The sequence below is a fragment of the Perognathus longimembris genome, chromosome 15, assembly GCF_023159225.1.
Source record: "Perognathus longimembris pacificus isolate PPM17 chromosome 15, ASM2315922v1, whole genome shotgun sequence".
NCBI lineage: Eukaryota > Metazoa > Chordata > Mammalia > Rodentia > Heteromyidae > Perognathus > Perognathus longimembris.
Genome location: NC_063175.1, coordinates 55,509,429 through 55,653,607, shown reverse-complemented (window position 1 = coordinate 55,653,607; position 144,179 = coordinate 55,509,429). Strand labels below are relative to the sequence as shown.

At 42.9% G+C, this 144,179-nt stretch overlaps 1 protein-coding gene and 1 long non-coding RNA gene across 5 annotated transcripts; one reads left to right on the top strand and one right to left on the bottom strand.

The window, feature by feature from the left end:
- Positions 1 to 41,219: 41,219 nt before the first annotated feature.
- On the top strand, positions 41,220 to 126,431 carry Neto1 (neuropilin and tolloid like 1). Of its 4 annotated transcripts, none has more exons than XM_048363158.1 (11): positions 41,220 to 41,409; positions 43,276 to 43,329; positions 43,585 to 43,722; positions 49,360 to 49,608; positions 97,981 to 98,022; positions 98,139 to 98,266; positions 106,444 to 106,672; positions 120,015 to 120,128; positions 123,543 to 124,101; positions 125,144 to 125,216; positions 126,068 to 126,431. In XM_048363158.1, exons 1-10 carry the CDS (start codon positions 41,382 to 41,384, stop codon positions 125,202 to 125,204), a joined length of 1,602 nt encoding a protein of 533 aa, XP_048219115.1. In that variant the 5' UTR covers positions 41,220 to 41,381; the 3' UTR covers positions 125,205 to 125,216; positions 126,068 to 126,431. The 4 variants fall into 4 exon arrangements, with proteins under 4 accessions (XP_048219115.1, XP_048219116.1, XP_048219118.1 ...); XM_048363159.1 differs by having other exon boundaries at positions 41,220 to 41,413; XM_048363161.1 differs by lacking the exon at positions 97,981 to 98,022.
- LOC125363856 lies at positions 52,539 to 75,578 on the bottom strand. The gene is made up of 4 exons (XR_007213366.1): positions 75,568 to 75,578; positions 63,631 to 63,634; positions 63,102 to 63,111; positions 52,539 to 52,764 (listed from the first exon to the last, which is right to left on the bottom strand). It is a non-coding gene; the product is annotated as an uncharacterized LOC125363856 (long non-coding RNA).
- Positions 126,432 to 144,179: the final 17,748 nt, after the last annotated feature.

Below are 144,179 nucleotides of genomic sequence, written 5' to 3'. Positions count from 1 at the left end.
ATAAAGAATTCAGAAGCATCTATGTCTAGAAATGCATGATACATACAAAAGCGTTATATGCAATCTTGAGAGGTCCTTGTCAGTGCTAAAACGGTGTGATTTTCATAAACGATACCTAGGACATAGATCATTTCAAGACAATCTGTTACCAATCATGCTGTCCTATGTATATTCTTTCCTACCCTAACCGATTAGTAAGTGTATTTTAAGTGACATGTTATAGGTTATTTAGATGGAGAAGACATCTGAAATTTCATAGTAGGAACTTTTTTGAATGCATAGTTCAAGAGTGCATTCAATTCTGCTTTAAAAGAGAGCAATGCTATATAATTTACTTATATGAAGAACATATTTTGTTAAATTTCGTGAACTTCACCTAGTTTAATATATAATCTTTTCAGAATAAACTCATACATGTTCAATGCCACATACTTATAAACTAATATCATATTATTTTTTCTGTGTAAACATTTTCTGAATATATCATTTCTGGGGTCACACAAGCCTCACTATAAGTTTGCATCAAATCATTTCAAATTTTATGATAAAATAAATAATAATTCAAATGAACTATTTACTAAAGCACACATTCAACCACTGAAAATGAGTCTTTGAATTTATATTGTGCCTTTCAACTTTTATCAAGAGTTAAAAAATACAAGGCTCAATTTCTATTATTCCAAACTTAACTCAAAATATTTTAAAGCATCCAAGATTAACTCTGGAGTCTTGGAAACATGTAGGCACTAATTTGGTGAAACTTGTCTGTAAAAGTTTATAGAACCAATGCCCTGAGCCCTGTTCAGAGAATATACAATGTCTATCAGTCAAATGAAAGGATCTTGTATCTACAGAAGACACCTGTCTTACTTACACTTGAACCTGGCTTCACTCTTCCCTGGCAGTTCTCTTACCTCCAGCCTTCCCTTTTGGTTTGCTTCACGCAGAGCCTATTTTTGTGACACTATTTTTTGCCAGTCTTGAGGCTTGAACTCTGTGTGTGAGTGCTGTCCCTGACTTGATTTTTGCTCAAGGCTAGTGCTGTACTATTTAAGCCACAGGTCCACTTCTGGCTTTTCCTGTGATTAACTGGAGATTAAGAGTCTCACGGACTTTTCTGCCAGGCTGGCTTTGAATTGAGATCCTCAGATATGAGCCTCTTAAGTAGCTGGAAGACTGCGTCCATTTTTATTTTGCTCAATGTCATCAAGTATCTCGAGGAACAGGAAGCGACTCCACCACGCATGCATGGTTAGCCAAACACACTGTCGATGACGCATCAAGTATTTTGGTTGTGGAATGAGGTTTATGGACACAGAAAGGTGCTTGAATTCCTAAAGCTTATTCTAGGATAAGCCAATGTAAAGGCTCAGGATTACAAAACAGAATGTGAATCACATGCCAGAAGTAGCCAAATATCAAATTTAGAAAATTCATCATGGAAAATGACTTGCCAAGCACTCATTTAAAGATGATTTGTTTTTCAAATAAAATTTACTTTTATCTCTTTAGAACCTTCCTTTCTATAAAGAACCAGACCACTTGGATTCATAGACAATGCAAAGTTCAGACAAATACACAAGGCATTTTATTTTTGTTGTCAGAGAATTCTGGAAGAATTTCCTTATTGTCATCATTCAGGGTCACATATTGTCCTCCTTCAAGGTCATCCCTGAATATGCCACTGTTGCCTTATGATCTGGCCATCTATCCTCCCCATCCTGGAGCAAGCTGTGAAGTTTGTCCTTGCGTGTCAGCTGGTCGTTGGCAGCCTTTCCATCATTGTGTATGCACAGGTGTGAAAGGAAGACAGTTAGCATGGAAGGTTAGAGCAGCCTTTTGTGAAACTTCCGCTGGGCCTTCAGTCTGAGTCAACCTGATCTCAAATGTATCCTATCCTCTGCGTAATCAAAGCCTGCTGAGCCTGCCTTCCCCGCAGTCATTTTGATCGGCTCACAGTGGCCAGCGACAATGTTGAACCACTCTGCTCACCTTGTCCCTTGGCTCCCCGTGGCCAGGTGTTCCATCTCTTGGTCTCCACCGGCTCTGGGAGCTTGCCAGGAGCTAGTTTGGGAATGTAAAAGCATGCACTGCTGGCAGTGACAGGCGAACTCTTGCACATGAGGGGTCTGCTCTGTGGCTTAAGCATTGGATCCCCTCCTCCCCCCTCCCAATATACACTTGACAGCCAGGGGCTGGTGGCTCACACCTGTAATCCTAGCTACTCAAGAAGCTGAGATCTGATGTTCGTGGTTCAAAGCCAGCCCAGGCAAGAAAGTCTGTGAGACTCTTGTTTCCAATTAAGACCAGAAAATAGGAAGTGGCGCTGTGGCTCAAGTAGCAGAGAGAGCACTAGTTTTGAGCTGAAGCGCTCTCTCAGAGACAGCATCCAGGCCCAGAGTTCAAGACCCACGGCTGACAAAAAAATGCACTTGACTAACATGAATATCATGAATAACGTGACTCCAAGATACCAGGAGCACCTCTAGATCAAAGCATCCAGGAGGAGGCAGTAACTCCATCCCCCGAGGCAGCTGGGGCAGCTCCACAGACAGGCTAGCTTCCTGGTTCACAGAGAGCACACTCTTGCTTTGTCTTGACATGGAGTAGCAGAAGCGCATGGTCTCTTTCAAGACTCTTCTACAAGGGCACTGATGCCACTCGTGAGGCCCGCCCCCCGTGACCTACTCCCCTCCGATAATCCCGCTTTCTCGTATCTGCCAGGTTAGGTTGTAGCCTGGGTTTGGGGACACCAACAATCCATGGCAGGTAGAACTTCTAGTACCACAGCTGGAATCCGCCTCAGGCTTCTCTTTCTCTGTGCTTTGATCAAATATAGTAGCTTCCAATGCATGCAAGCAGGCCTGTTCTGTCGCAAAACCCACCGTTCTGTCAAAGGAGATTGTTTCATAGTAGTAGGGTGCAGATGAAGTAAAAACTTGGGTCCTTCTTCTACTTACTCTTCCTTCTCGAATGCCTTCTCTCTGGTATGCTTTAGGCCTCAACTATGTACACGCTTCAGAAATGAGAGTTTTGGTTTGGGGCCCCAGTAAGGTCCTTATGCAAACCAAATTCAATTTCGAATTCTAAAGTTAGTTGTGTTTTCCTGAAGATGAGTATTCAATCACGTGAGCAACAGACGTGAGTGTTCACACTCACCGTGAGTGGGAGAAGCATGCTTCCCCAAGGAGTGTCAGGGGCTGCCGCTGCTCGTCAGACTGGCGAATCCTCAGCAGACGGCAGAGCTGCAGCCGCGGAGCTGAGGGGTGAACACGGGTGAGCCACACAATGAACACGACCCGCGCGGGTGACCCACACTGCCTCACGTTCGAGCAGTGAGTGTTGCGGCAATCACACTGGCACATTACGGTCAGCTGCTTGCTTTTCATTCACAGCCCAGCCCGGGACCTCAGCTCGTTTATGATCGGTGTAGATCCACAGTGGTAAAGCCTGACTTCAAAAAAGACAGAAGTGCCAGGGACACACTACGCTGCATCCCAAGGACCTCGCCCTGGAAGAGGTAGAAGAATGGCCCCAGGGTCACGTGGAAATACCACGAAGAAGCATTCCTGAGGGCTACACAGCACAGGTGGGTGGGTTTTCCCCTGTCACAGGCTCCCACTTCCCGGGTTCAACGGTTTCTGTTACTTATCACCTGCAGGCATTGCAATCGCTTAGATTACGAAGGGCAACATGTAGATAATCAAGAAGAGGTATTTTCTAGCTCCTGAAGGAGGACTGGACAGCCTCCTCTTTATCAAGCATCTTGTACTCAGAGCTTTTATCCACCTGTGTTCACTGTACTAAATCGGTGATCTGGTTACCACTGAACACATTTGTTACACAGCAAGGAAACCAAGCTGGCAAGAAATAGAAGTTGAAACAATAAACCTTCTCAATTTTGTAAGAAATGGCAGGAGGAAAACGGATTGGCAGCCAGGCCCGACTGTCCCTGTGGTTGCAGGCCCTTGTCAATCAGCACACAAGCCAGACAACAGACTCCACATTCACCCAGAAGATGACCAGTTAGCTCGACTGACCGGGATTCAATAGAGACACTGAAATCATCTGTTATTTGAGCAGAAGGCTGGAAGGATAGATCCATCATTCTGCTTTTGAGATCCACAAAAGGACAACACTGGGAAATCAGTATGGGGGCCACTCTTTCTTAAGAGTTGAAAGAAGAAATGAATCCGTGGATTAGAATTTAGAAGTTTGAAGCCAAGTCCTGCCATCTGGGACGCAGGTGCTTCTGAAGGGCTTCACCGCTCACTTGCTGCAGAGGTCCAAGAAAGGACTCCCAATATCTGCGTCTGCGGGGATCAGTGTGCTCATTTGTGCTCCCCAGGCAAGGTGGATCAGGCTGGGCTTGAAGACGAGAGGACTAGCTGAACGGCCAGCATTCCCACCTAGCCCTCACATGCCCTTTGACCCTTTTCCAAATTCCCTTTTGTAAGTGTGACGACTCACGCGTGGCTATTGTTGAACTGAACTAAGCATGGAGCCATTATTAAGTATTTTGTTCTCGTGATGTCACGATTTGCCAAAAAATAATCCGAACTCAACTAAATGCTAGTTAATTTGCACCTGCATTTCAAAACTGGTGCACAGCTGGAGGTTTGGCTCTGAGGTAGAGTAGCTATCAAGCACAAACTCGATCCTGAGTTCAAACCACAGTGTTAACAGCAGCAACAACAACAAAGCAATAGAAAGCTCACACCACAACACAATTCCTGCTCAAGGGTTAATATTTTTATACTTGGCCAATGAGTAAACATATTTCCTCTGGTACAAATTACATGAAATGTTTGTTTATGTTCAGTTATGCCATAAAAGCATATTCAAATATCAGGCTTCAAGGTATCATGGTGTGGTTTATGCACTTGCCTAGCAAGTGCAAATCCCCGAGTTCAAACCTCAGCACCAGCTAATGCCAGGTGGGAGGGTTAATCGCTAGGTGATTGCTCAGACAGGAAGCCACAGACGTGATTTTATATGTCATACTTCCTGTAGTTTATCTCTTCATGCTAGCCTTCCAAATGTACACAAGGCTCTTCACTAAGCCACAGCATCACTACTGTCATCCAGGACAGACTGACATCGGGAGAAGATGGGTGCTGGCCACGCCGGCAGGCACGGTCCTCTTCTGCAGAACAAAGCACTGGGAGGAAGGTTTGGGCCCATCGTGAGCTCGCATCCATTCAGAAGACAGATCACACACGCAGGAAAAAACTGCAGTACTTGCAATATCTCACCAGGAGCAAATATATTACAATCTGTGAGTGCTATAAAAGATAGAATGGAGAGGGGGAAAAACTCCCTATGAAATCCAGTGGAGTTTTAAAGAACAAAATGGAATTTCAGCTTGACCTTGAAGAATTTCTTTCTGACCTTTGCCTCGGATACTGTACCGCACTCATCATCTGTTGAAATGCTCTGGTCTTTCTCTCCTCTAAGTCTCTGAGTTTTACAGAATTTTGCCTTCTTTATTGTCGAGTATCTATTTTGCCTTCACAGGCATTCATTACCTGAATATTACATTTTTTAAATGCTGGGTTACGTATTAGGTTACAAAGCCAGTAGTGCCCAGTCTTGCTGTCTCATTGCTCCACAGTCCCAAGAAGAAGGTCTTGTGCAAGCTTTGGACGATGTGCTCTGTGCACGGGAGAGACCAAGATAAAAGGAGCAATGCACTTCTTACAAAGGACCACCTTGCAAGCATTCAAGTCGAGACATATCCACTCTATGGTCACTCATCATACTGTTACCATGGTTAACACAGGGTATTTCAATAACCCCCAAATGACCCTTTGTGCCTATTTGCAACCCATTCTTTCCTCTGCCTCGCTCTGTGGTCAGCCATAGTTTTACTGGTAGTTTAGATTCATTTATAGTTCATGTAAGTCAAATCCCATAATCACTGAGCACTGATGTGTGTCTGCCTCTTTCTCTGCATCAGGATGAATATGGGTTTTATCCACATAGTTTTAGGGGTCAAGAATTAGAACTTTTCCATGCTGAAACCAACAGGGCTCAAACCAATACATTGATTGTCTTTTCAAGCGCTGATTGGTACTTGATAATTTGCTATAGTAAATATGGCTATTCAGAATTCTTTCAGTGCGTGGGTGGCATTTCTTATGGGTAGCTGCAATGTTTATGAAGTTATTATTACAGGTTGTTCATCTACGGCAAGAGGACCAGCATCCAAACAATAAGAGTTATTATGTAAGCTAAGACTAACTAACTATATGGGGTTCTATTAGCAGTGCATTTTCTCTTCTTTTTTACAAGTATTTCTGTTGCTAGACTTTATTTGGTTTAAAATATGTAATATCATGTTCAGACAAGCACCAAAGCCATTTCTTTATAACAGGGACAACTCCACATAACAGGACAGCTCAATGATAGATTTTAAAAGCAATTTGTTTTTCAATGATATTTCAAAATGCCCTCCAGGTATTGATTGTGTAGAGTATAGAGAGAATGCTCAGTAGTGTTGGCACTTTTAAAACAGTGAGTTTATATGTTGATTTTATGTCTTTAATAAAGGCTAAGTAAAAATGTCCCATGAATACATATTAAATGATGTTTTGAGTACAAAGCATCTGAGCTGGAAGCAAGGAACAGTAACATCGCACCTTTCTCCAAGCTGAGTCATGTCCGAACCTACACTAAGCGAAATTTCCTCCCTATCTTGTGGCAATCCAGGATCTTCCACTAAGAGCTCTGTCAGGCAAGCGAAACTTTGATTATGACAAGTATCCCAGCTCACAGGTAAAGGGCCTTTGTACTTCCCTGTGTGGCTATTGCCGAAAATCACAAAGGGAAACACTTCTGAAAAGTTTTGAGGTTTATTTGCTGAATAAACAGGGGGGAAAAAGGGAAGGGAAATCAGGAAGTCTTGCAGGAAAGAGCTTACTCGCCAGATATCCCTGTTAATCTCTCCTCCCTCCTCCCCCTCCCCCCTCCCCCTCCTCCTTTTGCAGCCCCCCCCCCCAAGCTACTTTCCCAGGGACGCAAGGGTGGCATGCAATGAGCGGAGGGTGGAGGGTTCCCATTCGCCTTCCACCATTTCTCTGCTCCCGCAGGCAGCGCCTGAAGAGGTCATTATTCTAATAATATATTCCACTGCATATTTTCACAAACCCCGCTGGGTACCATTATCACATTTAAATTGGACTCTTTCCGTAGTTCTGACAAATGTATACAAGGAGGGACATATCTCTTAAACCTGAAAAATGTCATCCACAAAAGTGAATTGGTTTGGAGTACAAAGCTTGCTTTGGAGCACTCGGGGATAGGTGAAAGAAAAGTTTTCACGTCCTACTTTGCTAATTGCAAAATCAAAGAGGCAGTCTCTGTAGCATTGCCTTTGCTGGCGTCCTTTGAGGAAATTACTATTGCTTCTCCATCATGACAGGAGTCGATGCGTATGTTCTAGCTGGATGTGTGTGTCTTATATGAACCGATCGGAAGGCACAAGTGAAATGAGTGGGCAGCACGGGAGGGTTTGTGCAGAATGAACCATCCCTGCGCAGACCTCTCCCCAGAGCGGCCTGCGCAAGAGGGCAGCCTCTCTGTGTGTGGCCTGGGAGCCTGGGCCTCTGGAGGATCTGGTCTCTCCATACCCAGATGTGGTAGGGACTCCGCGGCTACTGCATTATGTAAGGGCATCCCCTCTGAGAGGCTGGACATTTGGTGTGTGCATTGGGCACTTAGCCCTCTCAGCTTGGTGCTGAGAGACCAGAGGTCGTCGGTGTGACTGGGTGGGGAGGGGAACCAAGCAAACTTGTCCCCGGTGTCCACCCCTCTGTGGCTTGGTTCTCTCCAGGCTTTCCTTGGGTGCTTACACTGCGAACGTCATGACTCTGCAGGTGGATACTGAATGCCCCGAGCCACGGTGTGGGCTCTCCTAACCCAGGATACTCGCAGAAGAGGGAACTAGAGTGGTAACTATAGCCTGGTGTGCACAACTGTTTTTGGAGTAAACACATCTCTTCTTTCATATATTGTGTGGTTACCTCTACAATTCTGGAAGAATGTGCTCTACAGACCATTTGGTTTGTCTGTTTGGTTGGTTGTTGACAGTGTTGGCAGGACTGGGGTTTGGTCTCGCACTCTATTCTGAGCTACCTCCGCAGCTCTGGTTTTTTTTTTTCCTTCTTATACTTTTGTTTTAGAGTAGAACTTGGTTTTTGCAGCTATAAACAGCCTGCTTATTGGCTTCCATTTTGTGGGGACAGAGCCCCTCAAAGTTTTGTGCATGAGCTAAATTGGGAGGACCGGTTGGTCCTATTGTGCTCAGCTATGGGTTGAGAGATATGCTTGTTTTTAAAATGGTTAATATGTTTTTCTGCTTGGGTAGGTCTTGAGCCACATTCCTCCCTTTTCCTGCCATCTAGGATTACAGACATGAACCATTGGAACCCTGTAAAAAGTATTTTTGAATAGTATTGTCAAAGTAATCGTATGTGCGCCCTTTTCTGACTTTTGTTCATCCCAATCCAGGCCCTAACTTTTATTTGCATTGCAGTTCAACTTCATAACTGTACTCAGTTGCCCTTTAGTTAGAAGATGGTGACTACAAGCACAGTGGCTTTGTTTTCGATCTTGTTGATGCACAACTTTGGACTTTGGCTATTGTGCAAATGAGAGATGAAATAGCATATTACAGAACTAGCTATAATTTGTCACAGTAGCCATTATTTTCAGAAGAAAGTTACCAAGTACTAAATGTACATTTCTTCCAGTCTCTTAGTCTCCCGCTCTGATGGGATTTCTAAATTCTACTTGTGTCAAACTGTATGTCATGGACGCTGCATCTTCATTTCAGCTTCCCAAAATTCCAGAAGTGAGAGAAATCTTGATACGATAGGTCCTTGTTTTGCTACTTAGAGTTAAATGAATAGCTCTCGATAATATTTCACAGGGATGTTCTGATACATCATACTTCCATACACCCCGTCCCCACAGACGTCAGGCAATGAGCAGAAGACAGGCATGAAAGTAAATGAAAGAGTGAGGTTCAGTTCATGTTGTAGCAAAATATGCCAGTCTTTTACATTTCCTTTTTTATTGTTTAGCAGTTACTGTTAGAGACCAAGAATCCAAGCTTCCTCTCCTTCGTATTTACGTGGCCAAATCATTAGCGATGTCTAAGCAATTGTTCACATCAGATAAGAAGTCTCCTTTTTTTGTATAAAAGGGCCTTAAGTCAAGAAAATAATTTACAGTTGAAGCTCACGAATCCATGTATTCTAAGTTCTTATTGACTGCGTGTTGCACCATTTTTAATAAAGAATATGATTTTTCTCATTCTGTATTTCCTTCAGTCATTTTCAAATTTCCACATGTCACTGAATCATATCTGTTTAGCATTTCATAACTATCTCTAAAATGTCAGATTAACATACATTATGATTTTGGTTTTAATCGTTAGAGCAGTTGTTTTTCAGAGCTGACTGAATGCAGTGTGTAAGAAGTCGACATCCTCTTACATAAATTAGTACTCAGCAGTTAAAACCAATGACATTCACAGCACAGTGATCAAAATCCTACCCAACATGCATTCAACCCTCACTTGCCAGTGTTTAATACATTTGAGTAGGACTTGAAAGGACAAATGAAGATTCGGTACATTATTATACTGGATTATTGCTTTTTTCCCCCCCTATTTTCTTCCTTTCCCATGCATTCTAAAAGATTATGTTCGGTAAACTAAAAAGGCATGGCTAGAGGTCGTTTGGCTTATGGAGGTCATTTTTGGATAACGAGAACTATTTTCTTTGTCTCTACAAGACCACCATCCCAAGCACCGGCACGTAGAAGAGGTGTAGACAAGGTAGATGAGAGGTCCGAGCTCACTAACTCGTGGTGAGGCCGGCTGTGAGGAGAAAACAGAGCCCACAGAGCAGGCGTCGACCTCGGGGACCGTGCTGGCCCTTGAGACCATTGCAACCTGCAGCAGCTTCCTCCATTCCAGCATCTCAAGAGGCTGTGGCAGGATAGGAAGGCAGATGGGCCTTCCCCGCGGAAACAGCCTGCTCACGGCAGAATAACGGCAAGCGAATGAGGCGGCTCTCCTAATCACTCATAAGCAGCTTCAAGCCACCACGTCCTGCAGTGGATGGAAAGCACTGGCTGTGGTCTTGACAGCTACCTGCACAGTTGTCCACATGTGTCAGTGAAGAATCCTTTTCCTCGGGCTGGGGGTATAGCCTAGTGGCAAGAGCGCTTGCCTCTTACACATGAAGCTCTCGGTTCGATTCCCCAGCACCACATATATGGAAAACGGCCAGAAGTGGCGCTGTGGCTCAGGTGGCAGAGTGCTAGCCTTGAGCGGGAAGAAGCCAGGGACAGTGCTCAGGCCCTGAGTCCAAGGCCCAGGACTGGCCAAAAAAAAAAAAAAAAAAAAAAAAAAGAAGAATCCATTTCCTCAAATTATAATATTTCAGATGCAGTGTCCATCGATTGGAAAACCTTAAGAAAGTGAAGCGCGGGCCAATATCAATTTTGTGAAACTGAGAAGAGAAATGGAAGTCTTACCTCTCCGCCTTGCCACTAGCCAATATGATCTGTAACCATGAGTTATGTAGAATTCTAAGAGAGAATGTAACACAGTGGAAAATAACACAGTGCCCGTCTAAAGTGATAAAAGCCCCAATTCCGAAATTTTCTATGGAGAGTTTGACATTAGTTAAGACACACCAGGAAGAGGAATAATATACTGTTTGAAGAGAATGACGATCCACTGTGGTATAGAGATGAGAAGCAGCCTCGCAGTGCTAACCAGATTCTAACAAAAGCTTCCTACAGATAGGAGAATAAAACGGGAAGGTCAAGATAAGGAGAGGGGGGCTGGGAATATGGCCTAGTGGCAAGAGTGCTTGCCTCCTACACATGAAGCTCTCGGTTCGATTCCCTAGCACCACATATGTGGAAAACGGCCAGAAGGGGCGCTGTGGCTCAGGTGGCAGAGTGCTAGCCTTGAGCGGGAAGAAGCCAGGGACAGTGCTCAGGCCCTGAGTCCAAGGCCCAGGACTGGCCAAAAAATAAAAATAAAAAATAAAAAAATAAGGAGAGGGAAAGGGACGGGGGAGGGGAGGACCCTAAATCCAAGGTCATGGGTCAAAGTCAAGGGCTCCAGGCCTCCTGCTTTGACAATGACTCACTCCGTGGCCTTGGTGGCATCTGAGACTCTTGGACTTTGCTTCATTTTCGCGTAGCATAAGTAGCCTTTTTCCTGAGTTCAGGGACTCATTAAGCAGCTCTATGCCCCATCCCTCAATCACATTACAAGAGGTGCTACAGGACAGGAGTAATTGACTCCAACCCTGCCACTGCATTACTATGTGCTCCCACGAATTTAATGAAGTGTAATTCTATAACTAATATGCCAAACACTCGAGGACCGAAAGGAGCATAGGATTAGAAATAATTCAATATCTTGATGATGCTTTCAACATCAATACACTATTGTCCTTTAAATAAAAGTAAATGTTTAAAGCCTTTTAAAGATGTGTTCATGTACTAAGAATAAAAAAGAATAATTTATCTAATGCAAATACATATCTGTAAAAAATTCATGTAACAGAGCCAAGGGTATAGAATGCACTAAAGAAATCATTTGCTAAGATGACAAATGCCCTAGAAAGTTGAGGCCTGTGATAAAAATGCACAAGCCAGTTTACCTTGACCTTAAGTTTAGGATAATCCTCCTGGAATGAAAACCCTCAAAAATCAGTCACTCAGCTTTTAAAGGAAGTGTTATATTGCTGTATTGTGCTGGGCTAGTTCTCAATAAATGTGTATTGTTGTTAGAAAAAGGAGAACATTTCAATTTCAGTGATTGCCAACTAACTAAACCGTTTGCAAAACACACACACACAACAATAGTGGGTCAATATTTCCTTGCACCCTGTCCGATTTATTTTTGTGTTTCTGACATATCCAAGAAGTTACAGAGTGCAGTGCATGTCATGGATTTCCATTATTTAACAAGGACCAGAAAAATCATGCAAGAAACTTTACTCCTTGGGCCTCTTCTTCCTCAATCCCCAGCCTCTATCTCTTCACATTGGCTCTCTGCAGAGGTCTGAGCAGTAAGAGTCTTTGCTGTATATACTCCCTGGACTTTCTCTGCATTAAGTGCATTAGAGCCTGCTTCTGACCCTGACAAGTGTCTCTGTAGCTTACTTAATACATAGGCAATAGCTCTCAGAAGGAAGTAGGTTTGTTATGCACTTTGTAAGTCAGTTTTAATCTTTGCTTTTGTTGTTGGTTGTGGGGCTTGAACTCAGGGCCTGGGCACTGTCCCCAAGCCTAATTTTGAGCAAGGCTACCACTCTGCCACTTGAGCCACAGCACCACTTACGGCCCTTTCTGTGTAGTTTACTGGTGATCACAGTCTCACAGACGTTTCTGCCCCAGCTGGCTTGAAACCAAGATCCTCAGATCTCAGCCTCCTGAGTAGTTAGGATTATAGGTGTGAGCCACTGGCACCTGGCTTAGGGTTTTAAGTTTTAAAGGTTCTATCCACTGAGGCTCTTGAGTGCTATGAAGATAAAAGTAAAAATGGGGAAATTGTTAGAGGATCACAGCCAGGGTACCCTGCTGATCAACCACTGTTTAGATACCAGTGACCTTCAGTTTGTTTTCATATCTCTTGATTGTCCATTATTTCTGACTGCACATGATCTAAATCCAAGACACTTTATTCTCTGGTACATGATTAGTTTTAGACAGGTACTGAAGGAAGGAGATCTAAGAATAAAAATGAGCTTTTGTTGACCTGTTCAATCAGATAAATGACCTGACTTAAAAAAAAGTCTTCCCGCCTTCCTTTTCTTTCCCTTAGATACTCCTAAAAGTCCAATGTATCATCATGTATACTTTGGATTTCAAATACTCTCTAGAAAACTGTACATGTGTGTGTGTGTGTGTGTGTGTGTGTGTGTGTGTGTGTGTGTGTGTGGACTGCAAACAGAGGAGATAAAGGCTATAAGTTCTTTACCTACACTGAATCTAGTTTGAGACAAAGTCACATAAAGAGATACTGTGTATCATATTAGATCCAGGTTTGGAAACTACAAGCTAAATCAACTTATTTTTAAGTAGAAAACTTATATTATGGGCCTCACTTTTACTTATAAAATTAATGACATTTTTCCTTTGCTTTGGCACATTCTGTTATCTGTTGTACAAAATCCACTTTATTCTTTCCAGGGAATTTGTGAAGAACTGAACACTACTTTCAGTACTAACAAGATTATGTAACATTCCAGTGGTTACGTGTCATCAGTCCTCGGTTTTTCACCGCTGTTTTGTGGTAGGTTGACTCAGTTTGAAATTAAAGAAAGCATTCTATTACATTGTGTTATAATCTATTTTTAAATATACCTTAGGTGGAAGCCTAGAAATTCATGTTTTATTCATAATCCCCTGTAATAGAAAACTAGCCATATCATTTTACCTCTGAGATGCCAGCGGAATTGTTTTGCAATATGCAGTGTTTGAAACTGGGCTTGAAGAGGTACAGAAACCCTTGTAACAATATTCAACAAATGGTTCTGATTGGATACAATGCAGCAGCAAAGAATCTTACGTTTATAATCTGTCTGGTTCAAAGACAATCCAAATACCTTATAAACAAGCCCTTGAAATTCTTGCTGGAAATTCCTAAGTAAATCCTTTGTGTTTATCATCAAAACTGAGAGCTCTTTAGCCACACCATCCAACCTGTGGGAGAGAGGGAGAGGCTGCTCAGTGAGACAGAGATTTTGATCAGCTCTTACGGGCTCCTATCAAGCAGATCCTGGTTAAATGTAGAATTCAACTTGGAATTGTCCCTCAGCTCTCCATGCACTGAGTATAAGCCAGGTTCTTCTGGGAACTGGCCACAGTCCTCAACCCCCACCCCTGGGTGCAGCCCGGCAGTGCAGAGAGGAGCTTGTGCCTATTTACAGCTCAGAGCAGCCCCTATTTGCAGTAGAGCAGATGACAAACCGGTGCCTTCTGAGACCCAACACTGCCTCCAAGGGAACTGCCATGGAGAGGATTCCTCTACTGCTTCCAGAAACTTCCTTGCGTGTGGAAGTCTATATGTTCATAGTCCCCAACTCTACCATTCTTCCACAGGAAGCTGTATGATACACCAGAGTTATGAACCTAGAGGGAACATGCCAAGAAAGAAATTGGCCACGTCAAAGATCAAGTGCTTTTACTTAGCAGATCACATATATCTAAAAAGATATGAAATTGTAATTTATTCTGATGGCTTTCTTCCCTCAGGTGGAGAATATAAGGGCTCTCAGACACGATTCCCATGAATGAGAACCATTTCAATCATGCCATTGCCCAACTGTGACCAGTACTACAGAATGCAGAACACAGATAGTGGAAGACTTAGGATAACGCAGAATTTCCAAGATAAATTCTAACTTCAGTCAAGAATAGTATTTAATCTAGTGATGGGAAAAGGTGGGACTACACTAGGTGAGCTTCTCTGCTAGAAAGCAGAAGACTAGCCAGGATAAAAGTTGGGGTGACTCCCACTTGACCAATAGCTGGGCACACTGGCAGATGGTGGTCATCTCTGTGACACAAAAGCACAAATGAGAGGATCACAGTCCAGACCATCTAGGGAATAAAGGAAGATCTTATCATCAAAATCAGCCACATACCAAGGGGGTAGTGGAATGCCATGCCTCCTTACCAAGCACAAGGATACACATTTCCCTTCCAATCCTAGTAAAAGATGAGATGCATTTCTTATGAATTTCACTTTGTGTGCTCCGGATTTGTTCACTACCACATGTAATATATTGGCTTTATTATGAATATACATCAATGACAATTACAAAGATACACGAATTGGAAAGAAAAAACTGTTAACAATACTTCAAGATATGGGAGCATTTTATATTCCTTGTGCATATTTGCTGAAAAATACTGGAGTCCATCAAATACTTACACATGACAGGATACTGAATCAAGGTAGACGACTCTGGGGAAGGAAAAAGGCCTGTGGGAATTCAAGAAGGAAATGCAATATGAAATTCCTCTAAGTGGAAGAAGAGATTTTTTTTCTCTTACATATCTCAGAAGAGATCTGGTGGGGAAGGGAAGACGCTGACATTTACAATCCATGACACGCAGATGAAATTAAACAGGTGTAGTTCATAATAATAATACCTGCCACATTGCAAAGCCCATCCTGGTCAACTATTTCCACTTCTGATGGGAAAATAGAAGATGTCAATTTAAATATGGGAGGAGACACAAAGATGTCTATAGACATGTTAAAAGCCTCACCGGAACCCACCATCATAGAGGACTACAAAGCTGGTTTTCTGGTCCCTTAGCCAAAGCCTGGGGGATTCACTGCACCGCAATGGGAAGGCCTGCGTTCCTCCAACACCCAGAAAGCTCCTCCTCCTGCCTCTACACGGAGCACACATGAGGTGCATCATATTTGGCTCCATCCCAGGATACACGACACTGGCCACCAAGAATTGCCAGGAAGTCATCAGACGCGCATCGGGTTCTCTGTAACCGGGTATTACCGATGAACTCACAGTGGTTCCAGGGCAAAGGTTATGTGTCCGAAGCTGCCCCGGCTTCTCCAGGAGCCTCCTGGGCGCACAGGCCCCTGCGTCTGCACTAGGAATGTCCGCGCGAGTCCCCTGAGCTCCCTGGCAGACACGCCTGCACGTGGGACACTACAGCAAATCATCGGTTAGGAAGAAAGACCCAGGAGACTTGTTCTCCTCGTCTCCTTCCCTTGAGGTCAACAGCTGTGGGTCACGTATGAAAAGCACTTGACCTGGTGTCGTCTAAGGCTCTTAAGGGCTTTATAATGGCTCTGGCCTGGCAAGCTGCCAGAGTAACACTGCGAATTCCCCTGGATTCAAGAAATTCGTAAAGAAGAGCTACTTGTGAGGGACTGGGTTATACTGCTGAGGAGAACTTGCTGATGGGGCCCACCCTTACTGTCACCCCAGTGTCCTGAGTGACACAGCCGCTCACGTCCCTTGATTCCACCCTTGTCTTAGTGCCAGCCCTGGGGTTTGAACTCAAGGCCTCGGCACTGTCCCTCATTTTTGTGGTCAAGGCTAGCACTGTAGCGCAGCTCTGCTTCTGGATTTGGGGTGGATAATTGGGGATAAGAATCTCAATGACTTGCCTGCCCAGGCTGGCTTTGAACCGTGGTCCTCAGACCTGAGCTTTCTGGGTAGCTAGGATTACAGGCATGAGCCACCGGAGGCCAGCTTGTTGCCAGGTTCTTAAAGAGGCACTTGTTGCTTTCCAGTAGTGGAGAACATAGCCTGTGTGGGTTCCTCCCGCCCCATACCACGGCAGAGTCGTGAGAGAATATGTGGACATGGGTCCCCAAACTGCCATCTCTTTCTTCAGCATGGGGCCCGACATCCCTGGGTGCAAAGACCGAAACCAAGACATCAACACCACAACCCAAACTACGAACTTCCTAACACTAAAAGTGAGCCTCGGGGCCCGCGGGGAACACAGCGCTACCTTCCCAGCTGAGACCCTCCACCAGCATCCACGTGGGTGGGCCCAGACTTGTGCATGTTTAACTGCCCTCCAAAGAGTGTCTAGAACGGAGTCCATGCTCTCAGGAGATAGGAAGGCCCGGGTCGTAGGGTCTTAGTCCCAGCTCTTCCCAGGCTGTGAGCCCGGTGTATCCTCTCCACTTACATCCTCTCCATTTCTCCATCTGGATTCTGGAGTCCGAAGCCACGGAGACCGCAATCCGGTGACTTATTTAGTCATAGGACTGACGACTTAGGATGTAAGGGTTTGCATGGGAGTTCATCAACTACTTGGGATGATGATTTTAAGAGAAAATGTATCCCATTTTCAGAAAAAAAAAACAACACAGTATTTTCAGAGATATGACATTCACGAGTTGTCCTATTTCTCCTATAAAGAAAGCCCCTGCCAAATGTTTTATCACCTGAAGGCCCAAGATTCAGGAGCGTGTGCAGGCTTGGGAAGGCTCGCAGCTCACGTCCGGCGATACGCAGCTTGCCTTTCCTCTCTAGTCCGCCTCTCCTTTATTCTTCCTTATGGTCCTTCACAGGACCTGACCTTTCCCATGTGTACTGCTTTCCAAGGTGTGGGCTCCTAGAAGGCCACCTTTAAGAAGTAGCAGCTCAGCCACTAACCACTGAGCAAATGAATGAGGAGCCTCTCCATATTTTCATGACACCTTTCTTAGGATCTTCAGTAAATATTGTCCAATCTGTAATTTTGTAATTGGAAACAGGCCAGATATGGCTCAAATTCATTGCTAGAATAGCAGTGTCTTCACAAAAAACCCCACATGACAAGAAACCTCCTGTCATTCCTTTCGGATGCAAGAATGGTTTCTTACTGGAGTTTACCATAGCCAACTTATTTGTCTTCTGATTTGAAGCATTGCAACATTAGCCTTAGCCATGTCTCTTTCTCTATTTTAATGCTCATAGAAAAAAATTGGACATAGAAAAATAGGAGTACAGGGTTCTGTGTGAAATTACAAGGAAAAACATCTTGTTAACATTCTCAAATTGGAATAATAAACAGGAAAGGCAGCAAAGCACGGAGCTTTGTGAACAGAACAGGCCGGGAGAATCCAGAGAGAAAAAGACAGGCATTTGCTTTCACAATGTTCTGACAGATACAGAATACCCACAGCAAGGAAGTACAGATGTTAGGGCAGCACGGTCGGGCCGGGAGCCAGGGACTCCAAAGGAGGCTTGACTTCCCCACAACCACATTCCCAACCCATTCACCATGTTTTTTCAAAATATATTTTCAAAATTCTTAGATATTTTGAAAATGTCTCCCAAACCCATCCCAGAGAAGAAAGCAAAACCAAAAAAAAAATGTTATCAAGAATAAGATCTGTGTCTCTCTAGAAGGAGAAAAAAATTAAATCAATTCCAAAGGAAGTAATTAGAAAGTAAGAGGCAGGGTTTCATGTCCTACAAGAAACAGAAGGACATTGGCTTGGATTTCCTTCTAACCCAGTCTGTGCACAAGTCGGCCCTTGAACCACGTCCTTGAACCTCGCTTTGATTTTGTTTTCTTCTTCAGTGCCACCAGCATCTGTGGTGCAGATGAGAGGGGAGGGGCGAAGGTAGAGGTAGAGGAGGTCCCTCAGGGGTTGTTGTTCCCAGGGTCCTGTCTCACCGAAGACCTCATCACACTACCACTGACCCTCAGGTCAGGACTTCAGAGGTCCTCAGTGGATGCACTTGAGCCGGAATCGTCTATCCACTTGCTCTATGGGCATGATGGTGGGTGAAATACGGTGTTCCGGAAGTCTTAATTAAGGAATTCCCCAAACCACCTGCCAGGGCGCTGACGTGCCTGATTATTGGGTGGGCAGAAGGTAAGCTCGAATCCACTCCTCCGTCTCCCAACGGACATCCAGCCCTCCACAGCCCGTAAGCCCCTACCTTCCACAACCCAGAGCCACGCACCTTCATGCATGAGCCATATCTACCCAGGGAAACGGCCCTGCCTCCCTCTCTTCACAGATCCCTCAGTTACACGTAAGTACCATGTTCATTGGCAGGTACGGCAAGCTTGCCTAACAGTATTTACTGTCTGCTTCACTGGGCTTGAAAATCCTGTTGTCTGCAAAAGAAGAATCTAGATGTGATAGTGGGCCCTTTCATTCCTAAGGAAGTAGCGACCACAGCCCACTGGAGGCAGTGCTGAAAAACAGGCTCACTCGGGGAAGATGCCACAATCTCCAAAACCCAGGCAGGCCTTCTGGCATGTTCTGTGTCCAAGCCTTGACTGCAGAGCTTAATGGAGAAGAACGGAGAACAAATCAACAGCTAAGCAATCTGCCAGCCTTAATTCATTTCTGTTTAAAGGTTTACAATATTGATGCAAATATCCAAACAGTGTGAATTGAAGCTATCATTGTACGTAATATGCATAAGTCACAATTAGGTTAGCTCATACCATATGATTAATACTGAAGAAAGAATAATTTATATCTTTGTTAATAAAATAGTAGTTCAAGCATTGCAAACCCTGCAAGTTCCTAGAATATTAAGTATTACCAAATGGTGTGACGCTAATGGAGAAGATAGAATGTGTTTAACAATAACATTTTCTTAGGCTCTATATTTAATATTGATTTTGATTGCTGATTATTAATCTTTTCCAGTCCCATGTTAACATCTACTCTGAATAAGATCAGAACTAATAATGAAATGTATTACCTGGGGGGAACAAAACTCCAACTGGGATTCTGTATTATTAGTTTAAATAATATTAGATTAGGAAGTTGAGTTTATAGAGCCATATTGATTTGAGTATTAAGTATCAGTTTTAATACTGTAAACTGTTGACTTAAATCTAGGGGGAAATGACAGATTATGCAATAAATGTTGAATTAATCAAGCAGTAACTTAGTGAGAAAATGGTATGCCAGAAGTCTATAACTTAGCAAAATTAATTACAGATGGATATATTATGGAAATAAACCAACACAAATCATCAAATAACTAGAAGAAAATAATATATTATGGAAACAGTAGGGAGATAACAGATACTTACAAGCATGTAACAAATCAAGTATAATCTTTAAAAGACCAATGAATGAAAGCCATTATCTAATTTATCACAATTTTCTACATAGCAAAAAATCACAAGCATAAAAAGCACAGAAAAAAATGAGAAAAATCGCTTGTATTAAATAAATATGACAGGCTAAGCTTTTATATTCATTAAAATCTATAATGATAATTACGAAAGATCAATGAATCAATGGAAACACAAGCAAAAGAAATTTAAGAATTCTCTGAAAACAGAAGTGATTGCAATCAATATAAAATGTTATTAACATCATGAAGAGAGAGAAGACAAAAAAATATGCTATTTTTACACAGTGATTGGCAAAATCCCAATGTTTGATAACAATTGTCAGTGTGTGAGGAGAGAGCTTTTGTTCTCAAGGGTACTACATTAGTCATTAAGGGACCTTCCTCCCCCCCCTTACTCTAACACACATGCACACACGCGCACGCACACACACACACACACACACGCACGCGCAGCTTTGATGTTTGTTGCTTCCTCACACGACTCTCAGCTATTGCAGGAAGTGGAGCCGCACATCTACCCGTCATCTTCTGGGGATTCGTGTTCCATTCATCAACGTGCTTAACTGACCCCATCAAAAGAGACCCTCCTCTGGGCAGGTGAAGGTCGGTGTCCATTGCATGCCTGCGTTCTCCTGGAAGAGAAGAGAGAAGGTGGAATTGCAGATTCTATGCCTTCTCTCCTGGCATGCCAGGGAGTTCCCCATGCCGTCCCAGGTAAGAGGATGGTTGCAGGCCTCAGAGCATCCGCTCCTGATGACCAAGGGGAACTGACACTGGAACTAAGCTAGGTCCTCTCCGCTGTGTGGACGGACACACTGACAGGGAAACCCAGGCACAGGCTCAATGCTGAGGTCCACACTTGGACTGGAAGCTCATAACCACCAGATGCTTCATGATCACAGAAAGATACCATCAACGGACTCAGCATAAGCTAAACCAGTTGAAAAAGGAAAAAATAATCATATATACAATACCCAGGGTACCAAACTCAGTTACAGAGACATCAGGGCTAAAAGCATAGGAAAGAAAGACAAAAGAAAAAGGCACAATTTCACATGGTATACTGAAAATAACAATAACAATGATAAACCACTTATTTCCATAACTTGGAGTTCCTTTTGCTTAGCATTATCTTATGTGTTCATCTGTACACAGCTATTGAGCTACTGTGATTGTCTGCTAAGACTATCCTAGATATGTAGTAACTATTACCAATGAGGGAAACCAGAGTTTATGTTTCTTTGAGTCTGGCTCACTTCACTTAGTATAGTATTTTTTCCCCCAAGTCTTTCCATTTCCTTATCAATGGGGCAATGTTGTTCTTTCCGATGGAAGCATTCTATCAGAATTCCATTGTGTACGTGTACCACATTTTCTTCATCCATTCATCTACTGAGGGACATCTAGGTTGGTTCCTCCATGTTTTAACCATGGTAAATTGTGCTGCGATGAATACGTTTGTTGGAACTAGGGAAAGGAAGGGAAGGGGAACATCAAAATGGAGAGACAAAGGGTAAAAGGTGAACCAAATGCAACAGTAACCCTTACAAGACAATATGCTATAAACCAACTGTTTAACTAGGGAGGGAAGGGCTTGGGGAGGGGGGGAAGGTGGGAGAATAATGAAGGAGGAAGTAAAAAGTTTGGTAAGAAATGTACTCAGTGCCTTACATATGAAACTGTAACCCCACTGCACATCACTTTGACACTAAATAAATCCATACATTTTTTAAAGAAAAAAAAAATCAAAGCATCAAAGAGCAGAACTCCCACCAGAGGCCCATATAGACCTGTGTAGAGTTGGTGTGGAGAAGATAGTGGATGATTCCAACATAAAGTGACTAGTCAGATTTTAGAAACCTTTAGAAATCTTCCATGGAAGAGTTCCTGGAAAATAACTGACCAAAAGTGAAGAAAAACATCTATGCAGAGTACATGTTATATGTGCGCGTGGCTGTGGACCTGTATGTCTATACCTTGCTAGAGAGCCTGATCATGAGTTAGTGTATTATCAAAAACATTAATATTGGGCTAGGAATGTGGCTTAGCGATAGAGGGCTTGCCTAGCATGCATGAAGCCCTGGGTTCGATTCCTCAGCACCATAGAAGCACACAAAGCCAGAAGTGGTGTTGGGTGGCTCAAGTGGTAGAGTGCTAGCCTTGAGCAAAAGAAACTCAGGGACAGTGCTCAGTTCCTGATTTCAAGCCCCAGGAATGGCAAAAAAAATAAAACAAACACAAAAAACTGTAAAACAAAAATATTAATATTAAAACAAAGATGTAGTAAAACTATAAATAATGTTAAATGCTCCCAAATACTTTTGCTCTTATATAGTAGAAATACATTTCTTATAATTATGCGACCCAGAAAAAGAATGAAAGCAACTCACTGAAATGACAAACCATCAAGAAAATAATATAAAATTATAAACAGCAAGCTATAATCTAGCAAATGGAAAGATGAAGAGAGGGAAAATACTCTCATTGTGTTAAGGCACATACGTGAAAATGGAGCTTCATCACTTGAAGGCATAGGAGAGGTGGTCAGAGGAGAAGAATGATGGAAAGAGTGGCCTTGGTCAAGACAAATTGTATGCATAAACTGACACGTTGAATTGAAACCCCCTTGTACAACTACTTAAAGACAATTAAAAAAATAAAATCACAATCAAGAGAGCAATGAAACTTTAAAAGGCAAAATAAAATAAGCACCATTAGGAAAGAACTATAAAAATATACATTGGAATTGCCTATGTGTCTATTACGTATAAAATATATATCTCCTTGTATAATATTTTAAGTGAAATAAGAATCTAAAAAAGCTATTTTTCTTTTTTTGCAAAACAACTATTAAATAGGTAAAAGAAAAACCCATTGCGGGAGTTAGCAATCAAGAAAGAAGGAGAAAAAAGAATCATGATCATAAATGAAAACAACTTCCCAGAGACTGATAAAAAAATAATTTAAGATGATAAGGCACAGATTAGACAATATTTCTACAACATCATACCCACCGGTGTAACATTGATTCAACGATGCTGTCAAGTGTGTTATTTTAATGAAAGGATTGGATCTTCAAAATCACGATAGTTTGAAGGTGGAGATTTGGCAACTATGACTTACTGGTGGTCATTGAGAAAGGAGATATGATGAGGCGGAAAGATCGCCAAGAAGGCGCCATCTGAGTTAGCTCACCCCAGGACACAGGTCTGATTAGATGCATGCTGTGTGCTTGGTAATGCTTCCAAAGGAGAGGGCGAGGTAATGCTGGAAACATCTGCATGACTTCTGAGGTCTCAGGATATTTCCCAAAGTCTCATGCCTCAGGACCCATCAGAATGCTAATGTACTTATTGTACATATATCTGGACATCTGAGGATCTGCTATTGAATGCATTTCATTGATAAATTCTCTCCTTCCAGCAAAATCCATTCACTTGCTGTAAGATGTTAATGGTTTCCAAGGAGATTGTTTACTACTGTGTTTATTTCCTGAGGCCTTCTTCATCTTCATAATGGGAGAGAATGAATTGCAGACTCTGCTAAATTTTTTCATCTCAGAGAACCATAATAAAATATTTCATTGTTTCAGAAGCAAAACCCTTAAAATATTTTTTTCTCCTGATTCACATAGGACATTTTATTTTCATGTCTTTTTAGTTTAACCAAATCTAGACAAGCCCCTTTTATTCTTGTCACTTATGACCAAAGTCCGGATTTTTTTTCTCCAGAAACAATGGCATTTAATTTTCTCCTTACGTACATAAAACATATATACTACTGTTATTAAAATATATTAAAAGTGATAGTGTGACTGTATATTAATTTGCATCCCCAACGTACTTATTTATTACTAGTCATTATGACCAGAATGCATGGAAATTGCTAGCTTTGCCATGTCCTGAATTCATCCTGTCATGGATTCTTCAGTAATGCTCTAAAGAAGTTAAGACATGACTTTACATGCATCCGAACGCCATCTCAAAAGCCGGGGGCCTGAGCTCAACAGCTTTTCTTGGAGGAAGAACTTTTCCTGTTCCCCTAACTCTAAACAGGTCCAGAATTCACAAAGCAATGAAAGAAAGAATGGAATGAACCCACCTTGTGCCACTCAAGGTTTAATTGGCATCACAGAGCCCCTTTTAAGAGATAAGCAAACGACCTCTTATCTGCACGATTCTTTTGCTCTAAAGTCTAATCAAGATTTCTACAACCTTCAGTAGAACGCCATATTGATCTTTGTGAGCATGTTAAATGCTGCGGGGGGGGGGGGGGGTGGGCTCATGAATTGCTCCTCGCTTTTGCTTTAGCTTGTCTCAAACCATTTTCCTGATGATATTTAGATTTTCCTGCTCCTCTGGGCTTACAGTGCCTTCCTTTGCCAGTGTTCAGACTTCTCTGCGTGTTGCTAAACCGCGTGTACTCTCCCCGGCCCAGGGCTGTTAGGTTTTCTAAGGATGGAGACTCACTTTTAGACCATGGCCTAGCGAGATAATGTCCGTTGGCATTCGCTTAGTATTTCTCATCTTATTTCATATTAAGAAATCTTCCCCTGACGCTGTTCCGTATCTCACACGTGTATTTTGAGAGGAGCCTGGCAGTTTTTCTGGAAGCCGTAGGATACACGAGCTTATTCGTCAGCACGGGCCTTTGGTTTGAGGCTAGCTGCTGGACTCCTTATCCAGGAAGCGTCTCAGGGCTGTCCACAGCATCCCCCGCCACCTGCTTCTGCCCTGCCACCTGCTTCTGCCCCGCCGCAGCCTCCTCCATGTCTTCTTCACAGGTGTCGTCCTTCAGGGCCTCACCAGACCCTCCTGTGCTCACCGCAGCTTGCCCTTCAACCCCTCCAGTGTTTCCACCTCCCAGCCTTTTCTCTGTCGTAGAGCTCTAAGATTTCTATGCCTTAGCCTTGAAAGGTATAACTGTGCTAGCTGGAGGATGGCTGAAATCCGACCGGGCTAAGAAGAATAAACACTCGACACCATTGCCCCTGGATGTGCACCGATGTCTGCCACACTGGCTCAGTCTTTGGCCATTTTTGAAGAATATAGCAAGGTGCAGATCTGAGAGGTCACCGTGGAGAGTGGTGGCAACGGTGTCCACTGTGAGTTCTCGAAAGTGTGTGTGTGAAGACCCCGTGGCCTGTGCAGGGGAATGCCAGGTGCCTGGGGACAGGGAGCGGAGGGGAGGAAGGAGCGCCTCCGCGTGGAAGAGTCTGAACGCGGGCAGAATCGAGTCACACCAAGGAAATGCTGCTCTCCTCTTTGTGACTTTGGCTAATGGATTCCAGAGAGCCGTCTTCCTCCTTCTTAGGAAGACTTAAGGGAGATGACATGCATCGAGTAATCCACATGCTACAAAACCCGAGGTAAACACATAAGAAGATTCCGGTTGCCATCGCCATTGTCATCACAGGGCAGAAGAGACTGACATTGAGAACAAGGAGATGGCAACCCAGCCTAGGATAGAAAAGTACCGGCGTGTCATAGGCATCAGTGGAGTGCGGAAGCTGCGGGGGAGAAGCCGGTTCTCCTCCGCATCAACAGTAAGGCCGGAGCTAGCTCAGGTTGCAGCCTCGGCCCTGAGGCGGTCTGTTGCTTTGCACACATGGTTCTGAGGAGTCAGTAGGGAATGCTGGCAAATCCGAGGGCTCTGTGGTCTTGGGTTCATTCTCTGCATCTGTGTGCCAGGCTTACAAGTGTCATTGACGTAGCTGATCTTGGCCATGAGCAGCAAGTACCTGGAACAAACCAAATGGCTCATGCCAAGCACATAGTTGAGGATAACTGAAAAAGTAGGCATTATTACAAAGGAATTTATCAAAAGAATTGAAGGATGAAAAACAAGAGGAGAAAAAAAAAGGAAGAAATTGGATGTAATACCACAGAAGCTAATCTTGCTTATTTAAGGGATAGCAAAAAGCATTCCAATTTGTTATATGGATGGATTCTTCTTTTACAAGACATTATGTTCCCCATTTTTCCACATTTTTGAGGAATAAGAAATGTATGACTAGGTAACAAACAGTACAAGAAATGTATCCAATGCCTAACGTATGAAACTGTAACCTCTCTGTACATCAGTTTGATAATAAAAATTTGAAAAAAAAAAAAAAGAAATGTATGACTACTTCATAACAACGACTTCGGGTACTTAGCATGTGTAAAGTAATGTCCTCTTGTTAAGAGTATAATATTTAATTTTAAAATATCTATTAAATAATTTGCTACATGTAAGTCATCATGATTGTTTGGAAACTGCAGTAGTACAGTCAGCATTTAAAAATTCACACAGAAGCAGGCTAGACAGATAGGTACACATGTATTTGTTTACCTAATAAGCCATAACCACAACTGAGTTTATAAAACCATTACTATTACTGATTAACCAAATGTTCAAAGATTTCATTAAACCCAGCACCAGGAAACTAAATTGTGAGCACTCTCATAATATCCAAGATTCAGATACGCATTCTGCAGAATAATATATGTATGTCTTATTTCCGAAACAATCTTAGAACTTTACATGGCTGCATTATTGGCCATGCAATGACATAATATGTATCTATAAGTACAAGTAGTAGCTTATTAAACCAATGACAACCTGACATCCCCTAGTTCTTTAAAGTTCTTCTAATGAAATGCCACCAAATCTCCAGATAGCTGGCTCATGCAGATGCTGGCCCATTCTCAATTGGTTTCAGTTTTCCTGCCAGACTCACTATTAAGAAGATGACAGCTCATAGGAGCCATAGCACATTTCCTACAGTTTGCAATTGTTGTACAGGGTGTATGTTCTGATTTCAAAAATACTAAGAATCAAGTGTTATTTTATATACTACAAACAAGTGTTATGCATCACTATACTTACATAATGTGGCATACATCTGTAATTACACAATGTGTTATATATGTAATTACATAATATAATATATTGGTTGCATAACATAATGTATATCCTTCCTTAGAGTGCATTCATATTGCTGGCATTATTCAAATGTGAGCAGATGAGAACATTCAATTCCCTTACCCGTAGGCAGCATTCTCTCTGACTGAAAGCTGTGGCCAAAAGCAAACCATAGGAAGAACATGACAGAAAGATGATTTTAGAGTTGACACATACAGACTAATACAGAAAAAGATAGCATTAGAAAAATAGATCAATTGTGTTAAAATGCAACTTTTAGATCAGCTGTCAAAACCAGTAGTGCTACAGCATTAATGGAAGGTAAAAATTCTAAGTAGTGTGTCAAAGGTCCAAAGTGCAGAATTTAGGGTCAGCAAGCTCTAGCATTTCCTGCCCCTGAGTAGGTAGTATGATACGCTCACTTCATGGTCTCGAGACATTGCCAGTGACTGGGGTAGGGTGGTAGCCATGACACCGTGGTATCAACAGAGGTGACAATTAGGAACATAGGCATTTTCAGCATCTTGCTTGCAGTGGAATTTTTCAGCTCTTGTGTGCAGGGGAAGATACGGTATTCATGGAGAATATCCACATCCTGAACTATGGCCCTGGTAACTTCCTCCTCACCAGCGTAGAATACTGTTTTGCTTTGTCTTGTTTTCTATTTTGATGCCAGGCTGGGGACAAATTCATCTCCTTTCCTTGGCCCTCAGACCTCATTATCCTGACCTCAGGTGGAGCTCCGCAGCGCGCCTCAGCTTTGTTGAGTGGCTTGAAGACAGTTGGGGCCGGGAAAGGCTGGTGATCGCCGGAGCAGCCGCCACTGAGGAACTTTGTGCTGTGAACCCAGCTTTATTACAGGACCAGGGGAAGACAGCCGTGTGCACTTTAATTGTGCCATCATCCTGGAATCCATATAATAGGGAGAGAATGGCAGGTGGACACACAGAACAGACTACGTTCACACACACACACACACTCACACACACTAATGGTGGGTCCTGGGTCAAGGAAAAGAAGTTGAGAAAATGGCCTGAGTTTCTTTATTCTGGAGCATCTTTGAAAGTATAAAGAAAATGGAGGTTAAGTCTCCTTTTCAAATAATGTCCTCTCAGAGAGATCTGGAAAAATCAGATAAATGACATCGGAGTGTCAGACAATGCAGAGAATGGTAACTGGATCCTCTGGGATGCAGAGACAGCAGCTGTCTGAATGAAATGTATTATACCTTATTGGAAGAGAACCAAAACAAGATCTTTACAAAGAACATAACTTGCCCTTTAAAATGCTGCTATATTCAGAGTGAAAACGTCACACAAACGTATCTCTTAAATGCGTCTGTTTATCCAACTGACCTTCCTACTTATTTCAGTTTGAATTTTTGACACCTTGAGACGATATTCATTCTACTCTAAGAAATTAAAATTTAAATACATTGAAGCATGAAAGATAAATGCAGAGCCTATCAATGAGAGTGAGCTTGATCACACCTGCCGGGGAAGTCTGGAAAAACTTTGCATTCACAAACATACGATGTGTTGCTGTCTCCACACTTATAATTTACCTTTCTATCCTAAAAAGTTCAGGAGCCATTTTGATGAGATAATCAATAACCAGCATGGAATGCAAAAGAGAAATCTCTCAATTCCACTTCGGGCTGGGGTTGTAGAGCAAGATTAAGTGATAAAAACACAATTTATCTTTCATGTTATGAGTCCAATTTATTGAATGATGGTCTTTACAAAACATTTTGAAAGTGTAAATAGTTGATAGCATAATTTTTCAAATGCCAGAGGATTATTTTTTTAATTACACACACACTTTGAAATGTGCGAAAAGAATGTACACAATGTTAGTCGGCTGATATTGGACTTGAACTCGGGCTGTGACCATCACATGTTTACAATGGGAAGTATTAGAAATCCCTAACTTTTTGAAATTGAGTTGCTGTTTTAGAGATTAAGGGAGAGAATTTCCTCCCTGAATGTCATGCAGTTTTGAAATATCATTTCTTGGATTTTACATCTTTATACAACTTAAAGAAAAGCATTAACAGGGACATGCAGACACAAAACAAAGAAGATGGTAATGCTATGCTTATTAATGAAAGTGAAATCAAAGTTTGTGGCAATACTTTGAGGAGCCCTCTTTCTTCAAATCCTTTTTAGAAAACTTTTAGTAAACTTTCTATACACTGTTGTCACTTAGATGATTGTAGTGAGCTATATGAATACATGCCCACTTTAAAACTTGGCTGTGGGCATTGCTATTTTTTTTTATGGGTTATCCACTGAACAAACTGAACTGTAACTGGACTGTTCAGGGCTACATTGTGCTCCTAAGTATTAAACTCTGAACTGGAAAATGCTGTGCAGTTCAGTGTAGGATAAAATGACACTAAAAGAGATATCTGACCTTTTTTCAACATTGACAGTTTACTTATTCTGTTTTCTTCTAATCAGGGCTCAAAAAAAAACATCAGTGATTACTAGATTCTTTCTATGACAATCTTCCTCTTACTAAATAGTATGTAGAATTTATAGTTTCCCAAACTCATGCATGATTACAATTAAATTTCTATTCTACCTTAAGACAAATGTCAATTCTCCATTGTCTTGAGTATTTTTGTTGAGTTTCAGCATGATATTTCCTACATGCACATAATGTAATTTCTTGGTCTTACTCCCAGGTTACCTGCTTTTGTATCTATCCCCTGTCCCACTGATCAGAATACTTTATTTCTTTTCTTGGACATCATAAAAACTATCTTTGTGCCTGATTTTTTAATGTTATTGAGTTAAGTGATGTGCTAACTGGTTGTTGTAATCTACACTCTGTATTTTAAATATTTAATCCATTCACACAAATGTAGACATAAGTCTGAAAGTCTGTCAACAGACAGAATAATAGTGTTTCCCATGGGGGAGAATGAAGGAAGAGATGACATTGCCAAAAAGCATTGCACTCCTAACCTGACTTATAGGATTGTAGCCCTTTGTACAACAACTTAATGATAACAGTAGATACAAAAGAGAAAGTGTTTACAACAAAATAAGTGAATAAGCTATATGATATACCTTAAGGTAGGGGATGCATGTGAAACTGTGAAGGAAAGAACTTCAGTAATTCCTGATTTCAGTCACAGTTTGGGCTGCAGGCCGAAGCAATGCCTTCCGTACTTCTGGTATGCTGGAATAAACCTTAGGAAAGCACGGAACTTGACTGTCAATGTTTATACCGTAGCATTATTTACAAAAGCTCTGGGATTTCTAAAATAGATATTATGTTTGAAGAACGATACACGTTGCCACATATTCGGATAACATTTACTATTGTTTTATGCCTACGTTGTTTCCATAGTTACAGCCTGAAGCATGCCTCCCTCTCTTATTTTCAATACACTAGAGGATAAATTCATAGTATTCTGACAGCATAATTCTTGCTGAATAGACTCCCATATGACGACAATTGTATTTCGCAACCAAACTACCTAAATGCAAACATGTGAGCATGTTTGTTTTTTTTTGGATCAAATGTGAATGGCAATGCTTTGATTTAGGTGTTCATGTCAGAATGAATGAAAGGAGAAATTGGACCGTTCTTAGCTTCCTGCATTTTGTCTTACTGTCAGTATTAATTTTACTTTTGTTTATGTCATAAGGCATCCATTTCTTTATCTAAACCAATGCTTGAAAACTAAGCTACATAGACCATCTCCTGTATCCATGGAGTCATTTGTGTTTGAGACTGGAGGTTCACAAAAGCTGTTCAGATGTTGGCTCTGTTCTTCTCCTCTCTCTTACTACTCAAATCCCTGGATCTCCTTTGCTACGGGGTTCTAGCTAATTCCATTCTTGCTGTGATAGAGTGTCTGCCTTTGTTTTCCATGTCCTTGGTGCTGGGGGTTAGTTGGCTTTCTCTCCCACCAGGAGAAGAAAATGAAAACTGAAAGCTGAGGAGCTACTTAGTCTGCGAAGAGTCCTCACGGTTTTCAGAACCCTAGCACACTGTTGATTGTGTTAACCAAGGAATTCTGTAGCCCAGAGGCAAGTGTATCAATAACAAATGAAGGCAAGGCTGTATTTTTATCCAAAAGACAGTGGCGAGGAACTTTGAACCCTTGGCTCCTAAAATACAAGAACGACTTTAGAATCCAATGGAAGCGTTTTCAGCATTGTTGTCTTGTTGAATAATGGAACTGGCCCACTATTCACTGCTTTCCATCTATGCCTGCCAGAAACCAGCTCATAATTTCAAAGGCTAATGACTTAAACACACTGTCATCTGTTGCTTTGAAACTTCTTGTAATCAGACTCAACACGATGGTTATTTAGTGTGTGTGTGGGGGGGGGGTATGGTCTCTACATGCTGCTTTCCTTCTCATGGGGTGAAAAGATCTCTTATTTAATTTAAAACCAAATTCTGTCGTCAATATCCCTTGGAATATCTACTTCATTACAATGCTCAGGTCATAAAATCTTCCAAATAAATACTTGGTTCAGTTTTTCAATTAACTTCACTTAATTAGGATAATGTAATATGGAGTAGATCTGCTTGTGCAGCTTATTCCTCATCGAGGAGATTGTGGCGTGGTCAAACCAAAGAGAACACCAGGAAAAGTAGTGGGGAGCAAGGGAATCAAAGGAAGCCCTCCTCCCTGCGGCCCGCACAAGGGGAAAGGCTCCCCACCCCCGCTCAGTCTACAGGTGGGAAAATCTCCTCAGAATCCTGCATGCTGCAGCTGCCGACTCAGGACGCCAGGGCCAGGCCTCAGACTGCAGAGCAGCGCTGAGATCTCCATGCATGCCAGGCCATTACCAGCCTGTTCCTGACTTGAAAAGAGAAGAAAGCAATATGAAGCTCAAACACCTGGCATATTTTGTTCCTGTCTTCAGAAGGACAGAAACAAGATCTTGCCATGTTCAGTAGACACGGTGACAAGCCTTTGCCTCGATGTTCCAAAGAAAGGAAGAAAGGTACATCAGCGGGAACATGAAGTGACCAAAGGCTGCTGCTATTGTTCTTCTTCGTGGGGTCCAAAAGCATCACTTCTGTGGGAGTAAGCAATGGATATAAAATAACAGCACTTGTGGGACTCAGTGCTCCTGGCTGTGCAAATCACCATGAAGAAAAATAACAACCCATGGAAATGGCAGGTCCAAGACATTACACACCACTACCGAGAGATCAAAATTCACATATGTGCATTAGAACACACTGAATGCTCATAAAAATGTCTTGAGTGCTTTCAGCAAGGAGAAGCTGTTGCCATTCAACCTCAATGTATAGGTAAGAATAGAACTACACCTTGAAACATGGTTGCTGTCACCAAAGACTCTGTGGTGAATGAACAGAGGCTTTGAACAGAAAAGGGAAGATGCCACTCACACAAGCTCATGGCCTGACCTGGGTCAAAGTGTGGACAGGAAATGTAGACAGCAGCAAGCTGAGTTTCCAGTACTTTGATTTAGCAAAAGTCAAAGGCTAAGAACCCTCCCGGGGTTTCTAAGCTAAAAATAGGAGGTTATAGGTTCACAACTATGGCATACATTAATTAATATGTTAATAAATCTTTAATATTCAATATTCAACATAATTATATATGTTTATGTATACATATATGTATATATGTACATATGATGAAGTAGGAGATAGAAATGCCTGAAAGATAAGTAAATCTTAATGCCCCTAGCAAGAAGAAAACAGGTCATGTCTCATTTTGAGAAATCAAGACCAGCAGTCAACATATCTATGAGGAGGAAGGGAAAAAGGCAAAGGAGAAAATATGAAGGATTGTTTTCTCTTGGAAAGTATTCAGGGTTACTCAATTATTATCCAGGAGCCTGCATTTTTTGAGGTAAACTTAAATGTGTTTTTAAAAGTTGATCTTGACATGGTTCTGTTAGTGTCACGTCAACTCTAGAATTATAGGCTCTTTCAAGCCAAGAGTTATTTGGAGTTATATGAAGTTCTCAGTAACCATGGCACATTATTGGTTTACCCTTTGTTTTACAGAACAAGATATTGGTTCAAATGATTTGGAAAGAAAATAGCCACTTTTCTGCTTGCCTTCCACTCATGATGAGCTCCCCTGTGTAACAGGGGATGCAAATTCTGTGCAGTCGCCCAAGAGCTGATGTCACACACAACCTCATGTTTCTGAGGAAATAGAATAGACATAGGAAGCATAGCCGGCAAGAGGGATGGTGAGCCTCTTTGTTTATGCAGTCTAGGCATGGCTTGGGAAACCTGCAAAATGAAACAAATATTCAGACCTATCATTCATCTTCTCACCAGATATTAGAAGCTGTCCTTAGGCAACCGTGACAGAAGAGACCATAAAGAAGGTCAAAATTAATCTGTCTGCACCTCTCTATGTCTCTCTTTTCTTTTTTACAGTTTAATGTGCCTTCAGTGAACAGAACTAGCAACTCTCAATGTACATATAGGAATGTGTTATCTCGTAAAATGAGCATACAGCTCAGGTGGGACTATGAAAGATGGGAGAGGAAGCGGTGCTTGGTGGACTCATCCTCCCATCACTGCTTCTCACGAGTGTGTGCATGTGAAGGACCTGTTTTAGTCCTGACACTGGTCTCCACTCCTCCTCCACTGCTCTGTCTCCAGGCACCTGCTCCCTCTCCCAGAAAGTCTCTGCAGTGCACCTGCTACAAGGAGTCCATCCCTAACTACACTTTTGCCACTTGATCATTCTTGGGATAGGAGATGCTGAGCTTTTGACATTATTTGTTGTAATTCATGAATTTGATATGGTATTTTTCTAATAATGATCCATTTTGATACCGGTATCATGGTACTTCTTCAAGGTATCAGTATTCCTGACTTTCTCATGACTGAATGTTGACTTTTTCCAATACAAGTAAATATAAACAGAAGTTTTTAAGCTGCAAAAGTATTTTTGTCATGCAGAGAAATAAAACTTGACTTGAGCAATAATATAATGTGTAATTCTTACTAGAAACCCAATCAAAACAACATTGAGATTCCACCTCACCCCAGTAAGAATGGCCAATATCAAGAAAACTACTAATAACAGATGCTGGTGGGGTTGTAGCCAAAATGGAACCCTACTACACTGTTGGTGAGAGTGTGTAAATTTGTTCAACCACTCTGGAAAGCAGTGTGGAGGTTCCTCAGAAAGATAAACATAGAGCTCCCCTATGACCCAGCAACCTTCCTTTTGGACATTTACCCAAAGGATCACAAGCAAGACCACACTAAAGCTACCAGCACAGCTATGTTTATCACAGCACAATTTACCATCACTAAAATATGGTGTGCTTCTGTTAAGGCAAGGTCTATTTTTAAGATACCTCAAAGATGACCAAAATAAACACGAGTCCAATGTGAAGCAATGGCCCTTAAGAAAATACACATGCGACATTTCAGTATTGTTTTTAAAAAGACCACATCTTGTCATTCTCCCTTTCATTTCTCCACATTCTGATTGCAGTGACAGACTTTAATTTCACATTCAGTATTCCAGAAGATTTTCTTTCCAAGCACCTCTATCCATATGTATGTAGTTATGAACCCTTAGTTGTGTGCCTAAAATAAAAGAATAAGAGTCAAAGGTATATACTAAGAATACATTATATAAAAGACTATTGCTAAGGGTAACAAGAACTGTGTACTCTAGCCTTACAACAATCAATGTTTCCTATGGAAAGAAAAATCATTTGAAAGCATAGATTCGAATATACTTAAAAGTAATTTATAGACAAATAAGGTATTGGCTTTTTAGCTCCTTGTCTATCATTTATGCATCTCTTGATCTCTTAATGTCTTCTATCTGTCTTCTTATTTGATCTATTACTTGTCATTTATCTATCATTTATCACCTATCATCAGATTTTTGTTATTTCATTTATTGAAACCTATTTCCTATTTTTACTAGATCATATTTTTAGGGAGTAATGTTTTAATATTTTTGTGAAGTAATATGTAGTGTTGATATTATTATTGAATGGGTATGTCACAATTAATCCACCGTATAAAAGTAATACATACTAATATAACATTTCCATTTTCCAGACCAGTGTAAGGGCCCGGATAGATTCAACATGCTATCTACATTTTACAAAGAGAATCTCATTTGAATTTGAATCTAAAATTGTTCTGTGCAAATATAGAAGACCATTTCATCTTGCCCTCCTCATTTAATTCTGGGGAAGAAGGTAGGGTAAGATAGAAGAAACTAGGCTGTCCTTGAGCCCCCAAATCCTCCTGCAATCATGAGCATGAATCAATGTGCCCAACTTCCTACCTTCTTATTTGTTAGTGTACTCGTATGCACTAATAAACCAGAGGTAGCATAACATTCTTGATTTTTGTACTCTTTGTCTTATAGATAAGTTTTTCTGACTTGGGGAGGGGAAAGGGAAGCACAGATATGATGGAAAAAAGGATGAACCAATTCAGCAGTGAACCCCACTAGACACTATGTTAGAAATGAGTCATAGGACTTAATGTGGGAGGGAAGTCGGGAGGGGAGAAACTGGGAAAGAATGAGGGAAGGGCTGATATTCTTCTAAAGGAAATGTACTCAATACCTGACTTACTTAACTGTAACCCATCTGTATGCCATCTCTACTATAAGATGTTAAAATGTAAACAATAAAAATAAAATTTAGTTCTTCACCCCTCTTCATTAATTCTAGAGCAATGTCTAAGCTTAAGACTCTTCAAAGCAAAATTCTCTGAAGAATCTTACGATTAAGACTGTTCATTTTAGGGTTAATCTAGCTGTTCAATGAACAGTTGGATTGACTGGACCCAAGAATCTCTCTTCAGGCTGGAATAGTGGAAGAGTTGGGACAAATGGAAATATCAATGGGAGATTTTCTTTTTTTTCCTATAGGGGAACCTCCGTGTGACTCAGGATTTAATGATTTGGCCAGGACAGCTGAAGTAAGCACTGAGAATAAAACAATCAACTACCAGAATGCCTCCTTGAAATGTTGAGAAAATACTGCTGTGTGATGAAGCCAATTGAAGTCCCTGGCACAGAGAAAGCAGGTGGAGTGCCTGCAAGACCCATCTCAGCTTCCTACACCTTCTCTGTTTTCCCCAAGCAGAGACAGAATTCTCCCAGAAAACCCACACTGGGTCTTTCGGCCAGTCATTGGTGAGAGGTGGGTTCAAATGCTGAGGAGGAGTCTTGCGCATGTAGGCATTTGCTTAGAGCTGGGAATTATGTGGTTCTGCAATCGAGGGAAATGCTTGTGCTGACCTCGAGGACTTCAAAGAATTGGATGCTCCGTGTTCTCAGCCAGAGACACGGCGAGAACTCCTTGCTTTGTTCTTCACATCTTGCCCTGTACAGCATATTTATACATATACACGTATGTATATATAGATACACACATATACATGGATATGTGTATATATGTGTACATTTTAGTACATTAACTCGTGGACTTACCTCTGCTTCCACATCCCAGTGTTTATTTACCTCAGGTCATTCTTTCTTCTCCCTATACAACATCAACTGAGAACTCTTTATGGAGGGTATGCTGGAGGTCTTTCCTTTGGCTCTTGCATTGAGGTGATGGTTTCCATTCACATGCATTTAGGTTCAGAAAGATTTTTCTTCCCTGTTCAGATGGTTCACCTCCATTGGCTTTTTGTAACCAATGCTATGTTTCAAAAGATTGTTGCCAAATCAAATTCTTATTCTTGTTCTAAAGTATGTCTCTTGGTATGATTGCTATTTTCTTCATAACTTAGAGAGCTCTCTTTCTCTTTAGTTGTATCGGGTATTAGTATTGTAATAGCATGGGGACTATGGTAAGATATTAGTATAAAGACAGAACTTTCCCAGAAATTTATGCCTTGCAGCCTTGGCATATATCTTCATAAATGTTCCTTCACTTCATGTTGGTTTACAGATAGTTTCACTAGCTAGTCTGATGAGCATAGAATGTTTGATTTTATTTTTATAAGTCACTGTCAACTATCAATCACAATCTTAATACTTTTTATTCTGAAATTTATAACAAGAATGATTTACTCATGATTGGTGGATCACTAATGATATAATTCCCCAATCACGCCACTTTATTCATGTCCTTCATGTGCTCCTAATAGAGACATTGATCACAATCATCACAAGATGTAAAACAACAGGGACATTGCATACCTACCCCAAAATTTAAATTGCATATCTAAAATTTATTGAATTAGGAAATGCTATGAAAGTGAATGCTCACATGAAGCTGATATCTGTGCTAGCTAAGTCAGTGTATTAATTCTTCATGATTGTGAGATGACTTGTTTAGTTTAAATGTAAAATTTCAAAAATGTTGACATTGTATATATGTGTATTGGAACTAGGAAAGGGAAAGGGAATACCAAAATCGAGACAAACCAATGCAAGAGCAATACTTACAAAACTATATGGTGTAAACCAACTGTACAAATCATGGGGGGAGAGGGAAAGGTGGAGGGGAAGGCAGGGGAAAAATGAGGGAGGAGGTAACAAGTTGGATAAGAAATGTACTCAGTGCCTTATGTATGAAACTGTAACCCCTCTGTACATCACTTTGACAACAAAGAATGACAAAAACGTTGACAACTTCTATTTCATGTTGACTGTCTCTTCTGTTAGGATACATAAAAATCATTTCATCAGTATTAGTTAAAATCAGTTTGACCTCCAATTATTCGGTTATTGCAGACAATTTCCACCAACACCATTTGCAAGTGAATTGCTTCTTAACAAATGTTTGATAAAATAATGCTCTGACTGGTATATTGATGAGTTAATAAAATGGAAAAGTCAATTATTTACATCTCATCACTAAATTAATTTAGATGTTACTTTGCTAGCAATAAAAATATAGACATGGTAGGGGATGGATGTATGGGCAGTAGTTTTTGTTATTATGTAACAACATCTCTTCCATCAATAGTCAAGCACTAGGCTGTCAGAATTGCAGATGAAATTAATGAAGAAACCATGGACTCAGACCTTACTGTACTGTGTAGAAAATTCCATGCACCTAGACAGCCACGTGCATTAGAATTGGAAGAGCAAGAACTGGATTGAACTGGTGTTCAACTAAGGTTTTGTAAATCATTCTTCCTTTTTATTAGCATGAAGGTAATAGTTTTAACAAATACCAATAATTAGTTGGGTCCAAAAAATTGTAATGGTGCCTCATTTTCCATTGAATCACTGTTTTAATTCTAACCACGGAGAACGATGGCTCCGTCTCCCTTTCTGGGGCAGCCTACTTCACTCCTACAAGCTATCAGCTTATCAGCGGTCCCTTCCAAATGACTCACACCGTGTCATTTGGCCATATGTCTTTTCAATCATCTTGGAGAAGTGGAATGCTCCACATTTCTTGTTCCCCCACGCACACTTTGTCTCCGAAGGGAGCAATTTTTTGTTCCTCTATTAGTGAGGGGCTTATTCACCAGGGCTGAATGTGGTAGAGGTGTGTGTGTGTGTGTGTGTGTGTGTGTGTGTGTGTGTGTGGTTTGGAAAGGAGTGGAATCTCCAAGGACAAGGTGACGCAAGATGAGGAGGAGCCCCCTTGGATGGGTGTCAGATGAGCACCCTTCCAGGAAGGTGGCGTTCAGGACGTGAAAGCTCAGTCCTCCAATAAGCACATTGGATCCAGTGGATCAGGTGCACAAGCCTACAGCTCCAGTCACCGTCCAGGAAAGCTCTGGCAAATCCGTCTCCTTGCAAGAGAATCTGACTTTGAACAAAGACATGGACGAAGGTTGAGATTCTTTCTCCTTAGGATTGTTCCTTCCTCGAGTTCCTGTACCCTTTCCCTGACACAAGGACCTTCCGTCCAGAGCCATTGGTGATGGCCACTTCTCTGGCTGGGTTCAAAACTCTGTGAGGGGAGAGGCAACAAGCAGTCAAGTGTGCCCTGCCCTGCACTCGGATTGCTGAGAAATGCAGGACATCTCCTTAAAGCGTCCCCAAGGCTGCCGTCCCTTCCTTGGGCAATCTTACTTTCATAAAGATGGCACGAGCCAGGTGTGAAAAACCAAAGACCGTCCACTCTTCCCGACGATTCTTAAGTCAACCCTCATCCCTGGTGCTTGGCCATGTGTCAAAAGCCCAGGGAGGCCACAAGGACCCAAGCGCCTTCCCCCCCCCTGCCCTCCTTCCGCCCTCTTCCCCCCCCCCCCACCCCCGCGCCCTCTGCTGGGGCTGTCACTCTAGTTCCTCGCTGCTGCTGGGAAGGGGGTTTGCTCCTCAACTGCGCTCCCCGCGCCCCTCACCCCGGCCTCCTAGGGCCCCCACGCTGGCACCAGGGTGGCGCCGTAGGTCACGGGGCTCCCGCTGCCGAGGGCCGCGGACTCCGTGACTAGTACCCGCGTGGGCAGACGCTCAGCCTTTCCGCAGATGCCAGCTCAAGCCTTGGGGGCTTTCTTTCTGATCGCCTAGCTCCACTCGCAGGCACAGTTGGGGCAGAGATGGCAGTCAGAGGGTGGGCGCGGTGCCACACGCAGTGCCACACACACACACGTGCACACGCGCGCACAAATCCACTTGGTCACTTCCATTCCTCGGTTAAGGACTTTGCTGCTGACTGGGGACAAATGTGGCAGCTAGGCTCTCGGCGGGTGCCTGCGTCCTGCGCCTCTGGCAGAGATCTCTTCTGTCTCGGGGAGACGAGACTGTTATTCCTCACCTCACCCGAGCCAGGCTGGGGGTGGGGGGCGAGTGCCCTCACCTCCCCAGTGCCTTTTCCCTGCTTAGCTGCAGGCTGCTCCGGAGGGGGGCCTGGGCCCCGCCCCAGCACCCCCCACCCACACCCCAGGCGCTCTCGGGTTTGCTCCGGACGCCCTACCTCCCCTCCCTGGCCGTTGGGGGGCAGCCCTTCGCTCAGCCCAGTCTGTGGCTGTCTCCCTGCGGGTTCTGTGATCTCCACTGGGCACCACCTGCTCCCCGGCCGCTCAGCGGGGCTGAGAGGCGGGAGGCTCCGGGTCCCTGGGCGGAGCGCGGGATCCGGGCCCCCAGGCAGGGGCAGCCGCCTCGCCGGCTCCGTGCGCGCCAGGTCCGGCGGCCGCGCGTGGGAGCGCAGGCACTGACCACCGAGGCCCGGGGCGCGCGTGTGGGCACCGAGGGGGGCGGCCGCGGGCCCCGGGAGGGACTCCCCAACCCGACTCACGCTCCCCCCCTCCCCCTGCCCGCAGCCGGGCTCCAGCTTGAGGCTCGTGCTATTCCCTATTTACCCTTTCCCGGCCGGCCCGCCGTCTTCCGGGGCGGTGCGCGTCCCTTCTTCCCCAGCAGCCGCGCAGGTGGGCGCGCGTGTGCGTGGTGGGGTGCAGTGGGGGTGATCGGCGCTTTGCCTTGGGGTGGCTTGAAACACGGGGGGAAGGGGAAAGGTCACGATTTGGAGAGCCGGGGTCTGTGCCGGAGCAATGGGGTCTGTGCGACCCCCGGGGTTCACAGGGAAACTTTTGGTCGGTGCCTCTCTCTCTCCCTGGCGTGCCAAGCTCCCGTCCCGCACCGCTGGGGTGACGGCGAAGCCCCAGCCCCCCCCCCCCACCCCGCCCCCCGCACCCCGGGGTCCCGGGGAGGCAGCGGCCCAGGGCACAGCCACCGCAGTTGGTGACCCTTGGAAAGTAAACAAAACCTGTGGTGGCGGCGAGGCTGCAATGCCGGCCCCGGGGAGGCGCAGCCCCCCCCCCGCCCCACCGCGCCCCGGAAGGACGGAAGGGAGGGCCCCCGAGGGGCTTCTCCTACCCAGCCAGGGTCCCGCGTGGGTCCCCCCACACCCCCCCCCCCGGCCCGCCCCCGCCGCTCCGGGTTGGCCAGGCGGCGGATCTCCCTCTCTCCGCCCCAGCTCCGGGTTGGTGAAGCTGCTGATCTCCCTCCTCCTTCCCCCCCCCCCGCCCCTGCTCGGGCTCGGGGAGCGGCGCCCCCCCCCCCCCTTCCCGCACCCGGCGCCTCGCCGTGCTGGCCGCCGCCGCCCCATTCCGCCGCGCACCGGCGCCAGGGCGCGGGCCGCGCGGGGCCGCCAGCACCCAGTGCCCGCGCGCGGGGGTCCCGTGCGTGCGATGCCAGCGGCGCCCGCCGGGTGACCCCGCCGCCCGCCCCACCCCCCCGGCCGCCCCCCGCGCGGACGCCCACCCCGCCCTGCGCAGGCGGCGAGCGGAGCCCCGCGCGCCCATGACGGACCCCGCGGTGCTGCCGCCTGGCCAGCCTGCGCGCCCTCGCCCGGGGCTGGCGCCGGGAGGGCGGCTCCGAGCGGCCGCGCGTGGTCGATGAGCGCGGGGCTGGGCCAGCCCGGCCGCCACCCCCGCCGCCGCCGCCGCCGCCGCCCGGCCGGCCGCCCCGTCGCTGCTGCCGTCGGTGGGGCCCGGCCCCCGCCTCGCGCCGCCGCCCGCCGCCCCGGCCCCGGCTCCGATCCGGGGCGCCCGAGCTCGGCCCGCGGCCGCGGGGATGCGGGGAGGAGGCCGCCCGGGCCAGCGCAGCGCGCCGCGGCGTGGATGCCGGCTTCGCGGCGCTGAGGGCCCGCGCCAGCCCGGGGCGTGGATGCGGGCTTCGCGGCGCTGAGGGCCCGCGCCCAGCGCCAGCGCCTGCGGGGCGGCGGACGAGCGAGCGGATCCTCCGAGCGGGGCGGAGCGGGGCCGGCCGCGGCGCGGGCTCCGGGCTCCTCCGGGCTCCCCCGGGCTCCTCCGGGCTCCTCCGCGCCCGGCGCGCGCCCTGCCCGGCGTCCCCCCGGCTCGCGCTCCCGGCTCGCCCATTTCCACGCCTCGGGACTCCCGCGTCTTCCCCCGCCACCGACGATCCCCGTCCCTAGATGGAAGTAGCGGAGCCCGGAGCCTCTGGTGTAACGCACAGACATGGTCTATGGACGCCCTGTGTTTCTCAGTGAGTATGTGTCCCGCACGCCCGCCCGCCGCGGGTTCGCGCCCGCCCGGGGCCAGTTCCCTCCGTCCCTCCCCGGTCTCGGGATAGCCGGGCCCGACGCGCCCCGGACCCCGACCCCGGCCCCGGCCCCGCAGCGCCCGCCCGCGCGCACCGGCCAGGGGCGAACTTTATTGCAGCAGCAGCAGCAGCGGGGCGCAGCGGGACCCCGGAGTCGGCCTGGGGCGGCGAGGGCGAGGGGAGCCCCGGGTCCGGAGGACGCCCCCGGGGAGCCAGCCTGGGGAGGACCGGACTGAGCCGGCGGCACGCCGGTGGGACCGCGGGACGCAGTCACTGGTCGTCCTTCTGGGGCTTCCGAGCCACCCCCCCTCCCCGCGGGCGCGGGCCCACCTGCCGGGCCTCTAGGTATTCCGGGCACCTGGGGCGCCCGCCGCGGGGCCGAGGAGGGGAAGGGGGGGTGGTGCGGGCAGCAGCTTCGGGGGTCACCCAGCCGGCCAGGGCCGCTTCCGTGGCACAGCCCAGCGGTGCCCGCCGCCCGCGAGCCACCCACCGTGGGACTCGGTGGAAGCCCGGAGGCCCAGGACAGAGAAGAGCAATGCATACTCTGTCGTCGGTTGCCACGTGCATGTGTGTGCCCGCGTGTGTGCGTGTGTGTCTGTGTGTGTGTGGGTGTTAGAATGGCAGGTTGCAATCTTTGCTTTTGCTATTTAAACGCCTAACAACAGCGGCAGCGACCCACCTTTGTGGCTTAAGAATCGGTGATCTGGCTGGGATGTAAAGTCTAAGGGAATTGATCATTGCTCAACGATTCCTATCCAAGTCCAGATGTGCTCAGGTTGCATTTACAGTGACTGTAAGGACTGACCTTTGGGCTTAGCAAACGATTCTAGACTGTCTGTCTTCTTACGTGGAAACAGGGAGGGTTTTCTTTTTTTATGTAATTCAATAGCAAAGTAAACAACCAAGGGGGAAAATGCAGAAATTTTGAGGTGAAGTCCTCCCACACTGCTACTTTCAGTGTTTCTGTTCATGTTGAGGAAATTGAAAACACAGAAGTAAAGCAGACATGCAGACCCGGATGACCTTTTGGGTTTCTTAGGAAACCACAGACCCAGCTCCTCACTGATCCTGAACAACGGGTTCAATAAGTGCTTCTAGAAACCACTAATCCCAAATCCGCATCAACTTCTGGGTAACACTAAATGGCCAGCTGGAGTGAAGGCTAGGAAGGGCAAAATTCACAGCCTTAGAAAGTTCTCGGGATGGGTTTGCTTCCTGGTTGTAAGCAATGTTCTGGTGCCTCTTAACACCCACGGCACAACCATTGGCCTTCTCTTCCTCCCCCTTCTGGGGTCTGGGATCTGCTGAAACACTCATGTGGAAAAAAAAAAAAAAAGGCAGCCATGTGGGCATATGCGTTAGGGTCTGCCGTGGAGGACTTTCTCACTGTTTACTTTTCTGTTTTGCTTTTCTTTCCCCCCTTCCCTCTGTCTTCCTTGGGAGATCTGGCCAAAGCCTTTGCCAGAAGTAGTTTGGTAGCAGTGAGCATCTCGAAGTCTTCCTGTAGCGTGTGGCACTAGCAGCGTGCAGTGTTTCCTCCCAGTGTCCAAGTGTGCATTTGCCTTCCGGAGTTCGGGTTTCATCCACTCTCAACGTTACTTCGATAAGGGACCCTCAGAATCCCCTCTGGACGTTTTGAATTCGTTTTTGTTTGTTTTTTTTTTCCAAGTTCTAAGTCAACAATGACAACACTAACCTGCTTTGGTATCATTTTATGTTTGGATTTTGTTGTGCTCCTATAGATCTAGGAGTTGATCATTTATTTTGGATGTGTACTGCTTCTCTCTAATATTTCTGTTTCTGTTTCAGTTGTAGCAAGTTTAACCATCCTTCATCTATCTGGAGCAACCAAGAAAGGAACAGGTGTGTTTCTTTGGAAGAAAATGCTAGTGGAAGGCATGCAATTTGTTTGGCATTTCTTATTTCTCATACTTTTAATATTAGGTCCCCATATTCTGGAATATAGTGTATATAAATAATGAGTGGTTTTGACGAGGAGAACATTGCAAAATTAATTTACTAATGGATGTTATAAGAGTGTCCTCCCTACTTTTAGCACTGTAGAAAATTGGCTGGTGTTTCCTTTTAAATTCTGTTATGTTTTGTTTTGCTTCACAGAAAAGCAAACCACCTCAGAAACCCAGAAGTCAGTGCAGTGCGGAACATGGACAAAGCATGCGGAGGGAGGAATCTTCACCTCTCCCAACTACCCTAGCAAGTACCCCCCTGACAGGGAGTGTGTGTACATCATAGAAGGTAAGGAGGGAGCCCGGGCCAGTGCCTGGCCACCTCTAGGCACTGGATGGACAGGAAACACGGGGACATTACCCCCCCCCCAAAATGGTTTTGGAGACAGTGCACATAAATATGCCTATGTGAAGCAAATGACTTTAAAATCTGAGGTCAGGGCAGTTACTGAAATTATTAGTAATAGGCTGTGAACAAGCACATTCTGGGAAATAAAAACAAGCCAACAACTTAAGAGCTTACTCTTTTGTGGCCGCTTTAGTTGATTGACAGTTCCGCAGCCATAGAATAGATGGGTAGTTGTAACACTATTACCAAATGGGTATTGGTATGAGAAACCCTTATTTAAATGTATTGAACAATGACCACCATAACCTTTATACTTATTCTTGTTTTTAATGCTTCAAAACAGCAAAACCCATGAATGTCCAAGCTGAATCCATTATATGTTTTCTCAACACTAATCAGAAAGAAAGTGCCTCTCTTTGGTTTAAGTGACCTTACTGTATTTGAAAGTCATTGCCAGGGTTCTAGCTTATGGTGCTTTCTTTCATCATATTTTTTTTTTTTTTGCTACTTGAAGGATAAATAGTGCTGGAAAAGAGACTCACCTCTCTTTGAACATTTCCCGTTTCTACTAACCTTGAGACATGACTCTGTTAAATAGAACTTTAAAAAATATATGAACATTTTCTCTAGTGACAGAAGTGCTCAATATTTTAAGTGTTCTTGCCAGATAACCTAGAACTCTTGATTCTTCTTGGTGTGCATGTGCTTGTAGAGACAAAGCTATCCTCATAGAAAAGTCTATGTTTGAACCTGCTTGCAGGCCTAGAACATGAACACCAGACAGATCTCTTAGAACAGAGACTCTGCTTACCTGGCTTTATGCATCTCCATTTCGAAACAGTTTCTTTTTCTCATCATAATTTTTCATTCAAGAATCTTTCTCTTCCTCTTGCATGGTTAAAGAAGAACATATAGCAAAGATAAGCCAACTACATAAGCTCTGATGTTCAAAAGATTTAAACAGACAAACTGTGTGAGCTCTGACAGTTTCAATTCATAGAAAAGAAAATTGAAATGTGTAGGTTTTAGGCTGAAATTAGTTGTTCTTCACCATGTAGCTGACATTTGTGCACACAAAATAGGATTTATTATAAAACTTGGAAGAATTTAAATGTGTTGAGACATTGAGTCGCAGTCAATGGATATTTTTCTTCTTTTATTAATTATAAAACCAAGGCAGAGGGGTGTCAGACATCTTATATTCATAGTATCAATCATATTTTAAAATGTTAACAAGAAAATGTGGTATACATTACAGTAGAATTTTACTCACCTATCAGAAAGAAAAAATATATCAATTGCATGAAAACTGTGGAAGCTAGATCTAAAATACAAGCCCACATGATAACATATATAGGATTATACGCATATATACACAAGTAAATTGACCAAACGATGGTATATTTAGGAGGAATCCAACTGTGTAACTCCTCTTGACAACCAAAGAAACCTTTAGCAACATGTATATACCAGGAAGCTGACACTTGTGTGGGCGGGGAAATATGGGAATGAAGGGAGGCAAGGTGGACATATACAGTCATCATATTCAATATACACTTTGGAAAAATTACCTTACAATTCTAAATTGTAAAAAAAAACATTTATTCAGTTCTTGCCTTCAAAGATTAACTCAGAACAGACTGTTGAAGATAGATTATGTATGCCCTTGAGATATTTTAGGGACATTTAAAAGTATTGATGAACGTTGGTTGCCACAGTATGCATATATTCTCATGATCATTCTTATTTATTTATACTTTTGTCTAGGATTAAGGTAAATGAAAGTGAGAAAATAAATAGCACCTCCCCATTAAACCTTGTTTATAAAATCTTTTAAAACACTCCATTCACATACGTATGTAACAAATACCAAATAACTATTCTTCTAGCTACAGCGTAGAAGGCTGTGAACAGTGCTTAAAATATGGCCTGGAAACTCAGCTCCTTTGAGTAAATAACATAAAGAGGCCCAAGACTGGCAAAGAATGGCTTGGATAGAAAGATGAAAGAAAAGACTATGAGGGAGGGATGTTAGCTTTTGTATTGTGATTAGGAATAACTGAAAGCTATGTAGTTTGATTAGGAATAACTGAAAGAAAAGAACATACGATACTGCAAAAAAAAAAAAAAAAAGCCAAGCAACTAATAGCAAGACTCTGAACTAAAGTAAATGGCTCTGGTCATGGAGCGAATGAAACAAATGGAAAGCATTTAAGAAAGTGAACTTTAAATGCTTGGCTGCAAGAAGAGAGAGAAGAAAAATCTCATGACCGTTCTAGGATAGGGAAAGGGCGTTTGGCCAGAAGTTAGATGGAATTGGCATGGCAGATAAGAAATGTAGGCGGAAAAGGGGCCTCAGCAGACCAACGATGTGCTCAGTGTGGGCATTCATGGAGATGGGTTCTGAGGAGACAGTGGGAGAAAGCCTGGCAGAACAGGAAAGAAGAGGTGGTTACTGAGGTGTCGACCTGGGCTTCAGCTCATGAAAGTCCAGACGCCTGCATCTTTCCCTGGAATTCTGACTTAACGGATCTCGAATGGAACCTCGGGAATCATTACATTTTTCTTTTTCATTTTTATTGGAAATGCGGGTTGAACTCAGGACCTCATAGTTGCTAACAGGTGCTTCACTACTGAACCAGGCCTCAGGCTCTATTTTGCATGGATTGACAGTCTTATTCTTTATCTGGACTCATGCTTGGACCACAGTTCTCCTACCTTCAACTCGCTACCATGGCCGAGATGATGGGTGCATCCGACCATGCACAGTTTCTTCTGTTGAGATGAAATCTCATGGAAGTTTTTAACCAGGCTAGCCTCAAACTACGCTAGAGAATCCTTAGATGTCAATAGTGCCATAGTGGCAAGCCTCCGCCGTGTAGCGTACTGGCCCCCGGCTTGAGGAGGGAGGATGTGGTCTAGATTTCTAGAAAGTAATAGGTAGGGATGGACCAAGTAAGGAGAAAAGTAACAGATTGGAATCAGTAGCCCAGGAGCCTGTGGGAGAATCAAGTCGAGGATGTCCCAGCATCTGATGTGGAAGGAGTTTAGAGAAGCAAGGGCTGCTCGACTGTCCACTGTGACAGCAAAGGAAAATAAGGTCAAGATTGGAAGCAGGGCGGTGGCATGAGGTGGTTGAGAAGGGCGTTGGTCCCTAAGATGAGCAGCAGCACTAAGCAGACACAGCAGGGTTGGGGGTACCTGTTTATCTTTAAAAAGAATGGCTTGCTTGGTACGCAAAAGCGAGGTACACTGAAGAATAGGAGAGAAAGAGAGATACGTGGTTGCCTTGCTTGAGTTCAGGCAGGTCGTGGTAAGGAAGATGGCTAAGGGGAGGATTCTTTTATGGATTTCAGGAGGCCCCCCAGACCCCCACGCATGGGGGAAATAAACCACAAGTCCACATCCACCCCCAGTACCAGTGCCCACGGTGTGCAGTGGGGGCAAAGATTCTTGAAGAGGCCGCTGTCTAATGGGGACCTGGGTCATAGATGGAAGTCAGCACTGGGGAAACCTTGAAGCAAGAGGCCCCCCGTGAGGCGGGCAGCGGGAAGCTGAGGGAAGGTGAGGCTGAGATGTCGGAATGAGGCAGCTTCTCTGGCAGGCAGAGCCGCTCCGCGCGTGGGTCATCCGCGAGCACCGCCCGGGATGCTTAGCTTGAAAAGTGTAAGCACTGCCCCGTGAAATTCAGCTATTAGAATGTTCCGAAGTGGGCGTAGGTCACGCAACTTGAAACATAAATAAGGAGTGGAGGCCAGACAGATCTCTAAGTAAATTAGCACACGGGCTGACTGATCTCCTTGCTTTCCCATTCCACACAGATCCATTATTTATACCTACAAGTCATCCCGCATTCTGAAATAACGTTTCCTGTTTTATCATAAAGACATACCATTTTGTATGGCCTACAGAAGAGGAGATAAAGAAGCAGACACGTTGTGTTCTAATAACACATACCACTGGTTTATTTAGTAATTGATACATACACAGGACTAGTTCATTAAACATTTCCCCTTTTGTCTTTTAGACTAATATGTTAGGGAGGAAAATGTGGTGATTTTTTGAGGTAAAATTTGGGATATTTTTCAAATTTGTAGATAGTGGTAAACCCCACAAATCTGTCATTATCTACTGTATCAGCCAACCTTTGTGGCATTCATTATTTCCAAATAAAGTGGCCCGATCTTCAATATAATGAGCTATCAATGTCCCTTTTCAATGTCTAATCAGAGTATTTTTAGAGTAAAATGATTCACAGAGTCATTTTTGAATGTTACTTCCATCCTTGGCAAACAGTAGGATTAATTTTATTCTATAACTCTCTAACTTAGAAGCCTATTTAACTTTTGAAATCAGTGCATATAAAGTTTTACTTTTGAGGCTATCAAGGGTGATCATCCATATGTATTTAGGAAGCAGAGAGGCCTGGGTAGCCACCAGGAGTAGTTGCCGAGCACATAAACAGCGGGCTGTGGTGTGGTCGTCTTAACGTTCAGGCTTCTGGAAGGCTCTGGAGAGGGCCAAGTAGCCCGCGAGCTGTCCACAGGCTCGTGGTGACAGTGGGTCACTCACTTGGTAAATGCGTACTGAAGCGTGATGTCATGGCCTTCTAGAGGGTTGTGGCTGAATATCGCAGATTCCAACTGCCCTTGGACGTGGAGAAGGAAGGCCACGAGCGCCCATTCTCCTAGAGGAGATCAAGTGTTGGCAGCTCCAAGGATGTCTTAGCTTTCCAAAGGGCCTTTGAAGATACGTTGACTTACCATTCTCTCAAACACATTTCTGAAATCCACAGGGACCGCTGCGTTAAGGTCCTGAGAAGAGAAGATACAAAAAGATACGATTTGTGTCTTTCTTGAACAAATTTAGGGAGGAGATTCTCTAAACAAGACCTTCCTTGGATAAGGATGAGCTAACTCTCAAGTACCTAGATAGTCAAGGAAGTGGGAAGGGGCACGCTGGCATGGCAGGGGGGCTTTTAGGAGAACACAGCAAGCTTGAGTTGCTTGCACCCTGCTGGCCTGGGGTGGTAGGACCCCCTGGGCTTTTGTATGTCAGGTGCACCCATCCCTGGGCAGCAGCTGATAGAGAAATGCTGAAGTTCCAGTTGAGACCAATGAGATCAGCTTTGTGCTCTGGACAAATTACTGGAGATACTTCCGCAGGCACCTTGCGCGAGTACATGGACGGCTGTGCGCTTTCCATTCTGAATGGTTCTCCAGTGGCTGTGGCTACCACACTCCTGAACCCAGGAAAAGGAGAACCACGTCCCTCCACTTTACTGCCTGTTGTCAGCCACTTCGGGGTTAGATACCAAAACTGTCATTTTTTAAAAAGTCATAGTAATGTTTTGTGCAATGCCACCAGCTTTAAGGATCACCTTACTAGAAGATGGGTGTTTTTTTTTTTAATGAAAATATCCCATAGAATAGTGTCATTTCCATTCTTTGCATCTCCATGCAAACTGACAGCACAGTTTGATAAAAGGTACATAGATAAAACTTGAAATAGAATCAGGAAAATCAACCTCAAGGTTTAAGAAATGGCCTTCTAGATACAATCTTTCTCTTTTTACAGCCGCCCCAAGGCAGTGCATTGAACTTTACTTTGATGAAAAATACTCTATTGAACCATCTTGGGAATGCAAATTTGATCACATTGAAGTTCGAGATGGACCCTTTGGCTTTTCTCCAATAATCGGACGATTCTGTGGACAGCAAAATCCACCTGTAATCAAATCCAGTGGGAGATTCCTGTGGATTAAATTTTTTGCTGATGGAGAGCTGGAATCTATGGGGTTTTCAGCTAGATACAATTTCACACCTGGTAAGTAGGAGCTGGTTTTCTTTTAAATTTTTTTCTACCTATCTCTCTTTCTCCCACAGTTTTCTATCTTTGTAATACCAAATCTTTTGTTAAGACATGACAAATTTTCAAGGTATTTTCCAGTTCTATTTAAAACCCTTTCAAATTCTAGAAGGAAAAGAAATTTTCCTCAAAACATAGCCTGTTCTGGAGGTACAGTACTTAGACTTCAAAGTCTAACATGGCTAACTGCACTACAATTAATTTAATTGAGTGCTATGACGATGAATGTATAATTTGAAAAACAGACTAATTTCACACGGCATTTCAAAAATTTTAAGAGTCAGCTGTATTATAAAGAGCATAAAGGAGATTTTTTGAGAACTTGAATAAAAAGTTCATTTGCTCTAAAAATGATCATTCTATATGACCTGCCATAAAGCAGTCTAATTTCTTTTTACAGATACAAATTCCTTAGAGTTTTGGTGAAAAGATAACTGAGACCTATGGCAGCCTCTATTCATTTGTGAGGCCTGGTAAACATTAGATGCAATTATAAATTTATGAAGATGATGTCAATTTTCCTTTTACTATGCTAATATTAAAAGGGGAGTGTGATGTTGCCTGGCTCACTTTATTAATAGTTATCCTTCTTTATAATAAAAATGCACCATCACATTTCTGATCTCAGCAGTTGAGTTTTGGTGAAGTCCTTCTTTGTTTTTGGAACAGAAAGTTGATCAAATCACTTATAGTACATCATTCATATATGCTTACCTGCCTATTTAGTTTGTATTTGTTTTCTTGCTTAGATCATACTATATCCTACAGGATACTGTAATTCATGTAAAGTTTGATGACTCTCTTGTCATGTTACAGAACAGTCTTGCAAGTAGGGCTTCAGTGCACAAGGAATTACAATGTTAAAAATGAGTAATGTAATATTCATAATGCCTTTTATGATCACATCATATGTATGTTTATAAATAAGTCAGGTATTAGCAGCATCATTTTAACTAACCCTATGAACAAGCAATATTTTATAATGTCGTTAAGAAATGATGGTTCTGTTTCAATGTGTTGCTCATATTGGATCACTCACTAAAAATGTGGGGCTTTCATGCCACAATCAACCATTTCTTATGTAACAAAAAGACACGAGGGAGCAAGCTCAATGGCTCATTTCTGTAACCTTGGCTTCCAAGCAGGCAGATATTGGAAGAATTTCAGTTCAAGGCCATCCTAGCCAAGAAAGTTAGTGAGACTCCCTTGTAATTGTGGCCTGATGTGGAAGCAGGTGCCTCCCCCCCACCCCCAGCCCCCGCCAAGGCAGTGAGAATGAGCACAGGCTAGGCCAGCCCAGGCATCGTTTTAAAATAGAAACTGGATCTATACACAGTGACACCAGGCATGGTATGCATGGGAAAGTGGTATTTTATTTCTGGGTCCGGTGATGATGAACGTAACGTCCAGGATTTAAAGCTAAGGTTTCCTAAGGGCCGTTGCCACAAGCAAGCACACCTTGTCAACATCAGCCGTGTTACCCATGCTCGGAGCACCTGTGGACAGGTCGTGAATGGCGGGGTTGGCTCTCTCATGGTCGGCTTTCAGCAGCCGCTTTGTGGTCAGGGGACTGTCTCTGCCATTCTGGCTTGGAGCGGCTGTACTTCATGGCCAACAGCGGTGTCTACTGCCAGCTCTAAACGGAGAGCCTTGAGGAGATGATACCAAGAAATTAGATTGAATTAAGGATGGGACAGAGCTCCTGCCCTGAGTCTAAAGTAGAGGAAAGTCCACAGTGGAGCCTGAACTTGGCTAAGAAGGGACAACAGGAGCCCAAGAAAGGACCTGAACTCTTCTTCCCCAGAAGCCCAAAATGACAGTAGATGGCTCCAGGCCATTGCCTAAGTGGCAGAACAACCTTCTAGCTTGTTCCATGCAAGTGGAGAGTGTGGTAAAGCATTAGCTGTTGAGACAGAGTGGCCAGGGGCCAGTGGACGTCTAGACCGCATTTCAGGACTCTGAAGCCTGAAAGCTTTAGTGGCCCTTTTGCTTCCATGTTTACTTAGTAAAATGATTCACGTGGTGACCTGGGAAGCAAAGTTGGGGAGAGATCCCCAAGTTCGTCTCATGATTCAAGGTGGGCATGTTGCTGATGTTACCATGGCACCCTGGTGGTCTCACACTGCAGATGGAGGTCAGCCCAGCCACAGAGAGCTGCACTGTGGGACAGCCATGAGGTAGACTTGATTGGGAGCAGTCTGGCTCCCAGACTTGGCATTCCTACATCCTTGTTTGTGGTCAGCTTCGTAAGGGATCTGCAGTATTCCACCCTTCACAAGTCTTAAATTCAATCTGTTGACGTGCAGGGTTCTTTGAAGGACGTGCCTACCAATTCTTATTTTTGAGATTGAATTATTGAATCCTTATAAGATCTCTGTTGTCAGTTACCTATTTTTTTTAAATTAATTTGGTCACCTGTTCTTTAAGTACAGGGAGGCTCTGGTGTGTGGTAAGTGGGTGAGAGAAAGTATCCTGGGTATTTTTTCTAAACTAACCTGGTTCCTTGGGGTTAGTTTGAACAGTGAGTATTTGTGGCATATCATCTTTTTTTTCCCCTCTCAGATCAGTTTAAGTGGACCCAGCTTTTCAGGTGGAGATTATAGATATTTCTGATGGCAGACATAAAATATGTCAAAGCAGAAATAGCAGCAGGAAGACCAGGTGGCTTTTATTATTTTTATGAGTTTAGCACAATCTGGAGTCTGTGTTTAAAACTTATAGGCTCAGAAACTTCAAGTCAGCATACTGAGTTGGTAATAGACCTCTTTTAGAAACGAATCTCATTTGCCAAACTAATAAGATGAACATACATATGTGCACATGTATTTATCTGCATGTATATGTATATGTACATGCAACACAATACATGTATACACAAGTGTACATTTCAGTAAGAATTCTTTGAGTTGCGTAGCCCAGTTTTCCCCACATACAAACCTACTAGCCTAGCCATATTCTAGCCAGAAGATTGTATCATGAGAATGCTCTTCGAATTTTGAAACGTAATTATGGGACAAACATGCTTAGCAGGCTTGAATGCAGGCACCCAGTGACTGATTGTGATTAATATTGATCAGTTTTTTCCAGTAGTGCTTTAGTTCCCAACCTCCCATTCTCTAGTCTTCAGGCTTCTGCTCTCATCTTGCTGTTCGGACAAGATAATTCCTGTGAAGTTTGGTTTCTACTCAGTTGTTTCTGTTTGTCAATAACTGGTTGTCTTGAGTTTCTCTTCTGCTGAACTTGAGAGCAATGGCCCTGTGAACCCTGACTTCTGCTGCTCCCCGTATCTGTACTTCTGAATTCCCAGGGATGCCTGGCTCTCCGCCACCAGAGCCCAGGCCTGGACAGGGAAGATGGGAAGGCCATGGATGTGTCTTCAGTGGTACTTTTCTGCATCTCTTGTTGGCTCGGATGCTTCTTTACTTCTGAGTTTGCTAAGCTCTGTAGGGGTTGTACGTTATTTCCTAGGTTTGAAGTGTGGGAACTGATTGCCTAGTAAGGTCTAGCACCCACAAGGACTGGGAGACTGGGGAAAGAATCCACTGGTTCAAATCCTCCAGTCTCTAAAGGACAAGCATAAAACTTAGAGAAACGCCAAAGGCCCAGGGCCCTGGCCGTTGGCTACAGGCTGCTGAGTATAGGAAGATTCCCCCCTGTTCTGGATGAACCTCACCGTAACCATGTGCCCTTAGTTCCAAAGAGAAAAATAAGCCCAGTCACTGCAAGTGCTGAAGGTGACATACGGGAAATTTTTAAATAATGTATAGCAAACTCAATAAATAAATACATACGACATTGGGAAGTACTTATTGTCATAGGCCTAGATTCTTTTTATCATTTCACATCTCCCTAAAAATTATTTAAAGCAAACCAATTAAAAGAAAACAACCTGAAACTATTTTGTAAGGCCCTGAGTTATACTGGAGAAAAGGACTCAAGCTCATAGCATTGCTGACTCCCAGATGGGTTGGCAAGAACATCTGATGAGGATTTTAGGTGCTCAGAGGGAGAAAAGAATAGACACAAATTTCTCAGTAATACTCAAATGTTATTTAAAAAAAACCCAAAATACCATATTTTTGGTGTAACTTGTGTCATTAAATTATTCATAATAAAATAGAAATAGGAAATACTCTGCAGCAATTAGTTATTGTAAATTAATTTTAAAGGGAGAACTATTTTTGTATTCCACATTGTAAAAATCCCCCCTAAGAAAGTCTTTCTAGCAGAGACAAACACATCTCCAAAGCCAGCTGCCTTCTTGCTACAATTTCCATTGCCACTAGAAATCGGAAACCCTAACTGTACCTGCCATGCCTCTAGCCCAGCTCAACCACCTCAAAGACAAACATCCAGAATGCTCTACGTCTCGGGAAAGTAATATCCTCTCCTGTCAGTAGTAGACGTCTTTGGCTGGCCTCTCGCTTTACTGCATACTGAAGAGACTTCTCTATTTACAGACATGGAATGGAGCATTTATGGAATCCTCCACTTTGGGTGGTATTTTCCCTTTCTGCGCTACTTTTCTGAAACAAAGTCACACATATCCAACCACAGAAGTACAACTTAAGGACTATGACTCAAAGAACCAGATAGGTCAGTTTGAGTTAGCCATAGGCACTGAAGTGAGTGGAGTTGTTAAATATATTGAAATTATTGTGGTACTTTGTACTTAAATAGCACCTTTCATCTGAGGAGCTCAAAGTCTTCTAAGGACATTCTGCTCAACTCCTAGCCTCTTCTCACACTGCATGCGGATTGACTTCAAAGGCAGCAAAAAGAGTGCTCTGTAATGCAGGAGTTTCAGCTGAGTATTTAAAGGAATATTTCTATGCATACTAGATGAAATATTTTACTTAGGTAAAATATCATCATAGGGACAATGCAATTTTAATGATTTTCCTCTTTGCATCAGAAATGTGAAAGTATATATGTACTTAAATATTTTTGAGTCTTAAAGTTTCCCAACTAGGTGCTAAGGTTATGGTATCTGTTCTGGTAGGAAAAGAAAGGGGAAAAAACATCTGTCCTCTACTTTTTTCAAATGCCTAAAGGTTAGTTTGAATTTTCCCCTGCAAGATGAAAGAATAGGAATTTTTGAATACTAAGGTTAAAGAAGGACTTCGATTTGCTTTTCAAGAAGAAAAGAAGATGAAGTATATTTAGGCTCAAATGTGCTGTCTTTGTGTTTTATTTACAGTGTCAACCCCAAAATATTCTCATTGCAGCACAGGCTTATTAAATGGAAAATAAAAGATGTAAAAAGTCACATTTCCTTTTATAAGCCATATTTTTCAACAAATGAAACTGAAAAGAATTCAGAGCGGTAACTGCCTTACAAATGTGTCGTTGTTACCCAAAGCATTCGTGTGTGAAGGGTTTTTCCTACTCCTTCCTCTCACGGGCTTAGCCCCTGGTTTGGTGGATCTGTTCTCTGCAGCAGAGAGTCCAGACCGAGAGGGAAGTGCTGAAATCAGAGACAGACTGCTGCCGGTCTAGGTGGGTGTCTAGGAGAGACGCTGAGAGTGGGTGAGCACTTCCAGGATTAGCTCCCATCTGGGCAGAGAATATTGAAGGCACTGGCGAAAGACAATGAAGATGACTGAGCGGTCTCCTGTACAATAAGAATGGTTTTCCCATTTTGTTTCTTGGAGAGGCGGAGCCGTGTGATGTGTCTAGGCATTCCTTCTTTGGGTTGTTTAGAGTAGTCGCTGGACTGAATTACTGAATATGCTATATTGGGTTTTTTTTTTTTTTTTTGCCAGTCCTAGCACATGAACTCATTGCCTGGGCACTGGAACTCTACCACTTGAGCCATAACTCTCACTACTTCCAGCCTGTTTCTGTGGTACTGAGGAATCGAACCCAGGGCTTTCGGCATGCTAGGCAAGCACTCTATCATGAAGCCACCTTCCCAGCCCCATAGGATACGTTCTTGATGGGTCCACCCAGCGACCCAGCCCCACTTGTGTTACCGCAGTGCGTTCTCTTTAGATGAGGACCCTACCTCACGTAGCCTCTCTAGCCAGAAGTTTGGGTCGAGCAGGTGTTGCCAGAGTTCAAAACTGTCGAGCTGCTGCTTGTCCCCAGCTGTGTCCCACTGCTGACACGCCTCGGCAGACTGTACTCCTCACAGTGGAAACTTTGAACTTAGACACTCAAGGAGAGAGCAGGAGTTTTTCTTCGCTTCCTGTCTACTGCAGCCATTCTCCTTGCTGCCTGACAGGCCGGCCTCGTTGGCTTTTCTCGGGAGGCCAGTTATGTTCAGGAACCTCCCACCGTGGCCAGCGTGGCTACCTCCAGCTGAGCACCCGAAGGAGGGAGAGAGAAGGGACTTGAAGCAGGGGCAGATGCAGAGCTCCCGGACAGGGCTACCTGTACGAACATGACTGCTTACTCAGTTACCAAAGCATATCTGATGGACTGACTGGTGGGAGGAGGAGGTAACAAGTTATACAAGAAATGTACCCACTGCCTTACGTAGGAAACTATAATCCCTCTGTACATCACTTTGACAATAAACAAACAAACAAACAAAATACAGTTGCTCATCAAAGCCCGTTTTCAAATGACTGACCTCCATCCTTCACTCAAGTGGTTCTTAAGAGGAACTGCATCATTTGGACAAGAACAACACTCGAGAACTATGACCACAATAAAACAGAAATAAGGCATGCATCGCATCCATTTTTCATTCTTACATTTCTGGGACTCTCTAGTTACAATATTTCTTGGAATCGCCTCCTCCTGTCAACCTGTCCCCGATTAGTCTTTAAATTCCTATTCAAGAAATATGTTGTTCCAATTTTAATCGTTGAGTATATTTTGCCTAAAAATTTATCAAATATTTTCATTCTCTGAGACATTTGTTTGGTAATATTTTATTTATACTTCAGCCAATTTTAATTTGGTTGTGAGTAAAATAAGTCAAGGTATGATCATACCTCAAGAGTTATTTGTTTATACTAAAATCTGTTTTCCTGTTTTGAATGTTATTGTCCCTACTTCAGTAGAAATCATAGTATTTTTTTAAAGGGAATACACAGAATAATGTGATTTCCCCCAGGTTGTGTTGGCCGCTTATATTTATACAGTGGTTATTTCCAGGTCTAGTGTGTAGATCACTCAGTAGAAACCTACATTGGCAAGACTCGCTTCCTCTTGGCAAGTTCATTTTCTGGTAGACGAGAAGCCATGTACAGGAATCTGACGACTAGATGACACATTCCTGCCTTGAGATGTTTGCATCCTAAACCTGGAAAGTTTATGTCCTGAATCTCTGAGTGCATGAAGTTACATAGCAGTAGGAAGGCACCATAGCAGATTATATCAAGGATTCAGGTCCTTAATATAACTTAATATAAAGATTTTCCTAACTTTAATCTAGGGAGCTTATATTAAACTTTCTGGAGGGCTCAGTGAATGACAACAGTCTTTCAAGGTAGAATAAGAAGGCAGGAGATTTGGGGTCATTTTATGTGATGTCAGAAAGAAACCAGCTGGCTTTAAAAGATGGATGAAGCAGCGAGAAGAGAGTCAGTTTGAGAAGTTTCTAGAAACTGAATAAAACAAAGTGTTGATTCTCCTCTAAATCTTCCAAAATAAGAGTACAGATAATACCTTGATCTTAAATCAGGGACATTTATTCCAATTTTTTTATGTCCAGAACTACAAGGTAATAAACTTATATTGTTTAAAGTCACTACACATATGGTAATTTACTATCGGAGAGATAGGAAACAAATACTGATTTCGTGGGATGTTGCTATAAAAGTACCTTAGGAATGTGGAGGTGGTTCTAGAATTTGGCAGCGCAAATGCCGGGAGAATTATGAGACACAGAAAAAAGGTAAAATTTGTATTGCCTTAAATTGATGGATAAAAGAAATATGGATATTAATGGTTGTGGGTAGGTACTTTAGAAGAAAAGAAGATCGTTGTCGTGAAAGTATTGATGCTCTCAAAAGAACTTAAATCATAACAAATGGACTGCTGGTAGAAATAATGAAAGCTACAGTTCTGATGAGGAAGACTGAGTAGAAAATGAAGAACATGAATTTGCATATTGAAAATAAAGAAAGAACTTGTCCTATTGAGCTAGACAGGTTATTGTAGTCCTGAAGCCATGTGAATAACAGAACTTTTAACCAGTTAACTTAGATAATGGAGTTTAAGAAATTCAGTGTCAAGTATAAGCTAAGGAAATGTTTGGAATCAGACAAGCAAATCCTGCATATCCTACAGGGGAGATAAGTTCAACAACATTTTGCCAGTTTCCTAGAAAAGTCAGCACATCACACTATTCTATCTCCTAGAGAGTTCTTTGAAATGATTTAGTACGTCATGAATGCCTTTAGTCATCTGAGGACATGCTGAAAATCAGAATTGGTATATCTACGAAACATCTGTGAAGAACCTCAGCTTTCATTATTTCTATCAACAGTCCAGCTGTTATGAGTTAGGTCCCTTTAAAAGCAGAATCCTTTAAAAGCAGAAATACTTTCACGACCACGATCCCCATTTCTTGAAAGTCCCTATCCACAGTCACCAATACCCCTACTTTTTTCATCAGTCTGTTTAAGGCAATGCAAACTTTATCTGTCCTGTATGTGTCTCATAATTTTCTCAGCACTCACACTTCCCAAATAACTCCAAAATAACTTTCACATTCTTTAGGTAGCTTTCATGGAAAAGAAAGGCCAACACTGAAGGCAAAGCTCTAAGCCCGGAGGGCAGGGTCTACAGCACAGAAGGCAGAGCTAAGCACAGACCTGTTCCCAGGCATGAAAATCAAATAGAACTTTTGAACATTTGAGAATGGTGGAATTTTTGGGTAATTTTTATTTCCCCCCTTTAAAGCAACAATAATCTATTCATGCCAGCCAATTCCTTCTGCTCCATTTTCCTTTTAGGACCATATAACACATTTCTTGAGCTTTATAGACACAGAAATAGAGTGCAGGTGTGTCTCAGTGAATCCTACCCCAGACCTTACCTTTTGCCTGATTTTAGCTAGTGTATTTGCTACCATGCTGAACTGAAAGAGTCTCGAAGGAATCAGTGCTGGAATACATTGCAACTCTGGAGCTTCTTGGGTGGGTGATTCCATTTTACATCCAATTTGGATGAGTCAGATATCTGAAGGTCAGATTAGTGACCTTCCAGAATCTCTACATCCTACATTTTAGAAGCTGTGGATATGTTGTGTTACCTCACCAAGGGAAGGGAAGCTATTGTCAGTAGGATCCCTGTTGTCGATCAGATGGCTTGAAAACGGAGGTTATGTTGGTGTTTGTGGGAGGGTGTAACAAGGCTCTTTCAATGCAGAATTGAGAGGCCAAAAAGCCACTGTGGAATGATACAACGTGAGAGAGATCCAAATGGCCATTGCTGGCTTTGAAGACAAAAGCCTGTGTGCCAAGGAGTATGTAAAGTCTTGAAGCTGGGGAAAGCAAGGGATGATTCTCCCTTAAACCTCCAGAAAGGAGTGCACTTCCATTAGCATCTGGATGTGAAGCATTTAAAAGGATTTCTGTCCTCTAGCGCCACACAAACAATATTTTTGTGTTACTTGAAGTCACTAGACTTGTGCTGATTAGTTGCAAGAGACAGAAAATGAATGTAATTCACAATTAATAAAATAAATGTTAGGATCAAAATTAAAATGTTAGAAGAATCGGAATGAAAACATTATCAGAAACAAAGTAAACAAATGACGTAAAAATTTACCCATGAGGTGGAAAACATAGTCCAGATGTGAAAAATACCATTTTCCTCATTGCAGTCTGAACAATCCTCCTAGCTATACTTTTCTACACATAATTTGATAGTATATTCATATCATTTGATTTTATAGTTTCATAATGTATCTGTCATTTTTATATCCTACGATTGTAAGTAAATTCCACTGTTATCCATAAACATGGCTGATACCTCCACAAAAGTACACACAGTTCTTTCTGGAGATGTGTACAGCATGGTGGTATTGGTGTTTGTGGCAAATAATAGCTATTTGTAGAACCTGGCTCTGCCTCTTCGTGGCTCATCTTCGTGATGCGTTTGCTTCAAAAGAGCTGTGTTGTCTGTTCTGGCTTTCTCAATTGGCTCTCTTCCCACGGTCGCCAGCTCTGCTGACTTGCTTGAAATTCTGCTTCAGTAGGTCCTTATAGCACCCTCCTTTTCCGGCTGCTTCCAGACACCTCATTCCACCTGGCCTGCTCCAGCAATCGCAGAGCAGTTAGAACTCAGTACAACTTCACCAGCTACCAGGCATGGGCCCACAAAAGAACCACAGTTGATTTTTCGAAGCCGTGGATGAGTCATAGCTATGTCACTTCTGTTCTCTTGTCAACGGATCAGAACCCACATCATCGAGCTGTTCTCTTCCCTGGGAACGTTACTTTAGAAATCTGCTTTCAAAGCCCCAAGGGGTTTTGTGTAAGGGATTCCAAAAGAACAGCAGGGCCCTGTGGAAATTCTAACAGGGAAAGGATGGGGGATCAGTACTAGGCGACCATCTCCCCAGAACGTCGGGCATAGTCTCAACAGGGAGGTGTAGATTTCGAAAACCCACAATTGGAACTTGTGGAGTGGCCAGTGGCCGGGCGCATGGAATTAGGGAACCTCACCTGGGGTGGCTGAGCAGTGGTGGTGGTAGCGTGCAAAACATGTGAAATGGAGCTTCCCTGAGCGTGGAAGGGAGTTAGCCGTGCCAGAGGTCTGCTAGCCGTGCAGAATTCGGCAACTCCTGGGAAAATTCTCGCTAGTATATCTTTTTGTATCACATACGGCTTTCAGTAATCATCTTTGCTAGTGGTAATTGCATCTTATTAATTTTAAGGAAAAGAAAACGATTATGTTGCAAGAGAATACAATCATAGTTTGTTCTGTGGACAGCTTTGATCGCGGTAGCATCATTTCCCATTCTGCCCACGGCCTGCTTTGAAATCCTAGGTCCTCAGCAGGCGTCACACACCTCTTCTTCATGAATCTTCCCTGTGTGTTTCTCACAGTCTCTGACCTACCCATGGTCTCAGCTTTGAGTATATGCCCCGCCCCTTGACTGTGACAGCTCCCTTTTATGTTTCGGGCGTGGCCCCAGGCTTGCTATAGGATGCATTTTTTTGCATGTAGTTATGTACGTCGTATATTGGAACTGTTCATGTCCCCTCGGTATGGGATTGGATGCAGAGCCAGGGCATTTCATTTCCTGTTCAAAACGCCAGTGCTGACATTTATGTGCATTGTGCTAGACTTTTCCCTGTCTCGTTGGATGAGAAATAGTTTCTTTTTTTGAACAGCAACTTGTATATCCTATTCTAGATCACAGAATAATACACCAGAAAACCCAAGTTTCTGTTAAGGTAAAATGGTTGTAGAAAAATGGAACTGGGAAAGTTGATTTCAGTATCTATAGATATTCTTTCAGAACCAATCGTTACCATGTTCTTACTGTGGCATGTATGTTGCCACATCAAAAGTGACACTAAGGACAATAATAAGCAATTACTCCATTAGTATAATAATGTAATAGTTAAGGTATGTGACCATAGTTTATCATACATAGTAAGAGTGTATTTGGGGCTTTTTCTTGAAAACACACTGAACAGTACTTATTCCTTTCTAGAAGACAACAGCCTTGTGATGGATCATTGCTGTGGTCTAGTTATATGGGTCTTTAGTTTCTCATCTCTGCATAAATTCATAGTTTATTTCATATCACTGCACACATACATATGCTTGTATACCTTGGTTCCATGAGACGTAAGGAAACAGACTACAATGCCAACCTGTGTTCCAGTTCTAGCTCAGATAATTTCTGGTTTGAAATGACCCAGGTAGCAATCTCCCCAGGTTGTCAGAGCTTCCTACTCCCCATGAGCTGAGCACTTGACAGGCATCGTTACCGATTCTGCTACCTAATGCCATAGCTAGGTTTCAGTCTTAGCTCACATGTGGTCGCATGACCTCCGATACATGAATTCACAGATATGTTCAACAAGAAAAGGAGGCGACTGACCCACAACTCTGGTAGGTTCTCTCCTATACGGATGACCCTGTCCTCTATACGCCTGCACTGGGTCTGACTGTGTTCTATGGGCACAGCTCCCAGTTTGTGTGTGAGTGTTATTGAGATACAGCACTTAGTCTCAAGCTGTCATGGAGGAACAGATACTCCCACCTGACGTGGTGAGTGCTAGCGCGTGAGTGTGCTGGTGTGGGCACCTCACAGAGCGGTGGGGGCGTCCCCAGATGAGCATGGGTGGGAGTCACGCCCTGGCGGTGTTTCCTCACCCAGCGCTCTCTGCATCCTCAGCTTGGATGCTACTCAGCCATTGCTCCACTGTGCTCCAGTGTTCATTACAGCGAGACAGTGGTGCTGAACACCAGCACCAGGTAGCTGACACCTCTGGCTTCCAGGGTCTCCGGAGTGCTTTGCACTGGCTGGTGCCAGATGACATCTATTTAAGGGAGTACTGTGCTCTTGGATGAGGACATGGGTATGTGGCATTCACTCATTAAATAAGGTAGAGTGAGTGACATAGCAGACCTGGGAAGAAATGCCCACATGACAAAACTACTTGGCAGTTGAGAGACTTTGGGAGTAGTTGAGTGAGTTGAAAAGGGGAGAAGTTGAGACTGAATTAAAAACATGATTCAGATGATTAAAAACATGATTACAGGCTCGGTAGGGAACGCCAGTGTTTCCCACATTCATTTCAGAAGTAAGCGATACACTAATATCGCAAATGGAATAGCTGGATCTGAGACTACCTGGATGTCATTTATCAGAACATGAAGGGTGAATGGAATGTGTGAAACTAAAGTCACCGGAAAAGCCCACAAGAATTAGGCAGCAAGTAAACACAAGTGGGCACAATTGTACCCCAGTGGGCAAAGTACTACTGATAAGAAGTGTTGAGAAAGAGATTCATAACAGTGTTAGTGGCAACAGAAATATTGCCAGAACAAATGTGGGATCAGGAAAGTTTAGTGATAAATCGATTATGCATGTTGACAAAAGAGAGGTCAAAATGACTTTTGATAGGGTGGTTAGGTTCTATCAGAACTTGTTGGAGAACGATAGGTCAGAATGTGTGACTTTTACCTCTAACGATGCTGAAGGACACTCATTCATGAGATACCTCAGCGGGAGTGCTGGAAAAGTAGAGCTGAAGCAGACTGGCCATTGAGAGAGAAAGGGGGGGGATTGCTTAGGGAATGAGTGGACAGATCCAGTTGGCAACGATGCCCACTTCTTACGCTAGAACATCCCAGGAGTCACAGCTAATGATCATGACTAAGCTAATTCCCCATAAAACCTGCATATTCGGGGATTTTACGTTTGGTTCAGTCTCCACAGTCTGTACAGAAGGTTTTGGCAGGTAACCAACTGTCCCTTCTTTTCGGGGTTCTCACAAAGAATATGTTGCTCAGATTCATGGAAGAACTTTTTTCTTCCTGAAATTAGAGATATTTTCTTGACTTACAAGGGGGAACAACTTTCACTAGATTGCCTGTAAAGCACCAGCCATAATAACAGAGCAACAACACAGAAAACCCCACAGAGCAGGCATACAACATATGCGTGCATGTGTATGCACATGCGTGCACACAGCCACGCACACACACACACACACACACACACACACACACAGGCTTCCTTTGAAAGTTCTAACTGCAGCAAGGGTAGACATGAGATGCAGTGCATATAAAGAACAGGATGTTAGGTAATACACTGTTTACTGGTTTCATTTTTCTTTCTGTATAACCTTGTCATGCTTCCTTTCAGAAATTACCTCTTTTATTACTACCTATTGTTGAATATCCCACAGCCACTACTATCAGGATGATTTTTTTTCAGATGACATACAAGTTTTGAGAAGATATATTTTGTGTGGGTTTAAAGAATGTTTGGAAGGAGAAAGACTTACTGTTTCTATTCACGGAATTATTTTCTTATATTTGGACAACACTTACTTCACTGCTTTCTTTGTTTCTTGATACTCTTAGAATTTGTACCATTAGCAATTGTGAGTTATGACCCTACAAATTACAGTTCTTGCTATTGGATCTAAGTAAATGGCTGGGCTAGGAAAAAGTGAGATATTTTGGAAAATATTCTGGTACATTCATCATGCATATTCATAAAAATACCTTCTTTCTTATCAAAGGTGTTTTTTTTTCATTAGACAAAACACCCCTTTCATGTTTTATGATAAAACTGTCCTGAGAAATAATGTGATAAATGTCATCATTCAAAATTAATTCAAATGAAATATGATGTAATTAGGCAGAAATTTCTGCTTTCTAAAAGCCCCATTATAAGATATTCATCTCAATAAAAGGACAAATGGTTGAAATCTTATTCTATTCCAGGTATAAGTCTAAATACTTAACATGCATTATCTTATACCTGTGAGGTATTGTCCTGTCTCTATCCTAGCCTGAGATTTGGAAAAATGAAAAAAAAATGTTTGAATAATTTACACAAGTCCATTCCCCTAGCAAAGCTCAGATTTGAACACAGGAAATTATGACTTCTGATATTTTTCTTCCTGCACTATATAATATTGGTTTCTGGTTTAACATCTCAAAGACAGTGATATTTCTCATGTTTTATGATTTTATTGGAAAGCTTTGAGACGTTTCCAGTAAGCTTAGTCTTAATCTTTTCTTTATGCTGGAACATCTTTCCTACAACACTAACCCATCTCCCTAAATTCCCTGGGATTAAAATAGTTAACTTACTACATATCATTGACATCAGATACATTATTAATATTAACAATATAATTGTGTATAATATAGATTTCATTCATGTTTCATCTCATGTTGGCAGCATTTCCTATTTGCCAAGTTTGCTATCGTTTGCCAGAGGAAAATTATTATTCAGTCACTGTTTTCGTCTAGTGAGATAAATGAAGAATTATCCTAAAGGCTGTAGTGATAATGACTCCAGCCTTCTTCGTTTCCCGTATTCCCAACCACAGTCACGACTGCACAGTTCTGTGATTTCACATGTTACAATCTGGGACTCTCTTACACTCCTGGAAAACCGGCAGGTACGATGACAGCGCTGTGACGAGGTGTGCATTGGCCTCCTCTGCGTGCTGAATTCCAGACGGAGCCAGACATAGCTTCTCCTGGCTGCGGTTGCCTGGCCACGATTCTCAGATGCCACAGTCCCCAGGCTGACTGGCGGTGGCCTTGGCAGGGCCTCGCGATGCCGTCAATCTCGGGCGCCCCAAAGACCAGGCTGAAGCTAGCTAGGACTTAATTTGGTTTATGGTTTGCTTGAATATAGATGTGTGAAGCCAGGCTTACAGGAGTACAGGTCACTTAGGATACTGTGTAGCTGTTCATTAAAATGAAGCCACCTTTTTAACCTCTGTCGTGCTCATCTTACAATATTTGTGCCAATATTGTGATGATTAAATACAGTAAGATTTGTGACACGTTGGAAAGGATTGTTTTGGACCTCCTCTCTCACCTTGGGCCTGCGTACAGCCTGTGTTTCACAAGATATTTCTACCCATGACATAAAATTGCAAATATATATATAGCAAGGTCACAGTACAGACTCTGCTAATGGCAATCTCTAATGATAATGCTAATCTCTAACGATAGAACTGTCATTTGGGTTGAGTAATTATTTCATAGGTAGAAAAGAATTTTTTTTTTAGCTATCTCTTTAAGCCCTGTTCTTTATCTCCTGACAATGTAAATGAGGAAAGTTCTGGAAAGGGAGCTCCTCTGATTCCCCCTACTGTACCATTATGACTGTACCTAGGCTCCATCATCACAGGAACCCATGATTTAACCCTGTGTGCACTGGGAAATTCAGCTTACTGTTAGCTGCAACACACAGTCTTACCTCTGTATTATTAGTTCAATGAAGAACTTATTTTTCAAGGAGCTCTTTCCATCTCCTTATTTTTCTCTCACACACAGCCGGCCACTGGGGCAGATTCGGGTTTCCTGTCAGGTTAGAGGAGAGATAATTGGTGGAAATTCTCATGAGCCACTAAGGGACTATCCACAATCATTATAAATTATTCTTAGCCATTGCCCTTTTATTGCCTGTATCAGAAGAAGAACGATGCTTGAAGTAGGAAGTCTTCGACTTGCACTCAGTGGTGTGGTAGGAGGGAGCCTGCTTGCCACCGTTAGCATTCTTACAAACACTGTTAGGTTTAGAAGGAACACTTGCCCACAGACAGCAATAGAAAGTTCCTAGCCTAAGCCTGAGTGCATCAGAGACACTCTGTCTTCTGGGAGGATGGAAGGCAAACTAAACCAAGCTAAACCTGGTACAGGAGAATGGTGGCCAGCCCATTCCTATCTTCAGCCTTCGAGCTTTCAGATTTCCATCTGCCAGGATGCCATCTGGTCCCATCCTCAAGGGTCAGGGTGGCCAGATGTGGGGTCTCAGTCGACGAGGTGGGCTAGCGTCCTCGCTGGGCAGGGCAGCGGTCCTGGTGGAGGAGGATGAATGGATGCATGGATTCAAGAGCAAAACACACTTTCGAGCGTGCTCCTAAGGGCCAAGAACCATGCTGGACGCGGGTGAGCTTCACACTGAAGTGCGTGCGGACATTTGACCCACGAGGAAAATCAGCCTGTTCGTTCTCTTTTGCCCATTTTTCTTTCCAGTTCTTTCAGGTGGATAACATCAATCTATTTACAATCTGTACCTTAGGGAGAGTTTGTACCTTTGTGGTGACAAGAACTAAAATAATTAGGTCCTTTTCAAGGCATCTGAGGCATCCTACTGAAGTAAGAGAAAGTCCTCTCACCTTCAGAGTGCTTGCGTAACAGCGTGGCCCTGAGCCCTTGGCTGAGAACCTGCCCGTGTGACCGTGGAAAAGTCCTTCACCCTCTGCAGCTTCTGTGTGGAGACCAGCTGTGTGGAGCCAAAGGTCATTGGACGCCAGTGAGGCTCTGGCATCCCCCAATGGCGGAGTCACTCACCATTCCATTACGACTCCTCATACAGACACTATAAACACTCTCTGTCAAGGCAAAATTTCACTGCACTTGTGGTGCCCTGTTTTATGCATGAGTCATTTGAAGTCAGGGGCACTATGGGATGCTCAAACCCACTGGGAGAACTCATCACGGCAGGAGCCCGCATTCAAATCCCACCCCCACCCCAAATAATTCTGCAATGTGAAGGTCTTCTTGTATTCAAATGAGTGGACCACAGATGTGGACTCTGTTGCCCATGGTCAGATCAACTCGGTCCTGGGTAGTATAGGAAAATATCCACTGGGCATTCTAGTTATTTTCCTTTGACATTCCAGAAGTTCAGATTTGTTCAAGGTGGTGGGGCTGTGAATTCTCAACTGGTGTGATAACCACAGGCAAAAATCCATTTCTATGTCTACACTTTAATCTTCTTCAATTCCCCCAAACAAACCTGAACACTTAAGCACTTACTTAGGACAGGTCTTCCTGAGCGCTTAAGTATTACTATAGGTATTACAGATGCAGCTTTCCACATTGCTTTGAAATTTCTGAGGAAACTGCACTTGGGTAAAAGATGGGATAAGAGTAGTCACAAAACTGTAAGGACAACTCTTCAATCCACGCAGCTATGCAGCGTTGTTGTCCACCCTTGGTGCTTCATGTTTCATTCTTAACTTCCTAGCCTTTATTAAAGGACAGTTAAAATGTGAGTTAGTGAACCTTTTCCTGGCTGGGATTCCTATGGGAACGCATCTAGAGATTGTTCCTGAATGGTGGTATTAGAAAGTGCCAGCATTAAGATGCACTAGGGCTGGACACACCTGTCATCCTAGTTACTCAGGAAGCTGAGATCTGAGGATCACGGTTTGAAGCCAACCCGGGCAGGAAAGTCCACAGGACTCTAATCTCCAATAAACCACTCAGAAAAAAGCCGGGAGTGGTATTGTGGCTCAAGCAGTAGAGTGGTAGCACTGGGACCGGTCCTTTCCAGAGAAAGATACTTAATCTTTCAGAGAGCTTTGCAGATATGTGTGCCCTGAAAGGTGTGGTGCATGGTTCTCACAGGGAGCATTTCATAGCCTGGAATCTGAATGCAGGGCAATGGAGGTGTGCGCACAGCCAAGAGAAAGTTCCAGCTTTTCCTGATACCATCTTGGGCTATGTTTGTTTCCCGAGGGCAAAGGAATGACTGCCGATGCCTTCTGGCCAGAATTTGCCATTCCTGGTGGATGGATGATAGGGAGGTAAAGAGCTAGTGCTGCCACAAACCTGTCCCATCCAGCCTGCCGACAAGAATGGGTGAGGGCGGGTGTTGACCCCTCCATGTGAGAAGTGGGCAAATGCGTTCTGTCAGCACGGGGGGAGGGGGGGTGGCCACCAGACTTCCCCAGGGACCTGCAGGTGGCGCCCAGTGAATGCCCACCCACTGCCTCCTTGTGTCCACATCTTCTCAACTGGGAAGTTGAGGAAGGTAGGGGGTAGAAACAGAAGGAAGAAGGACAGATTCCTGCTCCCTTTCCTTCTTCAGGACCCTCATTGCCATCTGTCACCCGGAGATGAAGAGGAAGGGTATTAATTGTCAGATTTCGATGGGTATATATTTGAAAACGAATCCTAAATATTATAACAAGAATTGTGGGGGGGCAGATCCCCACAAATTTGCATTCAAGAACATGGAGAGGAAATTAAATATCCGGATGAAGTATAGTTGGAAATAAGTTACAATGATCTCTCTTCAACCCCACAGAGAAAGGTTCAGTACTGGTTACACGTTCAGCGGTACTTAGGTTAGGAGAAGACGGTGTATGATCAGAAAAGGCACAGATGTGTGGTCATCCGTTTTGTAAACTATAGCAGAAAAATTAAAATGTCCTACGTGCTCACCCAAAACACTGGCTCTTAACTTGTATGTGGCAGTTCTTATGAAAATTATAATGGTAAGCTAAATTTGGGAGTTGGTATCTTCACAGGAAGGAAGAACAATACACTGACTCAGTTTTTACACTGCTGACTAATGCAATGATTAGTTATTCTTAAATCCAGACTACTGGTAATTTCTTTCCCCCTGTTTTTATTAGCTTGACCAGCTGCACAAAGGGTTTGCTTTGTGCTGCTTCATGTATGCATGCCATGTACTGGAGTCAAGCCCAAATGCTTCTTCATCGATGTCACACTTTTTGTCATTCTCCCCCACCGTTTGTCTTACTGATCACTCTATGAACATCTGATTATGTGTTCAGAGACACTGAATTCCGTCGATGTACCCACATATTATACTTATACAGACTTTAATCCATGAAGTTAATACCATTTCTTCAACACTACAAACTGGACATATCAAAGCCCAGCTAGTTCCCTGTGTTGTGTTAGGTATTGATCAATACAGGATGGTTCATCTAGAAATTCAAATTTAAATTATATGAGACATACGTGACAATTTTTATCTTTTCTACTGAGTTCCATTGGTCACTAAGTCCTAGCAAATCTGCTTACTGATCTTATATGCATTTTTTTCTCCTTTCCTTTTAAATTAGCTTATGTTAGTTATGGAGTAGGATTTCATTATTCCATTTTTCTCCATTTGTAGTGACATGCCATTCAGTCTAGCTGCATATATCTCAATTGTCCAAATACAATTGCCCGTCTGCTTTCATTTAAATACATGTCTCCCCATTTATGCAAGAGTGGCATGCAGCATTAGAGGAAGCGAAGCTCTAACCGTCGCCGTCCACAGATTAAATGCACAAAATGACCTCATATACGCTTTCTAATGGGACACAAGGTGTTTTCCATGCACACAATCTTTCATCAAAGTCCTTCAAACACAAATCTTTCACTCATGCACAGTGATTTGCCGTTTAAATCCGTTGCATAGGTTTCTTCTGCCGACAGTATTTCTTAACTTACCTGTGTGTGTTTGTGGACCGAATGCACGTTGTTGCCGTGTGCATTGGCCCGAACTGCCACACACTGGGAACTCAGCAATAACCCATGTAAGTGTGGCCCTACGTCTTAAGAAACTGAAATGTTTAGTTAGATACACCGAATTGAATGGCCTGTGTCCATCATTCGCCATACACCTACAGTTGAAGCAGAGAATATTGCAAGGAAAAAAAAAAGACATAGCAAGGGGACAGAGCCTAGTTAATAAGATAAAGACAGATCTTTTCTGAATGGCAGCCTTTGAGTGGATACTGGCAGGTTGACAGAAGTTGTGCAGGCGGAGGAGGAGTGATGGGTGGATTGTGGGTAGGTAGAGAGGGAGGGCATTGTGGCCAGGGGAGACAGCCTGGGGACCCTCCAAGATGAACAGCGCGGGTGGGGGGGCGCATGTAGGGTCCGCAGGAAAGGCAGGCGCAGCTCTACGTGGGCGGTGTTTAAACAGGAACAGCAGAAGGTGGCCCACTTTAGAAATCTGTGCTCATTTTTGATGAATTCTCCCCTAACCTCCCTTCCCTTAGTTGTTCCCTTCCTGCTAGCCTTCTCCCTCCCTGTCCTGAGGGCTCTCTCGCGGTGACATACTGGTTTCTGTCTTGTTGATCTCACATTGCATTGTAATTATCTGTGTACGTATTTTTCTGCTGCTTAGCTGTGAGATTTCTAAGGAAGTGAGTCACATTTGTGTTCCACACATTACCCAGAGTGTCAGCATATGGGAGAACGCATTACCTCCTTCTCCGCCCTTTATTTATCAACCCACTGTTGTTTTTACTTGCAGGTCTCATTTCCTCCTCCAATGCAAAAATGTAATTTCCTTGCCAGGAAATTGCGATTTCCTTCTTCATTTGGTAGGTACGTGGAGTAGTGGGAACTCAAGCGAGTCACCCATCATGCTTCTTGCTCAAGCCAACTCCCTGTGGTCACGGGTGCTTTCTGAGTGTGTCTGAGTCTGCTCCTTCCCTTTGTCTGCCAAGGGACGTTCCAGCCTCTCCCCTCTGCCTAATCTGCTCCTTGGGTGATCAGAACAGACTTTTAAAATTTATGTTCCTACTTCAGAATTGCTCCTCCCTTATCATCCAGACATCCTCTAGAGTTCACACACTGGTCTAACTAAACTCCTCCATTACCTGTCCTTGCGTCCAGAGCAGAGCTGAATGTCTTAGCAGGACTTGAGTCCACTTCGCAATCTCCCTGCTTTCTTACCATCTTGGGTTTGGGGGCGGCTGGGCCTAGAACTTAGACCCGAGGCATCCTTGATTGCCATTCAGAGGGACACTGCGTCTGATTATGTGTTACTTCTTCATTCGAAGAGAGCGCTTGAAATGATGAAAGCCCTAGAATGATTATATTGCACACGTTTTCCTGTAGCTCGACCATCATCATGATGGGAGCAGACCAAAATGTTGTGGAATTGAGGTTATTTTCATTATGTCACTATCATGCAAAATGTGATTAATACTCAGGGCAGTTGACTACATTTTAACAACATCATACGATTTACAGGGGAAATAGCGTTTTGGTACAAACACATTGTGTTGACTCTCTCCCTCTATTTTAATGAAACGTTATTTCTTCCCTTTACTAAGCCCATGTGTTCTGGCTTCAAAGCCTCTTACTATTTAATGACATGTATTACTGTGGGTGTAGTTAACACTTACTAGCCGCAATAGTAAATATTTTATAGTAGCCGGATATGTACACATCTATGTACTTAGCTTATTAAAGCATTCAGTGCACAGTGCCCTTGGAAGTTCTAAATGCCATAGTGTGTTTACGTTTTTGGCCAAAACAACAACACACGTGGGAAAACACTTTCGAAATAATAAATATTGAAATGGAAGTACATTTATCTCTGGAACATAAGCCGACGTCAGAAACGATACTATGGGCCCACTTCGTGTATGGTAAGAATGCTATGGAAGTCCCTGCGGTGCAGATGTAGGTGGGGTGGAGGGTGGTGGGGGTGGCGGGGGCGGGGGAGGAGGAATGCAGCCAGGCTTTGTGCTCAGGAGCTCGAAGCAGCTGTTTCTGTGCCGGGACATCTCGAGTCCTTCATCTTTCCCAGTTTTATTTTGAGATGGAGACCATTTTAGGAAGCACCCAAACAAGCCATTCATCTTTCGGTTTTTTACAAGTCCGAGGACATGTGCGTGCCCGCTGCCTCTTGCCATCACATCAGCTCTCCCCTCTGCCTGGTGCTCACCGCCCAGGACCAGGCAGGGACGGAGCATCAGCAACGGAATCGGCTTTGCTTAGGCTGAAGGGGGTTGCAGATGCGGAACGGTGTGGGGGATCAGGCGTCGATGGTGACGTTGACAGGATAGGGATCCACTCATCACGTCCGTGTCTCTTGAGAACGAATGTTTTGCAAGCACTCTACCAAGTAGGGAGGAAGAAAATAAAGCCTAAAAGTCCCTAGCAAGCACAGCCTTAAGCAAGTCCTTCAAGTAGTGCTCGAATGCCACAGTAGAAGACATAGAGCCACATAGGAGAATATTACAAAAGAAGCCCGCACTGTAGAGGTCAGAAGGTCTCCTCCAAAAAATAAGATGTCGGGGGGAGTGGGTAGGAGAGGGATTGGTGAGAATGGTAACAGGAGTGCTGCTGGTCAAGATATACTTTATGCTACTTAAAGATAATAAAAAATAGGAAAAAAAATGAGCTCTACCAATTGAGCCATAGCACCACTTCCAGCTTTTGAGTAGTTAATTGGACTTTCCTGCCTGGGCTGGTTTAATCATGATCCTCATACCTCAGCCTCCTCAGTAGCTAGGATTACAGGCGTGGGCCAAGTGCCCACCCCTGTCTCTAAGGATTCGGGAACACCCATCACCTGGGGGTGGGACTTCCCTTCCTCTAGGGATTCAGGCACACCTATCACGACAAGATGCCAGGTAGTACAACTCACCATGTGGCCAGTGATGGCGCTGGCCAGATCTGACCTCCATACTACAATATCTTCTGCTAGGAAAAAAAAAAATACATATATATAGCAACATTAAAAGCAGCTTTTTTATCACACTCCCGTGCATATGATAGCTGTGTAAACCCCAGCGCTATAAGATTTTATGTTAAAAAGTGAAGCATAATGAGCCATACTTCAATCCATGAATGACAGCCACTACACCGTCGTGGCAGACATAATAAAGGAGATAGTCCAGTCACACTCCAGCTCCTCGGATGACACTGTGGAGCCGAGAGAGACTGATAACAGGGCTCACAAACACCGAGTGCCAGCTGTCCCCTGGGAACTCGGGGACATCGCTGTTACAAGGACTGCTGACTGCAGGGGATGGGTTAATAAAATGCTAACAAAGACCCCTGAGCTCTTCCTTAACTCTCTGGCAGTATAATTTAGATGGGCACATGGAGAATGATAAATATAAGTGAGTAAAATCTGGTTTATCCTGCCCCCCAAATAAATTTGTTCCTCATGAAAGGGATGAAACCTACTTTAATTACCGATGGGAGACTTGGTAGCTTTTGTCATCAGCCATGTTTTTGTTTTCCTCCAAAAGATGTTTTGAGTCATATTGAAATGTATAGAATGCTGTGAGAGAATTATTTATAAATTTTAGAGGCTGGTTTTTACTAAGATATATAGAATAGTTTATACTTTGTCGAATGTTAAGAATTAGGATATTGAAAAGCTACCAGATTTAAAAGATACAATCTAGCTTATCTCTTAGTTACTCATTTTCTCATGTGCCAGTTACTGGAGAAGTAAACCTGGACAAGTTCATACCCTGCCTGGAATATACAGAGAACACTAACAAAATAAAAGCACTAATAAAAGAAAACCTGTTATTTTAGGGAGTAATGGCCTTTAGCTCAGACTAGATTAGGTAGTTGAGGAACTCTTTCAAGAGTTAGTACAAAACTGATCTTAAGACCTCACTAGGATGGAGGCAAGACAGGTTCCAGGACCACAGAGCACAAAGGCAGAATTAATACTGCTTGCTTTCTCACTGGAGAAATTAGGAATGATTTACTGGATTGAAATAAAGGCTTTCTTCAAAGACATGAAGAATTACATGTCTGGGAATGTTATCCAAGTAATCTAAGATTCGTGTCAGTGCCTGGGATGCTGTTGAATTGAATTTGATCCTGAAACAAAGGAAAAGATTTTACATTGGCAAAGAATGACTTTTGATACATAGAAGTGCACCCTTGGATCATGAGAAGGGTAAAGTAGGACAAAATGGACTGACAGATGAGTTGGATTTGTAAAAGTACCAGTACCCACACTGCACACGATCAGGAATATACAGCTCCAGGTTGTATAGATGCTGACATCTGTAGCATGAGCTGTGATATTGTGTGTGGAGAAGAGACAGTGAGTGATGGTGGACCATCTTTGATTTGAAGTACCTCTGAAATACAGAAGCAAAGTAACTCAGTGTCTTTTATTACCTCAGAGATCACCGTGTACTTCTAAGAAGACATAGATCACTTTAATTCATTGTCCCAACTCCACATGATGAGAAGAACTTTAAATTATAAGCTAGATCTGGTCTATGGAACGAAATGTGTTCATAACTCACGGAGGTGGTGGAAGCAATCATGGGTGTGGATACTCAGCAAAGAAAGATAAAGACGGAACATTTGAGTAGGTGTGTTGGCAAGGGAAGAGAGGCTGCTGTTTAAAGAACCAAAAAAAAACAAAAAAAAAAAAAAACAAAAACCAACACCCCACTAAAATGGATGGGCAGCTGCCCAAAATAAGATTAAAGTATTGGGGGAGGGTGTAGGCACTGTGGGAAGAAATAGATTTATGTCAGATTAGTGTGCAATATGCAAAGGGTAACCAATTAGATTTATCAGTTAGGTTATCAGTGAACCGCCATCCATAATAATATTTTTCAATTAGAAAGAACAATTGATGAATTATCGGGTACAACTTTCCTGCTCTGGAAAAATTAGAATTCAACATGTGAAGCAGAAATAAGAAGTCATCAGGTAGATCCTAAGTATTCAGGTAGGATATTCTTTTCAGAACCTTGCGTGTGACAGGATTCTTGAGGGAAGGAAAAGAACAAAATGTAGGTGGTGCGCTGGCAGAGGCAATGTAGGTAGATAGTCACGGGGGTGTTGTTGAGCTTGGCTTTGTGCCATTTGTGCATACAAGACTTGGTTCTTGCATGGCTTGACCTTAAGTCAGGTTTTACTTTCCAATTCCCTCTCCAACCCATGATTTCTGCCCCCCAAAAAAGTTAATTGTATATAATCTGCCGTACAGCTACATCAAAGCCACCCCTCAGACCTTAGGATCCTGTTATTTTGGCCACATTTTACCTTTTACTGGGGTTCCTTGTTAGGTGTCCCGGTTTCTTTGAATGCACAAAGAAAGTGAGGCTACAGCAGTACTCAGGAAACACAGGTGGCTCTACTGGTGTGGAAGCCCACTCTTCCCAGCCAGCCTCCCAAGCCCGGTTAGACGCTGTCCGAGGTGCTGAACGCATGCACCCAGGCACGACAGCCCGCTGGCTCCGTTTTGGCAGCGGGGACCTCACTCCCAGGCCCAACCCTGCCGATGGGGCCCTGCTGTTCCTGCTTCACTTGAGTGATGACCACCTCCTCATCCCTGTAATTCCCTCCAGTTCCTGAACTTACAACATTATCCCACGATAAGAGGCCTGGGGAGCGCAGGGTGGCGTTTAAAATGTTTTAGCCACGTGCCTACGCCTGTGAACCCAACGGAGGCATCCTCAGACTCACGCACAGTGACTTCTCCCAAATTCTTTCCTCTTGAAGGTTCTATTCGTACATCTAAGGCTCTCTCTTCTTGGGTGAACTTTATTATTCACCCGTCTCCCCCAGGTGGATTCACTATCAATATTTTCTGAAGCACTTCAGCCTGCCTGGGCAATCCTAGGGTAATGCGATTTTACCTCAAATTCAAATGGGTTAGTAGTCTTACTGTCCTAGGGATAGGTAGCCTAAATTTAGAGTAGCATGAATTCACCAAACAGGACCAGGGTTGTCACAAGAGCATGAGAAACGAACATTACATTTCCCTTATATCGAGAGCTGTCATCTGTGAACAAGGAAGCCCTCAAATTGTAGTCCAAAAAGTAAACATATAAGCTAAAAATGGAACAATTATAAACATCAAAGTTGAACCTGGATATATTAAAGCCTACATTGGAAATATCCAATGTTTCATTGGACTCATTCTTTATAGAGTTTTTTAATGTCTTACAGATACACGTTTATTTTTGTTACTGATTAACCTACCTGGTAGTATGATCAGCAAAATTCAGGCTTTTTGTTTCCTCTTTACTTGATCACTAGGCTTTCTTGCACTTGGGCTATTTTTGCATTCTTCTCATTCTTCTTGAACAATGTACTTAATATTTTCCTTCAGAACAAGTCTTATGGAGATTTAAAAAAATCTCTTGTTGTTTACTTAATCACAGAATGTCTTTATTTCCCTTTCATCCTTGAAGGCTCATTTTGCTGACAATTGCAGGTTGACAGGTGTTTTCTCTCAGCTTTAGTCAATGCTATTTGATGGTCTGCTGCCTTGCGTTTTGCTCTTGAAATGTCTGCAATCAGTTGTTTGTGTTATTTCATTGATAGGGCCTTCTGTGCTCTTAAGATGGTATTTTCATCTTCTGCATTTAATATTTTAATGTGCCTAGGCTAGAATGTACTGTGTGTGTGCACACGTGTGCACGCAAGTCCTCATGTAGAAGGTACTGTGTGTGCACACGTGTGCATGCACACCCTCCATGTAAATATACCTGTGGCTTCTCAGAACTCCCAATCAGTCACATTAAAATAAGCTCTTGCTTGTTTCCAAGTAATTCATTTACCTTGCATACAGTTACCATACAGAAAAATATAGGAAAACAAATTTTAAAATCTGACAATTTACAACCGAGCCTTTAAAAAATTAAAGGTGATCGTTGAATAATTAGTTAAAAATTGAGTAAAAAAAAAACCCTGTAGGAAAAGTGGAAATTTCCAGGAATGGCTCTGAGCTGAACTTCCAAAGCTCTGAGCTGCCTTCTTCCCTTCTTCTTTCACAGCGACTACCTTGTTTGCCCCAGGATTGGCTTTGCCCTTCTCCTCTTGGCTCATCGTATTCTTATTTGTAGCATTGAATCTCCTGTCCTGTTTGACCAGTTTCCACATCTAGATTGACGTGAGAGTCCATGGCTAGAAGCTTTCCCAAGAACATTTGATTTTTCTTATTCTATTGTGCAGAATCAGAAGGAATTTTTCAATTTAACCCAACTATTTTCATGCTGAATGAAGTCTATTTCCTTGTCTTGACATAAAACAAATGCTTATATGCTATTGTTTCTTGACAAAATCCCCAGTAGTGAATAAAAACTTCCCAGAACATTTTGTGTTGCTCAGTAGGCACTTGGAGCTCATGTCCACCACACAGACAGAGCCAGATCATTATAAATTCAATTTGAGGTCATAATCCTACAATGGAGGCTCACAGAAAAATGTACAAGAGGTGAAACATACTGACAGTAGGATGGCATGGAATAATAATTAGAAATGAAATTACCAGAAGCCAATTTCTGGGCATTGATTTGACTGTGTTAGCATTTCAACCATTATTTATTGAATACTCACTACATAGGAGGAATTCTGGGAGGCAGATTTACTGAGATTCAAATAACCTACAAATCTCTTCTCAAGGGGTGTGTTTCATCCATTGGGAGTTTAGGATAAGTAAACATCATTATTTTAAAGTACAATAGGATATACACACACACAGTACAGTAAGTCAAACCCTTGTTTCTAAGAGGCAAATTCTCCTATAGTACTTATTAAATGTATATTTTTTATTAAATACATATGTATGTGCATATATATGTGTACACACATATTTTTTCCTTCCATCATCTGTGACGGTGTCCACTGGGAACTGGCAGGCTTCTCTTCTCCAAAGGCAGGATAAGCCCTGTCTTTGCTTTTGGGGGGGCCATACCCCTTCCCTGGCAGACACTCAGCTTTGACATGGTGGCAGGAAAGCAGGAATGAGAAGGCACAGACAGGTTCCGATCACACCGGTTAATGGATGGTAAAAATGTAAGCCCATACTTTTCACCCTGGCACAGAAGATTCGTTTCTGGAGTGGTTGTGAAAAAAAACTCTCTCTTCAGATGGCAGCCATGTTTACCACCTGGGTTTCAGAGACCCAGCTGCAGAGCTGCCTTGGGGAACCCCCTGCTCCCATGATCCTCTCTGCCCCACCCCATCTTCTGGACTCCTCTGCTTCACACACCCTCGCCACTGGACCATCCCCAGATTGAGCTCTTAGGCCTTGGGACCCCCTTGCAGGTACTTAGACCCCCCAGTCCCTCCGACTGACCCGCCCCCTGCTGCAGTCTCTCCCCAAGCTTCAATCATCCCTGAGACCTCCACTCCCTCCCCGTCGGTCCTTCCTCCTTGTTGGCAGCCAGCTCTGCACAGAGCTCTCCCTCTGCCCAAGAGTATCACTCCTCCTCTACTGCGCCATTGTAGATGATCTTATGCCACCTCTTATCCTCGGAATATGAATGCTCTGCGATTCGGAACTCTTGAATATCGGAGAGCATTCAGTGAAGACTGATTAAGCAATAACAATGGGACTAAGGCCGACGCTGCGTGTGTCTCGACCATCAGAGCAGCCTTTCTGTGCGCTTGGCTGTCGAAAAGGAAGCTCCGTGCTTTGGATGAGTCTGAAAATACAGAGATGTGTGAAGAAAAATACTTAAGTCTCCCACTGCTCCTCGAATTCATACCCTTTGTGGCACTGATAACTGCTTGGTAAATATTCATGCTTTGGTGATGCTCAAAAGGTGGGTAGTAACATTATATATGCCACATTAATGGTCTCCCCTCCTTTCTGTTTATCTTTCGTGGAGGGGGTGGGTGGAGGATTTATTACTACCACTGCGGTTGCCTTCTTATTCTTACAGGAATGGGATTATGTATGCAGATGTAATAATTTATATCAATAAGCATGCAAAACCGTACCCGTCGAGCCCGTGTCTCCAGCTTTTATTCCTGTGACAATCCATGTTGTTAGGATAAAAGCAGTACAGCTGCGTTACATTTTACAGGAACAAGATGCACAGAACTCAGGGACAGAAAAAAATGTCATTCTCTTTGCTGTCTAAAATAATTTTATTGCCTCTGAGCTCATGGTTTTTCTTGGCAATAGAAGACTTAATCTTACCTAGTGAATTGTCTGTTTCTTAAAGGTTAGATTTAAGATTCAATGCGCTTTCCTTCGTGTTCCCTCTCTTCTCTGCACTTGGTTCCTCTTCTCACCTGCCACTTGAGGACTCCCCATTCCCAGGGCAGCAGTTCTCCTGGCTACACGCTCCTCGTCCTTGAAGTCTGCCCCCTAGCATGGCAATGCCCGGAGCTCATGCCCAGTGCTCATTCCCCCAGGGGCTGGGCCTCCTGGAATCAGGATGGCTGGCTTCATGTCTTCCTATCCACATCCTCGTCAGCTCTCCATCTTGAACCCTCTGCTTTCTGAAACCAGAGCCTTTTCAAAGCTCCTAAGTAATTTCAAATCCCCCCCCACACCCCCCCCATACTGGAATCTGAATCCAGGAACTTGTGCTTGCTAGGTGGAATCTCTTACCATTTGACCCATGCCTCCAATCTCCTTGTTGTTCCCATTGCTTTTCCAATAGGAGTCTAATGTTTGTCCCAGGGCCCAGCCTAGGACCTCCATCCTCCTCGTTAGGCTTCCCCCATAGCTGGGATGACAGGGGTGAAACACCATACTCGGCTGATTCTTTGCGATCACGTCTAACTGACCTTCCATAGCTAGCCTCAAACCAAGATGCTCCAGCACTCACCGCCTGAGCAGTTGGTTTACCCGTGTGAGCCGCTGTGATGTCTCTGTCCTCCATCTTCTCCCGATGGGTCGCAGACCTTTGCTTCTCTGGGCTCTTCTAGTCTCAAGGAACCGTGACAAATCCTCTCCCTCATCAGACACTGGAGGCCCCCATGTCACTAGCCTCCATCCCTACCTGCGGGCACATGATTTTGAAAACGACCAGGAACTGAACAGGAAGAGAGGTAAGTGTGTAACTCAAGTGAACAGTGAGGGATATGTCCCATATTTGCTTATCACTTTCATCTGCTATCGTATTCCTTTACATTAAGCTGCTCAGAACCATAAAAGCATAGCATTTAGGTGCGTGGGCTGAAGTATGAGATGACCTGCAAGCAAACTCCAGCTTCACTCCATGGTTGTGTGTGACTTTGATACACGCCACCCCTTACATCTCTCTCTGTATTGTTCATTTTTACTCTCGTTTCCTGCTTTACTAGTGCTTAATTCTGGAAATTATGGTGTGCACTTCAGTTTTCCAAAATCCTTCATGCTGTACTTTACACACAAAAATAGACTGTGCGTCTTTGATTGCCTGGTCTACATTTTTTGCAGTATTGTTTCCCCGTCATTATTTTATGCAGCCCGTGTTCATGTGGGGCTTATTTACATATGTGTCCCTCATGCCTTTCTGCATCTGTCATTGGGTTCTCGGTGTCATTTGTCTTGGCCTGAGCTGCATCCTGAAGAACTTTCCAGAGCAGAAATAGACTTTGACAAATAATCTTAGATTTTGAATGAAGTCATCTTCGCTTTACTAGCATTCATTGAAAAAAGATGGAAGTCCGAGTTGTTACCTGCTTTTTTCGTTCTGCGTGGTATTTATTTCCAGTGTCTTTTGGGTCCAGGGAACTTGGCATCTATGTAATTACTGATGCCTGGGGAAAATTGCTTTTCCTTTCCTCTGAAAGTTTTAAAGATGTTTCTTTTTCTCACATTTTTGAAAGCTTTCAATCATTATCTCTTTAAACACTGTGTACTTGACACTTTTTTTCTCTTTTGAGAAGAAATGCGGGGAGATTATCATCTCTCTTCTGCCCTATCTTTTAACTTTTCTTACACATCTCTCTGTCTCTCTTCCTCTCGCTCTTTCTCAGCGCTGGAGGAATTTTTTCTAACACATTTCACACATTAAATGCTAATCTGCTGCTAGGTCTATACATGGTGTTGTTAATTTCAGCTTTTGTGATGTTTGTTTGTAAACCTACCTCATTGTTGTTTTTTTTCAAAAAACCTAACTTTCTGAGTGATAATATCCTGTTTCCTGAAGATATTTTCGACCTTGTTTGTAATTTCTTTAAATCTGTTAAGATAAGCACAGCAATTATTTTGTAGTATGCATAGCTAGTTGTTCTATCATACAATCTCTGATATTCTATTTCTGCTCTGTGTTTAAAAATATTTTTATTATCTTTTAAGTAGTTGCCATTCACCGAAGCAATTTACAAACATTGGGCATTTGTCAACGTTACCCCTTTCAATATTCTCCCTCATCCCTCCCAACCCACCCTTTCCCTTACTGATCTCAATGTTAGGTTATATATTGGATTCTTTGCAATTTGACCAAGTAGTTTATGTGTACAGTGCATGGTTATCTGTGTCATCGTCTCCACACCGCCACCCCTTCTATCCTCCCCATCCCTTCTATTTCTCAATTCTGTGGTATAGGCAGTGAATTCTTGCCTGCATTCTCCCGTCCTCACTTTCTTCTTCTACTCCTCTCCCATGGCCCTCCCTGCCCTCTTGCAAGTAAGTACCTATTTTCTGGAACTTACTTTCTTAGGCTTTGACTTCGTTTTTTATTTTCTAAGAATTACACTATTTGTGCTCTCCCTAGAGTCTATTGCACTTTAGTTAATTCATGTGCAACACCTTGCTTACCACCTGGTGTGTTTACTTGTAGATTTATAGGCACATTCTAGCTACCGTAAATGAGGAAAGCAGTGCAACGTCTGTTTCTTGGAGTCTGGCTTATTGTCCTTAAGATGATTTTTTCCAAGCCTTTCCATTTCTTTATGAATGGTATAATATCATTCTTCCTGATAGATGAGTAGAATTCTATTGTTTATGTATATCACATGTTCTAGATCTGTTCATCCCTTGAGTGCCATTTGGGCTATGGTAGATAATACTGCAATGAAATTGGTTGTGCTGGTAGTTTTAGTGTGTTTTTTGTTTGTGACAGACTTCTCAGAAGAAGAAGTAAATATGGCCAATAAACACATGGAGAAATATCCAACATCTCTGGCCATAAAGAAAATGCAAATCAAAACAACATTGAGATTCCACCTGACCACAGTTAGAACGGCCAATATGAAGAATGCTGACAATAACAGATGCTGTTATTGTGGGGATGTGGCCAAAAGGCAACTCTGTGGTTGCTGGGAACGTAAACTTGTTCAGCCACTCTAGAAAGCAGTCGGAGGTTCCACAAAACACCAAACATAGAGCTTCCTTATGACTAGCAATTCCACTCTTGGGCATTTACCCAAATGCTCACACACAAGACCCTGCTCATTCTTTTTCTCCATGTTTGTCTTGCAGGTCAATATCAATACTCATGAAACTAATTCCACTGTTCTTGTGTGGAATATTAATATTTTAGATTTCTAGAAAATTATTCACTTTTCAATTCCTTGGCTTTTTACCCTATGATACTTTTCATTTGTAAAAACACATACTTTATATGTTGAAAGTAGTTATTTGGCACAGATATTTAGAATTTCTCTTTATTGTACACTTCTTTGGAGTGAGAAATTTGAACTGTTTATTTCATCTTTTGATTTTCCTATTCAAAAGGCTAGTTTGCTTTTAAATATTATCATTGGGACATTTTTCATCTTGGCTTACTTTGTCAGATAAAGAATTTTTTTTTCAAGTTACAAGTTTATTTCAGTGCATTAAAGCTGAAGTTGTTCATATGTACTTTTTTCTTGCCTTTGGCGACAAACACATACACATGTGAAATGACTGGGGGAAAATGAAAATTACATTGTTTAAACTTCGTTAGTAAATGGTTGTACAAAGAGGTTACAAGCCCATAAATCAGGTTATGAATGCAATGCTTTTTGTATGCCTGGCAAACAAAATTGCCTGGGGGGAAGTTAACATCATGTTTTAATAGCAAACAGCATGCAGTGAAAATGTATGGAAGAAAAACGTTACAGCAGAATATCTCAACTTTCAATCATCACAGTTCATCATATACTTCGCAATACATAGTCAACGTATTTTGGATATTGTGGTATATTTTTAGAGGTTTACCACCTTTCCTGGGATATGGAAGCAAAATTTAGATGCAGGAAAGCATGATGTGGGTTATAAATTAGCAGAATGGATTTCCCTAGGAGTGGCATATGTACATGTGCATGTTTTTTGGCAGTACTGGGGTGTGACCTTGTGGCCTACCACTTCCTACATGAACCAACACCCTTCCAGCTCATTTTGATGGTAGTTATCTTCCACATAAGTTCCTGTACTTTTTACTGACCAACCTCAGACCAAGATCTTATTTCTCCTTCACAGGTAGCTTAGATAACAAATGTGCATCTTCCTGTCCAGCTCAAACATAAGTATATTTCAATGACTTTCTGTATGCATTTCTTGAATTTCTTGTTCAACAGCTCTTCTCTTCACATTACAAGAGTCACGCTCTATTCACATCTGAAAGGCTGTTATTTAAGATCTTTGTGTCATCTTTTATCATTTAATAAGAGTGCCGGTGACCCACCCATAAGTCCTCTACCCCTTGAGCCATGCCTTTGGTTCCTCTTGCTTTAGAGACTTTTTGAGATATGGTCATCTGGATTTTGCCCACAGCACCTGTGGAATGTGTTCATCCTATCTGTGCCTCTGCTAGCTGGGATTATCTGAAGGGGCCACCACCCTGGGCTTTTTTCTTTATTTTTACTTTTATTTGCCCTTGTAAGATTCATTAACGAAAACATTTTACTGATAATCTAAAACTTGGCACAGTGGCTCACTTCTGTAATCCCTGCTGAGCAACTGAAAAAAAATTGGAAAGCTGAGAACAGGCAAATTGAACTTTGGGGCCAACCTAGACCAAAACCATTGCGAGACTTTGTGCCAACTAACAATCAGGTGAGTGTGGGAACATCCGGCTGTCATCCCAGCCGCCTAAGAAGTGACTCTGATGGGGGAGTCACAGTCGGTGAATTGTCTTCAGCCTCTGTGGCACTGGCTCCTCAAGTTAGACATGTATTGTTGCTCGGCTTTGAGACAGACTCACACTACATGGCCAGGTTGTCCTCGAACTTGTGATCTTCCTCTCGCAATCTCCTAAGAGCTGGGACTACAGATAGGCACCACCAGGCCCAATGGACCTTTGTGAATAATCAGAATTGTGGTGTGCTGCTGGAGACTGAAGTAGGCCTATTTCTGTGGATGTTATTATTTTTTTATTATTTTTAACGAATGTTAGCATTATCTAATAAGTTCATACAGATCGTAGCTAAGTTGTCAGCTGGTCAAATCCGTTTATTCTTTGTAAGCTTTCCTGAGAATCGTTCTAACACATTTTCTATAGACACGAATTCATGTATTCCCAAAGCAATGATGCAGTATCAGAGTACACATTAGCCTACCTGTTGTGGTGTAGACAGCCCTACGGAAGGCACAGGTTCCTTGCGAGAGTCTCACAGGCTGCTGAAATTGGGTGCCAGCCCCAGAAGCCTGTCTTAGAAATGAGCTCCTAGCTGTGATCACAGACCACCTCCTGAGAGAACAGGGAAGGAAATCTCACTGCTGCCTACACTTCCCCAGAAGACAAATGCAGCATGGATCGGCCCTGGGCTAGGAGAAATCAAGGTCCTCTTGGCGGCTGGGAGTTTGTAACCGCCTCTCATAGCTTGGGGTGCCGTGATCTCCCTATGTAACATTTCCCTTGATGCCGTCTGAGGGTCTGGGAAGAAGTGCTAATGACTGCAAGGTGACTGTGTTAATGGGTTTGTGTCATCCATCGCTGTGTCAACACTCACCGTGCTGGCAAGACACTCGGGGACATTCGCAGAGGATTATCCACTTGGCCCTGTTGCTTCGGGGCTAGCATGGGGGAAGCAGAAAGACATGGTGGCGAGCCCTTCAAAGCTCACTCACTGGAGAGCAGGAAAGGTGAGAGGGGGAGGACACAAGAGCAGGCCGTGCCCTTCACCCTCAGCCCACAGTGACCTCCTTTCTCCAGGGGGCCTCGATGACCCAGTCACCTCCCTGTGGTGCCCCAGCAGGACATCAAGCTTTGAGCACCCAAGCCTTCGAGGGCACACTTCATATCCAGCTACCACAGCGGTTGAACCTATGCCTTGCTCTATTGTAGCTCTCAGAACTGAGTGTGGAGGAATCACCTGAACCCAAGCACACTCATAGTTTTGGCATTTCAAGTCACATGATAAATCCTTTTTTTGTGTGTGTCAGCTGTGGAGCTTGAATTCAGGGCCTGGGCTCTGTCCTTGAGCTCTTTGCTTACCACTTGGAGCCTCTTCTGGTTTTTGAGTGGTTACTTGGGGATAAGAGTCTCATGCGGACTTTTCTTCTTGAGCTGGCCTCGAGCCACGTTCCTCAGATCCCAGCCTCCTGTGTAGCTAGGATTACAGGGCTGAGCCCACAGCATCCAGCCACAAGGTAAATATTAACATGCTGGGATTGTAGTCCCACTGAAGTGTGAGAATCCACCTGCCAGCTAATTGGTTGCATTCAGTATTAAGTTGCAAATCCTTTCGTATGAGTGAGATAAGAATCCTAAGAGTTCTCACCCAATGTGTAATTCCTCCTTCGGCTGCTATGAAAATACACAGTGAAAATATAGGTCGAACTGTGGCGGGGTGGGGGGGGGAAATGAAGCAAGTTCCATTTGGTAGAGATGCATTTGAGCTCTTTAGAAAGACTCAAACAGCATACGGTGTAACAAAGAAAGCAAAGTGGTCCCCAGACCGTTAACCTTCAGGTGAATTCTGGGGTGAGGGCTGGAAGTGGCCATAGCATGCTGCGATTGTGTAATTGTGAGACCAAGTGTTCCTTGTGAGATGCTGTCGAGCTCGCCTGGAAAGAGGCCTTGGGTGAGGACACTAAGTGGTCAAATCAAGGGCCTGGTGAGCTCAACTCAGGGGACCGCACCTCCTCATGGCAGGAGGCCTTGCGTTCTGATCTCGTTTCCTCCTTAAAACATCAAAAGTGGTCACATTTATGGACACACGTGTTTATAGACCTGACGTGTTTTGTGCGAAGCAAGGTAAGTTGTGGGGACGGGATAATTGATCAAGATTTGCTTTTCATATCCGAGAGAAGGGTTAAAGAAGAAACCTTGTGTAATTGTCGGGGAAATGTATCTTAGGAACTCCAGGCTTTGTCCTGCACATTTAGGAACAAGCGACGTTTATGCAGTCGCCGACTGCATCGTACGTAGACTGCATCGTACGTAGACAGACTCTCGAGGGACCGGACTGGAAAGCACAGAGTCTGAAAGGCTGGGAGGAACCAAAGAATCTGCCCCTCCCCCACCCGAAAACATAAGAAAGACAATAGCAGTTGATTTTAAAAGTCCCGCGTGGCAGTGATGGACATTGTGAAGGGACGGATTCGCATGGTCACCGTGAGGCGTTGCCAGACAGAAAGGAGGGCCAGGGTAACCTCAAATCCATTGATCGGGCTGATGTACATGGGAGGGGGAAACGTGAATAGGTACGATTGTGAAGTTCACACTTTTGATACTGAGGGGGGTAAATGAATGCCCTGCGACGTCAGGCAGGTTGGTTGTGCAGCTGATGGCGGGGTGGAGGCCCGAGAGGGGCCCGGGATCACACCCGTCCGGAGTTGTGCCCGGTGCCCACCCGGTTCAAGCCCACCAGGCCTGCTTCTTTGACGTGAGTCTTCACATCTTTGGCTCTTCCCTTCCACGTAGCGTGTGCCTTCCACAGCGTGAAGTTTCCGTGTAGCTATCGGGGAGGTCGTCAGCCAGGCTGTGCTGGGTGATGCCGGAAGGTGTGAGGGTGGCCCCGTTCCAGGAGGGAGGCTGAGTCATGCTGGGAGCCGCCCTCGGTCTCCGCCGCAGTGCATGACCAGGTCTGAGGGTTGAGTTTCCACACTTGAACCCGTGAGTCACCTAGAAAACACCCCACTCCTTGCTGGAAATGTCAGCCAAGGTCAGCGTGGCTGCTACTAACGACTTCTACTATGAACAGTAATGAGTAGCAGGACCTACCAAAAAAAAATCACTCTTCTCTTTACCTCATCATTTTTACCAAGTGTTTCGTACCAGTTTCACTATCTGAAGTTACAGAGGAGTGGAGCAGGGCTTGGAAGGCAAAGCGCCTAGAATGCATTTCAGGAAAGAAGGGAAGGGTTTGTGTGTAGCCCCAACACGCTTGGTGGACACGTCGTCTGGTACATGAGCGCCCCTGGCGGGGGTGGGGGGGTGGAGAGGGACCAGCCCTTGGAAAACACGGTGGACAGCACTGTAAAGGAGCCATTGGCCTAGCTGGTGCTTCTAGACTGCTCCTGGGTACTGGATCACTGGAGCAGGTGGATGAGACTGGAAGCTAGAGGCTCAGGCCTGCAGACACAGCACTGGAGGAGGGAGGGGGAGACAGGCAGATGGGTTAGGGTCCTAACCCAAGGAGCCTAACATGATGAACGCTTAGACAGAGCTAGGGTGGTGGGGGAGAGCTAAGCTTCCACAGAGAAGAGCAGGAAGCTCCTGGTATCTTTCTGTTGAAAGTATAGGAATTTAGTAGCTAATTTGTGGAGGTTTTTTTTTTTTAAGTTTTCAGCTCAGGTAATCAGGAGAAGGCTGATGATGGACAAAAAATGAAAAATCTCGGCGAATACAGGTGCAGGCATCTCATCAATCTTGCTCCGGGGTTAACAAGAGAGACGTGTTCTATCCTGTGACCACAGCAGAACCCGGAATGATGGCATTGATTTTTTTTGTTGTGGAGCCCATTGCTCTGGGAGAGCCCGGGATCATTTTCACACCTCTTAATGAAATCACCTTTGGTGCTTGTGTAGTTGAGTGACAGGCAAGAAAAAAAAAAAAAAAGAGCAAGCATTTCAATAAACAGCTGGGTCTTTCCGATGAACCACTGGGAGCACTTTCATAATGCAATGTCATTTTCAAAACCGTACTTTTGTAAGGATGCCAGTGGGAAGAAGATGTAGCATGCTAGCAAAATTCCCGAGGTTTTGTTAGGCTCTTATGGATGGCTTCACTAGGATACAGGTGGGAAACGTTCCTTTCTCTACCAGCCCTGTGAGTGAGAGATACCAAGACCACATTGACCCTGCCATCTGGCTCTGTGGAGCCCAGGATTTGTCATTCTGCCCAGTCTCCTGCAATGCCATGGCAGCTGTACTTTCTAGAAACACTGTTTTTCCTCCCCTCTGAGGCAAAAGTGACTGAAGTCCATCTTTACCCACCACAACTACATCGTTAGCTAACTGACTTGGCCCACATCTCTTTTCCGACAGATTATCATTAAAAGTACTGGCTTCAGACAGCTAAAGTCTCTGAATGGTAATAATAATTGAGAAAAATTAACAGAAAAAGGGATAAAATTTTCGGTGAAACCTTTCTGTCCTTTCTACCTAATGGAAAGCAAGCTTATTTACTATGGGGAAGACAGAGACCGCATTTGAGTTGCCGGGTTGTTCCATTCAGCTACGAAAGACATTTGAAGTTGCAAATGTAGCATTAACCATATGCTCCTTAAAAATCACTTCTCACCTACTTAGTCTCCTTACAGTTACCTACAGTACAACTGTCTCAACCTTTGTGCTGAAGGGCCATGATCTCTTTGGAACCTAGCATACGATGCTAAATATTATAGTGTATGTGCTAAGTGGGTAAGCAATTGACAAGCATTAGTGGGATGTGTGAGAACAGCACAGCAGGATTAGGTTCCCATTTTTCTGCAGCCTTACTACAGCCAATCTCAGGTGTTTAAAGAAGAACTCTGGAGCGACCAGTGTTAAATATCATCCGTGAAGATACATGTAGAACAAAGAATTGGCAATAAGGCTGATAATAAAAAATCAGTTTGTAAATAATGTTCATAAAGAAGCAACCACATTTTTTCACATAATTTTACCAAAGAATACTTATTTCCCTTTATCAACAGCGAGTTGAAATTTCGAATTGTGTAGCCTTGGGATAATTTACCTAGTATTTTATATTGTAGCAAATCTATCTACTGCCGATTAACCGGAGGATGTTTGTAAGTACTTTATATCTAGGCAAGTTGGTATTTTTTTAATAGAAGAGGACCGACTGGAGATGTACACGGTGGAATTCTGTCTGTCTGTCTCTCTATATGTACCTTCACACACACACACACAACACACATATGTGCATACACAGTCACACAGGTGCACAAACACACATTCACACCACTAAATGCTTCTGGTGAATTTTTCTCCGGAAAATTAATTATCTGACCTACTTCATGATTGTGTATTTTGGTTTTCCTTTTGAAGTCTATTTTGGTTAACATAATCCGGTTACATAAGTATTAAACTCGTTCTTGGTGCTTGGTAGGCGTGTCCTCTGGGGCCCTCTGTCCGTCAGCGCCACGAGGGCCGGCTGCCCCAGGTGCGAGGCAACCACGGGGGCCGGAATGGAACGACGCTTAGTCCATCACTCTTAACCTGAGCGGCAGGTGCAGGGAGGAGCGCTGGGGTCAAGCTCGGCGGTAGGGCGTGCGTTCTGCATGGGTGGTGGGCCTTGCGTTTCATCGCTGACGCCAGCACCACCCAGGCTAGGACACAACGGATTGCTGAGGCCAGTGTGACTTCCCCATGGCAGGAAGTCCCTGAGCTTCTCCGGGATGTTCCCAGAGCCGCCCCGTGCGCGCTCCACGCCGGTCCGCCACTGGTGGCAGTGCTGGCGCTCTGGGTTTATGCTTCTCTTCCAGTTGGTGGCTCCACCTGCCATGTGTGCTGTGAGGGCCTGGCTTGCAACCTGGGTATCCTTGCCAAGGGGGCTGAGGGAGGACGCTGGCTTTTCCAACCAGAGGCCGTTCCAACTCTATTTAGAAGGACCTGAAGCTCGTCAGATCACTGGAAGCTGAAAGGCCTTGTCGGGAAGCCACGCTCGCATGTCGTTCATGGCTCCATTGTGTACCTAGCGCGTTTACTGAGCCATGCATCCTCCTGGTGCTTGTATCTGTGAGCAAGACTGAGAACGATCTCACGTTCTCCTGAGTCTGTGTGGCTTCTTGATTTCCATTGACATGATCGATTGAGCTTACTGCGACGCAAGCAGGCTGGAGGAGGATAATGCGGGAATAATCCCCTTCCCAAGACACACGGGAATGCACTGTCCTGTGCACATGAGCACGCACACACACAGACAATCACACACGCATGCACACATGTATACACGCACACACACACACACACACACTGACATGCCGCATCAGCACGTGCGGTTCTGGCGACGGCCCCGCCAGGTCGGTCGTCCTGCTCTGCGGCTCTGCCGCAGCCCACCTGCTAGCTTGGCACTCATGCCTCTGGGTTGTTTGCTCCTGGACTCCCGCTTTCCTCTAATGGGTGGCTGCTTCCCGCCCTGCTCCCCCGGGCGCAGAGCACAAAAAGACTTAGCCTCGCACACGTCCACGCCATCGGCTGCCAATGGCTCCAGGCTCTGGGGTGGGCGGCAGCTCCCACTCCCTGAGCTCCTCCGTGCATGATCTGTGCTTCCCAGTGAAGAATGGCGGGTATTGGGGAAGAGCGGAGGGTGGAAGGATGGGTGGAAAGGGAACCGAACAGGTGTGCCGTTCACCGAGCACGTGGTGCCAGCAAGGCTTAAGATGAGATCGGATGTGTATAATTAGCCAACTTAAAAGAATATGAACTGCATCACACAACAATATGGTGGTAGTTATTTAAAGATAGGTAAACTCCTATTATCTTCCTTTGTGTAGAATGTTTGACCAGCTCTTGTGCTTTCTATAAACATGTGGTGCACGTAATTTCTACCTGTGGAGAGGTCTAGAAGTTGGTGGTTACAAACAAAACTGAAGAATGTTTTCTTTAAAAAAAAGCATACATTGATTCTCAAGTCTGCATCTTCTTTGGCAATACGCATACTAATTTCTGCCCACATTTTGGATTGTTTTTCTGTAATCAAGGTGGTTCTCCATTGCGTGCTACTTCATAATATTTTGAAGGAAGTCACAAGTAACATCCTGCCACATTTTCGTTTTGCTCACATTGGGCTTGTGAGTCCAAGACCGTTCAGAAATCTCTGACCAGCTATCCGAACCCTAATACAGGCGCGGTAGAGGGTGAGCAATAGCTCGGGAGAACGCCAGGCTGTGGTCTGGAGTTGCTGTCGGCATCTCCTCATCAGTGAGACGGTCAGGCAAGGGACAGTAGGATTACGGATGGCACAGACTGTGGAAATTCATGACAAGAGTTACCATCCATTCTGTAAGATATCCTGTCAGGTGGTTGGCTTTTGCACTGCAGTCATTGCAAAGCGCCAAAGCTGGTTTTTATGACAGTAACATTGAAAGCTGCAGTTTCCCGGGTAGCTGCATTGGTTTGCAGTGTAGGCCCTCGGTATTCTGTGATCAGACAACCAGACTCTCTGGTTAACCTGGTTAAGGAAAACCACACCTATTAGGATTTCATGGTTTTCGTTCAAAGATGCTTTGTCTTAGATAAAGGCAAGTTGAGTTTTTTTTTTTTAGAAAGTTGTCATGCCCTCAGGTGTGTGGTTGATAAAATGAAGATGCCTCTGAGGTGGCCAGTCATAGTTAATCAGTTTAGTAGTAATTTCCAGAAAGTTTGTCTACCACATGGTGCCTGGTATAGGAAAGTCTTGGCACTAGGAAATAAGAGCATTGCACAGGCTTGTTAGTAAATTGCAGTTTTGACTTCTGTAAGAAGAGAAAGGACATTGACATAGAGAAACATGCAGTCAGGGAAGGAATTTTTAAGCCTTTTTGACTCAAAATTCTGTTCTCAGAATATGTGAACAGCTAAAGAAATACAAACCAAAAAAAAAAAAAAAAGAATATGTGAACAGCCATCTCCACATGCTGTCGGTAATTGTCTGGGCCACACAATACTTGCTATATTAACCTTCTAAAATGAGGACATTTTAAATATTTATCTAAAGTAACAGTTACACCAGTAAACAAATTGTGTTTTTTGTGTTAAAATGCATGCTTTACTATTATAATATTAATACATATTAAAATGTTGATGTAAAGAATGGCATCATTTTATACTTCTGCACATGTCATATCCAATTCATTAGAAAATTCTTTGCTACGTTGTTACGGTAGAAGTAGAGGAGGGAGATCGGCTTCACAGAGACAAGCAGATGGTGAAAGGAAGCAAATAGCCCTTTCACAAATTAGTGGTGATTGTGTCATAGCACATCAAATTTCGGTTAACTCCGGTTCTTCTAGAGTTAATGGAAAAGAGGAATTGTACTCATACTGTAGGTATACTGTGTGCACGTGAGGAAACGTCACAGCTAAACCTCTTCCAAAAAGAGCCAGAGGAACAATTTTGTTCAAGTACCTTTAGGAAATCCTCAGATTTTGTTCCTAACTTTCACTTGAGTCACAAGCCCTCAAGAGTATGTGTTAAAATTGGCCCAACACTGTATATAATTTCTACAAATGAATTCAGCACATTTCTAATGATCACCGTGAGGACCTCAGCAAGAGCTTCAGAAAAGCCAAGCTGCTATTATACATGGAAAATAGTTTTCCATAAAGAACGTACACTTTCAAAAATGTCACTTATTATTTGAAAAATCCTGGAGCTAGACTGCTTGACCAAGATTGTTCAACTTGGTTTCCTGGCTTATGCAATTGAAGTCATATGTACCTTAAGAAGAAAAAGAAAAGGCACAGCTATATCCCTAAGTATTTTGTATTCTTGCTATGTTAAAATATGCTAGTGCACTTTCTTCTTCAAGTAGCCCTTTCATCTGTGGGGAGTTGTGTAAAGCCAGTCCTTATTTGGCAGGCTGCAGATCACTATGTTACACAACTTCTAAATGTTGACACACATCTTTGTGAATTGACAAAATCATATTTGCTTATGTCAACAGCAATCCCATTTAAATATTTTTTATGTATTGGGAAGTTGTCAAGCACATAGTGACAAACAAGTTCCCTTCAATTGAAATTTGGATTTTCTCATTGGCAGTACGGTTGGTTGTTTTCCTTAAAGTCAGCACATTAGTTGTGTTCATTTTCAAGAAAATGTCTGCCAAATATCCAAATCTGAATAATTACAGTTTTGTCTTTCAAACAAAAACGATGCTCCATGAAATGAAGTCAGCAGCTCGGCAACTTGCAAAGAGCTCATTTTGAAGGAAACTGTCCTAACCATATGTGTCCGCCTACAGCAAAGGTGCCTTTGTAGCTGGGTACAGTGTTGCAGGCCTTTAATTCTGGCTACTCTGGAGGTAGAAAATATGAGACTCATAAATATCATATCCAACTGAGCAAAAAGCAAGCAAGACCCTTTCTCCATGAATAGCTGGGTATTGTGCCTCAAGTCTTATAATCCCAGATATTCAGGAGGAGTAGACAGTAGAATCACTGCTCAGGGTCATGCCTGGGCAAAAACTTATGATTCTTTCTGGAGCTAAAGAATAACCCAAGCAAAAATGACTGAGCTGAGGGTATGGCTTGGGGTAGAATCCTTGTCTAGCAAGCACGAGAATCTGACATCAAACTCTAGTAACATAAATATATATATATATATGTATATAATTATAATTTCAACATGTAGAGTATTTAGACATTTGTTCTTAAGATACTGGAAATCATTTTCCTGCCTCTCCAAGGAGATTTTAAGTGAACTCACCGCGGCCACGCGTGACAGTGGAATGTACCACAAGCACGTGGCGCTGGGATTTGATGCTGCTCTTCTGACTCCTTGCTGGGCAGTGTCAGCCTTAGCCGCCCCTACCTTTGTACCAGGGACGCAAATGTTAAGCCAGAGGAGGCTCTGGTCCCTGCCATAAGACGTGAAAGCCGTCCAACAATTTAAATATGTCAGCACGGCCTGTGGGCATTCATTACCCCATATGCTCATTGACGATTAACGAACGTGCTGATGTCGGTCCAATGCCACCCTGTGTCTCTACATCCGCCCATGTGTTAGACAAGCCTGAAGTCTCAGGAAATGTCTGCCTCCGTTCAAACTTTCAGCCCAGCGGGGTGGCGTGCTGGTCTGGTCGGGGGCAGGTGCTGGTTTCTCTCCCTGCCTCTGTGCACCAGGCACCTAGGCCTTTGTTTGCCTCAAGTCTCCCTGTGAAGCATAAGAGCCCGCTTCAAGTGACGTCCCCTTCTTATGTCCCAAAGTGGTTCCTGCCCTTAAAGAAAAAGAACAATGTTGCCGGGAACGTACTGTCCAAGTGAAATTTTCACAAGACGCTTTTTCCGTGTAAAGCCTTGTAGAATTCGTTACTGTCTTCCCTAAAGTTGGTGGGAGGATGGATTTTTCTCACGTCTGTATTTTCCACCCCGTGTTCGGTTGTGCCTCAATGAGAAGCCCAGTCCAAATGTCATTTTCATCTTCTCTCTGCTCTTAAGAAAGCACAGGGTAGCTGGGAGGTGGCAACTCCTCTAACACCCATGTCCATTCTTAACCGTAAGGGAAATGGAGCGGAAGTCTGCTTGCTTAGTTAAGTGTAAATACAATTAAATTTTATAACTGTTAAAATTTAAATTTAGACTAAACGTTCTTGAGCGTATTGAGTTATATAGACAAATACGTGACTGAGTGCGTGGATAGGCTGACTTACAAATCAGGAAAGTACTTCTAGTACTTTACTCTGCGATCAGGTAAGCTCAAAAAGTGTTTTTGGACGCCTGGTGTAGTTGGCTCAGACTTGTAATCCTAGCTACTCGGGAGGCTGAGACCTGAGAATCACAGTTCGAGGCCAGCCCAGGCAGAAAAGTCCCCATGAGACTCTTATCTGCCATATGCCACTCAAAATTTTTTTTTAATGCTGGAAGTTTCCTAATAACAATATATTGGACCATCATAGGAGTTATTCTAATGAGAACAGAAAATATCCACTAAGTTTCCAATAAAATCACTGAGCGCAAAGGGAGATCATTCCTGGAAATTCATGCATTTGTACTGCAAAGCCCCCTAAACTTGAGACAGATCCTTGAAAACACAAGCCGATGGTCCATTGGCTAGAAACAGCACTTGCGTGATCACAGAATGCTGCTCTACGTTTCTGAGAAAATACATGTGCCCAAACACACCTTTCAGTGCTCCCAGGAAAGCTTTGACCTTGAGATCCCGTGAAAGGGACACCTTTAAGGGGAATAACCGTGCTGATAATATTTTAACAGTTCTAAAACTCAGTAATTTCATCACGTTGGGATGGTTGTGTGTTCGTGTATGTAGACATGAGCCAAAGCCAAGATCCATAGAGTGGATCCATAGAGCTTGTCCTTTCCCACAGAAAACTATTCAGAGACTGGGGCCTGGAAGCATGGTAAGGCCCTACATGAAATCGAGAGAGAGAGAGAGAGAGAGAGAGAGAGAGAGAGAGAGAGAGAGAGAGAGAGAGCTGATTGTGGTTGGACATGGGCCACAGTACGCAGTAGAGGGTGAGTGTGGAGAATTGTCAGGAAGATGTTAGAAGTGCAGTCGACACTTGCAGGTCCCCCTCTCACCCCTTTCCTTTTGGGGAGAGATGGGCCGTGACCACGTGACCCTGGGAGGTGGCTGAGGCGGCATGGTCTCCCTGCGTGCCCAGGAAGCCAAGGGAAGTCAGCGGTGGTCTCCGGGACAGTGTTCACAGTGACAGATTTATGATGAAATGCTTTGGATTGGAAAAACCTTAAGTACAGTGCAGAAATGTATTGGGACATGGAAGTGTAAGGAAATCACCTTGGAACAAAGTAACTACTTCGAATATGTAGAAAAAACAGGATTGACTCCGTAACATTGATTGTGCACGTACCATGCCATAAGTCCTGAGTAGAGAGACAAGGCCTCTCAGGGGGCTGACTCCTTCATGGGACTCTGGGAGTGGATGGCCAGTCTTTATCAGTGGAGAAGGAAATAGCAAAATGAGTGGAAATTGCAGTAAGAACTATGAGGAAGAAGTGAAAATGGGAAGTAGGGAAGATTTTCAAGACCGTCCTGAGAATATAACATTTGAGCTAACCTCTGACGAATGGAAAGCACCAAGCTATGCAACTACCCATAGGGCAGGGGCCGGGGGGGGGGAGTATTGCAGAGAGATGAAAGAACAAGTTCAAGGGGATACTGAGAGCTGAGCCTTGATTGTCTGCAACAGACATGGATGGCTAAGTGTGAAGGGAGAGGTGTGAGGAGGGCCCCGAACCTGGGGTCAGAACACAGAGACAGCTGTGCTCTTAGTCCAAGCACAATGCAAAGACAGGCCGATGATGTGATTTCATTTATACTTTCTTAAAAGTTTATTCACGTTGCTTTGTAGAAAACAGATTTGGGGAGATATCTAGGGAATAGATGACTTGATACTTCTTTAACATGCATAGAATGAGTCACAAATTTTGTGTTATCTTTGTACTGGGCCATGATAATCTCCTCTGTATCTTTGTAATATTACTCTATGGGCTGCCTGAGGGGGAAGAATATTTATTATTAGGCCTGTGGTTGTTGTATATATACCTGCTTATTGATATCATTAGTCCCAAATAACCTTGAGCAATTAGTCAAACTTTATACCCTCACATTCCATTTAAACTGCTTCAAAAAATTTTTTTGTTGATTTTTTTGCAAGTCACATGAGCAGTCTGTATTTGTGGTAACAGTGGAGATTAATGTAAATGGTATCACAAAGAGAAATTTTTCCTATTTTTAAACTATTTTTTAGAACTATCACTATTAATACAGAGACAAAAATAAATTTTCATTTTACGGAACTGGCATTTATCTCAATCTTGTCTGGCATGCATTATAAAAATGACAAATGTTAGCCTTCAGCCTAGGAAATAGAATACCAACTACATTTCCACAAAAATTCCAGGGACAGCCATGTGCCATGGAAAACTTCTAATATGAAAAGGTGATAGTGTCTTGATTATGTCTATAATTACGCAGAAGGCCACATAGCAAAAGGAATATACTATACTGAATAGCAAATCTAGATTCCTAGGACAGAAAGCTTGATATAAACATAAGGAAGAAGGTATGAACTGAGTTTTTCAATACCAATGAGATGATTAATGGTAACCAAAATATTAGTAATCCTATAAGAGACAAAGTTCTTTTATCTTACCTAGTAGATATTAAACACATGTTTATTGAAGTAATGACCAAATAAATGCCCACTTATTCATTTGATGGGAAAAATATTTCCACTGTGAAATATTTTGGTCTAAAATTTCTTCATTTCTTTGTTCTTTTGTGGATGTTGCTTGCAGGTATTTTTTTTTTGTTTTCTTTCCCCCTTTCTTCTCCATGATTTCAAAGGATTCTAACTGACATGACAACAAGAGTCTGGGAAGCTGTGTGGGTCTTGTCCCTCTATGCAGGAAATTCCTCAGAAGCCCCCCTCTCAGGCCCAGGTTGGCATGACATTGGCTGCTTAGTCTTTCAAGGTCACAGTTACTTTGCATTTGTTCACAGCTAGCTTCACATCAATTCTAGGAGGCGGAATGAGGCTCCCGCTTTTGGCTTATATCAAGTTAGATACTTTGGAGGCTCGTGACCAATGAACAGAAAAGGACAGCTCCCTGAGTGTTGGTCTATTGAGAAGAAACTAGGTAAAAAGAGGTGGTGATTTTGTGAAGTAGAGACTTGCAGACTTCTTGGAAACCAGGATGGGCAGGAATGAAGAAGTGATGAGAGCAGAGCAGTTCATTCAACCGCAGGAGAAAAGGCCTAGGCTGCTGTGCTTCTGCTATTTCAGGTGAAAACAGTTTCAACAATGTATACGAGCTTTCTAGAAAAGAATTGAAATAGAATATGTGGAAGTAGACCCTAAACGGAATTATCTATGGGTACCTTTTACAAAAATATCTATTGGTGGCTGGGTACCAGTGGCTCACGCCTGTAATCCTAGCTACTCGGGAGGCTGAGATCTGAGGATTGTGGTTTGAAGCCAGCCTGGATAGAGAAGTCCCCGTGAGACTCTTCCAATTATCCACTAAAAAACCGGAAGTGGAGCTGTGGCTCCAAGTAGTAGATCACTTGCCTTGAGAAAAAGAGCTCAGGGACAGAGCCTAGGCCTGGTTCAAGCCCTATAACCAACAGAAAAAAAAGTATTGGTGGACATGAGCAATCTGTACATCCTAATATATTGGATAGTTAGATTCAAACAGTACGCTGGAAGTTATTCAACACTGATCTCTTTTGTATTGAGAAAAACTCAATTTTACCATACAGATTTACTTTCTGCTATAATATTACCATGTGTTTTATACCTTATCATTTAACTTTCCCCCAAAGTGTTTTAAGATGTATTCCTCAATAATTTGAAGCCGTAGTCTTCAACATCATTTTAAGAAAGGACTGCAGACTAGGACTAATAATTGTCTTTTTTTTTTTTTTCAATTTTTAAGATCCTGACTTTAAGGACCTTGGAGTATTGAAACCATTACCAGGTTGGTAAAATAGATACTTACTAGTGCTCCGAGGCCTTTGTGTTCTGCTGTAAAGTATGCCTTTGGTTTATTATTCAAAGCTCCATCTTTGTGTTTGTTTGGCCTCTTCTATTTAGTGTGTGAGTTTGAGATGGGAGGCTCAGAAGGAATTGTGGAGTCCGTACAAATTCTCAAAGAAGGCAAAGCTACTGCCAGCGAGGCGGTGGACTGCAAGTGGTATATCAGAGCTCCTCCACGATCCAAGGTCAGTCCCAGCGCACGCGTGCGAATGTGTGCAGTGTTTGTGAAGCAGCGGGATGTGCCCTGTGTGTGTGTGTGTGTGTGTGTGTGTGTGTGTGTCCATCTTCTGTCTAGTTGTCTTGGGGCTTTAAGATAGATGCATCTTGTCTTCCCCTGTTCAGTCTAACTCTCTCAGCCACAATGTGGGCTTTGCAAAGCATCGCTTGATAAAGCAGATAGAGTGTCTAAAATAAGTCAACCTCCGCAAAGTAGACAGGGATGTGTTGGGTGCCGCTGTGGGTGAGGCAGAAGTGTCCTTGTCTCCCCTGAATCCCCTTGTCAGGTCGGCAGCTTGTTTTCCAACCTCAACACCCGCCTATGGAAGAAATGGGCGTCACCTGTTGGGAGAGCATCAAACACGAGAGTGTAGAGACAGTGGCCAGGGGAGCCAAGCCAGTGCCCCTCAGAGGGGGGACCCTGGCTCTACAATTGCTTTCTGTCCCCTGTGGGAAATGGGTAGCCACCATAACACAAACAAGCCCAGCTTTTCTATCTTGGTTTTAAGTATTAGAAAACACTGTAAATTGCATTTATACCACATTGAATATAACCTGGGCCTGAATGCTTTGCAAATGTTATTTTAGAGCTCCTATCATCTTTCCTTTCCTCCCATCTACTTTCCCTTCTGTGGGGCGCACCTGGAAGTCCACTAGCCGGCCCCGCCCGTGTCTCAGTCTTGGGGGCCACGTATGGCTAAGATGGCGGCGCCTAACAACAACGCACAGCTGCTACAAGTGTCTTTGGTGATAACCCGGAGGCGGTTCTGTGGGCAGTGACGCCCCGGCTCTTCCGCCCTTGATGGACAGCTCACCCCGCCCCTTCCTGCTGATCTTAGACCTGATTGGCTCTCGTGCCTTATATTAGTGGCACGTGCTTCCCCAATAAACGAGATCTTGTGCCAACTTGACTCCCAGGCCGTCTGATTGTCCTCCGGTGAGGGAGGGCTGGGTGCGGGCGGCCTGCCGTCCCTTCTCCTTTCTTGGCTCGTCCGGTCGGGGCGTGCCTTCCCCGTCTCTCCCGCGGGTCAGGGGAGCGCGGGGGGGCTAGAGACCCCGACACCTTCTTCCCTCCTTTTTTTTCCTTCCTTTTTGCTTCCCTTTCTTCATCTCTCCTTTCCTCCCGACCTCCCCTTCCTTTCATTTTTCTTTCCCTTTCTTGTCTTTCTTTATCCCTCCCTCCCTTCCTCCCTAGCTTCCTCTCTCCCTTCCTTCCTTCTTCTCTTTCTCTTCTCTCTTACTTTTAAAAGTTTGGTGTAACATGCATGAAGCCATGAGCATATGTGCAGATGATGAGAGCTATACTTTATTTGATTATGCTTTCGTGCAGAGTACGTGCATTCACACAGAAGTGCCTTCCATTTTTTTCTTTACGTCTTAGAATAACTGAAAGACTCTTTATAAACGGGAAGTGTAGGTGCAGCCTCCTGTCACTGCTGTGTTAGAGGGAAGGTTTCTCTGCCAGTGTAAACACACACCTGTCTTGCCAGCTGGTAAATAGCTGGCTGTCTTTTGTCTAGTCCCAGAGCAACAATGCAAGTGTACCTGTCTGTTTCAGAATTTGGCATTCTGTGACTCAAAGGGGAAGTCTCCTGCAGAGCTGTACAAAGATGGCTCCATTGTGACAGACTTCCTCTGTTAAATTAAAGGTTAGAGGACAGGAAGTGCGTGGTGTGCTATAGAGAAGGCAGGGACTGGGGATTACTGCCTATGTGGGCTTCTATTTTTACTGAGTTCCTAGAGGCTTATGAGAACCAGCTATCAAAGCGTTAGTTAAACTTCCAGGGTCTCCTGTGAGCATCTGCACGGAACCTGGTGAACCATATTGCAAACTGCATGTGCTAAACAGCTTCCTTGAGGTCTGTGAAAACTCATAGGAGTTCTATGCTGCTTCTCAGCTTTTAGATAACTAGAAAAAAATATGTCCGCTACCTCCTTTTTAACATCACCGGTGTTCTTTAACTAAAATGTGATCATTCTCCACTGCTTGGAATCTGGAAAACCAGAGACAGAAAGAATGTTGGGAATTAGTTACTGAGGGCCTGGAGTATAGAAACACATGTCTATGTGCAAACGTTTTATGATTACATAGATGTTAGGGCAAGGCTGGAGGGAGAGCGTTGATACATCTGGTTAGGGACCTAGTCGAGAGATCACGCCCAGACTGGAATAATGGGAATGCATATCACAGTTACCATTTGCACCTGAATTCTAGGAAGGCGGGACCTAGGCATCTCTATCAACCTAAGTGGCAAGCAAAATGTCTGTCATGCCACTAAAACTCAGAAAAGGGCAAACGGATGAGTATCTCAAACAAAAGACATAGCACCAGTCTTCAAACATTTGAAGAACTGTCATTTGAAATGGAATAAAACTAAACCTGCATAATGTTAAGTATTCCAGTTTGGTTGAATATTTGAAATGAGAATAGAGCTTTCAAGTTTATATAAGAAGGTTTTTGGTTTAATAATGAAGATAAAATGGGATTCAAGGAAAAGAATGTAAGCAGAGTTTGCCAGGGCTTTTGTATAATAATTAAAATCAAGTAATTTTTGGCAGAGATGATATAGGAATCCTTGTACTAGCAAAATTCCATGAATCCTTGATAAATGACTAGCTCTGATATTTGCTTGGTTAGTAACAGAGTTTAAGAAAGAGCTATAGTAGCACTGAATTCTGGTTCAATTTGATATTACAAAAAAAAAGAAAATAAAATCAGATAAACAGTGATATTTTCAACCTGCTAATTGGTTCAGTTCTATAAATGGAACATCATTCGGTACTGTCAGATTAGAAGGCTACTCAGAAGGCTTTTAAATACCTTTCTCCATGTCTACGTGATCATCTCTTTCTTGTCTTACCAGTATTTGTGGTTGGATGCGTGCATCTTAACATCAAGGAAACAATGTGGTTTTCGGTTTCTTTTCCAAATAAAGGAGGTATTGCTAGCTTCCAAATTCATGTGACATCCTGCTGAGATGATCAACATGCCATGGCCGTTGACACATTTGACAGCAGCTGCAGGATTCGGGAGACACGCTGGCTGTGTAGACTACAAGATGAGTTACAAAAGTAGCCAGTAGCATTGAAACCATGCATACCAGTTCTCAGACGATGGTGACCTATTTCACGTTCATTTGTTGCAGAGAAAACACTTAATAATTGCCTCCATAATGTTTTTTTTTTCTTTTTTCTCTCATTATGACATTAAGGGAAGATCACATGGTTAAACAGTTGGTATTAAATTTTATTTTTAACTCGTGCTCCTTAATAAATGTTTAGTTAAATTTACTTGCTTTACATCTAAAGCCAGGGTTTTAGCTTCCTTATTGGTGTGACGTGGAAAACAGATATGACTAGAAATGGTGTGTGTGTTCGGAAGTTTCCATGTCCCATTCCATTAATCATCATGTCAGCTCCAGCTCTCTGTGATTGATTAAAAAGAGGAAGGCATCAAAACTACTCACTGAGGAGAGATGATAACCTGACTGTTTTACTAGGGTTATATATTATTCTTGTTTATCATTTTCTCTTTGCTTTAGCAGAGGGGCTGCAGCATTTTGTCATTTGCAACATAAATACTTCTTTCTCTTGGTATCGTTGTGGCACAAGGCTTATGATTCTGGGACGGCCATCTCCATCACAGGCCATGAGGACTTTGAGCGCACATACGCTCGAGCTGCTGAAGGAAGGCTGGCCTCTTTCTTTTTTCCTGGATGGAATTTATGTTAGCTTTTGCAGAAGTAGCTCTGGGCCCAATGACGTGAAAATCCTACCAACATAGTTTACTACTTTTTTCTTTCTAATATAATGCAAGAATTAGAGTTAAAAAGATATATCAAATGCTTTGGAAGGGATTCACGCAAAATCTAGTCACTTTATTTTGCTTTGATTATTTGGATTGTTAAAGCTGCTTTCTTTACGACTGCATCTTTATTTTTTCCTGTGGGGCATTTCTTGAAAGTTTTCTGAGATGACGTGGTATGAGAATCAGGATATTGGGCAACTGCATGTCATCACTGACTGTGATGTTCGTGTGTGCTCACAGACTTGTTTCCCCATGAAGAAGTTACTTAATTTTTCTAACTGTAGTCTCCTCATCTTCAAATGGTTATAACAGGTGTCTCTTGTCTAGAGAACTGGATGAAATATCAAAATGTAGTGGGCAAAAACGTGGCCAAGGACCTTGCAGGCTTTCTTTTCCTAATGATAAATTAGTGTTTCAACCTGTATTCAGACATGAGACTAGTGAAATGCATGGAGCTAAAAACCTCACACACACGATTTTTCCTTCTCGATTCAGTCAAGTATTGTTAATTAAGTAATTTTCCCTCTGTGGGAATAGCATTTGGTTTTTATAACCTCGCACTGAGAAGAGGGATTGCTTTGTATTTTCCTTAAAATAGAAATGGAACCCACCGTGTGTTCTTCTTACTAGTCAATTTGCATAATTCTACGGAAATTGTACGTCTCATGAACACTGGATTTGTTGCATTGTGTTTTAGAACTGAAACATATATTTGACTTTTTTTGCATTTAACAAGCCTGCTTTCTTACAAGGATGCCTAGGTTTTGTCTTGGTTTTTAATCCTGTTTCCAGTCTGTTTACTTTACCTCATAGAGGACAAAATGACGTGGTGAAGAGAATCCTAAAAACAGAGGCCAAGGTTTAAACCATTTAAGGTTTCCACATTAATTTGCTTATTTTTCTCAAGCAAAAATTATTGTATCTCTTTTTCCCTCTAGCTTTCCTTTAACGGTCATCATAAAAAAAATACTTCTTTTAAGAAATAATCTGTGTGAATACTCAATAAACAAAGGCCAGAATTTGGCAAAACTTGGAAGGCTTTAACATATTTGAAACATACATCTTCTTAAATAGGACATTTCTGGAATTTCCTGGATAATTTCAGGAATGTTGTATCATGCCCCTAAATGAATTCTTTGAACTTCTGGTGGAATACAATTATGCAATGGCTTGAGCTTGGGTACCACCAAGTCTTTCTTGAGGTGTGTGCTTCACAGAGATATGGCAGGAACATCGATTTGAAATCAACATCAGGGTAGGGAGATGTGTTAGGATCATTTTCCACCTGAGACAGCAGATTGCCCCTGTCTGAAAACTTCCTTACCTTGCAAAGCTTAATGAAACCCTGTCATATTCCATTCCTTTTCATTCATTTTTTTCACATTTCTGTTTGTGTTTTCCCTTCTCAAAATTATTTTAGAGTGCCTTCACCTCCCCATTTTATTTTCAACCTGCTGTAAATTTGCAAAATTATTTTCTACTGTCATACTTTAGATCTGTATTATACATTGTTTTGAGTGTTATCTTGAGTAATTCCCTACTATAAATAATAAGATGACTATTCCATGTAATTTTCATTATCTGTAGCATGTAAAACACTGTCTGGCATATAGATGCCTAATAAATGATAAATGCCGAATAAATGAAGTCAATAAAGAAATAGCGTTTCCAATTAGTTTTATTTGCAGGTCCATGCACTTCTGAAATTTTAATGGAGAGCTTTCTATGTGCAAAACATGGTTTAATGCTCAGAAATGGAGACTAGAGAGCCCTGCCCAGAGCACAGAGTAGAGAAGGGTTTATTATAGGTACAGATTAAAATACCATCAGTAGCCCACTTTACATCATGGAGAGACATTGAGTCACGGTGGGAGACTAGGGCAAGTGAACAATTCTTCCATGGATATGCCACAAGTGAAACTCACCTTGACCCATCAGGAAAAAGTTGTTAGGAGAAGACAGAATACTTAATTCCTGTGAAAGTATGTATGAACCATGGCACAGTTGACAATAAGTGTGCAGTGGTGGACGCTAAGGCATATTGTGTGTCAGTTTATAGTACTGCAGTATTTTTATAACCATGTGTCAGAGATTTTTGACTCAAAGACTATAATTATTCGATCCCTGACTTAAAAATATAGCCATTTGTGTGATGTTGTTGTATTTGAAAATATACGTGCAGTGTTGGAAGCTAGGGAGTGTGTGTTGGTCACTTTATAATTTTTCCATGTATTCTTTGATCGTGTGTCAGAGATATTGGCTCAAGAATTATGATTATTAGATTTGTTACTGAGACACTCAGTTGGCTGGGGAAGGCTTTGATGTGGACTGCAGGCTCTGAGAGTCTGGCCAGGAGACTGAAGGCATGAGATTTGACAAGTGAAATCCACTCAGTAAGATAACAGGGCCAAAGATTTCCACTGCTTGAAATAGTGAAATTTTAAATTCAGATTAAATATATCAGATCTGGGGATACATAGTCTTGTAGGATCTTTAGTTTATGAAATAAGAAAAAATGAAGGGGAAGAGGAAGCAGAGAAATGGTGAGACAAAATGGTGAACCAATTCAGCAGTGAAACCCACTAGACACTGTTGGAAATGAACTTTACAACTTGGGGCTGGCGGGGAGGGGAGGTCAGGAGGGGAAAACCTGGGAGAGAATGGAGGAGGGGTGACACTGTTCAAAAATAAATGGACTCATGACCTGAATCATGTACCCGTGACCCCTCTGTACATCACCTTTACAGAACAGGTATAAAAATCTAAAAAACAAATCATACAGAGGAATGAAAAGGATGCGTTACTAATGGAGGGCCTAGCTTTTGTGTATATCCTTGTTACCTAAGGAGAAGTACACTTGAGAGGAAGACCCCATAGGTATGTGTATGATTTCAAAATATGAAATGCTTAGGAGAAACTGCAGTCAAGGAAACCCATCCTATTCCAGAACCATCCAGACATTCCTCTCAGTCTAGGCTTGTTTTTGCTCATGTATCTCCTGAGTAGATGCCATTATATATTGGTGTCATGATTTAAGAGACTCTTATTTCCAGCAGTGGTCTTCATTCTGTTGTCCATTATCACCTTCTCCATACCCTGAGTCCTGTCTGGGTCCACCTCGGATCCCAGAGTGAATGTAGCTGAGCTGAGGAATAAGAGAAAAATGTCTGCCTAGACTTACCTTGGGTTGAGTTAGTCCCTTGTGGTTCTGAATACACACGGATGGCACCAGAACCGTCAGCGGATCTGGAACCGGGTGTGGGGCAGTGACACTTGTGGTGGTAGTGGAACCTCCTGTCTCAGTCCCCAACCGTCACATCTGAGACTGAAGCGCCAGCTCAGAACAGGACAGAAGGAAGACCCTCTTCGAGTTTCCAGGAGCTTAAAAAATGGAGGCGATGTAGATGGCACTTCATGTAGATGGCACTTTATTTATCCACCTATTGGTCTTCCTGTCTATCTATCTACCTACCTATCTACCTATCTAACCTATCTATCTATCTATCTATCTATCTATCTATCTATCTATCTATCTATCTATCTATCTATCTATCTATCTCTGCCAGTCGTGGGGCTTGAACTCAGGGCCCGGGCACTGTTCCTGAGCTTCTTTTTACTCAAGGCTAGCGCTCTATCGCTTGAGCCACAGCACCACTTCTGGTGTTTTCCGCTTATGTGGTGCTGAGGAATCGAACCCAGGGCTTCGTGCATGTTAGGCAAGCGTTCTACCACTAAGCCACATTCCCAGCCCGCACGTTATTTTTTGTGCTCATTAATTTTTAATTTAATTTTTATTCATGTGGATTTAGCTAACTATGACAATAAACTTGCTTGGCTTTTGAGTTATTTTTTTTTTCACATTCTCCACTTTCAAGCTGCAGCGGTATGGTTAAATAATTTAACAACCTGAAACCAAATAGAGTCTTTGATGATCTGTCATTTGGGGTTTCTGGGGAATTTTTTTTTTTTTGTATTAACACAAATTATTTCTTGGGCAGGAAAGGGAAGCGGTGGGACTTTGACAAGAATGTGTCAAGGATACTTCAAGGAGGGATAAGTTTGCAAAACGGATCACTGATTGCGAATAAGTTAGGAGAAGACTTAGGCACATATTGGGGGGGGGAACAAAAAAAAACCAAAATAAAGAAAACAACTCAGCTAAAGGAAATGGTGCATTGGAGTAAAGAACAAATACTAACAATGGGGGGGGGAGGGGGAGATACGGCGTTGCATCGCAACCCTGGCGGTCTTGGGAGACGGCAGGTGCGGGTGCCTTCTGGGCCGTCGTCCCCGCCGGCCCCCGGGGGATTCACGTTTGCGTCGTGGGTTGTGTTGCAGATTTACCTGCGGTTCCTGGACTACGAGATGCAGAACTCGAACGAGTGCAAGCGGAACTTCGTGGCCGTGTACGACGGCAGCAGCTCGGTGGAGGACCTGCGGGCCAAGTTCTGCAGCACGGTGGCCAACGACGTGATGCTGCGCACGGGCCTGGGCGTGGTGCGCATGTGGGCGGACGAGGGCAGCCGCGGCAGCCGCTTCCAGATGCTCTTCACCTCCTTCCAAGAGCGTAAGCCTCCCCGGGGCGTGGGGGCGGGAAACCCTAGAGCAGCACGCGCACCCACTGGCCAAGCCTCAGCCCAGACGCTTAGCAAGCTGGGCTGGGAAGGGGGCTTAGCGGTAGAGTGCTGGCCTAGCATGCACGAAGCCCTGGGTTCGAGTCCCCAGCACCACATACATAGAAAAAGCCAGAGGTGGCGCTGAGGCTCAAGTTGGCAGAGTGCTGGCCTTGAGCAAAAAGAAGCTCAGCGACGGCGCTCAGGCCCTGAGTTCAAACTGCAGCACCGACAAAACAACAAAAATCCCTGCTGGTGGCCTGACTTTGTGGTTCAAGTGCATCCCAGCACAGAGTCCTAGTCAGGGAGGAGAGTGAGCCCAGCCTAGCGGGTCAGGACGTGTCTGAAAGGACAGAGCCATGCGCCCAGTGCAGCCACTCGAGCAAATGACACCCTGACGATAATGGCAGCGATGGATACCCAAGCGTTCTCAAAAGCCCGGGGAGGGTAGGTCCTGCCGTCACCATTTATGCACATGGAAAATGAGGCTGAGGAGGACAGGCAGGGTTTTAACGATTCCTGTTTTTGTTGAAAAGGTGGGAACTTCCTCAGCCGTGGGTTAATGCCTCACGGGTCACGACGGCGATGTTGGCAGACTGTAGGGAATTCCTGAACGCTGTCTGGTGGGAAATGCCCAGGCCACAGGGACCGAAAGGGGAGGGGTAAAGCCAAGGGGATCCCGTAGACACATGAAGAGGACAGGAGCTGGGAAATGCAGGCAAGAATGCAGTGTGATCCCTACACAATTGAGAAGAGTGAAAGACGGGATGAGCAGGGGAGAGATGGGTAAGAATGAGGAAAGAGGCGACATTGATGGAGATAATATACCATCCGTAAACTGCTTTGTGAAATGGCAACTCCTTCGTACAACTACTTAAAGATGATAAAAACAAGAAATTCAGAAAGGCTGTCTGAAAAATGGATTATCACCCACCCAGAAAGGAAGCATGTATGTTGGTCGCTGGGAGAAGCATCCAGAAACCATGGTTCTTTTGAAATCCAAAGTGGACCTTCTGGTTTTTGAGTCATTAGAGCTCAGAAGTAGCAAGTCATAGCGTGCCGCGCCGTGCGTCTGTGATACAGAAGGGACGAGACTGGGTTTTAATGCCTCTGGGTTTCTGGGAATCTCTCAGTGGCTGGCCTCGCCTACCAGCCATCCAGAGGACCAGAGCGCGCGCGCTTCCTCCCTATGAAAGGGCTTCCATCACTCTGCGATTGTGGACCAGAGGGAGATGATCACGCTCGTGGGACGATGACTGTTACCACGCATCCCTGTGATGACCTCCGTTCTCAGGAAGCTTCCACGGACACCTCTGTGAATCCGAGTGCCCGTGGCTCATCCCGAGACTCACACGTGGAAAAATCCACTCCCCAAAGCGAGTCTGTCGTGAGGTGGAGGAGAGTCTGACGATGAGATCACACCCGCAGAGCCCCAAGCAGGAGGCCTCAGATAGCATCTCAGATTGATCAAGACATTTCCGAAGGGTTGGTTTTGTTTTTTTGGTACGCATCACCCTGTTTTACTTTGTTTCCAGTACACATTCTGGCAGTCTTAAAGTAAGAAGAAGGCATTTCCCACTTACTTCGTGATGGTAATGTAGCTTAGTACACGCAGTACCAAACTATCAGTGATCAGAGCACCACGCCCCCACGGGTAGTATGGGAAATCTGGGTCATCATAAAGCTCTGGACTCTGATTTCCGCCGTGTTTGAGGGTTTTCATCAGTGGGGTCTACTGGGAATTGTGTACCCAGTATTGTCAAGAAATTGTATTTCTATCATTTTTTTTGTGTGCCAGTCTTAGGGCTTGAACTCGGGGCCTAGGTGGTGTCCTTGAGATTCTTTGGCTCTGTCACTTGAGCCACTGCTGGCTTTTTAGTGGTTAATTTGAGGTAAGAGTTCCATAGACATTTCTGCCCAGGCTGGGTTCAAACCGTGATCCTCAGATCTCAGCCTCCTGAGTAGCTAGGATTACAGGTGTGAGCCACTGGCACCCGGCTGTATCGTATTTTATAATGAATTTGACCCTCTTCTAAAAACACATGCAGTTTTTAAGATGTCATAAGTAGTATTATAAATTCGATTTGAGTGTACTTAGTAATTATAGATGTGTATGTTTAGCATTAATTGATGGTTCCATATGGAAAAATAGGGGACCGTGGTGAAATGTGGCCATATGTATTGTGTCACCTGTAGCCTTTCTGGACCGTTCTCAACCTGTGTTTCACACATGAATCCACAGCACTAGGTATTCTAGCTACATGTCTCTTGTGGTGGTGGCCAGTTTTTCAGTGGCAATGGAATTTTAACTCAGGGCTTTTCACTCATTAGGGAAATACTTTACCACTTGAGTCAGGCCCCCAGAAGGTGTTTGCTTTTTATTTTTTCCAGATTAGGGTCTTGTGCTTTTTCCTGAGCTGTGTGTGGACTGTAATCTTCCCTCCTCCACTTCCAGAGTAGCCGAAATTACAGACATGGACCACTATGCCCAGGCCACAAGCTTAAACTCTTGGGAGTCTCTGAAGAAAGAACCCACTTGCATCCTTACCCAGGTTTCTGACATGCCGAAATGTGCCATAATAAATGTGTATTGTTTGAAGACGTGAGGTAAACGTCTCAGAGTACCAAACTATTGCTCCTTCTAAGTTGGCAACTCAGAAGAGGTGGCAAGATATTGTGTGTAAGCACCAAGTAGAACCTGAAAGCTGAAGAACTGCTATCCATTTCTCAGCCTTATCATGACCTTGCATTTGATAACTGTTCATGGTAACATCTCCCTTCTGCCACGGAGGAGGGCAAGGGCCAGCCCCCTCCCCCCCACCAGGACCACTGGCTTCTGAACACGTTAATCCATACCTTGGTTTCTGCACCTGCTTCCGCCAAGGGCTGCGCAGTCTTTCACTTTGTGCTGTGAAGCCTCTTTCCCTTCCTGGGTTGTAGATTCCCTCCCCCGTTTCCTCTGTGTTCATCAGCTATTTGCCTCTGGCAGGTGGTGACTGACGTTGGAAGTCTGGTCTTATCTTGGTGTCATCTGCTTTCATTTCTTGTCCTTTTATAAAAGAAGCATTCTGAGCTCCGGGCTGGTGGTTCACGCCTGTCATCCTAGCTGTGCAGGAGGCTGTGATCTGAGGATCACAGTTCAAAGCCAGCCCAGGCAAGAAAGTCCATGAGACTCTTATCTCCAGTTAATGACTCAGAAAAAGCGTGGCAGTGTGGTTCAAGTGGTGGAGCAGCACCAGCCTTGAGCCCAGAGAGGCTCGGGGATAGCACCCAGGCCCTGAGTTCAAGCCTGAGGACCAGCAAAACAAACAAACAAAATGCAGCATTCTGTCCTGATGAGTGCCCATACCTAATGTTGTAATAGCTAAGTACAATAGGGTTTTTTTTTAATGTCCTTAATTGGATGCAGTCTAAAGAAAAAAATTGGCAGACCATAATTTAAATCTTACTGCACAAGTACAGTCAGTTTTCAGTAAAGCTATGAGAAAAAGGATGAAATACAGTAATTGTCTGCTCAGACTTTTCTTTCTCATCAGTTTTCACATGGAAAATAAAATGACTTCATTTACTTTTTGTTACATAAAAATGAATCAGGATATTTTTCTAATTCACAGTTCTCTCTACATAAAGAATCAAAAGGACAGGACAAACACTATACATTTCATTAAATGTTTTTCAGTGTTGTTCATTCAACAATAATACTTTTTCCCTAGAAAAAGTGAGGTCCAAGTATTATTAATTACAAGTCTGGGGTAAATAGTAAGATCAAAAGCACTGTAGGAATTGTGTATTCCATCAACAAAATTTTTGTGTACTGGAGAATGCAGTGTTATCAATTATGACAGTCTAGACTGTAAGCTGATGTCTTACCACTGTGAATTGATGTGTTTTTAAAAGATTAGAAACACTTTATTAATATAGGAAGTATTTACTTATGTATGTTATATACCAACATAAATACCAGATGGCACACATTTAAATATCAGTAGTACACAAGCTAAACTGGGAAAATAACTGGCGATATGTCATATTTTGGCATAAGATAGAATAAAACATGATATGGATAAGAAAAATACCACTCTATTGAAGTATATGACATGTAAAGTGGCTATTAATATAAAAAATTCATACTGAACATAAATAGGAAGAATGAACTTGAGCACAAATGTTAAGATAAATATACAAAGTAAATATGTTTTTCTTAGCAAGAATAAGAAGCTTATATGACAGTAAGAAAAGATCAGTATTTGGTGTGGAAGCTGAAGCAAATAAAATGAATAATTTATAAAAGAAGGAACGGGGAGGAGGAAAGGTGGGAGAAAAATGAGGGAGTAGGTAACAAGTGTGTCAAGAAATGTCCTCATTATCACTACCTTACATATGTAACTGTAACCCCTCTGTACATCACCTTGACAATAAAATTAAATTTTTAAAAAAGGAGTAAACATGGCCAGCTTGAGGCCAGCTTGATAAAATGAAGCCCTGAATAGTTCAGTAAGAAAGTGAGATTTAGCTCTCGTGAAAATCGTTGAAAATAGGAAGCGGGAGCTGGTGGCTCACGCCTGTAATCCCGGGATCACAGTTCTGAGCCATTCTGGGCAGAAAGGTCCTTAAGAATCTTATCTCCAATTGACTAGCGAAAGGCCAGAACAGAGCTATGGCTCAACTAAACAGAGTGCCAGCCCTGAGGATCGGGGTGAGCTGAGATACAGGAAACACTAAGAAAAAAGGCAGGGGCCCCCAAATCCAACATCCATTACCACGCAGCCAAAAAAAAAACCCAAAAACTAAAACAGTGAAGACAAAGTTGAGGTTTCTAAACTGCTCACGTCTACAAATACACGTTTTTTGTTGTTGTTGTTTGTTTTTTTGCCAGTCCTGGGCCTTGAACTCATGGCCTGAGCACTGTCTCTGGCTTCCTTTTGCTCAAGGCTAGCACTCTGCCACTTGAGCCACAGTGCCCCTTCTGGCCGTTTTCTATATATGTGGTGCTGGGGAATCGAACCCAGGGCTTCATGTATAAGAGGCAAGCACTCTTGCCACTAGGCCATATCCCCAGCCCTACAAATACACATTTGTGATGGATATGTTTAAGAAATAACTGAGACACAATGGAAAAGTGCTAACTTAAGGAACTGGGTAAATGGTTCTAGGAACATACATTATGTTCCTTATTTGTGAACACAATGTGTGATGCGACTCTTTTGCTTTTGCAGAAGATACACAGTGCAAACCCACAATGGTATATCTAAACATTTTTCTTCCTAATTTATGATGGAGGAAGTACTCTATCTACTATTTAAAGAACTTAATTTTTTTTGAATTACCATTTTTTTTGTTAAAAGAAACAATACAAAATGGGGATATTTCATAAAGACATATCTATAATTATGGCAAATGTTGATGTGTTGGGATTTTTAGAGCTCATTTTAAACATTTGCAGAAATAGGATCCCGAGTCAGCCATTTGTCAAAAGAACATTTTACTGTTTAAACAAATGTTTTAATGGAATGATGAACATTTACCAATGTAGGGAAAGCATCACTTTCTTTTGTGCAGTGCCTGGACTTCAGTGCCCAACCTCTTTTCCAGAAAATGGGAGACATTCAAAGAAGGCCAGGGAAGGTTTAAGTATTTGTGTCTGGGGCTGAGGAAATGCTCAGTAGAAGACAGTTAATTTGGTATCCGATAGAAAATAACATTTTGAAATTTTGTTAGCTAAAACTCTCTTATGCCCAAGTGCAATTTGACTATGGACAAATGGGAAAATATGCAAAACTTTGTTTTCTGCCAGTATCTAACCCTGGCTCTCTTTCCCCTCCCTTATCTTTCTTCTTACCTTCCCTATTTCCTCTCTTTGTCTCTGTCTTTTTTAAATTTCATGCATTGAATTTTTTTCCCCTTATCTTTAAGTAGTTGTCCAAAGGCATTTCAATTCTACCTGTCAGTTTCTGAATGCAACACATTTTGATCCAGGATACTTCTCAGTATTCTAGCTATATTTTTACATTTATTCTTTATTATTACTATGGTTATAATCTTTAAATAGTTGTACAAAAGGGTTTCAGCTCAACATGGCAGTTCATGACTCTGCCTTCCTTTCTGCTCTCGAAACTTTCCCGAGTCAAATGGTGCCATGAAGAAAAACCTTGAGCCATCGACGAAAGGTTTTATGTGCATAGACGCATAGCCTAATGAAATAGTTAAGTGGATGTACAATTTAAAATTAAACCTCTCCATTGATAGATCAACACAGGTTTCCTAATTTTAATAAATCCCCAATGACTCCTAACAGGAAATAGTGTGGAAGGTTTTAGAGCAATGTTGCCTTTGGCAAAAATGCAGCTCTGGAAGGGACTTGGTGACCAAGAATAAAAGCAGCGCAGCTTCTGTAATCTTTGACAGGATGCTTGGGGATAATCCATACCAGGCTTTCTGGTTCTGATTTTACAGCCACGGTAGTTTAACAGCTCATTACCAAAAATATGTGCCGTGCAGTGATAGCTAATTATTATCTTGAGTCATTAGCATTTGAAGAAGAATCAGAAGCTTGAGGCAATATGATGGCTGGCTCTCATCTTTATTGACTGCAAGTTTGCTTTCTGGAAGTTGGCATGTTCAACAATGAGGCCAAATATTGTACCTTCGTATGAACAGTGTGTCTAAACTAACCAACTGCTGCAGACTTCTTTAAATCCGTCACAAAAACAAACCCAGGACCACATGTCCAGTGCCTAAAAATAACCAGCATGCAGAAGCAATTCAACATCATCCTGTTGTCATTTTAATATCTAATGGCACATGATGCAAAGCCATCGAGTAGCTGATTCAAGACACATGTAATGATATACCACAACATGGATAATAAATTATTGGATTGGAAAGAGAATAAATATTTCATTGTGAGGATGACACCATAAAAGAGGGGAAAAATCATCATATCTTTCTGTGGAATATAACTTTCAGATGAAACTGCTTTTGTCTTTCCATATCTATTATTATTTAGAGCAATGCAAATAGGCAGTTTGGGCCCAACATTGAGGAAGAATCTGCTATTTGCAGTTTTGTAAGCAGAATCTCCTATATTAGAACAAAGATGAAGATAAGTCTTTCTTTGATGATGTTGAAGGTTTCTTTTTATTTTTATTTTTTGATGGATAACTTAGTCACATTGCAACAGAAAGTTTTGGAGACAGTTATTGATTTTTCAAAACAAATATGAAGATGATAAAGGACAGGAAGAGAAGATGAAAAAAAAATCTATGCTTGGCCTCTATTTGGTCATCATTTTTCAACTAAGATGTCATTTCTTCTAATTGCATAGTTTTGGGGCCATTTTTTGCTTAAAATATGCTGTTGAAGAAGTTTTTCCATTTATTTTGGGAAAAAAAAGTATTTCTTGTACATGGCTCAATATTTATTTGTGTATCTGTGCAGTCCTGGGGTTTGAACTAAGGGCCTAGGTTCTGTCCCTGAGCTTTTGTGCTCAAAGTCAGGACTCTACCGCTTGAGCCATAGCTCCACTTTGGTGGTTTGTATTTGGTGTCTCACTGGAGATAAGAATGTCATGGACTTTCTTGCCTGGTCACTGAAATCCTCAGATCTCAACTTCCCGAGTACCTATGATTACAGGTATCAAGCACCGGCACCCAGATATATTTTATATTTGTCACATTTCTTTATCTGCCATTAGAGGGTCACAATCACAATGACAGTAGGCGGCCAGCGATGTATCTTTAAATCCAGTAACTCAATGGTAAGGTTAGGCAGGGGAAAATGGAGAATGAAGGAAGAGATGACATTGACCAAGAATCATGGTACTCAAAACCTGACCTAGGGAATTGTAACCACTGTGTACAACTCCATCATCTGTATCAATCTTTAAAGATCCAGTTTCTCAAATTAAAAAGAAAACACACACACACACACACACACATCCATCTTCAATGGATTGTTTATCCAGGAAAAAGGGTCAAATCCTGTGGAAAGCAAAATCAAAACCAAAATGAACCACAGGGGCTGGGGCTGGGCCCCAGTGGGGAAGACTGGAAGTCAGACACCCTGGGAGCACCACATCTGACCCACAGGGCCTGGGGTACCGCAGCTGGGACTCGAACTCCCTGCGTCCTGAGTGTCCTGTGGAGTGGGAAAGACGTGGAGTGCTCGCAGAGTGAAACGAGGCCTCATTTCTACTTCCCGACCCCTCCACTCCGGTGGCAGCAGCCACGGTACACAGCCCCTCCGTGGACATTTGCACGTGGTGCGGAGGGAAGAAAGTTGCCCAGGCGGCTGAGGGCTGCCCATCTGTCGGGCTCCCCATCCAGTTCTCTTAAGCTACAGGAATTTGGGTGTTCGTGGGAAGACGGGTTATCCGGAAGCGGTCCGGGCAGAGGATGAGCCCAAGATAAAGGCCTGGGGTCAGCGTCCAGCAGAGGTCACCCAGGAAGCAGATGAGGAGGGAATGGAGAAAGGACTACCGAACTGAACAGGAGCCAACTGTGGGGTCTGAGAAGACGGAAGGATGACAGCAGACACCTAGACGGGGATCCATGCTTCTTGAACCATAGCCCCACAGTGCTCCCCAATGCAGTCCGAAGTCAGGACCTGACTGTGGAATACGGATAGGTGTTAACATCTGCACGGACATCCACGCAAAGCCTTGTTTTCATTTCTCAAACCAAAGAGAGCCGCAGAGTCGGCCCCAGAACATCTTGAAGATCAGAAAGCTTTAATAAATCACTATCTGCAGGCTGATCAAAGGTAAACCCGAGAAATAAAGGAGGAAGATGCGAAAGTACCCTGAGCAATTTCCTCCTTCTCTGGCTGAGCCTTTCCATTCAAAGCAGAGGAAATGATGGGGAATTATCATTACAAAGCAGAAGTAGGGACACATAGGAGTGAGTGTAGCTCTATGGCGGGGGGGGGGGGGGGGGGGGGGGGGGGGGAGTTGGGGTATGGAGGGAGGGCTTGTGTGAGGGTAAGCCTGTGGCTGTTCTCACATGAACAAGCACAGGGTTGTGGGGAAATGGGAGACGTCTCAGCTCCTAGGAGTTAACAGAAAAGAACTGGATGGAAGCCAGAAGTAGAGGCCCTGTGTGTTAGGAATGCGGGTAGACAGGGACGTGAGATTACTGATGTCTTAAGAACATCGTACCCAACTTCTCCCTATTTGCAGATTCTCTGGTGCGTGTGGTGAGGGCCTGGATTTTGAATTTATACACCAGGGATACATTTATTTTTCACCACACACCCAAATGTCTGAAATATCAGTGCTTCAGAGAGAAATCTGACATTCCCCTTCAATTTTAATTAATGAATTTCTGGATATGTTGTTAAAGAAAGGTCCCACTAGAATGCATTATAGTGTTTGAAGCACTAAACGAGCTATTATGAATTTGAAGTCTCTTAATCAGAGAATAAAAACTGGGTTTTCAAGATATGAAACCCTGAAAAATACAGTAAATCCATAGTCAACATCTTTGACATTATGCTACCACGGCTTGTGGCTATTCGTCTTTCTTTTGTCCTCTCTTCCATAAATAAAATACACTCAGAATTATTTTGTCGTCTCCTACTAATGTGTTTAAAAAGTTGGTAGAATGTAGGTATGGACATGGTTTATAATTAGTGCGTTTAATCAAACCTCAGTGTGTTTCAATGAAATCTGGTGGATGCTGCCACCTTCTGGTCAGAGTGAAAATAGCTGAATTTTTAAAAACAATCCCAAAGTGTAATAAGTCAAGGCAATATTTAGGAAAATAGAGTTTTAATTCATTAACTATTTTAAACATGACAAAGTACAGAGGTTATACAAAATTATAACTTGGTTTAAAAATTATGAAATAGAAAATTGAACTTTTTATGAACACTTGGTTTTCTTTTCATGAAAATTTATGGTAGTTCCCTGATCAAGAATCATTATATGTGATGTATATATACTTGTACTTATGCCTGAAAATACACTGAAAATTATCAAAAGCATATATTAACCTGTAAGTTGGATAAATGCCCATTGCTTCTATTTTGGCTTCTGTATTTTCTGTAAAAATTTCCATAGTGATATGTTTTTAATAATTTTAATTTTAATCCCATATTTCCTCATTTTCTTTCTTTTTTTTTTTTTTTTTTTGGCCAGTCCTGGGGCTTGGATTCATGGCCTGAGCACTGTCCCTGGCTTCTTTTTGCTCAAGGCTAGCACTCTGTCACTTGAGCCACAGCGCCACTTCTGGCAGTTTTCTATATATGTGGTGCTGAGGAATTGAACCCAGGGCCTCATGTATATGAGGCAAGCACTCTTGCCACTAGGCCATATCCCCAGCCCATATTTCCTCATTTTGAATAAAGATTTCCATCATAAACTCCCCAATACTCTATATTACCTTGAGGATGGAGATGTTTTTATCCCTATAATGATTTTTTTTTAACACTAGGACGATGTTTTCCAGGGTTTTTGTTGTTGTTGTTGCTGGTTTTACCTTGTCTATAAGGTGATATGCAAGTAGAATTAAGGTTATTTGAATTAAAAATGCATGCATGAACAGATTTTTTTTAATACCAGTCCTGGGGCTTGAACTCAGGACCTAAGCACTGTCCCTGGCTTCTTTTTGCTCAAGGCTAGCACTCTGCCAACTTGAGCCACAGCGCCACTTCTGGATTTTTCTATATATGTGGTGCTGGGGATTGAACCCAGGGCTTCATGTATGCAAGGCAAGCACTCTACCACTTGGCCATATTCCCAGCCCTGGACGGGTTTTTTTTGCTGCACAATATCTCTGAGATTTCCAGTGTTCACAAAACCCAGACAGTTTCAGAAAACAAACAATATAACTTCCTGCCTCATAAAGCGTTGATGCTTTTGTTAAGCTTCTTTGTAGAGTGTGCCTGGGTTCCAGGGAAAGCTAAGAAGGCTGGCTTGATTTGGTGGACAGACTGTCAACATTTCGTTCTTCAACATGGGGGAAACGGGTATATCTGATGGCCTGTTGCATATTGGAACGTATGAGAGAAATGATCAGACATACACTAATCAGAAATCTCCCGAACAAAAATTGCTTCTGACCACGCTGTGTGGCGTGCAGCAGATCTGTGTTAAGCCACAAAACTTTTTACTTGCATTTGTTGAGGTGTGTGTGTGTATGTGTGTGTGTGTGTGTTTGCCACTTGCTCAAATACTCTCAAGAATCAGGCAAAAAAGAGGAGAAAAATTTGGAAGCATAATCTAGACAATTAAAAATTAGTATGCACATGTGCATAACGTTTTAATAATGAGAAGCCAATCATGGATCAAATTTATTGGCATCCCTGCCTTACCGCTAACAAGCAATAATTGATACCAGCTGATAGTCTGAGCATTCATAATTAGTAAATGGTGGAACCATATCCATGGGTATTGGCTCTCACTCCCAGTTTTCTTTATATGTTTAAAAATTTAAGAGTAAACCATACTATTTACTAATTATATGTATAAAATATCACGGGTGGTCAAGAAACGTTATTTGCGCCCTTTTGGAACATTCCTTTCTTGGTGGCTAAGTATATTTTCACAACTGCAGCAATTTATTGAGTAATGTTTTCCACCAGAGCATTTCGCAGCCAGTGCAGTCTGTCTGCCGAAAACTCCTTGATACGCTGTGTACGAACTTGACAGCATTCATCATCTGCTTAACCGACCATGTCGGTTCTGCCAAAGCCATGATGGCTGGCTACAGAGGTTCAAATTTAGTTCCCTACCGAAAAGCAGATTTTCACAATAATAGATCATTAAATTTTACATGGTAACCGTTTACTCTGCACAAATCATTAAGCCAATAAAGTGTTCAGCGTGACACTTTTCAAAATGACCAACGCATAGTCTCCGCATTTCTTTTCGAATGGACTTCTTGGTGTTTTACGGCCTCACGAAAGTACTTGGAGTGAAAAATGGCCAAAGGAGCAACCGAGTGTAGTGACAGAGGCTGGAGAGAGTCGGGGGACCGCCTTGCTCGAGTGTGCTCTACCCTCACCTTGTTCTGCTGAGCAGGGCTTCCCTGCTGTGTGTCCCAAATGACTTTCTTGTGCAGTGCCACGTGCATCACGTTGCCTAGGGAAGTTTTGTTCTGATCACCTGGAATAACAGCGAAGGCAGTGAACAAATAGGCTCAAAGACAGCATCTGGTTTTGAAAAATGACAAGAAATCATTGGGATGGCAGGCTGTGGACAAGGTTGACCCATTAATATAATCATTTTCAATTGAATAATGAACATGATTACGTCTCTTATAGTAGTCTAGTAAGTCTCTCTGAAAAAAGGGTCTCTGAAATACCTAAATACCAAAAATTACATTTTATGAGTTCAGTGCAGTGATTAGGATAAAAACAGAAGTTAGCATTAAAACATTTCTGTGAGATGTAATCCACAATACTTCTATCAAGAGACAAGTGATATATATGCACATATATATGTACGTGTGCGTATATATACATGTATGTATGCATGTATGTATATAAATAGGTGTGTTGTGAGAAAATGAATGTCATTTTCCTGATAAGGAAATCAAGTTTACTCCCACATGGTGTCACATTTATCTTGCTAGACTTTGTGCCTTCCTGGAAGTGCTTCACTTTTTAACTCCCACTAAGTCACGTATGATGTAGCTTGTCCGTCGGTCATTGTGCGTGCTCGCTACACGGTAGAGAACACATCTAAAGAAGGCTGGTTGTATCAGTCCAAATCGGCTAGATAGCAATGACATTTTCCTAAGCCATCTAGGCTTTTTTTTTTTTCCATTTGCTCTGGATTTCTGTGGTGTGTGTGTGTGTGTGTGTGTGTGTGTCTGTGTCTGTGTGTGTGTTGTGTGTGTGTGTGCGCGCGCGCGCACGCTCATGAGTTTGTACGGGTATATACTTTTGCGTGTTTTATTTCCAGTCATGCTCGGCATCCATACTTCAGAATGACTCCAATGTTCCAATTAAGTGTTTTTGACACAGCCCAACAAGGTGTGTGCCTGCCGCATTTTAGTGCAAAGCGTGCTTTATATCTGCGGTCTACGTTTCCACCAGCACGTGCGTTTTTGGCTAAGTGAACATGGCAACGGAGAAGCAAAATGCCGCACGGCTGAGGCGAAGGATTGCGTGGGGTGGGTTCTCACCCGTCGGGGGCCCGCCACGCGGGAAGCAGCCCCCACGGCCGACCCCGCTGCGCTCAGCTCCGCGGCCCGTGCTCCCTGGGATCTCTGTGCCTCGACTCCCCTCTGCGGCCGGAGCGGTTTCCCCGCAGAGCCCGAGCCACAACGCTGTCTGTCTTGTTCTGGGTTTCAGCTCCTTGCGAAGGCAACACCTTCTTCTGTCACAGCAACATGTGCATCAACAACACGCTGGTGTGCAACGGCCTCCAGAACTGTGTGTATCCGTGGGATGAAAACCACTGTAAAGGTAATCACCCGCCCGCCCCCGGCGCGTGTGCAGCCCCCCTGAGCGTGCAAGGAAGGCTCCGGGCCGTGGCTCTCGTGCACACCCCCCCCCACCAGCTCCTAAGCAGTTCCCTCCGCCCTGCGCTCCTGTCCATGCGCCCTGCCTGGCCCACTGTGGCGCGTGGACCCCCGTGAGAATCGGCGCGCATGGCCTTGGGGGGCACGGGTGGGGGGCTCGCAGGGCCGTCTCTCTCCCATCGTCACCGGCTGCATGCTCCCTGCAGCCGTCTCCACCGGACCTGGGGAACACTCGCTAGGGACAGGAGGTGTGCAAGGAGGTTGTGCTTCCCAGCGCTCTGCCCGGGTCCCCCCCCCACTTCGGCCCTGCTCTCCTCCTCAGCGGGGGAGAAGGCTCGAGGCCCCCCCCTCACCCCCCCCCTCCAGGCCCCTTTCAGGAGTGGGAGCGCAGAGCTGGCCACGAGCGCTTCCTGGCTTGGCTTGGGTTCAAGGCAGGACGTGGCCTTGTTCCTGGGGTGCAGGGTCACACGGTGCGGACAGGCAGGTGCACAGTGCCGTGGCCCAGCGTCTTTCACACATGGCTGCAAAGAGGGTGGGACACTCTCAAGTAGCTCGTTTCCATCTGCTTCTCTCTTCAGTGTAGGCGACATCTGTGCCAGTGTTCCATGTTTCTATGAAGCCCTCCTTCTATCTTCCTGAACCCTTTCATCACCAGATGCGGATGCAGACCTTAGTCCAATTTGGGTTCTTAAAGGACTTGGTTGGAAATCAGCCGCTCAGATCCCGGCCTTGCAAACAGCAGCCTGTCCCCGATGCCTTCCGGTGCTTCCCACGTCAAGGCTTTGCCTCCGGACAGCGTCGGTTTAGAACGCGCTTCTTACGTAGTCTCCTAGCCGCCTCGCTGTGTGTCGGTATTTAATACTGTTATGGAGGCAGCTCACCTCATTTCCACCATTATTTTTATGTCTCGTTTTTCCTTTGGCATCCTTTATTCTTGTTTGCCATGGATGGATAGATTCTACTTTAACATCTTCATTTTTTTTCCAGTGGTTTTTTCCCCACTCGCCTTCCATTCACCTTGACTTCCCAGGATGTATTTTATATTTATATGAACAATTACATAGAGAAATAGAAATATTCTTCTTATATAGCTGCATTGTCTCTTCCAATTTCTTATGCTATCTCTCAGTGTTACATCTTGGTGTGTTATACCTTCATTTGATATGATTTTGAGTCTTTTAAACACGTTGAGAGACCAGACAGCAAGTCCGCATTGCCATACTTGGTTCCAAGGCTATTTTTTCATGATGTTTCTGGGGGGTTTTCCTTACTCCCCGTTCTTGCCTCTAGCCATGAACCTCAGCTACCATGAACCTCACTTGTGTGTTACCCATGCATCACAGTTCTGTGACACCTCAGTAGTCAATTTCATAATATCACACGCTCAAAACTAAGTGGGGAATGCAGAAGAAATTTGCATCTGTGCATTGATTTACAGTTGCCTTCATCGGCTGTAGTTATTTTATTTAAAATCTATTTAATTTTTTCACGCAGATACGTAACTGTCGCAGGCTACTCGTTGCCAGCCATGGATGGGGCTTCTTTCAGTCTTTTATTAAAGACGAACTTTTAGCAGTGGCTTCTTTACTTTTGTTTATTGAACTCTGTCGTAATTTCGGTTTCCATCGATTTTCACTTGATACTGGGATTTCGGCCCGCATTTATTTGTTGCTGGGCGGTGGTCTGTCTTTTACAGGAGTGTGGGGGCTTGGGCCCACGGTGATTTCTGCCTCCCTGAGTGTTAGGGTGCGGTCCTATGGGTTTTATTGTTGCGTTGCATTCGCTTACACCACTTAAACAGGTTACCTGGCTGTCTTCTTCCTCTACTGACAGTACATCCGGTAGTTATCTAATGAAGGTCCTTCCTGTGTCAGGAGTGGCTTTACCCAGTGGTGATTGTGAGGTCTGCATCTGTCTTCTGGAGGGCTTTTTTACATTCGCGTATATTAGTTGTGCGAGGGAATTTTATGGTTCCATTTCTCTATCGACATCCATCGCCCTCCCTCATTCCTTTCCCTCTGTTCTTAAAATCATCTCGACGGGTTTCACCGTTCTCGATGCACACCTGCATTCAGAGTGCTTCAGCCGCACTGCTCTTCATCCTGCCCTCTCTTGGCCCGCTCCACGCCCCCCGGTGCCTGGCCCTCCATAGCGTGATCCACCTTGCTGGTGTTCCTTTTACTTCCTTGTCAGTCTTGTAGGAAGAGGTTTCACCGTGGTCACTCGCGTATGCGCATTTCCGAATGGTATCTGTTTCTAAAATCCTTTCAGAGAGGAGAGCGTGGGGGCCTTCTCACTCAGCCCACTTGGCACGCGCTGAACTTGGGGCTGAGTTTTCTCCCTGACTTCTGGAAGTTTTCAGATTGTGCTCTCCAAAGTGTTTTCGCCGCCGCCTCTCCCCTCCTCCTTCTGCGCTGGTGTATTTGGTTGCTCGCTGCGTTTTTCTGAGTCTACGCTGATTCGATGCATGCTTTTTCTTTAGACGGAAGAAGTGTTCTCTCTCTGCACCTGTGTTAAGGAGTCTGTACGGTCTTCTCTGGCCTCACTGCGGGCCACTGATCAGCCGAGGGGAGCCAGTCTGTTCTTCAAAGAGTCTAGCAGCCATTCTTTCCTAAATAAACCTCTGCTATATCCCAACACAACACTTACCAGAGTTTCATCAGACTAGAATTAAGGTGGTGTACATCTCAATACTTTTTCTTTTTTTCTTTTTTTTTTTTTTGTTGCCATTTTTGGCCACTTAATTTGGGTAAGAAGAGTCCATTCAGACCCTCAACCCCCGTTCCCGAATGACCATCTTGAATTCCAGCTGAATGAGCTTTCTGGTGTCTGGAACACTGTTGACACAATAACATTGTGTGACATTACATCACCCTTTCACACACTGCCACGTCGTCATTATCGAATTGCGCAGGAACAGGGCACGGTATAATCCTGTCCTAATGAATGGGGAGTCAACATTTTCTTATATCTGAGAGAAGACAGTAATTTACCACTTACAGAATGTCCAGTTCATTCTTAATTGTCACGCTGTAGATCCTCAAAAACCTCTTTGTCATATGTATGCATGCATACATATGTATGTTCATACTCATACATTTTACACACATATACTTATTTATAGCATGGGTTCTGAGCACTAGGATAACTATTTTAGAAGTAGAAGCTAGGGCCCTTGGGAAAACAGAGCACCTTCATTTCTTTTGAACTATTTCCGTATGTTCCCTTAAGCCTGCGAACCTTCCTGCTCAGCCTAGTTAAAAGTTTTCCACGTGCCTTGTGACCATGATATTAATGCGTGGTGGGTTGTTTCTCGTTTTGTTTTGTCTGTCTGTTGTCTTCACTCTCCTACCTACAGAAAAGAGGAAAACCAGCCTGCTGGACCAGCTCACCAACACCAGTGGGACTGTCATTGGCGTGACTTCCTGCATTGTGATCATCCTTATTATCATTTCTGTCATTGTCCAGATCAAACAGCCTCGTAAAAAATACGTCCAAAGGAAGTCAGACTTTGAGCAGACCGTTTTCCAGGAGGTGTTTGAGCCTCCTCACTATGAGCTATGCACCCTGAGGGGGACAGGAGCAACCGCGGACTTTGCAGATGGAGCGGATGACTTTGAAAATTACCACAAACTGCGGAGGTCATCTTCCAAATGCATGCACGACCATCACTGTGGATCCCAGCTGTCCAGCGCTAAAGGCAGCCGCAGCAACCTCAGCACAAGAGAGGCTTCCATCCTGACGGAGATGCCCGCACAGCCCACCAAGCCCCTCCTCCCGCCCGTCAACAGGAGAAACATCCTTGTCATGAAACACAACTACTCCCAGGACCCCGCCGACACCTGCGACGTGGACGAGATCGAGGAGGTGCCCACCACCAGCCACAGGCTGTCCCGACACGACAAAGCCGTCCAGCGGTCAGTATCCCTAGAGTTTTTGATGACAGCTATCTCTTAAAGACTCAAAGCCTTGCCAAGCATGGATCACTAGCCTTTGCTCCTCCTCCTCCTCCTCCCTTCCTTTTCTTCTTCCTCCTCCTCCTCCTGCTCCTGCTTCTTCTTTCTCCTCATTTCCCTTGCCCTCTGTGGATGGTTGAACCCTCTGTCACAACGCCTTTCCTCTTCTTTTTCCATGTCTAGTGCCTTCTCTACTCTCCTAGCACAATCCCACAATCCAACGTGTAACACACACGCAGAGAAACTTTGCACACACCAGAGAAACTTGGTTTCCATCCCTAAACACATAGCTCATCTAAGAACAACGATGGCACTTTGTGCTACAGGTGATACTGCCAACTTGCTCCTTTCCAAATGGTCATAAATCATTCTATCATCTGTATTTATGTATTTTAAGATTTAAAAAATGACATTTGGAAACAACTGCCTTCTCAAGATGGCTATCTCATCGTGTTGAGTAATTTTAAAGAAGAAGTATCGTGTTTCTCAATATATCACATCCATTTGGGGCCTGAGAATGAAAATAATTTCCTTCCACATACCACATAATCGCACATAGTTGTGTGGTATGTTGAATCCTGCATTTACCTTTAAATACAGGTAATATTCTAGAAGTACATATTTTATTTGCTTATTATTTATTTTTACATGCATACTAAATAATATATGCTGTGTTATCAGCCATGAGTAAAATTTGGGCACTGAAAAGTTAAACTTAAAAAAAAATAATTTAAAACTCCAGCATCCAGTCACTTTTAATGCTCTGTTTGGCATGCTTGCTTCTATTAAGTTTCCTTTGTCCGTTAACAGGTTTTTTTCTCCATACGTTCTCAGAATCTCCAGCATTTGGGTTGATCTTATTGATTTTGCATGCAGATAGCAAGCATCTATTTCCACACTTTTATGAATTTCAGCTATGAGTTCATTTAAGTAAATGTGTTTATGTATATGTCTATTGTGTGCAAATATTACTTTGTTGAATGAAATAGCCATAATATTCCAGGTTCTGCCTCATTGGGTCTCTAAGCAAACACGAATCTGAATACAACACCACTAGGGTCTAAAAAGAAAACAAGGTAAGCAAACACCCCTGGCGCCTGCCCCTCCCTGCCCTCCATTCTGTGTGGTTCTGTTGAGATTGTCTTGTAGTTCCACAGGGACTGAGAGATGTTTCAATATTTCTTGAGATACATGTGCACTTTGCTTCATTCTTAGACATGCAGTGTATCCAGTTGTGATGGGGGATGATTTTAGGAGAAATAGTAGCAAAGATGTTTATGTTCGTACCATTCAGCATTGTTCTTTAATGCCATTCACACATATGCTGACTTCATAAGCTAAACATTGCCTCCTTGAAAGTAAAGACACTGAACCTAATGACTTGTCTTCAAAGAAGCACTGTAAAAAAAAAAAACGACAACTCAGTGTTTACAAAGTAGAAAAAGAAATGGAGCATTCATTCTGAATAGAACTAAGATGGAGATTCTAAACTAGTAATGACATAATTTGGCGAGATCCATTCAAAAGTCACTGTCGGATGGTATTTATGAAATGGTCGTAGTCTTACTTTTTCTACATGAGTAAGTAGCTTACATGCAGCATGCCATATTGGATTTTCTCAGAGAAAATGTGAAAGTCTGTGAATGAGAGAGAGGAATCCTAGGTCCGTGGTCTGTGTCAACCCTCTTTGTCTCTGCATAGTGAAGTGGCTTCATTTTCCCCAATTCAGTCTGTGTTTGCATTAGCCTCATTGATCTCCAATTAAGTTTCCTAGACAGCTAATCGTTTCCAAACCCTTGGAGCCTATCAGCTTCTACTCTTGAATTAGATTGAGTCCTTTGCCCTGGTCCAAAGTACCTTGATAAACTGATGTCTTGGCATGCATTTTTCATTGGGAGAAAATGTTTTAACTGTGCTTTACTTTCAGAAAGAACTCTTTGTACACACATGGGGACTGTGGAAAGAAAATTCTATAGTGAATTGTGAAAAGTGGACACATTTCTAAATTCATTCCACTGCCTTTATTCAAACTTAAGAATTACAGACCTTTGTTATTCCTCCGGCGAGACACCCCCGTTGAAAATGACATGTCATTTCGTAATTTGGTTGCTGGCCACCAAGTGCTCCTTAGTTTTTAAATACATTGGGAGGTTTACTGGAAACTTGAAGAAGAAATGAGTTCCTGATTAAGACTCTCTCGAGTTTTATTTTCTATTGTCAGTTTTACTTTTGTTCCTCTGTTGTTTATGTCTTTGTTCTATAATTGTACATCATGTGATCTGTGAGAGAAACACAAACCACCACACGATTTTGGATGAACCTCGTGTTACCCATGCGTTGTTTTCATGCTACGGACTGCTTAGTAATAGTGGGCGTTCTTGGGTGATTCCGAACCTGCTACCATGAAAACTGACCGCGTGGATCCTGCAAGACACCAGCTAGAGGTTTTATGGACTATACTCACCTAATGCTTTATGATGAAACAGAGTGAAAAGGTGTGGGTCACATCACTATACTGCAATAACAAAAAAACAAAAACAAATCTCACTTCTTTGGTCTTCCTTATAGACCCTTCGTTCCTTTTTTGTTCGTTTTTAATGAAAAAGGAAGATACCGAGTTTCAGAATAAGTTCTTTTTTTTTTTTTCATTTTTTGAAATCAGGTATTTTACCATTCCTCCTCTACAGTGAAATGTCTTTGATTAAGCACTTAGCAATATGACAGTTTGAGAAAATATCCTGCATGTCAATACTGGATAATTGAGTTGGGGAAATATCCTCTTTGTCAGACACATTGTACAAACGCATGCATTCTCAAAATACCACTGTTACTCTCTCATTTCTTTGTGCCATATGCTTGCTACTTGTAAATTTTATATAAATACATAAAATGTACAATAATTTCCTAATTTGAGTTAAGAGAAATGTTTTCTTCTATTAGAGTGATTAAAAAAAATCTGGCTTACATATGTACACATATGATTTATGCTAACCTTCCCCACCCGTTCAAGTGCAATGTGGCCTTTATTTACTTCACCTAAATACTTGACTTCTAAAATGTATGGCTGTGTTCTGCTTTAGAATGGAAAGTTGTTTCTTCAAAATCATGGTCCCTTTTCGGCCATAACTATAGCACTCTTTTCCTTACACTCAGGCACCCATAAGCCACCTGAAAGCTTAGAGACTATGGTGTGTTTGATAAAATAAATTAAAAGCCTACATAATCTCTGTTGGATTGTGCATACCCTATGAAATTTAATTTAGTAAGTGGATCCACCTTCCAAATATTAGTGTATATTATTAGACAATGACTGACCAGTCCTGGGGCCACCATGAATCTCTTCACCCAACATTTTCTAGGTTGTAAGAATTCCAGTCTCTATGTAGAAAAGAAATCCAGTCCATTACAATTCATAGTTTGCGATTCAATCAGGTGTTACAAACCAGATGGACAAATCATCACATATCCCTGTTAGAAAGTCAGTTTCACAGGTGTTAAAATAAAATCAATGGAAAACTTATGTTATTTTGTAAGAGAAAGATTAAAGACTTTTGGAGATTCTGAATACTCTGTAACTTACAAAAATAACTCAAGATACAACTTAAAAATTATTTATATGAATTGATTTAGTAAACTGATGAAAAGAAAATGTTGAACGTGAGAAAGCTTATTTTTCATTCTTGAGCTGCATATTGACATGCATATTACTTGTGATAAAAATGTATCCTTGTTAATTCTACATGATTGATTTCTTCATTCTCATGCTTGCTTTTATGATCTTGAACTCGATGTCAATGAACCAAAGATTATTCTTAAATGATTACCCATATAGACATGGTTTTATCACTAGGACTTTTGGTAGGCACTTACTCCTGTTTCACTAATATTCTGTCAACTAGAATATAAGTGGCAAGAGTTTTCATTTATAACAGCAGTGAAGACTGGAAGAAAGCTTATGTGTACAAGGTCTCATATCTATGTTCTGTAGTTCAGCCCCCCTCCCGTCTTTCCAGATATACAAAGTGATAATGATCACATTCTCTTCTTAAAGAAATATTTGCGCAAAAATCCATGAAAGTATATTTCAATGATTTAATAGCAGACTAAACTGAGTGTAGTCATGGAGTAGCCCATATACATATATGTATACACATAGCGAGAGAGAGACATATATGAGACATTATATATATATATGTGTGTGTGTGTATATCTATGAGACACTTAGTAACTACATGGGAAAACAACAAAAATATTTCAAATAAAGAGTAGGCCTCCTAAATGGTGATACCAAAATTATTCACCAAGCGATCAGTAGAAGAAGTTTGATAAAGTTGTGGCACAGCCCTCGAAACCTGCGGATGTCCTCTGGAATTATTTGCTATACTGAACTTTGGAGTGCGTTGCTCCAGCCAAACTTGGGGTTGCTCTTTGGAGAGCCCTGGGGGTGCTTATGTAAAATCCTGTGTTGAAATCTTTCAATAAAAACCATTTGAATATCCCCCGAAGGACACTGATGAATATTCAAAAGCTGGTGACATCTATAAGGAAAGGAAGTAGAAGCTTCAAACTTTTAAATCAGATCATTTTAAATAATTAACAATGTTTCATTTATGCAGTGAATTAAAATAGGCTGGAGAAAGTGTTCTATTCCAAAGACATTTGTTTATAAATAAGGTATTAAGGTAACCCACTATCTCAGTTGGTTAGAGGTATTTATTTTATGTTTCAGTGCTTCCATTTGTGTTTCCAAATTGCACTTTCTATGGGTCCCCACATTGAGGCTGGTTCTGCAATCCAAGTGCATTTCCGTTGCTTGATTTAAGCTTGAGGTGCTGACAGGACCGTCTGATTTTTCATATCTATTTTTATGTACTTGCCAATTTTCTGCAATGTCTTGGAAAACAGTCATGACACTTGATTTGTCATAATTAATTTTTGGTTTCATGAGGAAATTAAAATGTAACTATAAGCACAGTGGGAGGCCAGATTTAAGACCTTTAAAGAAGATCAACCTTCACGACAGAGCTGCTGGCTGCGCTGTGTTACCTTAGCTTTTCCTACTAAGAATATTTCGTAGGGCTGAAATCAGGCCAGAAAGCTGTAATTCTTACTGCTTAAAAAGTCAAATGTTTGACAGTCCATGAATATTCATCCAAACTCCCACATTCCCTTTTTCTATAGTTTCCCCTCAGGAAGTAAGGCTCTCTTCATAACTTACAGTGTTTTGTTTTCAGTCCATGAATAGATTCTCCATGGCCTCCGAGTATCAAAATAAACTGCATCATTGTTCCTATCCCATCACCATCACTAAAGTAGCAAATAATACATGGGTGTTTTGGTAGTGAAATAAATGCTGTCTTTTTCATCGAGTTTATCTGTGACGAAAATGACTGGTATCAGTTTCCAATTCTAGAGGGAAGTTAAATAAATGGAAGGTTTAGAATACCAACTTCCTAGTCACATGGCTTGAAGAGCGTGTGGGGTGTGTGTGTAATGCATGATGGGTAGTTTGTGTGCGTGCTTGGTCCAGGGGCTGGGTTCTGGCTATCACTATATGGTGACCAGCCAAGAAGTCATTCAACAGATAAAGGAATACAGTCTGTGAGACTTGAGTTAATTGCTAATCCCTTATTTGTTTAGTTAACTTTTTACTTGCCCTTCCTAAAGATTCAGTAAGTAGAAACAAATACATCAGTTGGACAGCCAGAGATGTGCTTTTGTCAGAATTTCCAGTTTACTATATCTAAGGTTCTTCCATAATTCAGAAGTCTCCCAATCCATTTTGTTTATGAATTTGAGTTCTAGGAATTTTTTTCTTTCACCTAGTTATCGCATTCAAATAACTCAGACGAGGCTATGACTCGTATCAGCGAGTCATGAAAACACATCATTCCCATTCTTTTCCTTTTATCCTTGGGTTCTGAACTTTCTCCTATTTTCAAAAAGAAGTAAATCATCATCTCTTAGCATGCCTTTCATTCCTTGGGAGTAGGAAAAGTCCACATAACCTGTTCAGATTCGGGCCCTGTGCCTAGGTGGTGTCAGGAAGTTCCTTGTTCCTATGTCAGTGTTCCAGGATGCTTAGCCCCTCCCGTGTATCCATGGTAACCACAGTCAAGGCATTCTTCCGTCCCACCATGGAGACAGGCTCCTTTACTGTGGTTCACTCTTTGGGACCTTGTTTTAGGGCCTGTGGTTAATAGCCACAGGATACTGAAACAAAAGTTAAAAGCCACCAGAAAGTATCATGTGTGAATTTCAATACAAAATAAAATATAGGTTTAGATCACATTATAAAATTTGTATTCTTTATTCATGTTCCCCAGAGCAAAATTTCGTATCAGTGTGGTAGATCATGTTTCGATTCCATGCGGTCTGCACACAAATGTCTCCCTTGGCGCTCTGCAGATAAGATAGAGGAGGCGGTGTAGCAGGACGCCCTAATAACGAAGACGGATGGGAGGGCGGTACTCACAGCAGGGACAGAAGGAGAATTATGAGCGAGTGTCTCCCAGGTAGTGTACCTTGCAAAACCCATCGAACTTGCCTGTGTCAAAATACAGTTAGGTGTTATTTGAATACAGTACAGGAGAAGTTGGCTATTGGCAAACCGCAGTAGGAATACTGAGATGGTATTTTAGAAGGATCAGATGAAGCTCTGTGATGGTTTGACCTTCTGAGCAGGTCCTCAAGAAGGAAAGCAGCATCAACAAGCAGGGCCAGGCACCGTTTCTACCCAGAGTAAGAACAGGGGCAATCATGAAGATGATTTGAATTGAGGCCGTCGTAGGTGGACATCAGAGGAGTAGGGTGAAGACAGTTGGAAGAGCGGGTTCGCAAATCTATGCCAGGAGTTCTGAGTGCATTGACTGTTTATCCAGGAGAGTTAGCTTTTTTTCAGGGGAGATTAATTTTATGTCTCTGGAGAAAGTGTACCTTAAGAGTACATTGAGTCTGTGTGATTACATAATTGAATGAAAAGTGGAGAGAGGGAAATCTACATGAGACATCTGAAAGTAGGAGATGAATTGGTAGTAAAGTAGGGGTCTATTGTGTTGGCTTATTTATTTTTGACCACTTTTGCTGTTTCAAGTTTGTGGTAGATTAGCAAACACCTGTGACCCATGGCCAGCACTGTTGTGGATGTTAATAAGTTTTTCCTTGGTCATCCGAGTGATTCTGTCGATATTACAACTAGTAATAATGTTTGTGGTTGGGATCCATTGTACAGATAAGGAAACTGACCAGGGATTTTGACAAAAATGTTTCAAAGAGAGAAAAATAAAGATTATGAATTCAGGTTTGAAACGAAAAAAGTGTTTCCCTAGAGAGGATACTCAATACTTGCCCAGGACAGCCCCAAAGCTTAGTGTTTCCTCATCTGTAAAATACAGATTAAGGCACCTTCTTTCCACCTTAGAAAGCATATATGAAGATCAAATGACCATGCACTAGAAGATAGTTTTATATTTTATGAGGCACTGTAAAAAAATCATTTTGTTTTTTGCTAAATCATGTATAAACATTTTAAAATTGGTCTGGAGCAAACATGTCATCTAGAAAAGGCAATAAAGAAGCAACGCTTCTCTTATCCAGAATGAAACTCCTGACTTCCAGAACCTGCTGACCGTGACTTCCTGGGATGCTGGCCTCGCACATGGAGTTAATGGCGTCGGTGAACAACCCGGCATGCCGGCTCTCCTGCACCACCCTGGAAAGTAGTCGTTGCACGGCACATGTAGACAGAAAATACTTGAAGTACTTGTTACCCCATTGCAGTCCTTGTCGTACATATTCACAATAAGTACATAGACGGGAAGGAAAGAGCAGTCACATGCCATGATTAAGGTGTGAAGCTATGTCATCATGAAAATAACCCTAACGGTGCAAATTTAGTTGTCTTCTCACAACTGTATATATTCTTTATAAAAATGTGTTTGTCTTCTCCAAGTTTCAGCTTTCACTGGAAAAGAAAGAGCCTGTAGCCGACCAAGAAAGTGCTGCTGAGGTTTAGAATCGACGTGCACAGGCACTGGAAGACCAGAGGGGCCTCCATCAGAATGATGGCATTTCCCTGTGTTCAGCGACTTGTACTTGTGGGAAAACATCTCCCACCCACCAGGCTTTTCCATGGCTCAGGATAAGGCATTCCTGGCCAGATTTCAATGAGTTGAGACAATCCAAGGGGAGCCCTCATCTTTCTAAGCGCAGTTTACAGCAGCTTCGGAGGGAGGACTAAGAGAGTATAAATAGAAGAAATGTAAAGGTCAATTAGGTGGGAAGGAACAAGGCCAGAAATATCTGTTCGTTTGTGTTATTTTACCACAGGACAGACATGAGGGTAATTATTCTGGTAGTCGTGTTAGTACCGAGACTCTGGTGATGATGGGTAACAGAAAATTAATGACTTCTAGAATATGAACATCTGAAGACAGGCGTGTGGGCTGAGCAATCTGTCCCAAAGAATAACTGCTAAATGGGCTATACATAATTGGTAATAAAAAGGTGTCAGGTGAATAGAGAAATTACATTTAAATATTGAACTCACAGAAGCTCTACCATGACACCTGACTCCTTATAACTACTTAATATAACTTGACTTATGAACTTGCACATTATCTAAACATACTTGCTTTTACTTAGATAGCTATCCAGTTGGTACTATTTATGTATGTATACAACAAATTTGTTGAATGAAAAAGGAAGATTGAATAAGGTTGTTATTCAAGGTTCTAGTTTAAATGTTCCGCATACAATGTGGTCAATCCATGCACGTACAAAATTATCCAATTATTATATACTAACACTTTTTAATTAAGGAGTTAGAAAATGCTAACCATGCCAGTTTGGTCATTACATATTGTGTAAGTGTATGATTAAACTGCAACCTATAATGCATACAATTAAAATAATGACAGTTTTTTTAAATTAAAAATGAACTAGCAAATTGTGCCTTAAAACAAGATCATACTCAAAATGCAAAAACTGAGAAACTTTAAAAGCTTATCAATTTAGAGTGGTATTTCCATGGCCTTCTGAAGTGCATATCAGTTCGATAGAATCATATCCTGGGGTCATTCTATAATTTTGTCTCTCATATATATTCACTTTATTCATTAAATTTCTTTCAGAGATAACTGTCTTAAGTAGGTCGATATTATTAATTCCTGTGAGAACATTTTCAATCTGATATATTTGCTTAATCTTCTGAAAGGATAATATTTATGTATTAGAAGGAGATGAAAAATGATGTATGGCATTCAATATAGTTTATTAAAAATATTGGTGTAGTAGAGCCTGACTCCGGGGACTCAACACCTAGAAGCTAGCTTCTTAGGAGGTTATGGATTAAAGGATTGCAATTGGAAGCCAGCCTAAGCAGAAAAGTTTAAGATCCGTTGACCAGCAGAAAGTGGGACTTGAGACCTGACACAAGGTTCATAGCACCAGCTGTGAGGAACAGAGATGAGAAAGAATAAATGTGTTACCTTTGTACTCCTTTTCTAGAGTTAACATTTTTCTCATGTGCATTTTCTCTTTTCTCAAGACTAAGGGAGGTAGCACATTAAAACTTAATTGTATCTGTGCATCCACCAGATTCCTTTCTTGTTCTACCAGCCCCCAGCCTGTGTAATAGATTCTACTCTACACGCTCTATGCCCACATGGCGAATGTGCTTTCTGCTAAGGAGACCAGAGGCTGAGGCTGAGTTCCAAATGGACATTTTTATTCTCCCTTGAGATACTTCTCTTTAAGTTATGACAACCTTTCTAGCCTAATTCAAGTTCTCATGAGGAAAAAAATTAAATAAGGTTGTTTCTGGAATGCGCGTTGTAGAACTTGAGGAATTCAACCTTACGTTGTTGCTTCAATGCAAGCATTTCTAATGAGCATGGAGTCCCTTTTGGTGTGTAGACTATCAGTTCTCAAGGAGATTTTTTTTTCCCCCAGAGGCAAATCATGGAACTGAGTTTAAAAAGAGTCATTTCCTAACTGAAATTCCTTACCTGGCCTGCTTCCAGTGCCTTCCCCATTCATGCAATTGGATCACCATGGATTCTTATATGCCCCTAAGTTTTACTTCAATTTCTACATAAAAAAGTCCACTCAAGCTTTTAATCCAGTGACAGCCTGATCATCATCAAGGAGAGCCTAGCAACTCTGCTCCGGTCTCTTAGAAATTTCAAAGCATTTCCTGGGAGTGTTAAAAACTTAAATTCTAACTAATCAGCCACAGTGCTTGAAAAGTTAAAAATATATAACCTCAATTTTGACTAGGAATGGCTTTAAATCTCATCACCCTGTGATAAGAATTTTAATCTATTTGGAGTTAACTATCATCAAATTTTTATCTTTAATAGGCAACCAGATATCACCAGTAGAATGGACTGAATTGGACTCAGTCTGGCGTCTGTTTAAACTGTGATTTCCTACAGTCTGTGATTATACTTGGGAAAGATTAGTTCTTCAAATTTAATCAGGTGAACCATAGCTTATGATGAAACTCATGTTCCACAAAAATATTCCTGACATTTCTCCAATCTATTTTAACAGAGCATCAACTTCTTAGCACTGTTGTTGGTTGTTTGTTTTTAGCAAATATAGCTAATTTCACTCATTCTAAAGGGATAAATAATGAGAAAGTCTTGATCTCACTGTATAGGCAATCAGAGGAACATTCAATCTTGCATTAAGTAATTTATTATGAATATCTTTTATCAAATGTTATTCATATGAAGTACCATTCTAAATACTATACAGGTATTTCTCGTTAATGCTCTTGAAAGCATTCTAGTTAGACTCAACTAGATTTCACAAATGGGAAAGTGAATACAAGTAATTAAATGATGCTCCCACAGAAAAGTATCTAGTAAATTCTAATACTGTTTTGAAATTAGGAAGTGTAGACATAGGAGATACAACCTTAACCACAACCCTACTGCTTGTCATTGGCTCTTCACAAATCATTTTGAATGGATAGTAAGTCACCACGTTAGCGACTGACTGAAGCCCACCCTCACTCCTGAGATAATTCCAGAAAAAGAAGATAGGCAATACACACACACACACACACACACACACACACACACACACACACACACACACACACGCATTTCTCCTTCCAAATAAGCTATTAGGAATTCTGGACAATCTCTATCTACAGAGTACTTTTAGCATGATAAACATGGCTTGTCTAGGTTATTTATGGTAAGTGCATGTATACTTCATAGATTTACGGTACATGATCTGCTATAAAGAAATCCAAACCAGTTGGCAACTCTCTGGAGTTGAAACAGTAGTATTCCATAACTGACACTTGGTCTTTCTCTCCAAGTGGCATCCTACATGTGTCACATAGCAATTACTTTTCTAAATTTAAAAAGCCAGGTGGCACTAATGCGACAAGAAGGGGCGTCCCATCGGGCTTGCCGGGCCATGTGCCCAGAGGCTTTCCTCAAAGAATCTCCAAAACACTTCGCACTTTGAATTAACGCCCATTGTGGCCCTGTTTAAGATTTGTGCTTCGTCGAAGATTTCAGAGTCTTAGCTTCATCGTTTATTGGAGCTTCCACTGCTGAGCTCTCTTGGAATTCTAAGAAGTTCCACAATGAAACGCTCCATTCCTTTCAAGTTTCTTAGTGGTCATTTTGATCAGTTTTAACTTATTCAGACAATGGTATACAAATCCACGCATTCATTCTGTAAGTACTTACTACAGTACAGGCATGCTATCTGCAGGAGTTGTGGGAATCGAGGCAGGAAAGAAGTTGCCCTTGTGTCATGGAATCCAGTTGAATGTCAAACAATAACTAACAAAGACAAGTACAATAAAATGATGTCTGACTCGTGACACGATTTTGTAAAAAGTGCTTTAACCTACACAGTGTTGAGGTATGGAGTTAGACAACACAGTGACTGCGTGTCTGTGGGTAAAAGGAACAGAATGAATGATGCTACGCCATGGGAAAGGTCAGGGTCTGAGCAGATTCCTCACAGAGGGAGCAGATGTCGCACACGTAAGAGCAGAGTACGGATGACAGGACCCATGGCTGAGAGGGCAGAGTAAGGGGGTGTGGGAAATGCTGATGGCAGGTGAAGCTGGAACCATCACGTGTGCCTTTAAAAGTAGATTTTTTTCTGTCTGAAGCGGGCATGCCCTGGAGGGCAAGCTCTGTCTAGTCTTCTCAGTCTGCTCTGACTGTTGAGAACAATCAGAATAAAGTCAGGGAGAACAGCTGGACAGCGGAAGGAATAAGGACGGAGAGGCTATTCCTGCTGAGATCCCGACAGGAGAAAGAAAGAGACCAGAGGCACTGAAGACACGTACTCCATGCCCCAGGAGTTAAGAGCCGCCCCCCCCCCCCCCCCGCAAGCGTTGGCTTTAGGGAACCTGGAGGGGCATACACAGAGGAGCTTTACCGTCAGCAGGTCTCAGCCTTCGTGCCAACCCCAGCTTCAAGTTGACTCACGGATTGTGGACATAGACCGAGGAGGGGTAAGACGAAGAGCAGAACAGGTCGACACAAATGCAGCTGTCACGCTGGGACGCCTGGCTCAGATGTCTTTCACCTGCCAGATCTTACCTGATACTTATCAGTGACAATGTGACGACTTTTTGTTTTTAGTTTAAACTTCCTATTTGAGTAAGAATCATGATCTGTATTCCAGTACTGTTCTTTTTTTGTAGAGCAAAAAGTATGCATTGTTATTGTAAAGGTGATGTACAGAGGGGTTGCAGTTAGATAAGTCAGATAGAGTACATTTCTTTGTGGACAATGCCAGCCCTTCCCTCACTTTCCCTCCTGTCCATTTTCTAGTGAGTACCACTGAGGTATTTGTTCACCAAGCATTACTTTTAATGTGATTATTTTTTGAAAAAAATGTCATCTCTTGTTGAAAAGCTAGATAGGGAATGAAAATAAAAATAAGGTACTGCTCTGTCTTCTGGAAGAAGAATTCAACTGCAAGGTAATTAAATTGATTGTATTTGTGTCTATTTCTCCTATTGATAGAAAGTAGAAACACTTTTCATTGCTGCATCATCAGAATATAGCACTATTCTTGTAACATATTGGATGTACTCGAAGTGTTTTTTGATTGAGAAATGGTTCTCATACTCAGGGGAACTGTCACGGAGCAAATTGAAATCTAAGGTACTGGGTCAATGTAGGCAGGCAGAGGGGGGGGCCGTACAAAACTGTTCTGCACCTCGCACAGTGACCCACATTAAATGACCAAAGGAATGTGACAGTTTAGTGAAGGAAGTGTTGGGCAGAGCAGATAGGAGGTGAAAAACACGCAAGTAGGAATGTAAAATACTTTACATGACGCAGCCAGAATCAAGACAGCAGCAAAAGCAATCGGCATGTATCCCTTATTTTACCTATTGGTTTTGTTTAATCAGAACAATCATTCATCTATTTGTCATAGTCTCAAAGGGGGGAAAAGACTGGAGATATATAATCGCTTCACGGTTTACCACAGTTAATTAAATCAATATGCTTGCATCTTTTTCAGATGGCATTGTGTTTCCTTGGTGTAGTTCTTTGTAAGTTCTAAATGGACATCTCAACTTCTTGTCAGGTTCTAGAAGGATATATCTAAGAACTTTTCAAGAAAGCACTTTGGGAATTTATTACAAAAATAGCAGTGTAATCATGACAAAGGCTTCCTCCAAGCGTTTACAGTGGCAAAGAAAGGACCTGCTGCAGCTCAGAGGCAAAGGTTGCCTGGCTTTGCTCATGGGCGGGAGCCCGCATGCGCCTGTAAACCTCTAAGCAGACACACTGGGTGGTACTCAAGCAGTTATAAATGACTCGCCTGAATAGCAGTCTCTGTGGAAAGCTCAAGTAGTGTAAGTCTTTAGAACGACTAAGTGAAAGCCCAACAAGAAAACTCTGAGGGAGTGGGTACTTCCAAGGGCTGGGGAAAAGGGGAAGAGGCTAGAAGTGAAGTGAGGAGGGGTTGCTGTCAAGGATTCATTGTCTGTTCCACAAAATAAAGAAAAATGAGGGAAGGGGTGGGTTAAGGGCAGTGAAAATGTTGAAGGGACGACAGATCACGATGCATTGTGTACATAAGCTGCTTTGTTAAGTGGCAAAATAATAATATATATCCTTTAAAAAAATGAAGGAAAGTGAAGGAAGGGTGGCCAGGAGGGGTGGGTGAGCATATTGGAAGGGGTGACATTGGTCAAGACACTGTATTCATTAACTGCTTTTTGGAATGGCAGGACCTTTATACAACTGCTTCAGGATGATAAAAAAAAAAATCACTATTTTGAGAATGGATCTGACAGCTTCGGGGTGGTACAAACAGAACCAACTGAGTCAATGGATTCATGGATGGATTATAGTAGATGGATGAGAGGAATTATTAATGGCCGGGCCTCAGGCAAATCCAAAAGGCAAAGCTACTATTGTAGACTGTCTGAGATCTAAAGAACTGAAGGTTGATATCATTGCTCAGTAGAATCCTGGAAGCCTGGGAACTCGGCTGGCTGTGAACCTAAGTCTTAAGAGTCCAAGCCTGAAGAATCTGGTATGTTGATAGCTATGGGCAGGGGAGGGAGATGAACTGGAGCTCCTAACGGTGCAGAGACAACTCTGTCCTCCGGCCCTCGACCCAGTTCCAAGTTCATGATGAGTCATCCCCCACTGGGTTCCGGGAGTGCTCCTCATTCATACATTCATAAATTCACTCGGATGTCAGCAGAACACTATTGTTAAATCAAGGCGGCTGCTTTTATTTTCGACTGCATTTGCGCCTACTACTTTTTAAACATCTCTTGGTAGATGATTTGGTTAAAAGAGAAAAGTCAGGCACATTCAGGTAAATGTACACCTTCAAGCATGTATTTTTGGTCACATATCATAAACATAAGGTCTTACTAGGCACCAAATGGCGGAATCTGAAATATATGTGGGGAAATAGACAACTTATTTTATGCACATTATATAATCTAAACATTTAAAGTGAAAAATGATGGAAAATACAAAGGAACTCCTTTCAAAACCGAGGTCTGCTTTTAAATGCTCAGTGACATTATGAACACAAGACTCGGTGCCACCTATTCAAATTCACTAAATAAAGGTTCTCAGCCTTCAGAATAAAGGAAATTCTGTGCTTGGATTTTGCTGCTGAATTGAATCACCACCAATCCACGCACAAATACATTGTTTTGACTAGTGATAGGGGAGAAAGGTTCTGTGCTGTGCTACCTATCGGTGAACAAAATGGCTTATGAAGAATGTTTTATGGGACACGAATGAACACTGCTTTGTGAGCTTACTATTTGCTCAGAGTAATGTTTCAACGTGAGCACTGAAAGTGCTAGGTCTATGTATGTGTATAATTAGTGAAGCTTGCTTGTGCCGTGCACAATGTTGTAGATACAATAGGGTGATGCCAAGGATGACAGTAGAGGCCAGCAGAATGAAACAACTGCTCCAGAGAATAATCACCTGCAGCCAGAAATGCTTCTCAATTTTGTTCTTAAAGAAGGGCCTCTGTTCACTCCCAGCCCCCTTCTTCCAAAACGTTGGAGAACAGTGTGGTTCTTACCATCTCCTGACTTGAAGTGATTTAACAGATTGCTCTTGACATGAATCTAAATTTAAACATTAGGCTTCAAAACTCACCAGTATCAGTAATACTGCGCACTTAAATTTTATCCTTATGACAACTTTGCATTTTGTTGTATTTCTTCTTAGACTGTTATTAAAAAATCAAAAGTATTTATTAGCTTAACTTTTGACTGACAATAAAAAAACAAGTGTTGTATATTTATGGTAAATAGTTAAAGTGGCATAGCACATTAGTATATATGGATATGTTATATATGCATAATATAAGTTTGCATTACAATAATTTGATGTTGTTTATGCAAAATCTTTCTCAATTTCACTTACACTTAATCTTCTAAGCACAGTTTTATGTAGTAAATAAACATTTATGAAGTACTGACTGTATCAGAAAGATCCATTGGGATCAAGGAATACAAATATTCCCATTTGTGGTCCTGCAGGGAATGTAACACATTAATAATTATGGTAGGCTCCGTCTATAAACAAAGATAAACCTACCTACACTCATGCTGCATATTCTAAATCTTAACTGAGAATCATTAAAGCTGATAACTTGCTACCAGAAGATTAAGAAGATATTTTCATGCATGCTTGATTGAAGTTCTTACTCAGGATTGGACCCAGGGCCTAGGACCAACAATGTTACCCACACATACAGAGACATCTCAACTTTAAAGATGAGATTCTATCTACAATTGCATTAAATATACTATTCCAGTCATTGGCCCCTTAGTTATTTTGCAGTGATTTGTATTCAATAAAAAGTCGTTACTAAGCAGTTCATGAATTAAAGTACAAAATAAAGAGGCATGGAAAGGAAAGGCATTAAAATGTCCATACTTACAAACATGAAGTGATCAATACAATTTAATCAAATGATTGGTCCAACAATGAAAGAAATCATTGGCTTATGTAACAAAATATTACCTGTGAAGTGAACCAAAAATGAGTACAACCAACTAAAAGCACAGCCCAGGGAAGAGGGGTTTGGTCTCTGTGCTCACAGTGGAGTGTGTGAATTCATGCACTGCGTATTTAATAAAGCCCTTGCCATGGTGTCATAGGGACTAAGTGAATTTCCTGAGTCTGCAAAATAGGGAGATGGAACTCCTATCCTCACGTAAGAGGAATCCAGAACGTAGGTATTGGGGTGTGAGGGAAGTAGATTATACTACTTCACCGGCAAGCCCAGGAGTGGGGGTCATTTACCTCTTTGGGATCGAATACATGAATAGATCCGAGGCTCCAAACTGAGCAGAATTCTGTGGCTTGAATTTATGGTGTGAAATCCCAGGAGATATTAGCAGAAAACACAGTTCCAAATATTGTAAAACCCCTTGGGTATCAAGAAGGAGCCCAACGAAGCATCCCTGTCAAAGGAACTTCCATAACAAAGTAGCAGGATCCTGCCATGCATGCTAGAGGAAATACCAAGAAAACAGGAGCCTGGAACCATAAATGAAAAAACCAAGGAAACATTCATTCCATAAGGCCTAGCAAACAGACTTTACAAACAGCAAAGCAAAAGACCTAGGTTGACAACAATTTGAAAGGAAATAGAAAATAATGATACAGAATAGCAAACAGGTGTGGATGTCACAAAACTAAGAGTTTCAAATAACCAAACCCTTCAAAGGCTGTGTGTTCGTGTGTCTGTGGGTTGGTTTAAGCTTCCTGCTCCAGGAAAATGAATCACATGCTCTATAAGCAAGATGTGGCCATTGAGGACTGTCATATAAAATGTATAATACAAAATCTACACCATAAAAAGACTTTCAGGACTACATAGTTAGTCACATCCATTCGGAAGTACAATGTTTCTTTGGGACACCCACCATTTCTCTACTGAGATGTTGCTATCCATGTCTATCAAGGCTTTTTGCCTTGAGAGTTCCTTTGTCTTATTATTATTAATAATCTTTCTTCATTTCTAATCAAAATTCTTAAATAAAGTTTACAGATATTCCAATGATCTCTTTTCTGTGCCTACATTGGTGAGCTTGGTAGAAGTCATATCTGTGCACATTCACCCCTCCTTGCTTACCACCATGAACCATGGGGTCAAGTTTTCCATTATTGTCTTGCTCTATATGTTTTGCCAAATTTGTCTTGACTGTTCATGTTTATGGCTGTTATAACAGCGATCCATTGTACAAATATGTGCCGATTTGTTTATCCATTCTCTTGATGAGGATTGCATACATTTCCCACCCTATATTGGCTAGTAAGAAGAATAAAACTGCCATAAAATTCATACCCAAACGTTTTTGTAAGCAAATGTTTCCATTTCTCTTGAGCAAATGCCTAAAAGTGAAATTTCTGGACCATAATTTTGGCATATTCTTTTTCTGGCATATTCTTAATATTTAATGAAACTGCCAGTCTTCTTGCATTTCTATGTTTTGATCTAGTATAAATTCCCTTCTGTTTGAAAAATCTACTTCATTATTTATTCTCTATGTATCTACTCACATTTTCTCAGCTTTCCTTTGCCAGAAAACATCTTTATTTCATGTTGCTTTCTGTTTAGCATTTTCTTTCCATGGTATAAGAATTCATCCTGTTGTCTCCTGGTTTTAATCACTTGTATTTAATTAAGCGATACTGTTAATTTTATCCTTCCTCCTTTGAAGATAACATTTCTTTTCTTTGCTTCTTCTACAAATTTAAGTTTGTCTTCCATTTTCGGTGTTTACCATGATGTTCTAGGCACAATTTTCCTTCCATTTCTCTTGTGCTAATTCACAGTATTTTTGATTTCCTTGGCCCGTTTTGTTAATGATTTTAGCCATTCTCTCTTCATATTGCTTTTGCTCCATTTTCTCTCCTCCAAATTCCCATTATCCTTTTTATCTCCTCTCTCTTTCTATCTTATTATGTTTTAATCCTTGTTTATATCCTGATTTACTAATTACTTCTTTGGCAAAATCTAATCTATTAAATCTTTACTGAGAAATCAATCTCAATTATTAGAACTTTTATTTTGGAGTTTAGTAGAAAGTCAATGATTATTCTTTCAATTAGTTTATATTGCTGCGCATAGTGTACTCATGAATTATTGTCACTTTTATATATATTTTTATTATCAAACTGAATTATAGAGAGGTTACAGTTTCATACATTAGGCATTGGATACATTTCTTGTACTATTACCTCATCCCTCATTCCCCCCTCCCCCTCCCTCTTTCCCTTCCCCCCCCCCAAGTTGTTCAGTTGTTCAGTTCATTTTCACCAAACAGTTTGTAAGTATTGCTTTTGTAGATGTCTTTTTTTTACCCTGTGTCTCTTGATTTCGGTATTCCCTTCCAATTTCCTGGTTCTAATACCAGTATACACAGTTTCCAATATACTCAGATAAGATAAAGAGATAGTGTAGGTACTACCACAGGAAGCTGATACAGGAATATCATCAATAATAGAGGCTACAGTTACATATGGCACGTTGAAAGTGTCTACAACTGTGATATAACAATCGTTTCCATAACATGGAGTTCATTTCACTTAGCATTATCTTATGTGTTCCTAAGGGTATAGCTATTGGGCTCCTGTGATCCTCTGCTGTGACTTGCCTAAATCTGTGCTAATTATTCCCTATAAGGGAGACCATATAGTCCATGTTTCTTTGGGTCTGGCTCACTTCACTTAGTATAATTTTTTCCAAGTCCTTCCATTTCCTTACAAATGGGGCAATGTCATTCTTTCTGATAGAGGCATAAAATTCCATTGTGTATATGTACCACATTTTCCTGATCCATTCGTCTACTGAGGGGCATCTGGGTTGGTTCCAGATTCTCGCTATGACAAATTGTGCTGTGATGAACATTGTTGTACTGGTGGCTTTAGTGTGATTTTGTTTGTGGTCTTTTGCACAGATACCCAAAAGTGGGGCTGCTGGGTCATAGGGGAGCTCTATGTTTAGCCTTCTGAGGAATCTCCATACCGCTTGCCAGAGTGGCTGAACCAGTTTACATTCCCACCAACAATGAAGTAGGGTTCCTTTTGGGCCACATCCCCTCCAACAGTTGTTATTGTTAGTTTTCTTGATATAGGACATTCTTACTGGGGTGAGATGGAATCTCAATATTGTTTTGATTTGCATTTCTGTGATGGCCAGTGATGTAGAGCACTTTTTCATATGCCTCTTGGCCATTCTCATTTCCTCATCAGAGAAGTCTCTTTTTAAGTCTCTAGCCCACTTGATGAGGGGGCTATTGGTTCTTTGCGGTTTTGTTTTGGATGAAGGTAATTTTTTTAGTTCTGCATATATTTTAGATATGAGGCCTTTGTCTGTTGAATGTCCGGTAAAGATCTTCTCCCAATCTGTGGGCTTTCTGTTTATCTTGCGAGCTATGTCCTTTGCCCTGCAGAAGCTCTGTAGTTTGATGTAGTCCCATTTGTCCAACCTTGCTTTGATTTGTAGCCTTTCTGGGTCTTTGTTGAGGAAGTTCCATC

Bases quoted from the DNA above. Each gene is read 5' to 3' on its own strand.
- Neto1 (XM_048363158.1), top strand. From the start codon at position 41,382: ATGGTCTATGGACGCCCTGTGTTTCTCA. The intron at 49,609-97,980 runs GTAAGTAGGAGC...TCAATTTTTAAG, and splicing joins TAGATACAATTTCACACCTG to ATCCTGACTTTAAGGACCTT. The intron at 98,267-106,443 runs GTCAGTCCCAGC...GTTGTGTTGCAG, and splicing joins GAGCTCCTCCACGATCCAAG to ATTTACCTGCGGTTCCTGGA.